The following is a 144179-nucleotide window of genomic DNA, read 5'->3' on the forward strand; positions in this document are numbered from 1 at the left end:
ATTAATCTAAACCACTGGCCAAAGAGAAGGCGTAACCTTCTACGGCCCGCCCATCGACAGATGGGAATGAAAGTCAGTTTAAAAAAAAACGTTGCGTGTCACAACTAAACCGTAACAATTATGCTTATTTTGATGTTTTGCAGAAGCGGATGGGAGACTTGGGTGTTTTCATGGTTGTGCATATGCTCCAATAATTGGGGAGGTGAGGGGACAATATATTGTAGCATAGATTTAGTCAGACGGTTAAATTATACTGATTTCATACTGTTTTATCTAAATTCGCTTAGTGCAAGATTCCATATAACTTCTTTGGATTGTGTTTCGCTTGCAATAAGCTTAATAAAGCTTACCGTTGATGAGAATACGCTTAAATTAGCTTGCGTTTGAGATAATTTGACTTGTGTTTAACTTGTGAAGACAAGCTTGCCCCAAGCCTTGCCCAGATGTAACTAACTAGCTTGCCACAAGCTTAAAGCAAGCTAATTGGCTTGCATAGTATAGCTTGCGGCAAGCTAATTTACCTTGCAACAGCAAGTTTGTGGCAACTTGCAGCAAGTTTAAATTGCTGTCTGGGAGAGGTTAGTTGCTTTCTGTTTTTCATGCAGCAGGTAGGAAATGTTTTTAGAAGGCAAACATAACAGAAAGTGCCTATCTCTCTATTACTGTGACATCGCAGTTTTCAAAAAATGAAATTTCCTTCAGTATTAACCAACACCAAAATTAATCAAGGAATAAACGTTAGTCTTAAAAAAAATTCATCAGCAGATAGGAGTAATCAAAACATAAAATTAAACTAACAGAGGTACTTTCTTCCAGAAGACAAGAAAATAAAAATGTAAACAGTAATGAATCTCGATTTTAGTTAAAATTTCCACCCTCCGAGGAAAGTAACAGGCAAGTTGCTAAATTATAAGGGATAATAAAATAATAAGTATATACAAGGTAAAAATTGTATCTCATTTCACTAAGTTGCAGATCCCTAGCTTATTTAGTGATGGTAAGAACTTTCCGATCTTTCTCGTGATTGTAAGGAAAATAGGTAAAACTATACTTACCTACGCAGTAGTCTGGGCTTCGCCTGCTGCAGCCAAAGACCCAATACTTCCTTCACCGTTTCTTCTCTTGCGTCGGTGTACATCTTACGAACAGCAGCTGAAAAGAAAGATAGAATTTCAAGCAAATACTAGCGATTTTTATTCTTAAAAAAAAGTAATTTGAAATAAATTTCCCTCTTAAATAGCTTTACGGAATTATGATATGGTTTGTAAACGTGGATACCTAGAGCTGAAACTAATTCCTATATTATTTTTCAAGTCACTTAAGCTAGACCCCTATTTTGTGATTTTTATGTAAGGGTACCATAGAAAGTTATCTTTCACCACACTTTTGGTATATTATATAATGAAAAAGTTACATTTTTCTATACAAGTGTAACAAGACTTTCTTCCGGTGCCCTTAGTGGTGATATGGTTTTGAGTCAACGTTTCAAGTCACCTTAAATAACACTACAAAAAAAACATTATATTTTGGCTAACTTCGTTGTCACGAAAAATTGAAAGACGAAGACGACAGAAAGACGAAAGTTTGACTATTCGCCGTCTTGAAAGCCTTCAACATTTCTCTTTTTATACTGGAATTATGGTAAATTCGAAAGCTATATTCTTCTAGTGTTTTATCTGCGTTCTAGTGTTAGACAAAGAGCTCTGAAATTTTGCACCTTTAAAATATCGACAGGGGACACAGTTTGGCATACTATGTAATACTACCAGACTAACAGTGTTGCCAACACAACAAAGTTATATTCTTTCAAAGTTACATTCGTGTGGTAGACAGTATCAAATTTACAGGTATACACGAAAAGTCTGGTGCAAAATTATACTTCACATAGTGATTCCTACACTGTACTTCAATTAAAATTCGTTGACACTATTGACTTTATTTAGCCCTGGAATCATTCCTACCTTGGAATTTTATTTGGTTTTAGGTTTTCCGTACACCTTACAAATTGTTTTTGAATGCTTTTTCAAGCAAAGATTTGTTTAAATGTGTACTTTGCCAGTAAAGCTTTGTTTACAACATAGAGTGTTGGATTAGTTATTGAATTTACTATATATTCTACACAGATTTTATATTCACCCAGTAAGGGTGAACACATTTACATATTATACTACTTGACAGTAAAAGCATCCTAAAATACTCAAAGCATACTTTATTCATGAAGAATTACTTCTGATTGCTTGGGACATACTAATATGAGAACACACGTCCAGTACGAGAGAAGTAAGGCTTAGTAATTAGCAAACTGGAATTTTGTATGGTTACTAGCATAAATAAATAAATGAAGTTAAATATTTCAGTACAACTTTTCAAATCAACTTACTGTGGATCTTTTTTACACATTTGGGTGGACCCAAAGGTGTGCTTTTTTGCTTCATGATCCTTAGTTTCCTGCCAGAGTAGGAGAATTCCATTGCGAGCTTGTCGCACAAAGTTCTTCTTATTGCATTGTGAGCGAAACCTTTTAAATCCTTACCACCAATTGACAGTAATACTTTTACCTGAAAAAAAGGAAATTATTTAGATCTAATGCATGCTGAAATCGAAAAGAAAAACAATATATATAAGGGTCCGTATTCTTGTTTTTCTACCAGTGGAAAAAAAATAACGAAGCATGAATGAAACTAGATTAATTTTTAAATACCGTAATGTGAAGTGTGAAAAAAAAAAGGGCGTGGAGTTCTGAGTTTCATGGAAGGCCGTATCAAATGGGCTACGTGACTAACAAAAACTGTTTGCCTGTGATTTATTTGGTAACTTTCAGCTTTATATCGGAATTGCGGTTATTTAAAAGGACCATTGTCCGTTTGAATTAGAAAAGATACTATATATATATATATATATATATATATATATATATATATATATGTGTGTGTGTGTGTGTGTGTGTGTGTATATGGAAATTACATACACTTCCAAAAGTAACAAGAAACAGTGGGTTAATCAGTGCTGCCAACAAGTAGTGTCAGAAAATAGCTAAATGACGCACAGAAACTAGCTAAAAATGGTTCAACTTACCTTAAATTATAGGTAACAGAATTTAGGAACAAAGAAAGTTAAAATTTGGTACCTTTTGTCTACTAGTTTACAAAGATGTTCTAATATTATTTATCTTTTGATATCCTCAAATCAAACAGTTTCACAATATAATTTGTTCCTTCATTGACAAGAAGTAATAAAATCTCTTTAATTATTTTCAACTTCAAATGCTGGGTATGTCTTGATAACACTATTGATCTATCACAAAAATATATACATACACATGCACGCATCTTAACAAGACAAACCCAACCCAAACTAAAAATACACTAGAAACTAATCAAACAACTGACTATGGAGAAACCAGATTCAGGAATCCCAATTTACCGTGACGGATAGGTGAGACTGATAAAAGATATCTAATCTACTGTGACAATGTAAGTGCTGTTGTAAACAGAAGAATTAGAAAAATACCAAGATAAACTACTTTTTTTTAGGTTTTTCATATGTTCTAAACAAAAAAATTGACTGCAAAAGATTTAATTGCCGCCTAAATGACTATATTAGCAATTATGAATGGCAAGTTGACAAAATTCAGAGCGACTGGTACTATATGTTGCATGGTTGTGCAACCGGATATTTTTTTAATACTAAAACTATTTTAAAGTATTAATGTAGTGTATCAGTAAAAAATAAACCTCTGCTCTTGAGCGCAAAAACAGTATTGATGCATTTCTGAAAAAAGTAAATTATAAAACGGAAAGAAAGAGAGAGAATTACATTTCCGGTGGCAGCAAACGTTGCCACTGGAAGCAGTAATATCGAGCATATGGCAGCAAGCTCCTATCTGTTAACATGGGGAAGTGGATTTATTCTTGCATCGCTCCTATCTTCCCGTATAGCTTTCTTGCGGTTGCCTTTCTTAAGCAACTGGTCAGCTTCTGTAATAATTACAAATTCCTCCGCTTAGCAGCGCTTGACTCAATTCATAGGGTGAGGGAGATACAGACGCTTGGAAAAAGGAAGTTATTCACAAAACAAACTCGCAAAGAACAAATATAAGTCTGGTGGTAGCAGGGACGAATCCAAGCTGAAAGTTTGGGGGGCGGTCGTTCAAAGTCAATAGATTTTATTTAACATTTATAATACAAAAGTGAAAATTCTTGGGATAAGATTTATGTTTTTAAAAAACCCTATTCTGGGGGGGGGGGGGAAGGATCGATCGAGTCTCGAAGAAGAAAATGTCTTACTACTGGTCTAATTCCTAGCTCTGTCTTTCGTGCACATGATTCTGTGTTCGATTTCCGGCGGAGAGCATAAATTAATATTAAATTATTTTGCGGTAGCGATGCTTTCTATTCAGAGAAACTTGGCGAGCAGCATTTCAGATTTCAATAAAGTCATAGAAAATTTGAAGCCCAAAAGATCGAAGAAAGACCTTCCATTCTAAAATAATGCATAGATTATATAATTAAATAATTTTGTTTAACTGCGTGCATGCAATTTTCTTGCGTTTTTTTCTTCTTTTCGGATTAACGCCATCATTCATGGCTTACAGCACATACTATATATTCGATTTATCTCGTGTTCAATAACATGAGTGTAGAGGTTTTGTATATAAATAGTGTATAAACGTACATTGATAATGGTTGTTTGAAAAAAAGGAAATCTTCTTATATATATAAAAGAGAACGCACAAATCCTTTGTTCCCTCATCACGCTAATACGGCTGAACCAATTTCTTTTATTTTTGGGGGGTTATTAGGATTTGGACCCTAGATGGTTTTTATCATATCACTTTAATTTTTAATTACCAGTGTCTTGAGATAATTGACCATTCAAGTGTCCATAACGTACAAATCCTTTGTTAGTTCATCATAGGTAAAAATAAACGTATTTATATGCAACCCGCATGACCGTGTCACTCGGCGGGTTAACATAAATGACAGGCGATATAATGTTAACATTTACTGCAATCTACTATGGTAAAAATTATCTAAGTAACAAAGTTTATTGCGTTCCGGGGTGACCGCAGCGAAGCGGGGTGAACGCTGCTAGTAGCTTATATATTAAATCAGTATTAGAGAAACAATTTAATCAATAATATATAAATACAGCTTAAAAGATTTTCCTCTTCATATTTCCTGAATATTTTTTGGGGGGAGGGGAACACTTGCGCGTACCTACATACCTTTGATATTGCAACATTGCAACCGGTGCTTGTACAGACTACGAATCGCTACTGCCAAAATTATAGTCCATAGCTAATGCACATGATAATGGCTAAATTGGCCAAAATGGAGTTGATGCTAACATTTAGTCAAAAAAGAGATGTTCCAAAAAGACGTAAATTAAAAGATATAACAAAGATTTGAAACCTGCTTCATAACTTGTACAGTTTTGATAGGACACTTACATATTTCTTTCCAAAGTTAGGATCTTCAAGCTTTCTCTCAAATGTTTGAAAATCATCCAACGTTCGCAGAGGCAGAAGGCCAAGAAGTTCGGATTCTTCGTTTATGGATTCTGCTTTCACACTCACATCATTACTTAGAAGTGTGTCGACTTTCTTCTCGACGGAAAATACTCTTTCACTAAGGTCAGCTAAAGTAGATTGCATTTGGCCAAATACCATTCTGATATCTGCAATAAATTTTGGGAAATATTGTTTTGAAGGTGTTAATATAACTAGAAAATATACTATTTCACAAATCATTGAAACAATAAAATGTACATTCATGTCCAAAATGATTGTCGCATATCTATAACTGTCTTCTTGTAAGAATATAATTTGATAATGATTTTACAGGATACTTTTAATACCGATACTATGTGTATAATCGAGAAATGTATTTTTGTAGAAAATTTCATAGGGAAAGAATTATAAGCACGTAAATTAGAATAAGTAAAACAAATGGACAAGAAAGTTTTATTTTCGTTTTATTATTCTTATTTACTGCTCTTTTGACATGAAATTTGCCACATACATGTCTTTGCCGATTATGCACATACGAACATTATAAGAAATACAGGGCGAATTCGTTATCAAATTTTATTCGTAAAACAACATATTTATAGACATGCGACAATAATTTTGGACATGAGTGTACGTTTGTGGTGGACAAACACCGTGTTGGTGGGTTTTCTCAGGGTCCTATCGTTCCCCTCCACTTTTTTCACTCCATCATTTAATTCATTCTCATCATCACCGTCTCCTTTAGGCTGCCCCGCATAACCGTGGGACAAAACTCAAAGATTTTATTTTAATATGATTTCGCTGTTAATTTAATCAGAAATCTTGGGGGGAAAAGTGGGGAACAATTAGGAAGACATGTGTAGAAGACCACTACGTTGGAGAATTATGACCAGGTCATTAGAGTATGACGTCATTCATCAGCACTGCGGAAGGAAAGGGTTGATTGCTCAGAGGAAGAACGTAGCCTTTTGGTGCGACGGATCTTTGGTTCAATCTCCGGCCTCATGAGTTTATGATGGACAATATCATATTCGTGAGGGTTTTCCCGTTCTCATGCCACTAATTCCTTCATAATCATTCACTATCATTAGTCATCCGTGTATCTTAACATTAACCCTAGGAAGACTAAACTATAATTGGTCACGTGAAAGACTAAGGGGGCAATTTTGCTCGCGGTTGTAAATTCCAATTTTAACACTACTAATGTATTTTAAAGTTATTTAATGGCTGCTACTAATAAATGTGAGTTGTAAAATTATTTTAAGACTTGTGAAATTTTATTTTAATAGGAAATATTACAAATATAAGTCCCAGTACAGACTACTACCGCATTTGGTTAGCAGACATGAAGTAGCTTTAAATACATTAGCCTGTGTAGACAAGTTACTATACTAAACCTGAGAGTATTAAGTTTGCTCAATGTATAAAATTAGATTATGTTAATTTAGTCATCCATTCAAAGAATAGATAAGTTTACAATGATCCTTTTAAAGTAAAACTGTACTTCTCTTAACACTTCTAAGTTGCTAAAAAAAGATGTATTTAGTCACCTGCGCTATTTAAAAAAACTACCACAATACTGTGTTTTCTAATAAAACTAAATTTAAGTTTAGATTACAGAAGAAAATACAAAAAATTTCAAACGTTGTAAAATTCATTTGTTCGGGCAAAGAGAAAAAGAAAGTGCGGGTAAATTTGACCAACATTCGTCTTTCTATGGTTAAGGACATAACAGCGGGGTTATGAAGAACGGGACCTGCAGCTTAGAGTGAGATCCGAACCACTACTCAGTTTGCACTCGAGAGATATTGTTCTTCATTTGAACTCGAAACCAGAATCCCTTGATAACAAAGGTGATAAATCCACAGAGGTCACCTGATAGAAATACGTTGCAGTGATCTTGCATACTTGTGAATATTTTAGGAGCCACTTAAGAACCAAAAGGGAAAGAACTGCAAAGTGGAATCACTCTACAGTTATACACATTAAAACAATGGACAATTTTAAAAGACTACATAGTACAGAAGATCTAATTTAGTCAAAGTCAGAAATATAGGCTTAATTTAACTTGCTAATCAATACCAGAAGTGACTAATAGTTCTGGACCATTCATACTATCTTTCTAAATAAAATCTTTTTTATTATTATTATTATTATTAACAAACCAGTCAAACCTAACAGAAATCTCAGTTTCGTCGATCTACTTTCCAATGTTATAAATTTAGACACTTGATCAGCTTCTGTGGAAAAGTTTTGTTGACCGTCCGCTAGTGTGACAGACACTAGAGGCAGTTCAGCGGAACTCCAAACTTGATAAAATAAAATCACAATTAAAGAGACAAGTTAAAAAAGTATTTTTCACGAATCCCACCCCCACTCAACTTGTGGACGATCATGCCTCCGACAAGGAAAATTCAAGCTTAACCAATGCTGAAGGAGTAGACTGCTGAATAATTTATGATGTACTGGTAAATCGTTTGCGGAACTAGTTGACCTATGACCTAGTTTGAGCGGGTTGAGGTCATTTCTCGAGGCTGCAACCTTGTTCAATCGAATCATCAACCTCAAATTACCTTTACTCTTAAAAAAAGGGGGCGCAACGGTTACTCTATTTTAATCTAAGGTAAACCTATTTAAATAAAAGAAACCTGGTTTAAAGCAAAAATTCCGGTTTAAGTGAAAAAAAAGTTTTTTTTTAAAAAAAAACTCGGTTTTTGCCAATCCTGAAAAATAGCATTATTTCTTTATTACATCCGTTCAGATTGCAAATATTTTTCTGAGATTTTAGATTCAGACTTCAGCTGGTAAAAAAAAAGTAAACAAAACCACTAAACTCAATCAAGAGACAGAACTTACTGTTTTTAGAGGATAAAAAGATTAAAATGTAAGCAACGAAAAACCTAGTTTTCCTCAAACTTACACCCTCGACTTCTTACCTTACAAACCTCAAACTAATATGCCAACTTATTTTCGCGTAATAATCCATTTTGAGTTATTGTTAATATCTAATAAGTAATTTTTCGAAATTCATCGTTCTTTTACCCTAAACCCAAAAGTCCATACCTGATCGAACCTTTCCTTGCACTTATTGTAAAGCGATGAAATGAGTGATATCATTTAATCTAAGATTGATGAAGTATACCTTAGAATAAGTAATTGTTACCAAATAAAGTCGGACATAAGTATTTATATTCTTCATTTGAACTATTTCAATTTTGCCACCAACCTCCGAATAAATATGGAAGAACATAAGGAACGAAAATAGGCATGATGCATTCTAAAATGAGTGAAATGTCCAGGCTTGCTGTATTTAAATATAATCCGTACCGATTCTTGGGGAAGCCACATCAGTTAAAATTCGTAATGTATCGGTGAAAGCTAAAACAAGCAAGCTTAGGCAATGTATTAATTCAAAGCAGTTTTCTCCTCGATTCTAGAGATAAAACGTAATTTTCATTACTTTAGCAGACGGCTCTCCAAATTTATATCGATTTTGTTGATTTTTTCACTAGATTTCACTACTTTACAAATGCTTTACGAACCACAGCTGAGCCAGCGGAGGGGATTAGAAGCCCCGTAGGACTCATTTTTTCCTTATCTTTTAAGTTACACACGATTGGCATTGCAGCCATTGTAGACGGTCATTTTCCAAAACTTAACATACAAATACTGGCATTTCGTTCCTTGCTTGTATTCAACCGTCTTCCGCCCTGGCAAATAGCTCCTCCATAATATACTTACTTTCCCATGTCTACTAATTTGCACATAGAATTTATTGAGTTTAAAACACTTACATTATCATTTAACTATTTTCACTATTAATATGGGGTTAACTTTAGCAGATGGCTCTACCTAATTAAATAACTTATTTTAATGTGTTTAGACTTAAAAAATCGTATCTGGTATATAGAATCCTACGAAATAGGAAATTAAGTATGTTTTGGTGGATCTAATTGACAAGGCGGTAGGCAGATGAATGCAAGCAAGGAATGAGATGGCAGTAAATAAATATGAAGCTTTGGAAAATGACTGTCTGCAATGGTTGCAATGCCAAACGTGTGTAACTTAAAAAGTAGGAAAAAAACGAGCCGTGCGGGGCTTCTATTCCCCTTCGGTCGCTCAGCTATGCTACGTAAAGTGTTATGTAATGGCATATTTTTGGAACTGGGGGGGGGGGCAATATTTTGCTTAAATCTTGTACTTTCTTGCTATATATTCTGTACTTTTTTTGGTTTAGGTAGGTTAAGTTAGTTTGGGTTAGTTTAGCTTAGGCTGGGTTAAGATACTTGGGCATTACTCGAGCAGACGGTTCTACCAAATGTTCATACATTGCATTTTCCGGTTTCTTTTTGTAGAATATCCACGAAATGAGGAGCTATTGAATAAATCACGAACCAACTTGTGCTAGGTGGCCACAAAAAAAGCACGGATGTCATTAACCGAGTCAGGGCAGGAGCGCAGTAGGGGGTCCCGAGCGGAGCGAGGGGCTGCGTCCGTAGAGAGCAGGCATGTCTGCGACGGAGGATATGCACATAAACGAGGAAAGTGAAAAAATACATAAAATATCCGCAATAATTTTTACATGGTGATTTTACCTGAATTCGTACTTTCTTCCTATATTTTCAGTGTTTTTGATGATTTAGATTAGGTTTGGTTAGTTATGTTAGTAATTACAGTTACGTAACACCAACTCATTTCTACTTTAAACACGGTGATTTTACCTGATTTTGGCCCCCAAGTTCCAAAATTATCTATATGTAACAGTATTATCCTAAATCTAGTGAAAAATGACCACAAAATCGATATAAATATGGTAGAGCCGTCTGTTAAAGTAATGCCTTAACATGTTATCAAGTATTCCACCTATAAATTTTTAATATGGTAAAGCCGTCTGCTGAAGTTAACCCTCTAATTTTTGTACTGATGTTCAGGGGCGCCCGAAAAATTTTTTCTAGGGAGGAGCCCATCTCCATGGATGCTATATTTGCTATATTACGTATACATTTTTGTAAGCCAGAAGGGGGCCCGGGTCCTACCCTGCCCTCCCCTTCGGGCGCCCATGTTGATGTTAATTGTCAAGTACCATCACTGACATTAAAGAATCCAATGGCTAAAAATTGTATACATTATACGGATGAACACATACTTAAAAAAAAAAGTATACGCATAAAATTCCATCCATATTTCGAAAGTAATGAAGTAACACTAGTGTATAAAATCCTAAAAGCGCTCAGCGCGCTAGTTTAAAACAAAAATCACCTTTTTATTTTGTAACTAAAACTAAATTAGGGCTTACTATAACATTTTATACACAGAGCTTACCTTTGTTTACCTTTTGGAAGAAATCAAGCGCCAAATATCTAGGACTACTCACCAATCCTACAGATGGCTCCATTTTCTAAACAATCGACAAACGTCAAGCGTTTTGAATTAAGCTTGAAATAGGCTTAGTAGAAAGTTGATAAATTCAAGCTTCTCTTCAAGTTAAAAACAAGCTAAAATAAACGTTGATTGTCGCTTGTCGCATTCAAGCTTCTTTTCAAGTTAAAAACAAGCTAAAATAAACGTTGATGGTCGCTTGTCGCATCAACTGTACATTGCTAAGCCAAAATCAAGGGAAAGCGACCCTTGATTTAAGCTTACATGCTATCTGGGTAGAAGACCAACTGATACTTTATTGAAGCTGATACTTAACATTGACCAGATAGCAACGTCCCATTTTCATTTTTGGCCACGTTTCAGGAATTTCGTACCACTTTGGGTCGCTGACGTGCTTGCTACCTATGGATGCACCCCTTCGCTGCGTCCTCTTGCTGTACCCCAGCCCTGACTCGATTAGAAGCCATTAGTGCTTTTAATGGGCCCTTAACACAAGTCGTGTTTTATGCGCTGTAGTTAATATGCCATACGTCCACACTGTATTTATATTGAGCCCTCGTGAAACCAATCTGCAAGATGTAATGGAGCTCCTCATTTAGTGAAGTCTGCAAAGAAAAATCTCTAACCTAACCTGAAAATGTAAGAAATGTATCAAAATTTGATAGAAACGTCTGTTCGAGTATTGTCTCCCAAAGCATATACTTCTGTCATTTCGTTTCTTGTTTGTATTTAGGCGTCTTCCACAAATAGTTCCATAATAACATACTTTTCCATGTATACTCACTCCAGTATACGATTTATTGAGTATAAACACATACATTATCACTTCGCTACCTTCACTTTTAATATTTTACATACGATTCTACCTACATATATTATTTTGGTAGACCCGTCTGCTAAAGTGAATTTAGTGGAGGTCTCCTTGTTCTTTCTAAGATGTTTTAATGCACTGTAATAAGAAAGCATAGGCAAACCTGTATAAGGTCAGCTCATATTCACAATTACAATACTCAATCTGCTGAATTTTACACAAAATACACTCAATTAGGAAATTAAGTGAATGTATATACTTACTTGCAGTAGAATAGAAGCGTGGGAAAATTTTGGCCGTGGGAATGTTCACACGGGGCTTAAACCGGTGTAAGCCAGTATGTTGCTATGCTAGTATAAAGAAGTATACTCTTTGACGCCTACCAGATGTAGAAACAAGATTAAACATGTCTTTTTCGTGTTCTTGTCGTGTATTGGTTAGCAATTTAAATCACCAAACCGCACCCCTCCAGCGAAGAGCGTGAGCGGAACGTATGTGCTTGTGTAGATCATACTGTTAGCAGCTGTTGCAAAGGAAGAAAGGTCAAAATTTAAAGATGTCATCGTCAATGAGTTTATCAGATAAGCTTAATAAGCCATCAATGGTACCCTTTGCAAAAATGCGAGATTTGGAGATTGGAGTACCATTTCGTATTGTAAACTGTGAGATGATTACAACGGTATATGGTAGGAAGGCATGTGTGACATTTGAAGGAGGCGAAAAAGTTATTTTACCAGGACGTTGTACTGAAAAATTGGAAGCAGATATTGGTGCATTATTAACGTATTTACAAAGTGGGAATGTCTGTTTAATATTTAAAGGAATGAAGATTAGTGTATCTGGGCATAACATGAACGATCTTGAATCTACTGAACTGGTATACTTATCGTAAGTGTATGGTAGCATGTACAAACAAGATGAAATATGAATTTTCCTCTTTGCCCCCTTCCTCTTCATGCATACGCAGTCATCTGTATTCATAGTGTCGTTATTCTGTGTTGGCCAGCTATTGGAGTAACATGTCTTTGAGTGCTTGTGCATCAACTATGGATACCAAGAAAGAGTACTTGTTAAATGTTGAATATGGACTTAATTCAATGAAAACCAAATTAATTTGTGTTGGACTGGATAGTGATGCATTTGAGCCAGTGATTCGTATAGGCAAAGGACTTGTGTTTGGAGTGGAGGCAGAGTGAGAGAAACTTGTACATTTGACCCTATTTGTTACGCACTAATTAAATTCTCAAAGGAAATTACATTTATAAAATCTCTTTGTCGAAAAAACGAACTGGTGGTGCGAAAACTAATGGGTAAAAAATTAGTGTTTTTAGAGAAGAAAGGAACACTTCATGCTCCTCGAAACACTGTGTACTTAACTTCAAGCGATTGGCTTTATTACTTGGAAATATTACCGTGTATTGAACATGCTGTGAAAAACAGTAAAGTTTGCTGTGTTGTACTACGTGAATATTTTGACTTGTGTACAGATACTATTCGTAATCATGTGCAATCTCAGTGTCTTACATGCAGAGGACTTGCCGGAATCCATACCTATGTAGATGAACGAGTATTATTAATGGTATGAACATCAGTTTTCCAAGTGTCTCTCTTGAAAAGAACAGTGATGTGAACATTGATGGTGAACGATTAAAATTGGAAATGAAAGTATTTTGCAAATAAAAACTCATAGATTCAATTATGGCTGATTTATTTGATAGTGTACCGACACAGCCATGGTGGGGGGAAACCGATATTCAACCTTCAGAGAGTATCAATGAAGAGAACGTCTGTTCATAAAGAAAAATAAAATTGATTTGTTTTTTCATGTATACTAAACAACGTAATATCAAATGTAATAAAATATATAGTGAAAGTGAAACGTTTTATTTGTGTGTGCTTTGTGTTCGTTTCATACACCTCAATATGATAGAATTTTTAATTTTTTATGATAAGAAAAAAACCCTATCATATTTTTTCCCCGTATACTATTAGTGATATGTATAATAATAATAATAATAAGAAGAAGAAGAAGAAGAAGAAGAATAAATTCAAATTCTTGAAATGAATGTTAAAATAAAAGATAGTATTTGAAATTATTATTATTATTATTATTATAAACTTTGTCTTAAGTATGGTAGGACTTTTTTATTTTTAAAAAGGAACTAATAAAATTAATATTAAATTCATAATAACAAAATTTTTATCATAAAAATATTGAATTCACATACTTTGTTTAATTTACTAAAGAATAACTGATTAAGTATTTGAATTCATTATTATTATTATAATTATTATTATTATTTTTATTATTATTATTATTATTATTATTATTATTATTATTATTATTATTATTATTATTATTATTGAGTTATGTGATTACATCATTGAATTTAAAAAATCAGATTTAGAATCCTTTTTTAAAAAAAAACAGTATGAAATTCTTTAATTCAATGAGTTAAAAATATGTTTTATATGTGTATTTAATTACATAATTGACCATAAAACATAAGTATTTATTAGGAAATGGAGAAAATAAATAAAACATTTGTTTTCAAAGAGAAAAAAGAATTCAAAGAATTTATTGATGTTGATGATGTTATTTACAAAATTAAAACAACGGTAAGTATAGTGCATTTTTTAAAAGAGAGTACGTTAGATGTTTTTTCATTGTTCAGGTGATGATAACTTCACAGTTGCCATATAGTGTTCACTGATGCTGTCCGTACACATGTACACAGTTGTGTTGTCTTTTTTTACACAGTTCAATTAATGATAACTTCATAGATGATACTACTGCTATTGATGGTGATGAAACGTAGATAGAAATCATGCTATACAATGATGATATCCATACACACGATGACGATCTTTTATTCTCTGAAATGAAAAAAAAATTGAAAAACATAATTTAAAATTTATTTTATCTATAATCATGAACAAATAAAACAACAAATGATAATATATACAAACACATTAGAATAAAGAAGAAGAAGAAGAAGAAGAAGAAAAAATGACTACCTGCAATAATAATAGCTAGAATTTTATCTATAATGAAAAAATATCAAAACAGACGAAGAAGAATGAAGACATGATGATATGTATACAGGAGATTACCTGTGTATTATATATGTATATGATTTCCTGTAAAAATAAATACAGCAAGCGACTATAATTTTACTGGAGTTGATGAGAACGTGTAATGAAATTCATTTAAGGACTTTCCTTTAGGTTTGAAGCATAGGAAGAGATATGAATAATGCCCACATAGGGACGATTTCACACTTTGAATTTGTTTAATATTAAATGTATAAGAAATGGAATTTCTACGTAGAAATTGAATATGTAGCATTACATATGGAGGATATCCAAATGTATCGAAGTAGTGGGCACGTCCATCTGTATGAATATATACGGAAATCCAGTGTGTGCCAAGTTTGTACGAGGGATCTGTATTTATGATGATAGCTGCAGGTAGTGGAACCTGTGATGGTAACTGATTGGCTGCATATACGCCAACAAAATGATTGTAAAATAAAGAATTTGTTTGTAAAGCATTCAATAAATCTAGTGTAGAGGACATCATTTATAAAAATGCAGACATGTACATATATGGTATGGTATTTAAATAACGTACCTTTAAAAATCCATGATGATGTTCCTCTGATGATCCACTTCTAAGAGAGATTGGAACTCGCCATACGTGATGCATGAGATAGGTGCTGGTAGAGGATTCTTAAAATGAAGTTTCAGACGAACACAGCCGCGCTTGATTAGATTCCAATGCTGCACAGCGCTGGCTTATCCATCTTGAGTAATGTCGAAAACAAAGATAGTGTATCCTTGAGGAAAGTCAAGGCGAGGAATATTGTTGCCATGATTGGAAAAGTGAATACCTAATCCACAGAATAAGGTATGATATGAGGAAACATAGAGGTTGTTTTCGAAATTTTGTTGTAATGGTTTTAGAGGTAGAGAGAAGAAATTGTTTTCAAAATGTTTGAAATGAAATGGATTTGAAGTTATTGTTCCTCTATAGGCATCATTTTGTGTAAACGCCACAATCACTCGAGTTGGTAATACTCCAATAAATAAATTATCAATTGTTTTTGATTGAAGATCCCTTGGAATGACGAATGACTTCATTTGGACTCTTATGAGAGGATATTTGGCTGTTGTTGATTGTAGAAGCTTCTTATGTGCTAGTTTTATTGTAGGACTAACATTAATCTTTTTAATATGTAAAGCAGCGTCTAAAATATTCACTTTAGCCTCAAGAGACGAATCACTAGCGATGAGACAAATGTTTGGCTTTGCAGGAATTAACTTGAGACGTAATTCTACTTCTTGGATTAAAAATTTATCTTTATTAAAAATATCAAATGAAGATGTCCAAGCATGTCGAATTTTGCATTTTTTTGTTAATTCATAACGTTGTTGAAATCCTCTGTTACCACTAGATGTTGCATCAATATGTCCAGCAGTATCTTGATACCATAATGCACATTGAAGATGAGTATTTTTAGCAAAATCATCATAATTTAAAAGTTTTTCAATGTATGATCGATATGGATGATTATCAAATCGAAATGAAATCAGTTTGTTATTTAAATACACTTCCACTTCACTAAACATAGAATTTAAAAAGTCATTAATAGGAGCAACAGCTTTATCACTTTCAACAAATGCTGATCCATCAGGCTTAACGATTTGAGTTTCGATGTAAAGAAGAGTATGTGGTAGATCTATGTATTCATCACTTGTTCCTGGGATGACAAATTCTATAGGAGCATTATCAGCTAGAGAACTGCTTGGTTTGTATGTGACAACATGATTATCCAATATACTGGTTTGCGTTGGTTTTGTAGAAAAAATATCTAGTTCCCTTTTTACACACTTGCAGGATTGATGATGTGAGAAAGCCATGATGTGAGCTGTGCTTTGACTAGATTTAACCACTTTTGTAACATTCTTCGTACTATGTTTTGATATATATTTGGATTTGCCTGGGTCGCCACCACGCGTTCTGACGTGGAAAAGTCTTCTCAGAAGATTCCGGTAAGTGTCAGGATATTAAGTGTAACCGCATCGGTAAAATAATCACATCGCGCGGAACAATGAACACCGCGACTTAACTAATTTATGTGGATGATAATTGAACAATTAACTAGTTAGCAATAAAATCAAATCAAATGCTACTGTCATTGTTTTACAAATTTATACTCAAACAGGGTTACAAAAACTTCATACCGAAATACATGCAAGTTTGCGACATTCGTGCTCTAAGTTTAGCATATGACATCATGTCACTTTCACTGTAATTGTTTCTTGGAAATATGTTTTAAAATATATATTTTTAAATATTTATTATACTTGGAAGTTGTTCTTGAATTTAGGTATTCCTTACATGTACAGTGATTGATTTAAGTAATTTATCGGCACAAAGGTCTCATTCATCTTTATTCAATGTAAAAATATACTATTTCGAAGATATCCCTTTTGTTACTTTGCATCATGACGACTGGGTACCTATTGTGTTTCATTATTATCATATTTTCAAAGTCTTCGGCAAGGTCAGGCTTAGTCTTACACACATAATTCATTTAATTCATTCATTTACTATAATAATCATCATCTTCATTTGAGTATTACATATATTCACATTCTATTATTATTCATAATAATCATCTCGACTAGCATAGCCTTGCATACGATTCATATATTATAATTTGCATACAAGAATAATACTTGGTACCACCCATCAATCATTAACTCCGCTGATCGTAAAGACAAAATAGATATCTCGTACAACAGGACTAATTCTAAATTCATTAATATATAAGATGTTTAATATGCCGATAATTATATTTGCTAGCTTTAACTGTTACATAAGGAAAGCATGAAGATGTTCCATTCTTTCTAACTACCTTAATTTCGTACATAAACAGACAGCAAAGAACACTGAAATTTTGATTTGAAGTTTGAATTATATTTTGATTACTATTTCTACATATTTAATATCTTTTAGGTGGCATGCGGTGATAAAGAAGGGCCTAAGCCCCTAGAAAGAGCTTTCTAGCGCAGCATTTTGATTTCAGTTAGGCCTGTCATCACAATTATCAAATGTTGAACAAAAAGTAAAATAACTATTTTACGTGATAGTATTACGTTTAGTAATCTTGTGGCTCAATTATATTAAGTTTCCTTATAAATTTGCTCTGCTTAATAATTGCTAAATAATTCACATTGGTTTAATTCTATATTCAAAACATTTACAAATCTTTATTTTTTATCGATTTAAATCTTAAATCTTTCTTATTCTTTTTGGGCACCGCGACTTCGCTATTATCTGTGGATTATGTATGTATTGATTTAATTAAACTAATAAGCATTAAAGAAATCAAATGTCACAGCAACAGGAAGTCAAATTTATGTTCTTATGGAATTACAATAGCTTCCTCTAGGTGAAACAATATACATAGAACTGAATAAGTTGAAGCAGCATAGACAAAATTACACATAACTGAATTTATATATATATATCACATCATCCTGAACGCTATGATAATCCAACGTAGTAATTAGGTTAATTTTACAGAATCAATATTTATCTTCGGAAGGAACAGACTATGTGAAAAAAACTTAGCTTAATGACTCCTGGACATGACATTTTACTTGTACTTGTAGAATGTTGGCCGAATAATGGATTTGTTCCTTATTCCTAGATTAGGTTACAACTTCATGCACAAGCACTAACTGATATGTATTTAGTGTTAAGATTATTCTTCCTCAGCTTTAGATTCGTTTTCATACTAACAAGTAAACCTTACGTTTGGGTGAATCGAGTTGCTGACTGAGACACATATGAGAAAGTAGTACTAAATGTGGTCAGTATTTCAGTGAAGTTGTAGGTGCGAAGCTCCAGGAGTTTAGGAGATACAGCTATCAGAACATCACATGGAAGTACAGAATAGTCTTCATACAGTTGGAGGTAAAAGCTCTGTAAGACCTCTTGTAACGACAAAAGGTGAATAACAAATATATGGGTATATATTAGGACTAGGGGGAAGTCATATAGTAAGGGTATACCTGACGGCGGCCATCTTGAAATCCGCCATTTGGAATTAAGGTTAAGTTTTTAAAATAGGAATAGGGTCATGTGATACATGATTTAAGGCGCAAATTTAATCAGAAGAACAATGGTCACGTTAATTTTGAGTTACGCACAATTGGTAAAAAGTTACAGGGAAATTAAAAATATTGTTGCAGCATATGTATTAGTCCTTTACCCCACCTTGTAAATTTTGTTTTAATGATAATAATTAAATAAAAAGCAGGTGGATAAATATTAGGTCTATGGTAAGAGTTGCCTTGATGGTGGCCATGTTCAAATCCGACATTTTGAAGCAGACAAAAGTTTTAAACAAAACGCATAACAGTGATACCTTATTAATAGCAAATTTTACCATAACTCCAAAGGTATAACATTTTTGCTTTATCATTAAGTATCATTTGTTATCTCATAAACAAGTTGCTAATTTAAGGAAAAATGACCAAAGAATAATTGAGTCATAATTGAACTTGGGCCTTTCTTCCAGAAAAGTCCTCAATTAGTACAATCAATATGTAGTTCAGAAAAGAGTGCATGACTTGCACAAATGCTCTGCTCACAGTGAGCACACCTGACAAAGGCAATCGAGTTACACATGACACATCTGTCGTTAACAATTCCGTCAAAGCAGTAGTCGTAAGGAGCGATCCATTTAATTTTGTGCTGGTTAATGATAAAGCAAAAATGGTTATACCGTTGGAGTTATGGTAAAATTTGCTATTAATAAGGTATCACTGTTATGCGTTTTGTTTAAAACTTTTGTCTGCTTCAAAATGGCGGATTTGAACATGGCCACCATCAAGGCAACTCTTACCATAGACCTAATATTTATCCACCTGCTTTTTATTTAATTATTATCATTAAAACAAAATTTACAAGGTGGGGTAAAGGACTAATACATATGCTGCAACAATATTTAATTTCCCTGTAACTTTTTACCAATTGTGCGTAACTCAAAATTAACGTGACCATTGTTCTTCTGATTAAATTTGCGCCTTAAATCATGTATCACATGACCCTATTCCTATTTTAAAAACTTAACCTTAATTCCAAATGGCGGATTTCAAGATGGCCGCCGTCAGGTATACCCTTACTATATGACTTCCCCCTAGTCCTAATATATACCCATATATTTGTTATTCACCTTTTGTCGTTACAAGAGGTCTTACAGAGCTTTTACCTCCAACTGTATGAAGACTATTCTGTACTTCCATGTGATGTTCTGATAGCTGTATCTCCTAAACCCCTGGAGCTTCGCACCTACAACTTCACTGAAATACTGACCACATTTAGTACTACTTTCTCGTATGTGTCTCAGTCAGCAACTCGATTCACCCAAACGTAAGGTTTACTTGTAAGAATCCGACATACATTGTAAGAATCCGACAGTCCGGCAGAAGACAACTGTATATATATTCCCAATATTAAACTTCATATTAATTACATTATTTCAATTACTCTTAACACATTTAATTGTATAATTCAATATCCTTATTATAATTATGTATCTGTTTATCTTAATAAACCTTCGCCTATGTCATAATTATTCTTACTTTGCCGTAAATTATACAATGCATAACTTCATAACTTTGTAATGCTGGATTAACCGGCTTATCTTGAGTTATTCAACTCCTATAAATCATATTAGGTGCTGTGCCACTGAATACCATTATCAACATTTTTAATAAAATATTTGGTCATTAACATATTAGCTTTACTAACAATGAAGGTCACGCCAATAGCATATATCATATCAGGTTGTATATCCTTCCGAAGAAATTCAATTTTAGAGAAATTATCATTGCGAAGTACTAAAATTTTGTTTGCTTTGTATTTGTTAAGCCATATTTTTAACTAAATCGTATTTATCTGGTGCCACGGCGATACAGAAGAATAAGGGCCGAAGCCCCCAGAACAGATTATTTAGCTACTCATGTTGGTTATTTTCAGGTCCACAATTATAAAATATCTTCAATATTCTAATAATTTATCTAATTTTCTGTTATTTCAAACATTAATAATTCTTCGTTTTCTACATTGTATTTTCTTATTTTTTTTTAAACATTTTAAAGTACAAAATCTTTTTCTCTTCTTCTTCTCGCAATATATATATATTTCACATTCACTAATAAGTATATTAAATAGGTAAAGAGTAATTTTGGTGCAATTAAATAATGAAGTAGCCAATTAAATACAATAGGAAATTACGACCTTAGAAAAATTAAACAAACGACAACTATTACGAATTGCATAACATAAACACATTAACTTATAAACTAAGTCTGTGAATAAAATAAACTAAGTTACAAGTAACAAATAAAAACAGAACTGTTAATGCCAGTAGTGGGGCATAACAGATGGTGATGATTTAGTCAAAGATATCGTGTGATAACTTTCTCTTCCTATAAGACTGATTTTTCTTTGTTTTCTGTGTACGTTTCCTCTTTCCCTTCTTCTTGCGCTTGATGATGTGTAATGATGAAGTGTTAAAGATGAAATGATGTGTAATTCTTCTTTTCCTTCGTTCATATCCAGATCGATTTCAGTTCATTTCTTGTTTTGTCTTGCAAGACGGATCTCGCTTCACCCATTCGTTGATGAAAGGATTCGTTAATAGGTTGTTTATCGACGATGACATCAGTAATAACGTTTGCTACAGATTTTAATAATTAATTTCCTACAGTTTTAGCTCCTTGTTTTACTAGTGGCATGACAGACGGAAATAATCCTCCAAGGAAACTTCCAATACCATGTCCAACTTGATAAGGGGATCCAACATAAACGTTTCCAATTCCAGAAAGAACTTGTTTTTGATAATATTGTAAATATGGATTATTCATATTTGTTGATGTTGACGCACTGATCGAAAATGTAGTTTAACGCATACAGTTCCGAAAGTGAATGCCAGCGGAGAGCCTGTACTATCTCTTATATCTATTTTGATGTGTTCAAAATGCATTTTTTCTATAAGCACATGATGTGGAGGATTAAATATTTCTATAACACTACTTCCAAATGTATGATTCACAGGATTCATATTTATGATACGTAATAATAATGCTACTGTATCTCCAACAAATACAGATTGAATTATATCACAATTCACATACATTGTAGATGGAAGTCCTAAACGTAAATTTGGAATGCTTTGGGCTTGTAGCATATCCTTTAAATCAACGTTTGGATCAAACCCCAACATCGCACTAACACTTGGTGATAATGCGACGTCTACATCTATGTCTTTATGAAGACGTCGTATAAAACAGGTATTACTCTCACGAGTATAGGAAATATGAAAATTTGTGAATCTGTTGTACGTATTAATTATCTTTATCAATTCTGATATGTCAGTGTCATAACGTACAGGAATAGTTATAAATTTCCATTCATCTCTTTTTCCAGGTTTGTAAAAAAATATTATTTTCTTCATTAATATTTACTATAGAATGAGGATAATGAATTTCAACAATAGCCACTTCCCACTTTTCAATGAATTCCATTCTTTGATGAAGTTTCGTAGTGTATGATGTAAAGGTGTTGTCAGGAAAATATTCCATAGAATTATTACTGGAAGCCTAACGTAAAAATCTCCATCAGGTTCCATTGTACTTCTCGATCTTGTTTACGGCTGATGCAGGTATCCAGGAATCGAAAGAAGAAGGATATCCTTTCCAATGAACAAGATAATCTTCTCTGCTGCCTTTTCTTCTTGTACATATGATTTTATCTATGTAAAACGTCTTTGATAACGTCACAGGTTGTAATTCCTCTCTGTAAAATAATCCATCCAGTGGTTCCTTGTTTAAATCTTCAATTTCATAAACAGGTGGATCTCTTGGTATTATCTTCTTCACTTTAAAGATTTCCCAAGTCCAATTTTTCATATATCCTTTATCAAATGTACATTTAGTTTTACTAATTCATACTGTATCACCAATCTTAAGATGTTTTGAGAAATTTGGATTCTTCTTTTTCTTCTTTATTTTATTATCATACTGATTATGCCATACTTGTAATAGGTTATTTTAGAAACATTTGCTGGTGACATATTTATGCTTGAATGATAACCATCATTGTATGATTTCACCAGAAGAGGTAATAGATTTAAATAATTATACGTTTGATACTGTGTAAAATACTTCCACATTTTTTCTTTTAGAGTTCTGTTAAAACGTTCCACAATACTAGCTTTTATATCAGGATTTTTAGTTATAATTTCTTTTATTTTGGTGCTCTCTAACTACTTCTGTATTGTTTTATTAGTAAACTCACTTATATTATCTGTTCGGAAAGTAACTGGTTTTCTGTCTTTGAACACAATTTCCAAAGCTTTTAAAACATCATTTGTACTTTTAGATTTTAATGGCACAGCCCATGCATATCGACTGAACACATCTATCACTGTAACAATATAACAATATCCATCATTAAATTTATGAAGAGATTGAAGATCATTAATATCACTTTCCCACTCATCATCAATGTTTTTCACTACATAGAAATCTCTTTTAAACCGACGACGTACAGGTTTGTGTAACGTATATGTTGTTTGTTGCAGTAAGCATCTTCTTATACAATGTATAGGAATTTTCTTCTTTGTAGCTATCCTCAATTTTTTAACAGTTGAAAACGAGGCAGGATGTGAAGGGTTGTAGTAAAGCTTGCTTAACTCTTTGTTTACGGTTTCCACCTTGACCATACTGGACATTTACAGGCACGTATCCTTTTCTTTATTGGAGATACTACTTTGTCCTTTTCTTCTTCTGCTTCTTCTTCGTCGACTTCTGGAAACGATTTCAGAGGTATTTTTCCCCTGACGGTGATACTGTTGGTGATGCTTTAGTTCGTCGTAAAATATAAGACAAACGTTTTGGATTTCCAATAAGTTCTTGAGGTGTGTTATTAGAAGATAAATAATTACAAATTTCTCCCAACCCGGTTTATTTGTGTATTTCCGGGGTCGCGACACATCAGAAATTAAATCTACAATGTGAGATTCGTCTAGTTTAGCACCTCTGATGTAAACAGTTTCTTTATTACTCCACGTGATAATACCATCATGTTTCATTCTATGTAGTAGTAATTCAGCTCTTTTGCCAAACATTTTGGGTATAGATGATAATATTTTTTCTTCTACTTCAGGCTTCTCTGATTTAGTTGATGTAATCGAAAGTGTCACAGGTTCTTCTTGTTTTCGTATTAAATGTAAATTTTTTGAAGAATATTATTATATTGATTCCACTTTTCTTCATCACTAAGCGATGATAACTGTAAAATCTCTTGCATTTCTTGATCCAAATTAGATTCACGTTTCTCCTGGGCTGATGATGTTGATGATGATAGTATTTGTATACGATTAAGAACTTGAGGTGGAACTAAAATCGTCTCCTTTGCGTGTTCCATTGCACTAACGGAATAGTAAACTTGATAATGCACCAGTTAAAATAGGAGCTAATAATACCTGTAGGAATCCACCCTGCTGTTGCACTAAAGAATGCTTCTTCTTCTTTTGGATGGAGTTTCTTTTCTTCACAAGATATCGAAGCGTCCTCTTGTATCGCTTTAATCTTGCTTTCTGTGTCCTTGTAAAGGTACATTCCCTTTTAATACATTATAACAATATTTCAAATATTTCGTATCACTGAAGAGTCTGCATTGGCCAGTATAGCTTTACGTAATTTAGGATTTGCTTTGGTCAGCGTACGAAGATCTCCGTGTAGTACTTTTCGAGACATATTGTGAGAATGAAGAAACACAGTTTAAAACTAACATTATAAACACATCTTCTATTTCGTTGGAACATAACGTAATAGTAAATATCATCAGGAAAGATATTTGTTTGAAAACGAAGTTCATCTGGTGTATCCTGTTTTAAATCAATAAACAAATATCCATATGGTATCTTTGTTTCGTCGTTGAAACTTTCTTGAAGAAATTTTGGATTTTAGGGAGTTAGTTGATAATTCAAATGTTTAATTTGTGATATATCTTTTGGATTTTTAAATAATACGAGATAAGAACAATTCAAGCTCATATCTCTGCTTCCTTTTCCCTGATGAAATATGTTTTGTGTAATAAATAGTACACTAAGATTTCTATGATGAGAATCCTTTGTAAAGAAATCAACTATATTGTGGTTCACTTCACACATTTAATCATCAATAATAATAAGATGTGGTCCAGTTTCAGGTAAAGTATTTTGTTCGAGGTAATCCTTCAATAAATTGCACTTTTGTCGAAATTTCTCAGTATGCATTTTGCCATTCTGCATAGTACCAATAAATATGGCGAAACGATGTATTATCCATATGTGATAAATTGGACTGGAATCGTATTCCAAAGGAAGATTTTCCATATCCACTTGGTCCGGCAACAATACATGAAAAGGGATGTTTCCACGTCGTATTCATGTTAAAGAGTATGATCATTCTTTCTTGATACGTATATTTATAAAGTTCCATATTACATTTCTCTTCTTGTTTTGCTGGAGGTATTGTAGCCATATGGAGGAGTATCATATGAATTTGGTATTCTACGTCGTTTTATATAATTTATTTTATTAATTTTTGTTTCGGGCATGCTGACAATAGTATGGTCTTTCCTGCGGCATTTTTTCTCATTGGTAATTTTGACTTCAGTGGGACGAGATTCTTCTATTTCCTTTTCCGCATCCTCTTCATTAGCTACTATCATTTTGTTCATTACATCAAAAGTTAGGTGTTTTGAAGATTCATAGTTTACTGAAAAGCCACGTATCTAGCATACTTGAAACTCCTTCTTCGTACTGGGATCAAAAATACGTAACCCATAGTTCTTGGGTCCAGCCGAGACGTATTCTGAAATATAGGCCTTTTTACCATACTCGAGTACTTCGTTTGTTAAATCGCCTAAAAAGTCACCATTTTGAATTGTAGTTTCACCAGGGTTTTGCGTTTAAATGATCCTTGCAGTTGATTTAAATACTTGTACAATTCTAATCTTGCTTGTGCTGTTGTGTATGCGGCTATGACGACGTTTACTGTTGGTAGTGAAACAGGAAATTTATTGGCGTATTGGCAATATACATATATCATATCATCATTTACTGCAAATATTTGATTAACGTCTATATCATGAGATGTTAATTTCTCATATAATTCCTTTGGTCATTAATAATGCTTACATGACACATGCTCTCACGTTGTCCAAATTTTCCCCAAAATGAATTTAGCATTAAATTAGCTAAACTTCTAAGTGCTGGATTATGTTGAATTTTATTTTCATCGAGACATATTCCTTCCTTTTTATAAAATTGCTGAATGTACTTCTGATTTAGCTCATCTGTTTCACACCATCTTGGCCATCCACAAACTTCCGTTTTTGCTTTCAGGAAGGTGTTTATGTAGTCTGCAAATAAGCCGCCACTTTTGGTTTCTTCATCATATTGAACAACATCATTTGCCCAGATTTCATAAATATCTATTATTTTGTATCCTTTTTCTAATGCTTTTTTTACTTCACATGCTACCCATGTACCATGTAGAACTCGGTCCTCATCGCTGTGATTACAAGATGACTGGTTTAATTCATCACAACATGTACGACAAAGTGGAAACATCAATCTATAATTTGTTTTGTATGGAAGTACTGCGTTTAAGAGATTTTTTGGAGGTAAAATACTTAGTTTAACTAACCCTTCTACTTCTTCAATGCTGGGAATATTTGAATCTCCAGGCGGATAGATAGTAGGATGACGAATTGAAAAAATTCTTAGTCTTACAGATATGCGGAAACAACGATATAACATCTTTGTATTGAATTGTTTCTCCTTCAGATTCTTGTGCTTTATGATACAAACGTATTGCATTCACACGTCCTCCATACAAAGCATCACGAGGATTTAAAGCTGTTTTCTTTGAATAGGGATGATTACTAACATACTTTTTCATCTCTTCATTTCCTGCCAATTGATTCTTAAATTCACAGCCCCATATTTTATGCACTTCACAGCCAAAATTTTTAATTTTTGAATTTTCTTCTTTGTTGCTTCAAATCGAAATTCCATGGTATCTATAGATGGGTTTATCTCTATCGTTAGGGTAACAGAAGATACATCCATGGACCCAATCGTCGTCATATTCCTACACGTGTATTCTTCCTGTGTTGGGATCTGTCCATACACCATCTACTTTCATTGATGCAATTCGTTTTTCCTTACTATGTGCAGTATTGGTAATTTGTATGTTTCTTGTTTTTTCTTCCCAAGCTATCCATTCTACTGGTTCAACTGGTTGGACATCTCTCCATCGATACCCGTTCTTTGGTATGATACCAATCGTATTATCCTTTAAGAAATTTCTGTGATACAAATTACATGCACTGGCGATTGTAATGCATTCAAGTAAGGGATTTACATTTGTTTCAGATTCAAATGTATTCATAAAGGAAATACATGCTTGACGTAATACTTCAACATCCTGTACACAATATTTGATTAGTTCTTCTTTCATTTTAAAGGTGTCGTTTCGATGTTCTGTATACCATTGGAGAAACTTGCGTCTTTCGTCTACTTTCATGGTATCTGCTACATAATATCTAATGTCTGGAAGTGTACCTTCATATGTTTGGTTCTCACGTCGATTGAAAAGGTGTGAGAAATATCCTTTGCACGATTGAAGACCAAATGCACCACTTAATTTACTTAAGGGCATAGGAAGAAAGATTAGTGAATCAATCAATGTTACGTTCCCTATTTTAAGAGATATAATTTTCGCTCCATTCATGATTACTTCTGGAGTCCAATTCATTTTCTCAACCATGGTCTTAATGATGAAATGTGCATCATAGCCCTTAGAATTATGGGCTATACATGTTACTGATTTAATGTTGCTTTTGAAGGTGTTTTAGAAAGTCTTCTAGTACATTGTCTCCGTCAAATATATTTTCTCGTTTTCCACAAACGATACAGTTATTTTTTATGTTTTTATCTTCATAACAACGGTAACATGCATGTTGACTAACCAAAACATTAGGTATATGTTCATATATGTTTGCGTCCTCCTCTTTTATTTTCGTGTCTTGTGTACATTCAATATCATAAAATACAATCATAGCTCTCTTATCCATGATAATTTTTTCATTGTTTTTTATTTTCTTCTTTCATTCAATTTCATGTAGCATTCATGATTGGGTGGTACTATAGCATAGCAAATGTTGCAATAAGTTTCTCCGCTTACGTGAGATCCTTTTTCTTTTACTACATAAATTTTCAAACACTGGGCACAACATTTCACAGTTGAACATAAAGGTTTTCTATTTTGATAAGGAGCTGACTTATGATAGTCATAGCATGACTGGCCATAAAATTCTCGATTACATTCATTGCAAGTAATATGAGCTTCTTTAAAATCAGATGGTAGTTTTTGATGACATCGGTAACATACAGCTGTATAATGTTTCAAATGTGCATGCTTGTTTTCATATTTCTTATGACAACTTTCGCAATAATAACTACAGCTAAAACATGCTGTCAAGCTTTAAATGACGTTGTAATGGTTATCTATGAAGAGTAAATTTAAAGGTATTCTTTCATTATCATATGGTGGTGCTTCAAACATAACATCACTTTCTGAAAATTCCCTATACTCTGTAATTTTATAATTCTTTAAATATTCCTGAATTGTACGAATTTCAGGAATTCCACCACCATGACTGAGATCTACACCAGCAGATTCACATAGGTCTTCTGCTTCTTTCTCAATTACATATTTATATTATTTTACATATCTGCTGTATTCGGTTTGATTTCTTCCCTTGTATTTTTTAATCCAATGGCAACGACGATTGCATGTGTTAACACCTTGTACCTTTGTTCTTAATTGTAATAATACCACGATTTGCCTTTACATATTCCTCGGAATTCATATGTTGTTTTAATCCACCTTGTCCTCTAGGCATGCGTACATGATGAAAATTCACGATGCAATCTTCATTTATAAGAAAAGCCGCATTATTTTGCAATACGTTTTCATAACTTGTCCATAGAACTTCTGCAGAGAGATTTCTTTCTTCTCTAAACGACAACCGAAAAGGGCAATGTCCTTCTCTCTCATTTGTAATTGTTATTTCTACGTAATCATGCTGGTCCACATTACGTAGCAAATAATCTATTAAAGCCCGTAGAGTTGTTTCAATTGCAGTAAAAGGATTTTCACCTGCACGCACGGGGATCTAGGCGGAATCTTAACATTGTACCCTCCATATTGTATCTTCTGTATTGTCTTCTGCGTTCTTCTATTATATGAAATCTATTGTTTCCATCATTACGTCTGTTATTTCCAAATCCTAATTGCACAATTGAGTTTCGTTCTGCTTCAAATACGGATAGCAACTCGTCCATTCTTTTTTCTATTTCCTCTAAATCAATTTCTATTTCTGTATGTTCTGCTTCAGCCTCTGCAAATATTTCCATAATTGATGGATATATTACATCTTGTTGATGTTCTTCTTTTTCAGTATTAGGAAATAAATTGGTAATCCATTTTTCTAGCTGAGTTTCGTAGAACTCATCTTCTTCTGTCTTCTTCTCTTCCTCATTGTAAGTCTCTACTATTATTTGGGAGAACGTTAGATTTAGCAATTCTTCTTCTTCTTTTTCTTTTGACCTTTCTTCGATGTCGTCTTCTTTCGCTCCTTCTTGTAACCATTTTTTAATTTGGGCAATACGGTCGGATGCTTCCTCTTCTTCTTCTGTTACCATTCTATTACCTGCACTTTCTAATATTTCTAATAGTTCTTCATATTCTTTTTCTTTTATAATTTGAATTTCACTAGCTACATCTCTTTCTTCTTCTCCGGTATTGATGATCATATCTTCTTTTTCTTCTTCTTCTTCTTCTTCTTCTTTTTCTATGAGTTCTTCCTCTTTTTGTGTGCATTTCTTCATCTCATCTTCTTCCTTCCTTTCTTGATGGTTTTCTTCTTCTATTTCGATTACGGCATCTATTTCTCTTAGAAGAACTTGCGTCTCTATATTTATTACGATCTCTTCTTCTTCTTCTTCTGTCATTAATAAATCCAGTAATCTCTTTTAATAACTCTTGCGTACACTTTTTTTCCAGTTTTACCCCACAGGTGTATATACATAATCCAAAACAAAAATTTTCCAATATGTATATGTAAATAGTATATATATATATAAGTATTATTTCAAATAGAATATAAATAAAAGCGCTTTGAAAGATTATACGAGTTAATAAAAAAGGGTTATATATATAAGTAATGATAAGGAAAGGATTGCACGTGTCTTTATTTGTATTCAACCTAAAATAAAAAAGAAATGCATCTTGTTACTACTAAATTGTCACCGGCCTAAGGCTCATTTTCTCTAAATTTATAAGAGATATTGGAAAAACAGACTTAATCTGAACTTTATTAACCAACCCTCGTATACTTCCAAACGTTCTAGAAACTCGTCTCTCATCACTTTGGTATGCATCTTCGTCTGTATTAGTAAGCCTCTGTCTGATTTTGTAACCAAATATGGACATACGTTGCAGAGACAATGATTTCCTTTGTGAACACTCTCTGAGTCCGGAAGAACGGGAAAGTTGCAAAAACATCTTACTTCTTGTCATTGCCCAACGCTGATTCGATTATTTAAAATGTCCGCACTTCTTCAGCCAAACAGTGTGAACTTGGTATTATACGTCATCACCGGGGACCTCCAGCCCCGAGAACATTGAATGCTTTGTCCAGTTCACTATACTATACGTCTGCAGCAAGCAGTCTGAGGGAGTCCTCCTGTCCTAATTTTTGTGTCGTTGTTTATTCGCGCGTAGCGTGCTTTCACAAGAGCAGCGTTCACTGCTGCCTAAAATATAACGTGTGCATCTTCGAGTTGTATAGTGACGCCAACATACATATGCCTGCATTAGTGATCAGATATCTCATTCATTACGAAAGGCTTGAATTTGTGAACCAGTTAAGTAGTTAATTAATTAACAGTGCGACTTATGGTCTAATACTAAAGTGTTTGGAAGTTGAACATAATAGTTCTATTTACGAACACGTTTTGATACGACTAGTCAGTCGGAGTTGTTATTCATCATAACGAATGTAAGCTAAGCCCCAAAGGACGAGTCGGCCGAGACTACGGATTAAACATCATACTCATAGCACCAACTTGGGATACTTACTGAGGAAATAGCAGTCGGGACTCAAACCTAGGACTTCAACTCCTGAAACAACGCACGTAAGGCTAGCCGAAAAAACACGTGAGTCAACTCTTAGTTAAGCCACGCCACCTCAACCTTAATAATGATGAATTGTTAATTATAGGTATATTTGAAATTTGAATGCATGTAACATTTATGCTTATACAGTAACATTACATTCTTTCTATAAATGTGTTCTTATCATTTGTTGTACATTTAATATTTAGTTCTATTATGCGTGTAGCTTAACAGATATTTTTTACGTTGTCTACATTCCCGTCTGACGTGTTCCCAGTCACCGCAAGTCGGAATTGTAGGCATGGGCAGTGACCATAATCGTCGTAACGTAATTGGAAATTAAGATTAAGAAAAAGCGGAATATATGAGAATAAAAAGTTGATCCGAACCACGACGCATATACTGGTCATAAAATATAAACAGTATATATATATATATATATATATATATATATATATATATATATATATATATATATATATATATATATATATCAATTCGTTATAATGAAAAAGCAGAATTTTCGGTCCTATTACAAATCTGCCAATTACCAAATGCGCCAAACGCGAAAATGACCAAATGCGCCAATTGTGAAAATGGACAAAGCTGCCAATTACCAAATCTGGCAATTACCAAATGCGCCAAACGCAAAAATGACCAAATGCGCCAATTGCGAAAATGGACAAATCAGCCAATTGACAAATCTGCCAATTACCAAATCTGCCAACTACCATATCTGCCAATTACCAAATGCGCCAAACGCGAAAATGACTAAATGCGCCAATCGTGAGAATGGACAAATCTGCCAATTGACAAATGCGCCAATTACCAAATCTGCCAATTACCAAATGCGCCAATTGTGAAAATGGACAAATTTGCCAATTGACAAATCCGCCAATTACCAAATCTGCCAATGGATAAGTCACCGAACTATCATTTTACTTTAGATGTATTCTTCAATCATCGCCCCACAGTATTACAAAGAAGAAGAAGAGGAAGGAGAATTTATGAAAGAGCGGAAAAGGGTATTTTAATTTTAATGTGTGTTACTTTTATAAATTCGCAAATATGTTTCAAAATGAATGTTTACTGATGTTGGTTGTTGGAATTTAGTATCCCATTGCTGTACTTAGGTTATATGAGACTTGACGTAACACGTTTGAATTTTAATGCCCTCTCACTAGGAATCGAACCCGAAAAGACTAATGTTTGTTGTAATTATTGGATAGCCAACAAGCCTATTTGGTCTTTCACTTAAGTAGCTATTGCTTCAATTCTGTTCATCCGATTATCTTAGTTCATATGCCATTCACTTCAGAATAAACCAAGCTTGCAAATGGTACTATGCGCATGTGTACATGATGTATAAGAAGAAGGAAATTCAAGGTAAAATTGGGAATTTCCCGTCCAAAAGTCCCTTTGTTCAAATGTAGCCCCCCCTGGTAGGGCCTCAACTAAAGGCACCCAAATATAATATACCTTTAAAACTACTGTAGTTTATAGATAATATTTGTGCCATGTTTCATTTTAATACCTATAATAGTTGTGACGGAAAAAATATTTCTCAGTTCTCCTAGACAATACCAAATTTCATATAGGAAGAAAGTGAGATAACTATAAAATCAAAATAATCCGAACAGTATTATTTATTTGAAATGAAATGAAATCTGAGTTTTACGTCCAACGGTTATGCCGGTAAGGCTAAAGGAGACGGTGATGATGAGTAATGAAAAAATGGTAGAATGAAGAAAGTGGGAGGAAACGGGAGAAACCCGAGGAAACTCAGGCACACGGTGTTTGTCCACCACAAAGTTCACTTGGCGGGGACTGGGATCGAACCCGGGACCCCAAGCACCAGAGGTGAACGCTCCACCACTGAGCCACCGCGGCCCTTTATTTATTTGAGTATCATGACTTATACGTCATTCTCTTCAGAATAAAACAGGCTTTCAAATGATATCATGATAATATGTGTGTGTGTATTGTACGAGAAAAGGGGAAATTAAGGTAAAATTGGGATTTTCCGTCTTACAACAATCGGCAAGAGCAGAGTTGCTCCAGTAGCCCTGATATCGTTTCTCCATCATAGATATAACTTGGTAGAAATGTTTCCCATGTTCATCAATGACTGCTCCGCAATTTTCTGGGAAGAAATCTATGTGGGAGTGCAACATATGTATTTTTAGTGATACATTACACCCTATTGCTTGGTAGAAGGTATTAGGTGCAACTCTACTTTCTTATAGTTCTGAGACCACTCGTTTTCCAAAACATTCGTCACCATTTTTCGGAAAGAATGTCATGCAATCATCTCTTCATTTTCTAACACTGCATCAAATTCAGGATCATTGAGGAGTTGAATTGAGGAGGCGAATTTGAGTGCCAATGAGGATTCATACCTGATTTTAGTTTCAGCAATTTGTGGAAGTTTACGCAGAATATATTTGAAGAATGTTTTGATGCGTCTATTAATAACCGCCATTCATTGAGATAATCGTCTATGTTAAGTTTACTCATAAGACCAGTTAGGCCTACATAGTTACAACGTAATATGCCACTTTCCACTGAAAATACTGTTTGGAGATTCTGACCTGTTGAAACTACGAACACTTTTAGATCTTCAGAATAAGCTACCCACTTCTTGAGTTTGGATGCCAGCAGTTCTGCGCTACTTTTTGAAAACCCCAGGTAATTTAATTCAGGTTGAGTATCATATGGTGAATAGATAATGATATTTTGGTTTTGTGAGATTAGGATCGTTGGAAGACGATGAATCTGCAGCAGAATTTACAATGTGGGTCGACATTGTTCGCCTTTTGTTCTTCATCGGGTAAAACACTGGAGTAAGGTACGAGAAGTTGTGGAACCTTTAGTTCTTCAGAGTGTGGCTCAGTGATGAACATTTCAAGGAATATTTGAATCGAATAAGTAGCAGTCCACTTTTTTTTCTTTTTTTGGATATACCTTTAATTGGAAGAACTATGCAAAAATAGCAGTTTGAAGTATGATCTGTCGGTTCTCTCCATATCATTGGAACTGCAAATGGCACGCATGGCCTTTTTCCGTGTAGCCAGTCCCGCAAATTTTTAGAACAAGAATTACAACATATATGTGGTGCTCAGTTCTTGTCCACATCTCCCACTTTACAGCCAAAGTACAAGTGATAGGCTTTCTTTATGATAGGAGCGAAATACCACTTTTCGCTTCACTTCGTTAAAAACAACAATTTCCTCTTCACTGCAAACACATTTACGCGACATGTTTCTGCTTAGTATAGTCATAGAAAGATAAATAATAATAATAATAATAATAATAATAATAATAATAATAATAATAATAATAATAATAATAATAATAATAATAATAATAATAATAAAAATAGCACCTACCCACCCGCCCAATATACCACCACCACTACGTCCGAGATGGCAAATTGCAACTACAAAATAACGTTACACAACATGTTTTCTCAGTCAAACTCTTCAATACAAACTTAACCGTGAAGTGGTTGATATTTCTTTGTCAGCGATGAAGTGCGAGCAATACGAATAGCCAGAGACTACACAGGAATTTATTTCGGAAGGGGCCCTAAGCTTTTCGGGGGTCCAAATACAATTTGAAGCTAAATTATATTAAAATTTGTAAACTTTAACCTGAAATTAGACTAAATTTACAAACAAGTCGGGGTGTCAAGACCCACAGGACGCACCCCTGCGTGTGTCCCTGAGGGTAGCAATGAAACTAACCGACAAACAATGGAAGTTTATTGAAATAAGTAGACAGCTTCTGTTGCTACGAACCCTTAATTTGCCCAGCAGAGCACATCGGATGATAACGTATTTCTTTGAAACTCGAACCAATCTTCAAAAACTAATTTCATATTCGTTATCAGCACCCTAAAATTAGTAAGAATTGATTAGATTTTATCTCCGAAGCATTTTCACTGTTGACCAGCGTTTTCAGAGCAAGTTTCTCTTTATGTAATTAATACGTTTAATGTGGATTAAATATGATTCAAGATCAGTTGATATAAAAGAAAAATTAGTATAATTGAGTTAACTTTTCATCTATTAGTAAATACACATTAGCAACTAGTGTTTTGTAACTTGTATGCTTAGTGCATAAAATAATTATGTGATCTTGATAACAGATTCCTAAAGTGAAAAATATTAACTGTTAACAATCGGATTGTACATTTTGTTGCTTGACTTCTCTTAACACTGACACACATATTTCCAAGAATGATACGCGTAGTCCTAACAGTCTTCCAATGACGAGACATATATCATTCCATTGATAATATTGAGGTAAACAAAATGCCATGTAAAAACCCGTGTAAACTTTTCTAGAACATGTACTAACATATCCTATTCGTAGATATGAAAATTGATGCTTTGTTACAGCTACTTACTGATATAAAAGTGAAACTGAACTATGTCGTCATTAACCATACGCGCTGATCTTGGGGATCGGCCTCCCTGGATGTAGATATCTTTATTCGAATTTGTGACAAGGAACTACACATATTTCAATGCCTCCCCAAAGTTATATAGAAGTCATCGTGTCTGTCATTAACATCTTTATTACACCAATTCTAAGACTACATTACTCAGTTAATGAAATATAGTCCAGAATGTTAATTGATTTTCTTCCTTTAAAAATAATATATATATATGTAAACACATTATATATGTATAAATCAATAAATCACATCGAACCAATTAAAGTGAGATGCTCGAGTACAAGTTTACATGTTTAGTTTATTTTTAAAAAAATATGCTGCACTAACAACTGAATCTTTCGTTGCCAATAATCAGTGACAGCTTTCATTCATTGTCCTGCCAGTAGCGAACTAGCAGCTTGCTTATCTTTTCGTAAGGTGACACACTTATACTTTTTCGAACATGGTAGTTGTAATCGTAGGTAATAACGATCAAGTTAATTAAGAAGTCTTGGTAATAAGTAGTTTCAAATTGGTTAAAATGAATCCGAACCTGTATTCTGGACGGATAATTTGAATAGGGACATCAAAATATAAGCCGTCACTTTAGAATCTTTTTAAAGAAAATTACAAAAGTGTTTACTTAAAATATTTACTTTATTTATTATTTATAAGGCTATGAAAAAATATTTATTCACATTCTTTCAAATATTCACAACTTTCACAATTATAAATTAGAATTTCTCACTAAGTACAAGGTCGTACAAAAAATAAATACCAAAATTTATAGTTGTAAAACAATTTCTTCTATTATAACTTTCGGTTTTAAATTTCACGACTGTAAATCAGGTCAAGAGGACAACAGTTACTTGTAACATGGGCAAAGTTCCTATAGTCTAAGAACCCAGCAAAGCTGACTCTCAGTGAACTAAAGAAGCTGCTGGATGTATAAACTAACGTCTTATGATAATGTAGCCAACTACGAGTGGTGGTGAAGCTAGAATTAGAATCACAATGTTGAAATTCTTTTAAAAAAAATAGGAAAAGTGCTTCGTAGTTTACCGTACTTAGTACAGCATTACATAAATTGTGTTGCATTAACTGGAATTTTTCATGTTACAGAAATAAAAGTATACTGTCACTCATGTGTGCCCGAAGGAGGGGCAGGGGGTCGCTCCCCTAGTTAGCGAAAACGTATAAAATACAAATAAAAAATATCAAATGTAATAGGGTATATAGTAACCAGGGAGATGAGTCCCCTAGAAAATTTTCATCAAGCGCCCATGCTGTCATTATTTTTTCTGGATTAATGAATTGTTAGATTTGAAAAATATTTCTGTAAATATTTTTATCTTTAATTTTGTTCTGAGTACCTATAATCTGATCTGGTGTCTTGTTAATACATTTGAGCGTTTAATAAACATGCAAAAGTTCGATACTCTGGAAGTTTGGTGACTTTTTTCTTTTTTTGAGCATTGATGCCAGTGTTACATAATTATGCAAACACGTATTTATTAATTTGGGATAGCGGATGCTGGATACTGTAGGCAATGTTGTGAGAAGTCATATGGTTTTACACTTGTTTAGTCATGGTTCTGGCCGTTCTAAGCTATGTTGTCGGGTGCCTGCTTGGTTATTTGAAACCGTAATAATGCGACTAATCGAATGAATCGCTGATTAGAATATTTGAGGTCTATTAGTCTACTGGTACTCATAGCGAAAATACATGCGATGAAGCTAGTCTTAACACTGCAACAGAAAATCGATTTATGAATATCTTAAAAGGACATGGATGTTTGTTCCAACTACAGTTTCAAAGCGTGCGAAAGCTCAGCTATAAAATCCAAGAAGTAGTTTTTTTTCGTATGTAATATCGAATTCTCTTCTGGTGTTTTGTTCAATACATGATCAAATTGGTAATTTTGAAAAGAAAAAGCAATGTATGTTCAAGATGATATCAGAACGAGGGTTCGATATTACAAACTAAGAATTAATTTCAATTTTATTCTTATGGATATTATGCATGTCGTAGGTGCAACGCTTCTTTCATTCACTTTTGTGTTTTCTTTAGTTAAGTAGTCTTTAACACCAGTGGACCAGCGTGCACTCTAGTTGCATCCATCCAGGAAAAATTATTGCTAGCTAGTGTGTGTACTGATACAGTTTCCAGCAATTCGATGAAACTTGGGTCAATATATATTGCCCAAGGGCACGCTGGACCGGCAAGGACCTCTAGATAGGGAATCGGTGTGATAATTACCGTAAATCTTGTACGGTAATAACACACCTGTACTTTTTTTTTTAAAAAAAAACGATCGCTAAATTTTACGGTAAATTACCGTAAAATATACGGTACCAAATTTGTTTCTAAACACGGTCAATATTATTTTGCTTCTAAATATACGGTCTGTCGTTTTTATGAAAAAACGGTGGTCCGTAAAATTTAGGGTAATCGGATGGCAGCGAGAGTTGACGGTAATCGGTCAGTAAATTTAAGGCTAAATTTTTTACAGTGTATATGAAAAATAACTAAATATTCTAAACTTTCTAAATATAGTACTCAAAAAAGATCTCAAGATACGTGTTTGTAAACAAGTCAAGATTATACTAACTACTGCTTACTTATTAACGATGTTATTATTGCTATAATAATTACATTTCTTCTTACTTTCCTTATCCATTTTCTGTTAAAGATTATAGCTTCTTATTGAAGACTTTTTATTATTAACTGATTACCAGCTGCATTCTTCTATTATAATAAGGAATACATATATTGGTTTATTTCGAAAATATAAAAAAGAAGCTGACATCCGCTTAATGAATTAGGTCAGCCATAGACAGGGCTGCTCGTAGATTTTATGGTCTTTTACACAAATTTTATGAGAGGTCCAACCAAACTTGTGAAATCTCCATCCCCGTAAAGGTCGTCAGCACAGTTGTAACTTTGTTTTTTGTTGAAATAGTAAAGTAACAATATTTATATGGTTCAAGTCCTTTTTTATTACTTTTTCCCCTACTTTTAAAGGGCCTGTGACACATCCATAAGGTGTCTGGGCCACAACCCTCGATTTTGATGAAACTTGGTAGATTAATAGGACACTTTGCAAAACTAATATATCTAGCAGGAATTTGTCGAAAAAGCTGTAGTTTCTGAGATTCGATTCAGAGCCAGTCGATTCATTAAAAATTACATTTGTCGTGATATCTCAGGAACGGTTCCACCGAGAACAAGCAAACTTTGCAAGCCATAGTAGATACATGATACCTTTGAAACGAAATTAAAACGAATTGTCTGCATCTGCGCAGAGCGTAAGGATACACACTATCAGGTCTATGATCGTGGTCTATTGGAACACATCAGTGTGATGCAGGCATCTATGCATCAAAGAAACATGACAAAATCATAGCCCATAGGGTTACCTATATATAGTTAGTGTTGCCACGAAACGAAACCTTTTTCATGTCTCGTGTCACCTCGACAACGAGCAAACACTTCGAGACGAAACCTGTCCATTATTTGCAAGACGAGACGCGCGACAGTGTTGTAAGGAGACAAAATGCGACAGCCCCAATATCCCGCCTCGTCTCGTAGCAATACTACCCAGTTGTATAAAGCAAAGGCTGACGTAAGAGATCCGCGACGGTAGTTACGCAGGCTTGTTCGGGTCACGACTAGCATATAGTCGGTTTTCCCTTCAATTTTATCATGAGTTTTGTCTCGTAATGTTCTACGAGACGACACGACACCAGGCACAGGCTTCGAGACAAAGACACGAGACGACACCAGCATCTCATGTTTGCGACGAGACTGTTTCACGCGACGAGATGAGACAACACGAAAGGTTTCGTCTCATGACCACACTAACTATATATAAGTAAACCGTATGACCTATGATTTTGACACTTTTCTTTGAAGCATAGATGCCTGCATCACACTGATGTGTTCGAATAGACTGCGTCTATAGGCCTGATAGTGTTTCCTTACGCTCTCTTAATACTGTGTTACTGTTGTGTAACATTGAAGACTTACAGTACTTGATATCACTACACCCGAATATGGCGACTATTAATGTTAACTATATGACTTCTACACAGGTGAAATGGAAATGTATGACTGAGAAGCCAGATAAAGTGCGTAAGTAGAGACGGGTGTCCCGGGCCAGACCACCCTAACATATTCTGACCTGAATTGCTTGAAAACGCTCACCTTTGAGTCTACTTTTTTCTTGCATTATGTTATACTTGTCATGTAGTTCAAACTAAGCAAGAGAAAAATATATCGCAGTATTCACGTTTTCGAGATACGCGAATGCGCACAATTATTTTCGCATTATGCGCAGTTTTGCGCAGGTGCAAACAATTCGTTTTAATTTCTTTTAAAGCTATCATGTATCTACTATGGCTTGCAAAGTTTGCTTGTTTTCCGTGGATTCGTTCTCGAGATATCACGACAAATTTCGTCTTTAATGAATCGACTGTATCTCAGAAACTACAGCTTTTTCGACAAATTCCTGCTAGTTACAGTAGTTTTGCAAAGTGTTCTATTAGTCTACCAAAATTCATCAAAATCGGTTGTTGTGACCCAGATACATTATGGAAGTGTCACAGGCCCTTTGAAAATTGAAAGAGTTTTTGTGTAAAGTGTATCCCTCTCATAGTGGGCTACTTACATGATGGTACACCACAGACACTTCGTCGGTAACTTCAAACTTGAAATACTCATAATTGAATAAACAAAATAAAGAAAAGAAATAAACTGGCTCCCAAAAGGCTTGTCCAACAATATTTGCTACGGTTACACCCTTTTGGTCATATTAGTAAAGAAACGCAGTTTGTCCTTTACAAGAAAATATTTGCTCGACATATATTTACATTCTTTTTAAGATTAAATAATCGTCTCTACCGTGACATTTTTTAAAAATGCATTTTTTTCGCTCATTGAATCACTTAAGTTACATTCTTGCACCTGGCAAATTGATGTAAGTTAATTCCCAATAAAAACGGATTTTCAGTTCAAAGTTTGGAAGACATGTTTCACAAAGTCGTTCATGACAGGAAGGTATATGTTCACTTATGAATTTATGTCAGAAATATAATATTCACATTGCAGGAAACGTATATCTGAGCGTACATACAATGGATGGGCGTAAGTTGAATTCAGATCCGTATTAAAGCAATTGCGACTTCAAAATAAGCCACATCACGTTATATATTTTTTCTCCAATGCTTTATTGTAGGCGGTGAATAAGTAAACTAAATAATGTTGCAGTTTGTGGCATTATTGGCGTTTCTTAAGTTTTACAGTGTGTATGGATCTTGTAGTTGAGATGAAGAGAGTGATCAGGAAGGACGGTGTTTCGCTATCGGGTTAGGAAATATCCAGGCTTTTGGAGACAGACGACTCTGGACACTCCGTTACTGATATTAGACTATCGTACGATAGCGATGCCGACTTGGATTTTGAGGTGGACAAAGGTGAAAGTACTTCAAATGATGAAATGCTAATAGAAATAAATGTGGGCACAAAATCATCACATGCATCCAAAGCAAGGGACATACGAATCCCATGAACTGGAAGAAGAAGAAAGCCAAACTTAATCGTAATTTGTGTAAGAAATATGTTACCAGTGCTGGCAAAATTCGTGATTCGCGCAGAGTACCCAATTTTTCATGTAGATGCGTGTACAGTTGGTAACAAATTATCAAAGAAAAAACCTGGGAATTTGTGCATCGTTTATACTGGAAACTAGGAGACATACATAGACAGAGAGATTATCTTCTGCGTCACATGAAGCTAAGGTTAAAGTTACGCGGAAAATATAACACCACTTCCAGAAGGGAATACACAGTTTACTATTATTTAACTATCGATGGGAAAATGATACAAGTTTACAAGCTGTTTTATCCTTGTACTCTTGACGTTAGTGATAAAGTGTGTCGTTTCGTTTTGCAGAAAGGGCTTTCTTCGGGAAGTACAGGTCACGAGCTTCGAGGGAAACACAAACCGAAACACAGTTTAACATCAGCAGTCGAAAATATTGTAAAAGAGCATGTGCTATCGATGTCCCGAGTTGACTCTCATTATTGTCGATCTTCAACCTGCTATTATTATGTTGAGGCAGGACTGTCTTATGTGAAGCTTTACAACCTTTATAAGGAATACTGCATGGAGAAGAAAGTCCCACCTGGAAATGTGATGGGGCTTACTTCATACTGGAAAATTCTGAAAGAAATGAATATCAAGATACACAAGCCGAAGAAAGATCAATATAAAACTTGTCAGTTTTAAAAATTTGTCTTCTGAGGAAAAAGAAAGAAATTGGTTTATGAATAACATTTGAAAAGAAAAGAAGCAAGGTAAGAAGAGCAAAAAGACAAAGAAAAAGCAACAAAGGACGATACTCATATAGCTAGCTGTTTTGATCTCAAATAAGTCTTGACAAACGTAAAACGGGTGTTATGTATTATGTTCGTAAACGTAATGTTTACAACCTCACCATCTACAATCTAGCCACGCGCGCAGGGGTTTGTTACATATGGGATGAAACAAGGGGTGAGAGAGGCCCTGATGAAATTGCCTCCTGCATTCTACTCCACTTGCGAAATTTACCTCCTGGAGTAAACAAGTGACGATGTATTCAGACTGTTGTAGTGGACAGAATTTGAACAAGGAAAATGCAGCAATGTGTATGTATGCAGCCATAATACAAGTGTAACCTGTATTGACCACAAATTTCTTGAACCAGAACACATTCCTCAGATGAAAGCTGATTCCATGCATAGAGTCATAGAACGCGCAAAGAAGAACATAGATAATTATTCACCTTCTGATTGATGTATAGTTGCTAAGATGGCAAGACGAAAGCTGTAGCCATTCACGGAACATTCGATGACAACAGAAGATTTCTATAATTTTGATGCAGCAAAAAGCTATTATAAGTTAGCTACATTCGAAGATTAGAACCGTGTTACTTTTCCATGGCAAAAGTTAAGATGGCTGAGATTCACAAAATACGAAAATAAGATTATTTTCAAGGAAAGGATGACAGAGCCTTTCAGAGAATCCTGACATTCAAGATCCTTCCGAACACCTAGAAAGAAATACAATTCTTTTCATCTGTACTCAGGACTGCTACCAATTTCCAAGGAAATGAAGAATGATTTAATGAAACTCTGTAACACTAAAGTAATCCTGTAAGAGTATCACAGCTTTTTCATAAATCCTGTTACATTCGATTACGCTAAGGACTACTTAGAGATTTCCTACTCGGGCACTCAGTAAAAGTACTTGTGCGTAATCTGAAATAGCTAATGAAGATTGGAATTAATCTTGTTATGGGTAAAAATTAATCAGCACTATTGAATCTCACTATTGCATCTCTATGTAGGAAAAAGAGTATTGAATATTCTCTTTCATTACCTTGGTTGTGTAAACAGAACGTGGTAAAGTCCAATCTGGAAAAATCACTATTCCTCTGATAGAAAAAAGTACTGATGGAAAGGACTACTGTTTTAATTGTGTTTTTAATTCATTGTGTATACTGTATCATTGTGTATACTGTTTTATTATTGCAAAGTAAACAACAGCGGTATGTAGAAATTCATTTAAGTACTTTGTTGGAAATAAATTGTTTATGACATAAGGGGGTATGTACGACACTAACATGTAGAAATTCAATAAAAATGTTATGTATAAAAATGCACATGATAAAATGCATAATAAATAAACTTTGACCTCAAATATCAAAATAACAAAAAAGATTTGAGTTTGCTTCTAATCTGAGAGAGTACCGAGAGATTCAAATCAAGCAAAATCTTTTTTCCTCTCTCCTCTAAAAAAATAAAAATACAATTAACGCCCCTCTACCATGAGGCCGACGAACATTACTCACATATTTATCTTCATATTCTCTTGTATTTCTTTCATTATAATATATTCATGGGCATGTTCAGTTTCGTTCTTTGGAACAAATGCTATAACTTCAATAAAAGTATCACAAGTTGCCTACTTATAATACAGTATATATAAAGTATATATATTCTCTTATTATTCGGGTAATTGTTATTCTCTTACAATTTTCACTTTATGGTTTTCAATGAATAGGTTAGTTTCTCTAAAATAACAATTCGTATGACATGTTCCTTTTTCTGTACTTATAAATTTATTTATAACTATAAACTTATTTACACAAAACTTAACATTTCGACTCATATTACTTTGATTTGCATAACTACTGTAGTTATATATTTTTCATTAGTCATTTCGATAACCTGAGAATAGATATAAACTATAAATTTATAAAGTGAGTAGTCGTAACTTAGAAATTAACATGTATTCTTCTTCCATTTCTCATTCAGTCACCTTGTTTTAGATATATAATGTACTTTTTTTACAATTGCAAACATAATATAGAGTCACAATTACACAATTTAATGGCATGTATAAATATTATAGTGTCTTACGAATGTTCCTTAAAATGTCGTACATTAATGCTTATACATACCACGTTCTTGATAAAGTTATTACAACCTATTGCATGCCAATAAAGGCATCTTAGGAAGAAGGGCAATGCATTATACGACATTACATTAGTAGAATCGCTTTTGGTGTTCTTTTAGGTACCTCATTGCAACCACAACATTGGCCTACACCACGGGATGTAGAAAGAGTAGAAACAACATTTTGATTTTTTCCAGTGATTATGTAACAAATTTAAGAAAAAAAAACGATAATAGTGAAATGAAGAAAGTGAGAGGAGCCGGAAATAACTAGAGAAAACTACACGATGTTTGTCCACAAGGCGCACTTGCTGGAAGCTTGGATCATAGCAGGGTCTTCCCCCCTCCAAAAAAAAAAACACTAGATAACTTTGTTTAAGTCTGATGAAGATACTGTTATAGTATTGAAACTTCACATCTTATACAGTGTTTTTACTAAAAATTGTTGTACCTTGTTACGACTATTGAGTTAAATATAAAATATGTTTACAAGGTCTACAGGTGGTTTATTTAACGTTAGAAATATTTTTTGAACATATCGTTGTGCATGTTAAGGAGATACAAAGAATTTTCACCTATACAAAATTAAACATCACTTTCATTACTGCTTACAGTAACTGTATACATATACGTAATTTTCAACTTAACCTGTGGTTTTCATTTGATAATCACACAAAAGTGTCTAGGATAAGCGCATATTATAATTACACATGAGACTGGATTTGAGACAGGTCTAGTGCCTAGGATATATCTGCCACACAGGAAGTCCTGGGTTCGATTCCCAGTGGGAGAGATTTTAAGTTTAAGCGCATTGCGGTGGTTCGGATCCCATCTCAAACTTTAGGTCCAAATTATATATAGCCTCGGTGCTGGAAAGAAACGCTAAACACTAATAATTAACTAATTAGATGGGTGCTTCTAGGATCAAACATTTATAGAGGATTTTTGATAGGCGTTCAGCACCCGTAGAATTTTTCGCTGGAATTTATTCCGAAATTTATCACTCTGATGCCGATCGATGCACCAATGAATATCCCTATTTAATTGCACGAATCACTCTTAAAACGGTAGTTACAATCAATCCAACCCACTTTCCCTCTACTGGTTTTATCAGGCGCATACACAGCAATTTCTTTCTAGAGAGGGGTCCAATTTCAATTTGAGAATAAAGAATTTTAAAATTTGTAAAATCGCTCCTAAAATTAGACTAAATTCACAGAAAAGCAGCTTTGGGGGGGGGGGAAGCTGAGTCCGGACCACCAGAACCTATTGCCTGTGTATGTCCCTGGTTTATATTTTGTTGGTTAAACTAGCTGAAATGCCCGTCCTTCGAACGGGGAGATCAGGTTTATTAAAATATTTGAACTCCCAACTACCCTAACAATATACATTTCAATAATTGATTACACGGTTCATCTCGACTATACATGTCATCCCCCATGTGACCCCGAAGGGTTGATAGGGGTTTATTAGTCACATTTGGACAGAAACGCCATCGGGTTTGGCACCATTCATCTCCACAACCCCGAAAACCATGGATTCCAAACAAATATCGCTCATTTTCGATTATTTGTACTTCATTCCCCCTGTGACCCCCCTAGAGATGGTAGGGGTATCTGACCTCCACTGAGACTGAAACGCTATCTGGATTGTCACCATTTATCACCGTGACCCCGAAAACTGAGAAATCGACACTAATACCTGTAATTTTCGATTATTTGTATATGTCATCTCCTTGTGACCCTCTTGGGGATGGTAAGTATATCTCACGCCTACAACATTTTGTGTTGGTTATAAGTAATATGTGTACCAAATTTCGTTAAAATTGCTCCGGGCGTTCCAGAGTTATGCTAGACAATATATAGATACATACAGACACACCTACATACATTATTTTTTTTTTACATATCATCCTCCTGCGACCCTCCTAGGGACGAAAGGGGTATCTTTCGCCAAAAGTGTTTGTTTCCTCACTATAAGTAATACGTGTACCAAGTTTGGTTGAAATTGCTCCAGGCATTCGAGAGTTATGCTCGAACATACATACATACACACATACATACATACATACAACCTTTTTATATGTATAGATAATGCCTTAACAAGTTTCAAGTTTTTAATATACGTACAGCGCAACCTCGTTTATCCGGCCCTCGTTCACCCGGATCTCCGGATAATCCAAACCGGATTTGTAGAAACTTTTTAAAATTTAATGTTCACATAGACAATAAGTTTTAACTATGATAGCAAGAACGTAAGTTCGTGTATAGATTCACAGTAAATTATGGTAATACTGTACATAAAATGATTCTTATCGAGTTTTAGAAAGCTTTACTCACAAGACGTTGAAGTGAATTGACTCAAGATTTGTTTTGCTTATTATCCATATTATCAGGATTATTCGGATTTTCGATTTTCCAGATTGCCTTTAGTCCCAGATAGTCTGGATAAACATGGATATACTGTATATAAAAAAAATACGTATGTATGAACGTATGTACACCCTATGTGTATGTGTGTATATGTTCTAGCATAATTCTGGAACGCCTTGAGCAATTTCAACCAAACTTGGTACAAGTATTACTTACAGTGAGGAAACAAACACTATGTGCGAAAGATACCCCTTTCATCATTAGGAGGGTCACAAGAGGATGATATGTAAAAAATAATGTATGTAGGTGTGTCTGTATGTATCTATATATTGTGTAGCATAACTTTGGAACGCCCGGAGCAATTTTAACGAAACTTTGTACACATATTACTTATAACCAGGAAAAAATGTTGTAGGGGTGAGATACATCTATCATCCCTAAGAGTGTCACAGGGGGATCACATATACAAATAATCGAAAATGACTGGTATTAGTGTCGAATTCCTATGTTAGTGTTCGGGGTCACGGAGATGAATGGTGACTCCCAATGCCATTACCGTAAAATATTGCCTCCACTGGTATGGGAAGTGAGGGGGGAGTTAAAAATAAAAAGTCACGGTGAGTATGACATGAACAAAGAATAGATTCAGTCGAAGTAAACCGGGTAATCGATCTTTGTAATGAGCATTATATGGGGAGTTGGGAGATTCAAATATTTTTCACAAACTTCGTCATACTGTGCGAAGAACTAGCATTTTAGCTAATGTATATAGTGAAACTTGTATAAAACAGAAGGCGGTGGGTCCGAATTTTACTCGAAGGAATAACAGCGATAAGGACTGTGAGGAGTTTCCGTTATAGACAGATTTCCGTTTTATTCAAGTTCCGGTTTCTACAAGTTTCACTGGATAAATAATCATAGTCAACCATTGTCAATACACTGCTGGGTGAAGGTCTTTCCAACTCTTTTCCGCAACAACCTAACTTCCGCAACAATGAAGATATGATAATGAATGTTAAAGTTGGCAATATTACTAAAAGTCGTGAAATTAGGAGAATATGTGATAATCACAACTACCAAAAACTGTTGGTCAATTATGAAAGGTGCAAAAACAAGCAACGCTTTATAAATTTCTTGCAACTGCGTCATTTTAAAAAATATTGCCAACTGTAACATGTATATATGATATCTAGTGATGGGTAAATTCCCGGGAAGATATTTTTCCGGAATATTCCCTGGGAATATTCCCGGGAAGATTCCCAAAATGGGAATTTTCCGGGAATTTATTTACAATCACAAATAAAATTGCATTCTATTACTATATTATGATTTCAAAGTTAAATTCTTTTTATATCACAGTATATTATTACTCTTGTTCGCAGCGGAGCCTTTAAAATGTATATTCTGAACGATGTTATTTTATTAATATTTTATTATATTTAGAGAGTACGCATAAATCTATATTTATTTACAATATGTTTCAAAAATGGTATAGTATGTCCACATCCTTTTAAACCGCTAAAAAGTTTAAATTTATATGTAAGTGGATTATCTGAACTTGACTCTACTACTGATATAAACATATTAAATTTTTAAGTGTTATAAACAAATTAGGTTGGTAACTGCCAGAAGACACATGTCCCACCATTTTGTCAACATTTGCGATTGCAAGATACTTTCTTATCTTTCTAATTTTGCATGTAATATTGCCATACACGGCATTTTTTCCTACCCATTTCTCGAAATTTCATGCTTTAATTCACATGTAAGAGAAGTCCGAGTACCTCTTCAGAAATTCGAGTCAGAGACAGGAGACAGACCGACGTCTATTACTAACGGTGGTTCAGGGTTTATTAATAGTACTTCATCTCTATTTCTACATAATTCAACATTACTTTACAAAATGGATTCTTTTCATCATTTGTAAATTAGTGCTTTGCTACTTTGGCTATTGTTAGTTTGGTGGGTCCAGATTTTAACCTACTTTTTTTTGCGATATTCTATTCCGATGCGGTTGTTTTATGGTTTCATACGTTAAATTACGTTCTCAACATTAAATTCAGACAGCATTGCCGAGCGAGAGTTAGCGAGTGAAGGCGGGGTAGAGCCTCACAGGGCACGTTGTTTTCTATCTTCGTTACCAACAATTCACCTTCTTTTCTCACATAAATCACTTCCACTTACCTTTACGGTTTGTACAAATCTTTACTGCCCTAAACAAAATTGTGTTCAATACTTTCTTGACTACTTGAACACCACTATCAACTCATTTGTTCCGTGAATCGTCCTACTTTTTGCTAGTTTTGGGCCCCCAATACTAAACAATTACCCTACCTTTTAGTGCAAATGGAAATTGTACTTAAAAACTCATATTATTAGGCCTAATTATGTCAAGTACAGTAAAAAAAATTTAAATTTTTTGACCTCCAAATTCTTTAAAATCTAGAAGTAAATCATAATATATTAAAATAATGTAATTAGTCATACGGTTCTAATAATTTGGAAGAGAAAGTAAAGAAATGGATATAAATTCCTTCCCGGGAATTTATAGGCCAGGAAAAAACCCGGGAATATTCCCATTTTTTTAAAATCCCTTCCCACTGGGAATATTCCCACTGCCCATCCCTAGTAATATCCTAGAGGTCGGGCGCCCCAAAATATAACCTCAGTGCAGAAAGTGGCCAATCACCTCAGCAAATAACAAAAACATTCATTTTTAACAGTTATAAATTCATCAAAATTAACACATAATTACAAGCAAATTATCTCTCATTGCCTTAGAGCATGTACGATTTATTGAATTTTTACATCATATGTCTCTCCGGTCTTCACAAAATAACCAACTTTTTAAACATATAGGGGAGACCGGGGCTGGTTGGCGAACTTTTCATTCTTTATTTTTTTTATGAGCAGATTGTGCACTGTATTGCAATGTAATGGATGTGTACGGACAGACTAATGTTTCCTCTAATAAATTAGATTTTTGTTTTTGTTTTGTTGCTTACAGTTTTCGAGAAATAATTTTTCTTTCTTTTAAAACGGAGTATGCCAACCGACCCCTACTGAGGGTCTGGTTGGCTGATAGCGTGGGGCTAGTTGGCATTCTTTTTAAATATAGCAAAGCACACAAAAAAATTGGATTTATTAGAAATATACGTTATTTTTCTGAATTCTATTATATATATTGCAATGAAGTAGGCTATTTGAAGTTTGAAATTACTTTTATTCACAACATTTAAAAGAATCAGCATTATGAAATATGAAAACTTCTTTCTTTCATTCTAGCTTGGTTGTCATGACATTGAAAGCTACAAGATTATCAAACCACATCAGTTTTAATATGATTTGTTGTAGGTTAATTCTTCATATTATTTCAAAATGTAATTAAAATAACTGAACTATCAAGAAAGGTAGTTTATTTCCCAATGTTCACAAAGTAGCTAAGAGAAACTAAGATATCTTTTAGCTGAATTATCGAGAAATGCAATTTATTTCCTACTTTCCACAAAGAAAGAAAAAGCAATAGCTACGCCTCTATTTTTGTAACAAAAGAGCACATGCAGAATATTCTTGATCCTGAGAATTAGGCCTATTCAGAAAATTCGAGTCCGGCATACAGTCTTATCTCGATTTCTAAATTTTGACAGCAATCCAATACCTGCATGCTATTCTATAACATTGAAGTAAAAGATTGGTAGAACTGTAAACTATATAACAATAAAACAAACAACCTAACAATGAAAATAAAATAAAATAAAATTTCACATTAGGTTGTTTGGAGCACTTGCCAACCAACCCCAAATGCTATACGCCAACTAACCCCAAGCCCATTTTGTGCAACAAAGTCGTAATTACTCAGCAATTGGTTGGCATTTTCCGTTTTATTGTTTGAATGTCCATAAAAACAAAGTTCAGATGTAACTATGGGTCCGAATGACATTTACTCCTTTGTATGAGGTTTTTTAGAGAGTAGATTTTTTTTTATTTCAGAATCGAGGAACTGAGAAATTGTATCTTTTCTGATATTGCATTGATGCTGCGTATCTGTGTCCTAAGTACATAGATTTGCTGATTGACTAAGCGGTTCGTCCTAACGTAATTGTAAGGCCCCCTTCCAGGAAGTTGAATTATTAAGTGAAATCATTTGGAATTAAACCCCGAACTAAATGTAGGTAGTTTAGTTTTGGTAATCTAACTCCATATAACAGGGGAAGCTTGTTTGGTATGTGTCATTGCGTTGTTTTGCATGAGAATGTTGAATCTTATTTTGCAGTGTACTCGGTTAGACAATGTGACATATCATTATGTTCCCCTTACCAGCAAAATTGTTTAATCATCATAAAAACTACATCACAGATTACTTTAGACATAAGGCACACACTCTAAATGGTGATGTGAACGCATTTTTGACCATGTGGATGCATTTGTAATGTAATTCCCAAAAACATCTATGTAAATTAAAAATTTGTTATTGAAAGTAAAAAAAAAATATACTCACTTTCTGCATCCATTTTCCTTCAGGGAAAACATTATTGTCAATCCTCGTAGCGTACTGAATTCCGATTTATTTTAATTTTTTTATATATATGTGTGCAAAAAGAATGTTTCTCTTAGTAAGTAGTAACATAGCATTGTTTCATTTTATTTTCTTTTTTATATCCTGTATACCTCTGTTAGTAAAGTTGATCAAATGTTGGAAATTTTTAACCAAACCTGATCAAACGAAAATCAAACGATTATAATTGAAAGATTTCGATTCTGGCTTGATTTTGAGTAATTAGCCAACCCTACTAAATATAGCTTATATTTGTCTTAGTAAAGCTGATCAAGCGTTAAAAATTGTTGATAGTACCTGATCAAACGATTGACATAATAGAGTCGAATTAATGGTGTAGTGGGCTAGCCCCCCGTTTGAGACTTTTATTGCTTTGTTAGTGAAATGTTGGAAATGTAGATGAAATGTAGATGATGTTAGTGAAAAGTAGATGGAATGTTGAGCAAACCTGATCAAACAATTATTTTTAAAAAATCGAATCGGCGAGATGGGGGGCTAGCGCGTAGTTAACACCCTAGTAAATATAGCTTATCTCTGAAAAACTGACCAAACGTAAAAAAATATTGGTCACACCTGATCAAACCATGATCAAACGACTGATATAAGAAAAAGTTGAATCAGAGGTGTAGGGGACTGCCTCCCTTTTCTAACCTTTATATATCTTCGAAACTTGATCAAACGCTTGGCATCGAAAGTTTTTTCGTCTGTTGTGAAGGGGGCTAGCGTGTAGTTACAACCGCTACAAAATATATCTTATATTTATGTTACTAAAGTTGATCAAACGTTAAAAATTGTTAATCATACCTGATCAAACGATTGATATAAAAACAATTTAAAATTAAACGTTAGAGGAGCCTATCCGTACGTACCACACATAGCACAACAAGAATTATAACTACCAGTCTGCACAGCTGAATGCTAGGGCTCCAAACTAAATTCCATGTTGGCTTCACTTCATAATTTTTACTTGCTATCTTTGGTGTCCAATTATTTCGCAAGAACTTTTTTTTTACAAAACAAAAATAACACTTCCTTAGAAAATACAAAGTACGTGTCCATTAAAACCACATTGATCTATACCATAGTTTTCATAAACAAAGTTTGAACAATATGTGAGATGAAGGTACTTTTTCGCCTCAATGGAAATCAAAGTGCTATATTATAATCTGAAGAATCAATACACAACAAACATATTGCTATTGAAAGAGTTATATACTTACTTTACAATTTTCAGCACTGTATTCAAGCTAGAGGTCTGCACGGGCTCGGGCGGAGCCCGCATTCCTAAGCCTGACCCGGTCTGCGGAAAGGATTTGGGCCTATAAAAGCATATATCACTTCGGGCCGGATTCGGTCCGTAAATGTTTAAATAAACAACCATATTTCTCGGATCTAACTTTGTAAATATACTGTACAACGATATATATTGCACCGTTCTTTCTGGAGAACGTTTAAAGCACAACTGCAAAATTAAACCTCCAATTGCTGTAAATAAAAATACAATTTTGAGTTAATTTTTGTTTCTGTAATTCGGGCTTATTTCGGGCTCATTTGATTATCAGACGAGCTCGGACCGGGCTCGGGGTTAATTGCCTAAGTTGACTGGACCCCTTTTGAAGTTATTTTAATTCGTGGTTTAACAGCACTAACGAAATTTTTCTGGCAGAAAACAGTACTAACGTAGCACTAACAATAAACGAAATTTGCTGCAGATTGGTAAAAAGAGGATGGCTTCGTGGAGTTGGCTGGACTCATTTTGAAGTTGTTCTAATTTGTGAAGTTTAACAGTTTTAACGAAACTTTTATGGCAGAAACAGCACTAACGTAGCACTAACGATGGCCAAAATTTGGTGTAGTGTGGCGACTAGTGGCGGGCTGCGTGAAGATGGCCGGGCAAATTTTGAAGTTGCTCTAATTCGTGAAGTTTAACTGCACTAACGAAACTTTTTACGGCAGAAAACAGCACTAACGTAGCACTAATGATGGACGAAAATTGGTGAATTTTAGTAGTAAGTGGCGGGCTGCGTGAAGTTTGCCGGACCCGTTTTGATTTTGCTCTAATTCGTGAAGTTTAGCAGCACTAACGAAAATATTTACGGCAGGAAACAGCACTAACGTAGCACTAACGCTGGTCAAAATTTGGTGAATTTTGAGGACAAGTGGCGGGCCAACTTCACGCACTTGCATCTCGATATATGTTACCGTTTTTGTTCTGATACCTGTTGACAGACGGACGAACAAAGCCGCTTTATAAGACTTCCGACTCTTACGCATAGCATAATTTAAAAATCTAAAAATTAGGTAAGGTTCCTAAGGCTATAACTCTTTGTTGCAAATTAGAGATGTGAGAAACAACTAACATCTTGTATGGGATTTTAATATTTTAGGGTAATTTTCCATAAAACTTCTCTGGGTGACCTATGCATTATCAACAGCAAAGTCTGCATTGAGTTTTCTATTAGAGTCGAGTTTGCTGCGAACGATTCACTTCTAACTACAGTACTATCAAACATAATTTTATTAACTAAATCTTCACAGAATCAAAGGTTTATTGACGTTGTAAGCAATGGTAAAATAATCTTTGCTACACTCAGGTCCAATTGAATAACAAGATGACCTTAAGCAAAACTACTTTATTGCTCTTATAATTATAACTAGTATTGTATTATTAGGTATTGCATATTAATTATCAACAATACCAGAAACCCTCGTGGCTATGTGCATAGCGTACGCGCCTTTCGGGTGGGATGCCCAAGTTCGATTCTCAGCGGGAATTCATGTGGTTCGGATCCCACGCTAAGCTTTAGATCCACGTCTCATACAGCATTGCTGCTGAAGGGCACACTAAACTCAAATATCTAATCTAATCGAATAAAACGAGAAGCAGATATTATAATTATTTCAAAGTGAAATAGTGTTATGATTTCCATTAGTCATTCCTTGGAATTTGCAGTCCCTTCGGAGAAAGCTTAATTTTACGAACCACATGAATTGGTGAATTTTGGGGAAATATGTGTATCCATTTTAACAATTGGTTCATTATCCAATCATTTGTCTCTTTTTCTTATAAGCATTACTAAAACATTTATTTTATTTAAAAAATATAATCGTCTTAAAACTTAAAGCAGGCAGAGAAACAAAAAAATTAATAAGAAATAAATAAATAAAATAACTATTCTTGTTTATAAAGCCAGATTTTTTTACATTCTTGTTTATAAAGCCAGGTATTCATTGTCTGCTATGTTTATAGTTAAAAATAGGGGTTGAAAAAGTGATCATAAAAGGGAATGAATACACCTCTGCTATGTTTTGTAGTCTTATGTATTCTCTACTTTGCTGTTAAAATAGTGGTTGGAAAATATGCTCATAAAATAGAATGAATACACCCTAAACGAATATATCTCTGCAGGGGTGGAGAGAATTTGCTATGTTCAAATAAGGGTGGAAAAAGTGATCATAAAAAAAATAATACACCCTTTAAAATGACTAACTGTAGACCGTGGGTGGACGTTTCAGTAATATTTGCTATAATGTGATCATTGTCTATGTTAAAATAAGGGTTGGAACGAGTACACCCCTGCTATGTTACGTAGTCTTATTTATATCTGCCATGTTAAAAAATAGGGGTGGAAAAGTGATCATACGGGTCCACCTCTAAAAGATTATCTGCTGTACTATGTGTTCGTAGTCTCCATGTATTCTCTGTTACGGTAAAATAAGGGGTGGAAAAGTACGTAGTCTTATGTATTATCTGCTATGTTAAAATAGGGCTTGAAAAAGGGATCATAAAAGGGAACGAGTTCACCTCCTAAAATTCGACTATGTTTAATCTTCGCTATGTTTCGTAGTCTCTGTGTGATTTCTGTTATGGTAAAATAAGGGTTGAAAAATGAGCAATACTCTTTTATTAGCTGTGCTTTTATTAGCTTTTATGTTCAAATAGGGGTGGAACGAGTCTTATATATCTGCTGTGTGTTCGTAATGTGCTCATAAAAGAGAACAAGTCCACCCCTGGTATGTTACGTAGTCTCTGCTATGTGTTCGTAATTTCTGTTATGTTAAAATAGGGGTTGGAAAATGTGCTCGTAAAAGGGAACGAGTACACCCCTGCTTTATGTATTATCTGCTATGTGTTATCTGCTCCTCTATGTGTTCGTAATCTTATGTATTATCTGCCTATGTATGTTCAAATAGGGGTTGAAAAATATGCTCATACAAGGGAACGAGTACACCCTTGCTATGTTACATAGTCTTATGCTCTGCTGTGTGTTCATAGTCTTAGTGTAATTTCTGCTATGTTAAAACAGGGGATGTAAAATATGCTCATAAAAGGGAACGAGTACACCCCTAAAACGTGCTTATAAAAGAGAACGAGTATACACCCTAAAAAGTGCTCATAAAAGGGAACAAATACACCCCTTAAATGGAGGTCGTAAAAGACCGTGGGACGACGGTTCACGATGCTCGATTTCCCAGGGGCTCCTGAGTTGTTCTAGTATGTTCTAATATGAGCCAGATCGATTTCCACCCTTTAAGTATAAATCTGAAGCGACGATTTAAGTAAAGATAAAAGACAGACACTGGGGCGGATTTAATCTATCTGAAGGATTACTTCCCAGATGCGTACATGTCAAAATCCTTCCCAGATGCTTAAAAGTACCATGGGCGATGACATGACATATTTTGAAATTGTTAAGAGCTCTTCCACTTTCGTACATGTTTAATAACTGACACTCATAAAAGAGAACGAGTACACCCCTTAATCTTCACTATGTTTCGTAGTCTCTGTGTGATTAAAGAGCCATGCTCTTTTATTAGCTGTGCTATGTATTCCCCGCTCTGCTGTGTGCTCGTAATTAAAATAGGGGTTGAAACGAGTACACCTCTGTTAAGTTTCATATCTCTGCTATGTTCGTTATGTTAAAATAGGGGATGGAAAATATGCTCATAAAAGGAAACGAGTTCACCCTTTAATCTTCAGTATGTTTCGTAGTCTCTGTCTGATTAAAGTACCATACTCCGCTATGTTCAATTAAGGGTTGGAAGATAAGTCATACTCTTTTACTAGTTCTGCTAGGTTCGTTATGTTAAAATATGGGTTGTATACACCCCTGTTATGTTACGTAATTATCTGCTCTGCTATGTTAAAATAGAGGTTGGAAAATATGCTCATAAAAGGGAACGAGTTCACCCCTTAAAATGTGCCCATAAACGAGAACGAGTACACCCCCTAAAATGTGCTCATAAAAGGGAACAAATACACCCCTAAAATGGAGGTCGTAAATGACCGTGGGTTGACGGTTCACGATGCTCTATTTCCCAAGGGCTCATGAGTTTTTCTAGTATGTTCTAATATGAGCCAGATCGTTCCATTTTCTACTACTCCCGTGACTTGTATGAAAAATTAACCGATATTTCCTTTATCATTAGTTCTATGCTAGTGTTATTCTGTACCCTAAGGGCCTTATGCAGAGTCTTTTTGACGTATTATAAGCGCCATAATAAAGGCCTGACTACAGCAGGAAAGATATGTTAGTGAATCCCTTTAGTATGACACTAATCACGAATCAGTATGACTCTACTTAAAGCCCTAAATATTTAGTTAGTGCTACTTAATTCTTGAGTTAGAGGAACTCGAAAATAGGTCCGATGAACTTTACGCATGCCTGCTACATGTTGCCAAACTTCAGGAAAATTGCCCACCGTTAATGATTTAAATCTTGAAAATCAAGTTTTTCCTTTGTGTTGTAACCCTAGATGGTGACATTAAGATACTAAAAATAAATATGAATATTTAAACTAACGTTAGATAAGTATAGAAAAATTAAGTAGTGATAAATTACATGATTATATTTCTTAGCAAGTTGAATGACATTTACTCCTTAGTATGAGGTTTTTTAGAGAGTAGATTTTTTTTTATTTCAGAATCGAGGAACTGAGAAATTGTATCTTTTCTGATATTGCATTGATGCTGCGTATCTGTGTCCTAAGTACATAGATTTGCTGATTGACTAAGCGGTTCGTCCTAACGTAATTGTAAGGCCCCCCTTCCAGGAAGTTGAATTATTAAGTGAAATCATTTGGAATTAAACCCCGAACTAAATGTAGGTAGTTTAGTTTTGGTAATCTAACTGCATATAACAGGGGAAGCTTGTTTGGTATGTGTCATTGCGTTGTTTTGCATGAGAATGTTGAATCTTATTTTGCAGTGTACTCGGTTAGACAATGTGACATATCATTATGTTCCCCTTACCAGCAAAATTGTTTAATCATCATAAAAACTACATCACAGATTACTTTAGACATAAGGCACACACTCTAAATGGTGATGTGAACGCATTTTTGACCATGTGGATGCATTTGTAATGTAATTCCCAAAAACATCTATGTAAATTAAAAATTTGTTATTGAAAGTAAAAAAAAAATATACTCACTTTCTGCATCCATTTTCCTTCAGGGAAAACATTATTGTCAATCCTCGTAGCGTACTGAATTCCGATTTATTTTAATTTTTTTATATATATGTGTGCAAAAAGAATGTTTCTCTTAGTAAGTAGTAACATAGCATTGTTTCATTTTATTTTCTTTTTTATATCCTGTATACCTCTGTTAGTAAAGTTGATCAAATGTTGGAAATTTTTAACCAAACCTGATCAAACGAAAATCAAACGATTATAATTGAAAGATTTCGATTCTGGCTTGATTTTGAGTAATTAGCCAACCCTACTAAATATAGCTTATATTTGTCTTAGTAAAGCTGATCAAGCGTTAAAAATTGTTGATAGTACCTGATCAAACGATTGACATAATAGAGTCGAATTAATGGTGTAGTGGGCTAGCCCCCCGTTTGAGACTTTTATTGCTTTGTTAGTGAAATGTTGGAAATGTAGATGAAATGTAGATGATGTTAGTGAAAAGTAGATGGAATGTTGAGCAAACCTGATCAAACAATTATTTTTAAAAAATCGAATCGGCGAGATGGGGGGCTAGCGCGTAGTTAACACCCTAGTAAATATAGCTTATCTCTGAAAAACTGACCAAACGTAAAAAAATATTGGTCACACCTGATCAAACCATGATCAAACGACTGATATAAGAAAAAGTTGAATCAGAGGTGTAGGGGACTGCCTCCCTTTTCTAACCTTTATATATCTTCGAAACTTGATCAAACGCTTGGCATCGAAAGTTTTTTCGTCTGTTGTGAAGGGGGCTAGCGTGTAGTTACAACCGCTACAAAATATATCTTATATTTATGTTACTAAAGTTGATCAAACGTTAAAAATTGTTAATCATACCTGATCAAACGATTGATATAAAAACAATTTAAAATTAAACGTTAGAGGAGCCTATCCGTACGTACCACACATAGCACAACAAGAATTATAACTACCAGTCTGCACAGCTGAATGCTAGGGCTCCAAACTAAATTCCATGTTGGCTTCACTTCATAATTTTTACTTGCTATCTTTGGTGTCCAATTATTTCGCAAGAACTTTTTTTTACAAAACAAAAATAACACTTCCTTAGAAAATACAAAGTACGTGTCCATTAAAACCACATTGATCTATACCATAGTTTTCATAAACAAAGTTTGAACAATATGTGAGATGAAGGTACTTTTTCGCCTCAATGGAAATCAAAGTGCTATATTATAATCTGAAGAATCAATACACAACAAACATATTGCTATTGAAAGAGTTATATACTTACTTTACAATTTTCAGCACTGTATTCAAGCTAGAGGTCTGCACGGGCTCGGGCGGAGCCCGCATTCCTAAGCCTGACCCGGTCTGCGGAAAGGATTTGGGCCTATAAAAGCATATATCACTTCGGGCCGGATTCGGTCCGTAAATGTTTAAATAAACAACCATATTTCTCGGATCTAACTTTGTAAATATACTGTACAACGATATATATTGCACCGTTCTTTCTGGAGAACGTTTAAAGCACAACTGCAAAATTAAACCTCCAATTGCTGTAAATAAAAATACAATTTTGAGTTAATTTTTGTTTCTGTAATTCGGGCTTATTTCGGGCTCATTTGATTATCAGACGAGCTCGGACCGGGCTCGGGGTTAATTGCCTAAGTTGACTGGACCCCTTTTGAAGTTATTTTAATTCGTGGTTTAACAGCACTAACGAAATTTTTCTGGCAGAAAACAGTACTAACGTAGCACTAACAATAAACGAAATTTGCTGCAGATTGGTAAAAAGAGGATGGCTTCGTGGAGTTGGCTGGACTCATTTTGAAGTTGTTCTAATTTGTGAAGTTTAACAGTTTTAACGAAACTTTTATGGCAGAAACAGCACTAACGTAGCACTAACGATGGCCAAAATTTGGTGTAGTGTGGCGACTAGTGGCGGGCTGCGTGAAGATGGCCGGGCAAATTTTGAAGTTGCTCTAATTCGTGAAGTTTAACTGCACTAACGAAACTTTTTACGGCAGAAAACAGCACTAACGTAGCACTAATGATGGACGAAAATTGGTGAATTTTAGTAGTAAGTGGCGGGCTGCGTGAAGTTTGCCGGACCCGTTTTGATTTTGCTCTAATTCGTGAAGTTTAGCAGCACTAACGAAAATATTTACGGCAGGAAACAGCACTAACGTAGCACTAACGCTGGTCAAAATTTGGTGAATTTTGAGGACAAGTGGCGGGCCAACTTCACGCACTTGCATCTCGATATATGTTACCGTTTTTGTTCTGATACCTGTTGACAGACGGACGAACAAAGCCGCTTTATAAGACTTCCGACTCTTACGCATAGCATAATTTAAAAATCTAAAAATTAGGTAAGGTTCCTAAGGCTATAACTCTTTGTTGCAAATTAGAGATGTGAGAAACAACTAACATCTTGTATGGGATTTTAATATTTTAGGGTAATTTTCCATAAAACTTCTCTGGGTGACCTATGCATTATCAACAGCAAAGTCTGCATTGAGTTTTCTATTAGAGTCGAGTTTGCTGCGAACGATTCACTTCTAACTACAGTACTATCAAACATAATTTTATTAACTAAATCTTCACAGAATCAAAGGTTTATTGACGTTGTAAGCAATGGTAAAATAATCTTTGCTACACTCAGGTCCAATTGAATAACAAGATGACCTTAAGCAAAACTACTTTATTGCTCTTATAATTATAACTAGTATTGTATTATTAGGTATTGCATATTAATTATCAACAATACCAGAAACCCTCGTGGCTATGTGCATAGCGTACGCGCCTTTCGGGTGGGATGCCCAAGTTCGATTCTCAGCGGGAATTCATGTGGTTCGGATCCCACGCTAAGCTTTAGATCCACGTCTCATACAGCATTGCTGCTGAAGGGCACACTAAACTCAAATATCTAATCTAATCGAATAAAACGAGAAGCAGATATTATAATTATTTCAAAGTGAAATAGTGTTATGATTTCCATTAGTCATTCCTTGGAATTTGCAGTCCCTTCGGAGAAAGCTTAATTTTACGAACCACATGAATTGGTGAATTTTGGGGAAATATGTGTATCCATTTTAACAATTGGTTCATTATCCAATCATTTGTCTCTTTTTCTTATAAGCATTACTAAAACATTTATTTTATTTAAAAAATATAATCGTCTTAAAACTTAAAGCAGGCAGAGAAACAAAAAAATTAATAAGAAATAAATAAATAAAATAACTATTCTTGTTTATAAAGCCAGATTTTTTTACAAAGTAAGTCTCGATAAAAGAAAGGTTTTTAAAAATAACATGGTAGTTTCTTGCAAATGAAACAAAGCAAAGGAAACCACAAAACAAATATATATTTATACTAATTATGGAAATTTCCTGCTTTGAAATCAGACAAATAAAATTAAAATGAAACGGAAAAAGGAATATCCATCATAGCTTCAATAAATCCGTAAATATTACAGCAGGTAAGAAATATGAGAATTATTTGAGCTCACTTTCGTAAGTCTCTTCGTTGGCTTTCGCCCCTCGTAACTTACGTCACTCATTGCAAACGGATATACGAAAATTTCACAAAGAACGGCTAGTCCACGTGGAGTTGATGAGACTTTGACATTAGACACTAGAAACGTATTGGCTGGTCGAAGAATTTAAGGGTGTGGCTGTAAATAGAATAAAGAGCTTCGTTTGTCTTTAGACGCCAACTAGAGACCCGATGACCGCGTGAGCAGGTAGGGAGAGCTAAACTTCCTTATCCTTTTCTCCTGCTTTATTGTCAATCCTCCGTTTTCTTTAAAACTGGTATCTATAGAGGGCACGTGTTTGTGAAGTTCATTTCTAGAAGAAAGAGCTACTACATGTGTTTGACAAAATAATTTATTGTTGGTAATCTTTGTGTAAGCACTCCTTGAACTCGTTGAAAGATCACCCTGTCCCTTACTCGTACCTCTATATTACTGGCAACCCTGAAAGCAACTTAGGTTGGTATCCTTTTGGTAATATATCTGGTTCCGCAAGAAGGAAAGAATAAAAGCAGATTATCAATATGATTTATTGGGGGTAGTTTTGGCTGCACATTGTGTACCCCCCGATAATTGTGAGCTAGTGGTCTACTATGCCACTCTTAATTGCATGCATGGGGAGCATGCCCGAGACCGTTCAGTCTATTTAATGGACTTGTTCCGCAAGAATGTATTGAACCCCGCCCGTGGTTGCGCGTGCTTTTGGACTTATGTCCTCGTGCACAAGTGCACCGTTAAGATTTGTCCCTTAACCTTAACACCTAAGGTGTAACCCCCTGTTCCTCTTAAGTCTGCTCTAATCCGTATGTATTCGAAAAAATGTCATATTTAGGCTATTAAGTCGCAATAATGCCATACGGTTTTATTTTTTCTAAATCTATGTACTAATTGATCTACTCGCAGCAAGATTACTTAAAATGAACCTCCTTCTGATTGATACACAAATAGACCACTTAAATGTGTTCCTTCCTTGCAAAAGACACATAAATTCTAAGCTAGTTAAAAATGTTTTGTCTTTGCTTTTCCTTCGTTTATTTGTAGAGCACCAAAAATGATATAAAATGGTTCTGATTAGCGCAAAAAGTAGAACATAGAACTTTATTCGATTTGTAATTGTTAATACAAAATTAAAGAAGCCGGCAAATCTGAATAGGTTTCTTTATTTGAGTAATACTAAAGATAAAATGGTCTTTCTAAAAAAGCCAACAAATTTTCTGCTTAGTAAAAAACTGAATGGGTATCACAGATTTATATCTTTGTATATTTGAGTACTACAAAATTAAATAAAATGGCCTTCTCCGTTTTCTTCTCATTAGTATAATAAGTAGAACATCCAATTTTATTCCTTCGTTTATTTTGAAAACTAAATATTCATTTATTTGAACGAAATAAATTGGTATTTCTTGGTTTTTCTATGGAGACACCTAAACAAAAACGTATATAAATTCTGAGCTAGTTAAAATTTTCTTTTTTCGCTTTTTCTGGTTAGTACAATTTTATTCTTTCGTTTATTTGAGTAGTACAAAATGGTTCTTCTTTGTTTGGTATAAAAAGCAGAACACCCAAATTTGTTCTTTCGTTCATTAGGCTAGTACAAAGGTACATAAATTCTGAGTTATCTAAATTAGACCTTCTTTGATTTCTCTGGTTAGTACAAAAAAAACAGGCCACTCAAATTTATCCCATCGTTTGTTCAAATGGTACAAAAAGGTACAGGAATTCTCAGTTAGTTAAAATAGGATTTCTTCGTTTTTTCTGGTTAGTACAATTTTGTTCTTTCATTTATTTGAGTAGTTCAAATGATCCTCTGGATGCTAGAAAATTAAATAGCTCACTCATATTTATGTCTTCGTTTATTACATTAGTTTAAAATGATATAAAATTCGGAGATAATTAAAATGTTTTTTTTAGAGTTGACACAAATTATAAGTCACTCAAATTTATTCGTTTGTTTATTTGAATACTCCAAAATGCCATTTCTTTGTTTTTCTCGGTGGTACAAAACTAAATACTCCATTGTTTATATGAGTAGTAAAATTATATAAAATAGTCCTTCTTCGACTTTGTTAGACCACTGAAATTTATTCCTCCGTTTGTTTAAATAGTATCAAATGTATACGGTTTTGAGCTAGTTAATATGGCATTTCTCATTGGTACAAAATTGAATGGTTCACTTAAATTTATTTTTTCGTATATATTCAACAAGTTGATTTTTTTCTCGTTGGTATAAAAAGTAGAACATCGAAATTATTCTTTCGTTACAGAAATTATGAACTTGTTAAAATGATCCTCCTTCCGAACAAAAGAAAATAATTCACTTAGATTTTATTCTTTCTTCACTTCTTTTCTTTCTGGTATTCCTCCATTCATTGCAGTAGTACAAAATGGTATAAAGATCTTAGTTTTTTTGTTTATTTGAATAATAGAAAATAATATGAAATTCTAAGCTAGATAAAATGACATTTCTCGTTGGTACAAAATTGAATAGGTCATTCAAATTTACCCTTTCGTTTTGTTTAAATAGTACAAGGTGATTTAAAATTCTCAGCTATTTAAAATGGCATATCTTTCCTTTCTTTCTCGAAGTAAGCCAGTCATATTTATTAATTCTTCACTTCTCTCTGCTTGGTACAAATCTGAATAGGTCACACATTCTTAAATATTTGACCTTTGTCCTCGATGGTCATTATTTTGGAACTTGTAGTAGTTGATGACCAGTTACTAAATGTGGAAACATCATCTCTAAATGTGGCTCCGTTTCCGAGTTATTAGGTTTTAAGTATTTTGACCTTTGACCTCGATGGTTACAATTTTTGAAACTTGTAGTAATTGATAAACTATTACTAAATGTGGAAACACCACCTCAATATGTGGATCCGTTTTCGAGTTAATAGGTTTTAAGTATTTTGACCTTTAACATCGATGGTCAGTATTTTTGGTACTTGTAGTAGTTGATGAACTATTTCTACATGTGGAAACACCACCTCAATATTTGAATCCTTTATGGAGTTTGACCTTTCACCTCGATGGTCATTATTTTTAAAATTTGTGGTAGTTGATGACCGATTACTAAATGTGGGTCCGTTTTTGAGTTTGACCTCTGTTCTCGATGGTCAGTAGTTTGGGGACATGCTTATGTCATTTCTGAAATGTTAAATTAGGGGTTGAGAACGAATGTTTTATGTAATCAGTGCTATGTTAAATAGTTGTGTGTTCACACCCCCTTTGCTATGTTACATAGGTATTCATTGTCTGCTATGTTTATAGTTAAAAATAGGGGTTGAAAAAGTGATCATAAAAGGGAATGAATACACCTCTGCTATGTTTTGTAGTCTTATGTATTCTCTACTTTGCTGTTAAAATAGTGGTTGGAAAATATGCTCATAAAATAGAATGAATACACCCTAAACGAATATATCTCTGCAGGGGTGGAGAGAATTTGCTATGTTCAAATAAGGGTGGAAAAAGTGATCATAAAAAAAATAATACACCCTTTAAAATGACTAACTGTAGACCGTGGGTGGACGTTTCAGTAATATTTGCTATAATGTGATCATTGTCTATGTTAAAATAAGGGTTGGAACGAGTACACCCCTGCTATGTTACGTAGTCTTATTTATATCTGCCATGTTAAAAAATAGGGGTGGAAAAGTGATCATACGGGTCCACCTCTAAAAGATTATCTGCTGTACTATGTGTTCGTAGTCTCCATGTATTCTCTGTTACGGTAAAATAAGGGGTGGAAAAGTACGTAGTCTTATGTATTATCTGCTATGTTAAAATAGGGCTTGAAAAAGGGATCATAAAAGGGAACGAGTTCACCTCCTAAAATTCGACTATGTTTAATCTTCGCTATGTTTCGTAGTCTCTGTGTGATTTCTGTTATGGTAAAATAAGGGTTGAAAAATGAGCAATACTCTTTTATTAGCTGTGCTTTTATTAGCTTTTATGTTCAAATAGGGGTGGAACGAGTCTTATATATCTGCTGTGTGTTCGTAATGTGCTCATAAAAGAGAACAAGTCCACCCCTGGTATGTTACGTAGTCTCTGCTATGTGTTCGTAATTTCTGTTATGTTAAAATAGGGGTTGGAAAATGTGCTCGTAAAAGGGAACGAGTACACCCCTGCTTTATGTATTATCTGCTATGTGTTATCTGCTCCTCTATGTGTTCGTAATCTTATGTATTATCTGCCTATGTATGTTCAAATAGGGGTTGAAAAATATGCTCATACAAGGGAACGAGTACACCCTTGCTATGTTACATAGTCTTATGCTCTGCTGTGTGTTCATAGTCTTAGTGTAATTTCTGCTATGTTAAAACAGGGGATGTAAAATATGCTCATAAAAGGGAACGAGTACACCCCTAAAACGTGCTTATAAAAGAGAACGAGTATACACCCTAAAAAGTGCTCATAAAAGGGAACAAATACACCCCTTAAATGGAGGTCGTAAAAGACCGTGGGACGACGGTTCACGATGCTCGATTTCCCAGGGGCTCCTGAGTTGTTCTAGTATGTTCTAATATGAGCCAGATCGATTTCCACCCTTTAAGTATAAATCTGAAGCGACGATTTAAGTAAAGATAAAAGACAGACACTGGGGCGGATTTAATCTATCTGAAGGATTACTTCCCAGATGCGTACATGTCAAAATCCTTCCCAGATGCTTAAAAGTACCATGGGCGATGACATGACATATTTTGAAATTGTTAAGAGCTCTTCCACTTTCGTACATGTTTAATAACTGACACTCATAAAAGAGAACGAGTACACCCCTTAATCTTCACTATGTTTCGTAGTCTCTGTGTGATTAAAGAGCCATGCTCTTTTATTAGCTGTGCTATGTATTCCCCGCTCTGCTGTGTGCTCGTAATTAAAATAGGGGTTGAAACGAGTACACCTCTGTTAAGTTTCATATCTCTGCTATGTTCGTTATGTTAAAATAGGGGATGGAAAATATGCTCATAAAAGGAAACGAGTTCACCCTTTAATCTTCAGTATGTTTCGTAGTCTCTGTCTGATTAAAGTACCATACTCCGCTATGTTCAATTAAGGGTTGGAAGATAAGTCATACTCTTTTACTAGTTCTGCTAGGTTCGTTATGTTAAAATATGGGTTGTATACACCCCTGTTATGTTACGTAATTATCTGCTCTGCTATGTTAAAATAGAGGTTGGAAAATATGCTCATAAAAGGGAACGAGTTCACCCCTTAAAATGTGCCCATAAACGAGAACGAGTACACCCCCTAAAATGTGCTCATAAAAGGGAACAAATACACCCCTAAAATGGAGGTCGTAAATGACCGTGGGTTGACGGTTCACGATGCTCTATTTCCCAAGGGCTCATGAGTTTTTCTAGTATGTTCTAATATGAGCCAGATCGTTCCATTTTCTACTACTCCCGTGACTTGTATGAAAAATTAACCGATATTTCCTTTATCATTAGTTCTATGCTAGTGTTATTCTGTACCCTAAGGGCCTTATGCAGAGTCTTTTTGACGTATTATAAGCGCCATAATAAAGGCCTGACTACAGCAGGAAAGATATGTTAGTGAATCCCTTTAGTATGACACTAATCACGAATCAGTATGACTCTACTTAAAGCCCTAAATATTTAGTTAGTGCTACTTAATTCTTGAGTTAGAGGAACTCGAAAATAGGTCCGATGAACTTTACGCATGCCTGCTACATGTTGCCAAACTTCAGGAAAATTGCCCACCGTTAATGATTTAAATCTTGAAAATCAAGTTTTTCCTTTGTGTTGTAACCCTAGATGGTGACATTAAGATACTAAAAATAAATATGAATATTTAAACTAACGTTAGATAAGTATAGAAAAATTAAGTAGTGATAAATTACATGATTATATTTCTTAGCAAGTTGAATGACATTTACTCCTTAGTATGAGGTTTTTTAGAGAGTAGATTTTTTTTTATTTCAGAATCGAGGAACTGAGAAATTGTATCTTTTCTGATATTGCATTGATGCTGCGTATCTGTGTCCTAAGTACATAGATTTGCTGATTGACTAAGCGGTTCGTCCTAACGTAATTGTAAGGCCCCCCTTCCAGGAAGTTGAATTATTAAGTGAAATCATTTGGAATTAAACCCCGAACTAAATGTAGGTAGTTTAGTTTTGGTAATCTAACTGCATATAACAGGGGAAGCTTGTTTGGTATGTGTCATTGCGTTGTTTTGCATGAGAATGTTGAATCTTATTTTGCAGTGTACTCGGTTAGACAATGTGACATATCATTATGTTCCCCTTACCAGCAAAATTGTTTAATCATCATAAAAACTACATCACAGATTACTTTAGACATAAGGCACACACTCTAAATGGTGATGTGAACGCATTTTTGACCATGTGGATGCATTTGTAATGTAATTCCCAAAAACATCTATGTAAATTAAAAATTTGTTATTGAAAGTAAAAAAAAAATATACTCACTTTCTGCATCCATTTTCCTTCAGGGAAAACATTATTGTCAATCCTCGTAGCGTACTGAATTCCGATTTATTTTAATTTTTTTATATATATGTGTGCAAAAAGAATGTTTCTCTTAGTAAGTAGTAACATAGCATTGTTTCATTTTATTTTCTTTTTTATATCCTGTATACCTCTGTTAGTAAAGTTGATCAAATGTTGGAAATTTTTAACCAAACCTGATCAAACGAAAATCAAACGATTATAATTGAAAGATTTCGATTCTGGCTTGATTTTGAGTAATTAGCCAACCCTACTAAATATAGCTTATATTTGTCTTAGTAAAGCTGATCAAGCGTTAAAAATTGTTGATAGTACCTGATCAAACGATTGACATAATAGAGTCGAATTGGTGGTGTAGTGGGCTAGCCCCCCGTTTGAGACCTTTATTGCTTTGTTAGTGAAATGTTGGAAATGTAGATGAAATGTAGATGATGTTAGTGAAAAGTAGATGGAATGTTGAGCAAACCTGATCAAACAATTATTTTTAAAAAATCGAATCGGCGAGATGGGGGGCTAGCGCGTAGTTAACACCCTAGTAAATATAGCTTATCTCTGAAAAACTGACCAAACGTAAAAAAATATTGGTCACACCTGATCAAACCATGATCAAACGACTGATATAAGAAAAAGTTGAATCAGAGGTGTAGGGGACTGCCTCCCTTTTCTAACCTTTATATATCTTCGAAACTTGATCAAACGCTTGGCATCGAAAGTTTTTTCGTCTGTTGTGAAGGGGGCTAGCGTGTAGTTACCCACCGCTACAAAATATAGCTTATATTTATGTTACTAAAGTTGATCAAACGTTAAAAATTGTTAATCATACCTGATCAAACGATTGATATAAAAACAATTTAAAATTAAACGTTAGAGGGGCCTATCCGTACGTACCACACATAGCACAACAAGAATTATAACTACCAGTCTGCACAGCTGAATGCCAGGGCTCCAAACTAAATTCCATGTTGGCTTCACTTCATAATTTTTACTTGCTATCTTTGGTGTCCAATTATTTCGCAAGAACTTTTTTTTACAAAACAAAAATAACACTTCCTTAGAAAATACAAAGTACGTGTCCATTAAAACCACATTGATCTATACCATAGTTTTCATAAACAAAGTTTGAACAATATGTGAGATGAAGGTACTTTTTCGCCTCAATGGAAATCAAAGTGCTATATTATAATCTGAAGAATCAATACACAACAAACATATTGCTATTGAAAGAGTTATATACTTACTTTACAATTTTCAGCACTGTATTCAAGCTAGAGGTCTGCACGGACTCGGGCGGAGCCCGCATTCCTAAGCCTGACCCGGTCTGCGGAAAGGATTTGGGCCTATAAAAGCATATATCACTTCGGGCCGGATTCGGTCCGTAAATGTTTAAATAAACAACCATATTTCTCGGATCTAACTTTGTAAATATACTGTACAACGATATATATTGCACCGTTCTTTCTGGAGAACGTTTAAAGCACAACTGCAAAATTAAACCTCCAATTGCTGTAAATAAAAACACAATTTTGCGTTAATTTTTGTTTCTGTAATTCGGGCTTATTTCGGGCTCATTTGATTATCAGACGAGCTCGGACCGGGCTCGGAGCTAATTGCCTAAGTTGACTGGACCCCTTTTGAAGTTATTTTAATTCGTGGTTTAACAGCACTAACGAAATTTTTCTGGCAGAAAACAGTACTAACGTAGCACTAACAATAAACGAAATTTGCTGCAGATTGGTAAAAAGAGGATGGCTTCGTGGAGTTGGCTGGACTCATTTTGAAGTTGTTCTAATTTGTGAAGTTTAACAGTTTTAACGAAACTTTTATGGCAGAAACAGCACTAACGTAGCACTAACGATGGCCAAAATTTGGTGTAGTGTGGCGACTAGTGGCGGGCTGCGTGAAGATGGCCGGGGAAATTTTGAAGTTGCTCTAATTCGTGAAGTTTAACTGCACTAACGAAACTTTTTACGGCAGAAAACAGCACTAACGTAGCACTAATGATGGACGAAAATTGGTGAATTTTAGTAGTAAGTGGCGGGCTGCGTGAAGTTTGCCGGACCCGTTTTGATTTTGCTCTAATTCGTGAAGTTTAGCAGCACTAACGAAAATATTTACGGCAGGAAACAGCACTAACGTAGCACTAACGCTGGTCAAAATTTGGTGAATTTTGAGGACAAGTGGCGGGCCAACTTCACGCACTTGCATCTCGATATATGTTACCGTTTTTGCTCTGATACCTGTTGACAGACGGACGAACAAAGCCGCTTTATAAGACTTCCGACTCTTACGCATAGTATAATTTAAAAATCTAAAAATTAGGTAAGGTTCCTAAGGCTATAACTCTTTGTTGCAAATTAGAGATGTGAGAAACAACTAACATCTTGTATGGGATTTTAATATTTTAGGGTAATTTTCCATAAAACTTCTCTGGGTGACCTATGCATTATCAACAGCAAAGTCTGCATTGAGTTTTCTATTAGAGTCGAGTTTGCTGCGAACGATTCACTTCTAACTACAGTACTAACAAACATAATTTTATTAACTAAATCTTCACAGAATCAAAGGTTTATTGACGTTGTAAGCAATGGTAAAATAATCTTAGCTACACTCAGGTCCAATTGAATAACAAGATGACCTTAAGCAAAACTACTTTATTGCTCTTATAATTATAACTAGTATTGTATTATTAGGTATTGCATATTAATTATCAACAATACCAGAAACCCTCGTGGCTATGTGCATAGCGTACGTGCCTTTCGGGTGGGATGCCCAAGTTCGATTCTCAGCGGGAATTCATGTGGTTCGGATCCCACGCTAAGATTTAGATCCACGTCTCATACAGCTTTGCTGCTGAAGGGCACACTAAACTCAAATATCTAATCTAATCGAATAAAACGAGAAGCAGATATTATAATTATTTCAAAGTGAAATAGTGTTATGATTTCCATTAGTCATTCCTTGGAATTTGCAGTCCCTTCGGAGAAAGCTTAATTTTACGAACTACAACTTGGGGAAATATGTGTATCCATTTTAACAATTGGTTCATTATCCAATCATTTGTCTCTTTCTCTTATAAGCATTACTAAAACATTTATTTTATTTAAAAAAATATAATCGTCTTAAAACTTAAGGCAGGCAGAGAAACAAAAAAAAATAATAAGAAATAAATAAATAAAATAACTATTCTTGTTTATAAAGCCAGATTTTTTTTTACAAAGTAAGTCTCGATAAAAGAAAGGTTTTTAAAAATAACATGGTAGTTTCTTGCAAATGAAACAAAGCAAAGGAAACCACAAAACAAATATATATTTATACTAATTATGGAAATTTCCTGCTTTGAAATCAGACAAATAAAATTAAAATGAAACGGAAAAAGGAATATCCATCATAGCTTCAATAAATCCGTAAATATTGCAGCAGGTAAGAAATATGAGAATTATTTGAGCTCACTTTCGTAAGTCTCTTCGTTGGCTTTCGCCCCTCGTAACTTACGTCACTCATTGCAAACGGATATACGAAAATTTCACAAAGAACGGCTAGTCCACGTGGAGTTGATGAGACTTTGACATTAGACACTAGAAACGTATTGGCTGGTCGAAGAATTTAAGGGTGTGGCTGTAAATAGAATAAAGAGCTTCGTTTGTCTTTAGACGCCAACTAGAGACCCGATGACCGCGTGAGCAGGTAGGGAGAGCTAAACTTCCTTATCCTTTTCTCCTGCTTTATTGTCAATCCTCCGTTTTCTTTAAAACTGGTATCTATAGACGGCACGTGTTTGTGAAGTTCATTTCTAGAAGAAAGAGCTACTACATGTGTTTGACAAAATAATTTATTGGGGGTAATCTTTGTGTAAGCACTCCTTGAACTCGTTGAAAGATCACCCTGTCCCTTACTCGTACCTCTATATTACTGGCAACCCTGAAACCAACTTAGAAGACGGTATCCTTTTGGTAATATATCTGGTTCCGCAAGAAGGAAAGAATAAAAGCAGATGTCAATATGATTTATTGGGGGTAGTTTTGGCTGCACATTGTATACCCCCCGATAATTGTGAGCTAGTGGTCTACTATGCCACTCTTAATTGCATGCATGAGGAGCATGCCCGAGACCGTTCAGTCTATTTAATGGACGGGTTCCGCAAGAATGTATTGAACCCCGCCCGAGGTTGCGCGTGCTTTTGGAATTATGTCCTCGTGCACAAGTGCACCGAAAGATTTGTCCCTTAACCTTAACACCTAAGGTGTAACCCCCATTCACTGAGGGAGTGGGATACGCCCACTGCGCGGCCAGACCGAAGTCCTGAGTGCTTACCAGTTGACCTACTGTTGGAGGCGGTCCTGCTAGCGAGTCAGGCCCTACCATACTCTCCAGGCATGGTGCCCGAGCGTTATAAGGCGAGCTCACCTCCCGCGCATGTTTACCGTTACCCAGGTCCCTGGGATTAGTTCCCATGTGCTACCGAATCCCACGGAATGACCACAACCCGGTAGAGTCCAACCCAATCCGGGAACCCCAGGCAATGCCCGAGGGGGCTTGTGTTCCGGCCCTGCCTACCTCTATCGTTCAACTGGCAACCGCCGTGTGTAGAGGTACCACACACACGTCGAGATCCCGGATCCAGGCTGTGCATCTCATCCCGGATCCAATGGTACGTGTAAGTCACTATTTGACTTTGTAGCCTTCCCATATCCTGCAGGGTTACCTCCCTACCGCGGAATTAGTACCGTTGCCCAGATATCTGGGATTGGACCTTTCCCGTTTCCGTTTGGTCCTCCTGCAGGCAGGAATCCGACTCTCCCCTCCCGGTAAATCGTCCAAGCAATACGGGACTACCTCTCTTTTACGTGTTGAGGTACCACGTACAGGCTGAGATACTCTGTATCTCTTCCCGGACCCAACAGCACGTGTAGGTCGCCATTTCGGAGAAGGGCCATGGCCACTGCTCTCTCCCGGTAATGCATGGACGGAGTCAATCCTGGCCAGGACACCGGTATGAATAAGTCGATGATCGATCGATCAAGGGCGCAGTAAAATTTGTTACGCCAGTGTTCATATCTCTTTCTTTCTCTTCTCACGACATCTGGAAATGAATGTTCTGACTAATAGGTTACAGCGAGGAAAGACGATATACGGTATTAATGATAAATGTTATGACTTTTAACTTAATATATATAGAGAATAAAGCGAAAAACTCTATATCGGTCCTTTGCTCCCACTCCCAGTTGGAAAAAGTCCTGCGGCCGTTAGTGATTATGATGTAGCTTAGTTGCTGTATTATATTGTTCTATACACAGAATAAATACTTCTGTCTTTTTATAATAATAAGAATTTTATTTACATTTATTACGGCCAAACGTTTAATGACAGCAAAACACATTCACATTCAGTGTAATCAGTTTCCTTTCTCAAATAATTACAGTGAGGCAAACGAAATAATTCACTCACAGATTTAGGACTTAGAAAAGTGTCCTGCGAACATGTCATAGTAAATTCCTAAAGAGTTAAAAGCGCTAGTAGCAGTAATTAGCTCAGTCGGTCCCTATAGTCTATTAGTGAATTACAAAAATCTTACAGACGTATCTCTTTCTTTCCTTTCTATCTACATCATGTCTAGAGATTAATGTATGAACAGATAGACTACAGAGGCAATTTTAAAAAGTAAGATGATCTACGCTATCAGTGACAGATGTTGTGGTGTTTAACTTAACATATAAAGCAATAAATTGAAAAACTGAGAATACAAATCTTTTCAGAGATGACAGTGCACTGATGCTTCAAATCTGTGTCTTTACTCCCTATACCTACGTTATGTCCTTAGCCAAAATAAAAAGTCTACAAAATTAATCACAAATTCTTATGCTACCATCCCTTCCTTAGAGTACTGCGCGGTCACACTCGTCACGGCGATGTAAAGGCACTTTTGGCGATGAGGATATAAACATATTATGTTTTTAATCTCGATCTTCATATCAGTTTTAAGTGAAATACATTGAAGTCTTTGATTCATTATCCAACGGTGTACTGTGATTTATCAGAAAGGATAGGCAATAGAATTTTCGTTCCATTATCCTCATTTGTTGCGAATTGAATGGAATTTCGAAAATAGGGGAACGGATTCGAGACTTGTACTAAGGTCTGCGGTTTAATGTTACGGCGAAAGTGATATTTAAACGTTTATGTGTTTATGATCCAGGGCTAGTTGAGTAGTGAATTAGTTATCGCACAGGCACAATAAGATGGATACTATTTTCAATTCCTATTCTAATCCCATATATTCCTTTTGTTTTATTTTGTTGGCACATAATTATCCACCAAAACTAAATATTGAAAGCTGGATTATTTTCAATGGGAAGTTACCAATTACCCTTTTTATTGTGTCTGGAATGAAATGTTAGTATTTAAATCGATTTCGATAAACGCTGTTATCTTCGTCGCTATATTTCGTTCACTTACTCGCAGTTCATTTCTTTCAACAAGTGTTCAAATCTGGAGTTGAAATTGGCTTGCCTGTTGGTGTATTTGATAACGTGATGAGTACTGTGTTCTATTCCCATGGAAGAGATTTGAAACTTGAACACATTATGGTGGTTCGGTTTTTACCTTCCACTGTAGGTCTACGCCTCATATAGTTTCGATGCTGAAAAGGATAAATAATTCCAACATATACCAAACTACACACTACTGGTTGTAAGTACAGAATATAATTACCAATGTCTTTGACATGGTACAATGCACCCATATATCACTATTTCACTTCTGATGTGACTGATTGAATTTTGTAACTGTAGAGTACGGACGTATGTTCAATGTGCTATTTTCTATTTAGTCTTCTGCTGCGGCAGCGGATATTTGCCACCTGATTACACTGGTCGGCAAAATGTAACTTTTTCGCTCCCACGAACGAAAATATGTGATTCCTATAGGTTTCGAGCTTCTGAGTTCAAATCCGCAACCCGTTTTTCTCCAGGACGTACCAGGTTTCAGGGAGGAGGGGAGAGATTCAATATCCGCCCAAAGATGCTATTCTCCACTCATAATAATTTGCACGTTATAATTTAAATATCAATATAAATAATGCAGATAAAATTGCATAAAAAGTTAAAGTTTAACACTGACGTGTCACTTGGTTTTCCTACTCCTCTTGTAATTACTACAGGGTATCACGCGTGTCACATTCCAACAGAAGCCTGCCAACATGTTCACACTCCATTTACCACTGTAGCGCCTCTTTATGTAGCTATTTGCTGGTGAAACTTTTCTCCGTGTTCGTCAGAGACCTCCCCTAAGCTGTACATTTCAGGGAAGAAGTTTAGGTGGCAATGCAGGAAGTGTAACCTTAGGGACATTTAACATCCCATGTTTCGATTTGAAGTAATTAACCTGCCCACAATGTCTTTGTAATCAGGTGACTTACGATTCCCTAGAAAGTTACTGCACACTTCTCGAAAGGCCTCCCAAGTATCACTTTCCACTTCATTAAGCTTAGAAGAAAATGTAGTATCCTTGAAAATGTCTCTGATTTGAGGTCCCGTAAATACACGTTCTTTTACCCTGGCCTCGCTGAGTCTTGGGAATAGTTTTCTGAGATGATTAAATGCCTCACCATCCCGGTTCAGGGCCTTGACGAAGACCTTCATGAGCCCTAATTTCATATGAAGGGATGGAAAGAATATCTTCTCCGGATCCACAAGACGTTCATTTGCCACGTTCATCTCCCCTGGGACCAGTTGCTTTCTTGGCGGCCATTTTGTGATGGTGTACTGATCTTAGGCTCGACTATCCCAATAACACAAGAAGCAGTAGTGCTTTGTATAACCTCCATGTAAACCGGTGAGGATGGCAATAACCTTAAGGTCAGCTCATACAGACAACTGGAACTGTTTCTACTTTATTTTCTGCAATAGGTTTCGCATGTTCTCGTATGTTTCTTTTATATGTACAGCATGAGCAATAGGGATGTCTGGCTATTTAGTGCCATTGTGTAGTGAAACTGCATTGGGACTTATTCTAGAGGAATCTACGAATAGTCTCCAATCTTCAGTGTTGTAGTTCAAATTCAGTTGTCCCATATGCGATGGAATGTCACTGCAATACACCAAATCACCATCCTTTGTAAAATTAGGAACTAGGCTCACCTCTCTTTTCCTGTACACCGATGTATTCACATCTTGATTTAGTACATTCCATTGTTGAAGTCGTGATACAAGCAATAGGGCCTTAGGCCTGGGAAGGTTTAAGTCTCTGATCAGATCATTCTGCTCTTCCTGACTTATCACATGGGGTTCATTAGTGTCAGGCACTGGAGCGTAATTGGGATCTGACTGTGTACTCGAAGATTGTGCAACATCCCCACAAGCAGCAGCTTCTTCATCGGATGAAACACTGCACAGGGTGTGTGAGACTGGTGGTACGGGTACAGGCAGACAAACATCATGTTTAACAGGCCTCCTCACAGAATCCAAGTTAGGATACTGTATTTTATGCTTCATGTTTTTTGAGAAATCTTTTATATTCGGCGAACGGCATCGATTTATGTGTACCTTTCAACTATCTTGTGAGAGTACGTGCACACGAGCTACAACTTTGTTTTGGAGCCCAAACGCGATCCTGGTCACCGATTTTAGACTCGAAGTACAGATGGTAGGCTGTCTTCAGGAATTGTGACAATGGCCTACTTTGTACCTTGAAAATCACTTCCCCACATATGTAGCAGAATGAATCTGTCGAATTGTTGCTAGTTCTCGGCATGTTTGTTTAACGCAAACGTCACTATTTCTTGCAGAAATATTTTTCACCTACGGTATACACAGACACAGCGTAACACCACATTCTAACACGAAGATCAACTCGAAACTGAAATATTTGTGTCACGCGACAACGTGGTGTATGTCTTGGTGCCTTTTTCCCAACAATTTGTCTGTCGTTTAGACAAAAGAGAGCCGACGAATGATCGCAAGTTGATTACGAAACCTTTTTCCGTCAACAACTCCTACGTTTTAGTGCATGCAGTGTGGAACGACAATAAATCTTTCAAACCAAAGGAGATGGAGTACGTTTCCGGGGGGTCGTGAGCTAGAGGAAAGATTGTTCCTGGGATATAACCTAGCAACAGTTCTTGGATTAAGGTAAAAATTCAAGTTATGCGCTCCAAACACGGAAAACACATATTAAATACGAAAAATACGATTTTTCTGTCAATTATGGAAACAGCACCCTGCCAAAGAACTTACGTGTTGGAACTTTCTCGATGAGATATTCGTAATCAGCGTCTATCCGGTACACCCTTTCGCCCTCGTGGGAGGACTTTCATGCCGACCAGTGTTATAAGCTTCTGCATTCTGGAAGCACATGATTTTTCTATACAAGTCCCTGAAATTTCGTTATAATTCTAGATCTTCAAGTTAAACTCTTCCGAAGAATTGTAATGAAATACGCTTATTATCGAGATGATCCGAGACTTTTACCCGTTTCCTTCATTGGATCAAATATGTAGAAGTTAGGCGAAGAGAAGTTAAGTCTGTATCACTGATGTGGCCACCTCCTATTGAATTGCTTTAGAGTACGTTTGTTTAATCTTGGGACGCTTCTCACCTAAAGGATGGATCTGTTTGCAAACGCATTGTTGCCACACCACGGTTAAGTTTGACAGTTACAATACGCTAGGAAACACAGCAAAACGCGACACCACTTACATATCACTGTAACACATCTATTCGCGTGTGGCAACTGAGCACTCCAAATACCCGCCAAATAGCCATGACCTCATTTGATGAGCTGACTGACAACTAACGTCACGTACACGACAAAAGCAATAAGACGTCTATTGGATTAAATCGTTCACGTGAGTGCTAGTAGTAAATACTTTAAAGGACAACCAAGTGCACTGGTGGGAAGTGTGAAAGGATAAAACGAATGTACACTAATATCTTAGAACGTTACAGCTACTATATGTCGACGGCTGGTTAATCGGTCCGATAATTTGAATGGCATAATGAGAGAATTGCTGATACTTGAACCTTCCAACACCAGATGTATGTTCAGTTTGAACTAGTTATTAAAGTTTATAACAGATGTGTTTGGGCTATATGGATAAGTAAGAGACGTCCCTCATAGCATACATAAGTAGATATGAATGTCCTTAATTACTTTCTGTCAATACTAACAAGGGACATCACCCAATTGTCCGGCTCCGATTTTAATGAAATTTTTATTGCTGATAGAGGACATGTATTCATTACTTGTGATGACGGAAATTTTTGCCATCGTGCATGTTTTCTATTTTTTAATAATTTTTAAAGGTTGTGATGTGGTTAATAGAGATTACTGCAGAAGTCCCTTACTACCCTTTGTAAACGGAGTGTTAATGAAAGAACAACCATGTAGATACGTATAGAGCCTAGGGGGAAGTCGTATGGTACGTATGACCTTGACGGCAGCCATCTTGAAATCCGCCATTTTGAATTAAGGTCAAGTTTTTTAAATGGGAATAGGGTAATATGATACATAATTTCGGGCTAGAATTTAATCAGAAAGACAATGGTGAAGCTAGTTTTAAGATGCGCTCATTTGGTGAAAAGTTACAGGCATATTAATTGTTTATACTTACTATGTGTGTAAGTCCCTTATCTCCGCTTCTAACCCGCGTATTAATGATAATAAGTACATAAAGGTTTCGGTAATACATATTATGCCTAGAGGGAAGTGGTACGATAAGGGTATCATTGACGGCAGCCATCTTGAAATCCGTCATTTTGAATTAAAGTGAAGTTTTGAAAACTGAAAACCATAGCATGTGGCACCAAATTTTAATAGTAAATTTTCCCCAAAAGCCAATGGTATGCTTATTTTTGTTCTATAGTTAACCAGTATGAATTTATGACTCTTCTAATGTGCACAAAACGTCCATTATTCGATCTTTCAAACTGGCAACACTCCTAATTTTCATCGCATGTTTTAAGATTCCAACTGGCACTTTGCAATTGTTTCCATGGCTCATGTTTTCTAAATTTATTACATTTTTTTAAGAGTTGCGATTTGTCAGTTCACGAATAGTGTTGGGATAAACATCCAGCAATATTTCTGAATTTTGAAGACTTGCCATGTAATTATTAATTTCCTAGGCAGTGTAATTATTTATTTTATCCCAGAGTACATAAGAAACCTATGGACCTATGTGATGTAAAGAAATACAAATGAAATTATAAAAAATTTGTGTAACACGAACTCATAATTATCATGAAATATAGCCTACATGTTGCGCAAACGACAAACAGTATTTTTTTTTTTTTTTAGTAAATACAACTTTACAACTTTAAAGTAACAGCAGCAATGATAGAAAATATCAAACAGGCATAATATTACTGTTCCCAACACACTGTTTGTACCAAGAACAAAATATGAAAACTGGTAACTTGTTTATAAAAAGGTGTAACTTAATCAAGTTCCGATCAATACTGATTATAAATCTTACAAACATGAACCATCAACAACAATCACTAGAAAACGAATGACTTTTTTGTCTGACTAGCTAAAATATTGCTAGAAAATAAATAAATAAATAAATAAATAAATATACAATAAACAAATAAATATAAAACAAAACAAAAGACCATTGATTTTCCCAACAATCATATTTCGTTTCCTTTTTTGAAGTGAATTTTCAACTTATTTCTCGTCTCATCTACTATCCATTATAAGCTACGTCTCCGGTATTACCTGAATGCAAAGTTGGAGTTCTTTCGTTCTGCGATGATTCATGTCAGTAAACGAATTTTTGAATTGCAGGTATAGGAAATAAATAATTACATTGCCTATGAAATTAATAATTACATGGCAATTCTTCAAAATTCAAAAAGATTGCTGGATGCTTATCCCAACACTATTCATGAGCTGACAAATCGCAACTCTTAAAAAATGTAATAAATTTAGAAAACATGAGCATTGGAAACCATTGCAAAGTGCCAGTTGGAATCTTAAAACATGCGGTGAAAATTAGGAGTGTTGCCAGTTTGAAAGATCGAATAATGGACGTTTTGTGCACATTAGAAGAGTCATAAATTCATACTGGTTAACTATAGAACAAAAATAAGCATACCATTGGCTTTTGGGGAAAATTTACTATTAAAATGAGGTGTCACATGCTATGGTTTCCATTTTTCAAAACTTCACTTTAATTCAAAATAGCGGATTTCAAGATGGCTGCCGTCAATGATACCCTTATCGTACCACTTCCCTCTAGGCATAATATGTATTACCGAAACCTTTATCCACTTACTACCATTAATACGCGGGTTAGAAGCGGAGATAAGGGACTTACACACATAGTAAGTATAAACAATTAATATGCCAACCATAATAATCCATAATAATAATAACTAATAATAACTTTTCACCAAATAAGCGCATGTTAGAACTAGCTTCACCATTGTTTTTCTGATTAAATTCTAGCCCGAAATTATGTATCATATTACCCTATTCCCATTTAAAAAACTTGACCTTAATTCAAAATGGCGGATTTCAAGATGGCTGCCGTCAAGGACATACGTACCATACGACTTCCCCCTAGGCCCTATACGTATCTACATGGTTGTTCTTTCATTAATACTCCGTTTACAAAGGGTAGTAAGGGACTACTGCAGTAATCTCTATTAACCACATCACAACCTTTAAAAATTATTAAAAAATAGAAAACATGCACGATGGCAAAAATTTCTGTCATCACAAGTAATGAATACATGTCCTCTATCAGCAATAAAAATTTCATTGAAATCGGAGCCGGACAATTGGGTGATGTCCCTTGTAAGTTCAACAGAATGAGTCAAAAGTGGTTTAACACCCTCATAATCTCGAATAGAGTTCCTTTGTGTGATGTGTTAAAATAAAAATAGCGAATATTGGCTAATCTTATATTTCAAGATTGTAATGATATTAGAAATAAGACAGGTTACCATAATCGAATCCCACAAAGTAATTTAAATACGGATATATCCGATTCTCTTTTTTATCTCTTTGTTATCTCATTTATTTTTATTAGCTCTTTATTTTGACAGGTATCAGAAGTGAAGACAAACATTAAGCTTATACAGAAACCTGAACATTAATTGAATGAAATAAACGTCATAGCTCTTATTTCTGCATTTGAGAGAATGCCATGAGTCATAAATACCTTATTTTTTGGTTCTCCCTCACATGAAGGAAACAAGAATCATAACTGTTCTGTTGTTACTCCTAGAATCTTTTAAGTCCTCACGTCCTTGTATTACATATAGTGACAACAATGTGAGAGTCAGTATTAATGCTCGCAGTCACTACACTCTTCAGGATTTGAATCAGTGATTCTGGTTCAACTACACTATGTGTGGGATAGAAGGAAATCGGTTGTCTCCACCTACTTCACAGTCCCTTAATCATGAATAGAAGACGTGAGTATCCGCACAATCTGTACGACAGAGGCAGTCATTATTGGCAAATCGTATATATGAAATCTGTAAGCAATATTAATCATTTATCGTTAGATTTACGAGCCTATTTCTACCATTATTTATAAGTTTGTAAACAGGTGCATGTATTCTGTATGTTACTGCTTACAAAACTAAGCGTAATGGGCTTTACCTCCTATGAATGATATTCTTATTTAGCTATTCTGAGCCATCGACGTGGAAACCAAGAACTAGCAAGAAGGTAGCTCCAGATAGCTAACTCAAGGAGATATAGGTCTACTATAAATGTTAATCTGACTGTGTACCAGAATATTGCTAGACTTATGACTCATCCTTATACAAAAAATTGAGAACAAAAAGTAATTATTGGTTTATACATTTTTGTTACCGTTGCCTCTAATGGAAATTGATGATATGTTTTCTTTCGTCTTTATTTCCATGATTTTCTATCCTGTACTGAGTTATAAAGTGTGAAGTATTTTGTACGCTATACATCCTATAAATATTTGAGTATACACATATGTTTGTGGAATGTACAGATGTGTATCCTATTCAATGGGATTTGTATTTGTATTTCAATCTTATTTCCACTTTGAAATTATCAGTAGTTAACTGAATGTCGTGGAAAACGTAGATAATATTATAAAGTTATTGTATCTGTAAATTGAAGAATGAAAAATAAAAGAAAGAATAAGGCGGAAATAGTAAAATTAAGACTGCTCCTTTAAGTTGCATTATTATTATGTAATAAGTGCATAGTATTAATGTTAAATAAAAGGAACTGCAGTAATTATTATTCTTATTTACAATCGTCAATTTCTCCTAATCATGATTTGCTTTCGTTATACAAATACAGAGCTCCATCACTACAGGCTCAGGAGCTTCATAGCGTAATAATGTTCACAGAATTTGCGGGTTCCAAAGCAACGCAAAAGTAATCATTACATCTAAATAGATTTTCGTAAGTTGAATGTTATCTTAATTTCATCTGGCAGAAATGTCAACCTTTTAGTTATGGAACAGCAAGGAAGGATTGATTGTTTTTGGTGAAACTGAAATTCAGGTAAGTTTTTTTTTAATCATCCACTGTGTGCCAAGGCATGCAATCATGATGAGATGGGTGATAAGGGTGAGGAAATGGGAGATTCCTGACAAGTAAACCTTACGTTTGGGTGAATCGAGTTGCTGACTGAGACACATATGAGAAAGTAGTACTAAATGTGGTCAGTATTTCAGTGAAGTTATAGGTGCGAAGCTCCAGGGGTTTAGGAGATACAGCTACCAGAACATCACATGGAAGTACAGAATAGACTTCATACAGTTGGAGGTAAAAGCTCTGTAAGACCTCTTGTAACGACAAAAGACGAATAACAAATATATGGGTACATATTAGGACTAGGGAGAAGTTATATAGTAAAAGTATACCTGACGGCGGCCATCTTGAAATCCGCCATTTTGAATTAAGGTTAAGTTTTTAAAATAGGAATAGGGTCATGTGATACATGATTTAAGACTCAAATTTAATCAGGAGAACAATGGTGACGTTAATTTTGATTTACGCGCAATTGGTAAAAAGTTACAGGGAAATTAAATATTGTTGCAGCATATGTATTAGTCCTTTACTCCATCTTGTAAAGTTTGAGTTAATGATAATAATTAAATAAAAAGCAGGTGGACAAATATTAGGTCTATGGTAAGAGTTGCCTTGATGGCGGCCATGTTCAAATCCGCCATTTTGAATCAGACTAAAGTTTTAAACAAAACGCATAATATTGACACCTTATTAATTTTACCATAAATCCAACGGTATAACCATTTTTGCTCATCAAACAACTAACATTGTAACGCCACCATTGTGTTTCTGATTAACTTCTAGCCCGAAGTCATCTATTGCATTACTCTATTCCCATTTAATTTTGTGCTGGTTAATGATAAAGCAAAAATGGTTATATCGTTGGATTTTTGATAAAATTTGCTATTAATAAGGTGTCACTGTTATGCGTTTTGGTAAAAACTTTTGTGTGATTCAAAATGGCGGATTTGAACATGGCCGCCGTCAAGGCAATAGGCCATGTCTTACCATAGACCTAATATTTATCCACCCGCTTTTTATTTAATTATTATCATTAACACAAACTTTACAAGATGGAGTAAAGGACTAATACATATGCTGCAACAATATTTAATTTCCCTGTAACTTTTTACCAATTGCGCGTAAATCAAAATTAACGTCACCATTGTTCTCCTGATTAAATTTGAGTCTTAAATCATGTATCACATGACCCTATTCCTATTTTAAAAACTTAACCTTAATTCAAAATGGCGGATTTCAAGATGGCCGCCGTCAGGTATACCCTTACTATATAACTTCTCCCTAGTCCTAATATGTACCCATATATTTGTTATTCGTCTTTTGTCGTTACAAGAGGTCTTACAGGGCTTTTACCTCCAACTGTATGAAGACTATTCTGTACTTCCATGTGATGTTCTGGTAGCTGTATCTCCTAAACCCCTGGAGCTTCGCACCTATAACTTCACTGAAATACTGACCACATTTAGTACTACTTTCTCATATGTGTCTCAGTCAGCAACTCGATTCACCCAAACGTAAGGTTTACTTGTGAGAACATTCATGCACGCGGTGTTTGTCCACCACAGTTAACTTGGCGCGAACTGGAATCGAACTAGAGACCCATGCACTAGACGTGAACGCTTTACTATCACGCTTCCCGGTAAGGTTTTCAAAATAATTAACATGTTTTACCAAGCTTTGTTAGGAAATTTATTAGGGAGAGAGGATAAGAAAAAATCTACAACTATGACTTCTTAACAAAACAGAGAAATTTAAAGTAAATATACAAACCTGCGAGCTGGGAATGCAACGACCACTGGCGCAAATCTCGGAGGGATGAGGGGACATGTCCCCTCTAAACTTGGGACTGAGGGGGACTATTCCCCAATAATCTGATTTGAAATGTGTTTTTCGGTGAGAAATGTGATAATTTATGTCCGATTACCACAAAGGAAAGTGTAATAAAATTAATGTCCCCCAGAATAAGCCTCAAGCCTTCCTGCATCCGAACCTTGAAGACAACTCTGCTCCGCTGCTCATCCACAGCATTGTTTTTCAATTCCATAAATATTTTGAACATCGCTTAGAAAAAATATGGGAACGGCGTTTCCCGTCGCACCCACCCCAATATTGAAGACAGATTTGCGCCGCTCGTAAAGACGCCTGTATTATATGCAAGAAGAGCAATAGAATGCACTCTAACACGATATAAGAGAATTTTAGATGAAATTTTAATAAATTTATTTATTTATAATTATAGCATTAATAGTTTACCTAACATTAATTAAAGTTAAATAGCTATAATTACCTTCTAGCAGTCTTAATTTGTAAACTTTTAGGTTTACTATATGATTCCGATCGAAAGCGTGTTAGTATTATATTTTAATTGTGTTTATTGCGTATATATATATTTAACTTTATTTATTAAGAAATTGGGGGAAAATGTTTGATTTTTCTTTCACTGTATCTTTTGTAGGTACGAAATCAATAAAATTAGAACAATGAAAATGTGAGAGTATAAGAGGTCGTAATCCGGTCTGTAGCTTACTGTATCGGTATACTGACAGACTAACCCTAATTCAATGTTCAGGACAGCGCAGAGCCAATGAGGGAGGAACTGGAACTGTATGATAGCTCACCGGCATTATAAGAATAGTGGAAAGGTTCGATTGCCCGACAAGCCTAACATTTTTTCTCTGTGAATTTTATTCAATTCGTACATAAAGCATAGAGTGAAAAAAGAGTGTCTCCAATTTCTAAATAGATAAAATTATACGAATATGGTACACAATAAGCACATTACAAATCTTATTAATATGGCTTTCCATTAAAATAATCGGATGAATAAAGTTCGGAAATTAGGACTACTAGAAGGATACCATATTTGCAATTTGAATTTAATGGCAAATATTATTTATAAACTACGTCAAGGTGCTGTACGGATATACTGCTAATGTTGGTAACTAGTCTATGGCTATGGATCTACTGCTAATATTGGTGAATTCTTTAGGTGGATACTTGTACTGTTGGTGAGTAGTTACATTATCCTGCCAGCGAGAGTAGATGTCGCTGCAAGCGCGACGAACTTGATACGCTTGCTTTTCCATGTAGCTACCAATCTTGCCGTTAGGCTATGTGATCTGTGGTAGAATAGTGTTATAATGCCGCGAATGTGAACATTGACGAAATTAAAGTAAACTTTGAATTATTGGAGGATAAATACAGGGCGGTTGATGAAGCATATAATGAATACATTGAATTGTTATTAAAAGAAGAATTCCAAGAAGATGATTTGATTCAGGAAACAGAAGCGCAAGATAAGTATGTTCTGACTTTTATGGTCTCCGTACGAAAGTTGAAGAGTTGATCGATGAGCATGCATCAAATTCAACTCGTAATACAGACGGTGTTTTGACAGAAGGTAAGAAACGGTGTATTAAGTTACCGGTAATTGAATTGAAGAAGTTTGATGGTGACTTAAAGAATTGGTTAACCAATATGAACAGTAATAAGTAATTAGAACCCAGTGGCTTGTACGATAAAATTGAGCCACAATTGCTAGCATTAAGTACATTAGGAGTGACGACAGACAAATGCGCTGCAATGCTGTACCCACTAGTGGAATTGTGTTTACCTGAGGAACTTTTGCGAGCATGCCAAATGGAACTACGAACTATGGTGAATATACAGTGGAAAATAGACTGGAAAATTTAATGTTGTTTGTGAGAAAAGAAGTTGAAAGTGAAGAGCGGATAGCACATGCATTTGCGGGCTTTGATTTGAAAGGTACTTCCAGTGCGATAAAGAAAAGGAAGGATCGAAGTAGTCCCACAGAAACTGTTCAAACAGCGGCAAAGTTAGCTAATTGTAAAGGTGACCCAGAGAAATGTATTTTTGTAGTGATTTTCATGTTAGCGAGGAGCGTTCGAAGGCACGCAACCGGTCTTTCGAGGAGAAAACAAAGGCGTTAAAAGCAAAGGGTTGTTTCAAATGTATAAGACTGGGGCACTTAGCAGTAGATGTAGAATAAGATTAAAATGCGCCAAGTGCAAGAGACAACATTCATATATTATGTGCAAGGGAGAAAAAGGTAACAAGGAAAATGTGCAAGGTGACAAGGAAAATGACGGTACAGTGAAACAAAGTGTAATGAAACCGGTTTTGAAAATACATTAACTAATAACGTGTATGCCGAAACGTTTTTGCAAACATTAATTGTAAACGAAAGGGGCCAAGATACAGAAAGGGAGTTAAGAGCAATTATATATACCCAACGATAGTACACTCGAACAGCTACCGCATTGGAAAAGGGATACGAAATTGTTAAAAAAGAAAATGTTACGCATGCACTCTTCGGAGGTATTTGTTCTGCACCTTATGAACATAGTTGTTATCAAGTTAGGCTGTATAGTCTGAAAGGAGATTGTGAATGGGATTTTAAAGCGCTGATCCAAGATACAATATGTAGCAATGTGACCTCAGTAGTTGAAGGTCCTTCGATACAGGAGTTAGAAAAATTTGGTGTAGAAATTTACGACAGGAACCATGGCGCGGTAGAAATTTTAATTGGTTCTGACATTACAGGAAATCATTTTACTGGGAAAAAATTGTGTTGAAGTCCGGATTGGTAGCTATGGAAAAGTAGCTTGGTTGGGTTTTTAATGGGCGCACGTGGTGATGTTAAATTCTCGTATATGGCAACGATGTCCATGTTTTTAAAGAAGCATCTATAGCGGATTTATGGCGATTAGATGCTCTTGGTATCACAGATCCTGCGGAAAATAAGATAAAATTGGAAGCTCAGCAAGCAGTAATGGATTACTTTAATAAGACTGTAACTATTTATGAGGAGAAGAGGTACGAAGTATTGTTACCTTGGATAGAAGGACATCCTACATTTTCTAGCAATATTGAGATGTGCAAAAGAAGATTCAATACACTTATTGGCAAATTGAAGAAGGAAAATCGTTACGAAGACTATCAACAAATGGTGAATGAATCGATATATGATGGTGTGATAGAAGAAGTTCCACCAGAAGAAAAGGAGAGAGAAGGACATTATTTACCTCAGCGCCATGTAGTCAAGGAAAACAGTACGACAAAAATACGTCCCGCCTTCGACGCATCAGCCAGGGAGAAAAATTACCCTTCATTGAATCAGTATTTACAGAAGGGCATCAATTTGATCGAAATGATACCCTCAATTATGATAAAGTTTAGGATAGATATAATCGTGGTTGTATCCGATATCAAGAGAGAATTTTTACAAATTAGTGTTTGTAAAAGAGACCGTGACTTTTTTTAGATTTTTGTGGGTTGACCAGGAGGGAAACGAAAAAATATTTCGTCACAAGCGTGTAGTTTTTGGTGTGAACTGTAGTCCCTTTTTGCCTTGTGCAGTGATAGAACATCATCTTAAGTTAGAAATGGAAAAAACAAAGAGAAGGAAAAAGCCAATATTCCAGAGAAGTCACCGCTCAGCTTTCGAAGTGCTTTTATGTGGATAATTGCGTTACCAGCGTAAGGAATGAAGAGAAGCTTCATCACTTCATTAATGAAAGCACCCAAGTAATGGCGAAAGCCGGATTTGAGCAGGAAGGGTGGGAATACAATTCTCTTGGAGAGATGGAGCAAGACAACGGAGTACCGGTGTTAGGTCTACAGTGGGAAACGAAATCTGATACATTGGCAATAAGACCAGAATGCTTACCAGAAGTGTTTACTAAGAGAGTTATTTTCTCGTTTGCAAACCGTATATTTGACCCCATAGGGATTACTTCTCCAGTGACGTTGTATCCAAACATCGTTTGGAAGAAATTTGGCGATTGGAATTAAGTTGGGACGAAGAAGTACCACGGGCTGTATGGAAGAAATGTTTACAGTGGGTAGATGAATTGCCTTTGTTGAAAGAACTTTCATTTCCTACATGTATACAAGGAGATTCAGAAAATTGTAGCCTACATGTGTTCTGTGATGCAAGTGAAAGAGCCTATGCTACGGCAGTTTTTCTTAGAACTTACCAGATAAAACATTAATGTACAGTTGGTACAAGCCAAGACAAGAGTTGCTCCTGTAAAGAAATCAACCACAGCAAGATTAGAATTATTGGCAGCTACTATTGGTGGGAGACTAGCTACTTCTGTGATTGAGGCCTTGAATGTTGAAGATATACAGATTTATTTTTTGACATATTCTGCACAGTTCTTGCACTGATTATACGAGATGAGCAATGGAATACTTTTGTTTTTAATCGAGCGCAAGAAATCCGAAAATTAAGTGAAAAAGAAACTTGGCATTGCGTACCACGAACCATGACTCCGGTGGATCTACCTACCATCAAGAGGATGTACTTTAGAACAACTGCTTGAGTCAAAATGGTGAGAAGGTCCTTCGTGCCTGCGACGACCCAAGGAGGATTGGCCAGAACAGAAGTATGAGTACAAAGAAGACATTATTACACAGGAAAAGAAAAAGCGGTCTCAACAGCAATGCTTTTAGTTGGAAACGAGGATGTGACTGGTATTATCGGTATCCTTCGAAGTACGAAGAATTATTTCGCATAATATTTTGGATGAAAAGATTCATTCATAATTCTACTTCTAAGCAAAAAAGAAGCAACGAATTGTCTGTTGAAGAATTAATATCAGCAGAGGAAACTGTTATTAGACTTGTCCAAGCAGATTGCTTTGAGGGTGTTGGCGACAAGAATTTGAAATCTTTGTGTTCGTTCGAAGACAATGACAAAATCATCAGAATATAAAATCAAAATGACAGGATTTTCAGATGTTAAAACCTTTTGTTGTCCAGTTGTGTTGCCAAGCACACATCAAGTAGTAAAAAGGTGAGTTTACGATAAACATATGTAAGCCTGTCACGTTCGTGTTCAAGGTTTGTTTAGTCTTCTTAGGGAAAAGATCTGGATACTCAAAGGAAGAAAAACCATTCGATCTATAATAAACCAATGTGTCATATGTAAACGATATATTGCCAAGAAGTTGCAAGCAATCCCTGTAGCCCTACCCGAAGATAGAATCAGAGATGCAGCAGTGTTTGAAGTAACGGGAGTGGACTTTACCGGGCCAGTTAGACTACAAGATGGAGGAAAGTCTTGGGTTTGTATATTTACCTGTGCAGTATATAGAGCAGTGCAATTGAAGCTTGTTTCCGGATAACTAGTGACTTTCTTCAAGCCTTTAGAAAATTTATAGTTCGTCGAGGCCGTCATTCGGTCATTTACAGTGACAATGGCACGAATGTTGTTGTTAACTTATGTTTCTGATGACAGTTCGGATTTATTAGCTTCAACTTCATCTACGTATGTTTTTGCAGCAAGTAAGAGAAGTAGGAGTACCGGATCTCGACAACTTGGAATCCGTTAACCTACAAAAACGGTTGGAATATTGGCATAAACTCAGGGAACAGTTACGCAGTATATTTTGCAGTGAATATTTGGGACAGTTGGGGCAGCATTGGAAATCTAGAAGAGACCATAGTGAAATAAAAATAGGGGATGTTGTACTTGTAGAAAACGAGAAATTGAAACGTTTAGAATGTCCTTAGAATGGTTTAGAAAAGCAAGAATTGTGGAAATATTACCTGGACGTGACGGTGAAATACGACTTGTGCGGCTGAAGTCATGTACCGGATTGATGATGAGACCACTGCAACGAGTTTTTTCCCCTGGAAGTTCATTCAAAAGAGATAGCACAGGGGTTGAAAGAACCAGCAGTATATCCTACTGATGAACAAATGGACGGATTGAGTGATAAAAAAACAGAGACTGAATGTTAAACGAAACTTCAAACTGTTACAACTCGAACTGGTAGAAAAGTGCAACCTCCGACCAGATTAAATCTTTTGTATATACTTAAAAATAAATAATGTTTGTTGTGGTTGAGGTACTTGTCCCCTCAACGTGACTCAAGATGGGAGGATGTTGGATTTGTTATGGCAACATTTATACCGAGTTTGTTCTTCTTTTGTTTTTATTGCTCCTTCGCTCCATTTCTATCAGCTCTAATGCAAGTGCTACTTTTAGAATAAAAATAGTATTTTATGCCTTCTACAATATAACATTGTTTTATTGTAACAAATATAAAGAAATCATATCGTTTTCCATTTTTAAATGATTTCTTAATACATTGCATAGTGCAAGTTTACAACAGACCATCATTTTACGGTTAAAATGAGAGAAGAGTAATCGGAATTGATTTCCACTATCGGAATCGTTTTCGAGGGCCATCCGGAAAGTGGTACTCGTTTGCGCCGCATGAAGCCACTGGAAGCGGGGAGCCACTGGGCAAGGTCAGACCGCGTCAGTGGCTTGTCTGCCTGCTGTGTGCAAGGTTGCGTGACGCTAGTAATGCCTGTGTTGTGTCTGTGCTCGTTTATAATGATTAAACGAATTGAGAACCCCGGCAGTTGTGAAGTGGAGGTCGCGATTTCTTAATGCACGAAACGTTCGACCGTGTGAAATTCATCGCCAATTAAAGGAGATGTATGGAGACAATGTGATGGACGAGTCGTCGGTTCGGTGCTGGTGTCGCAACTTCAACCTGGGGAGGGCGAGTGCACACGACGGGGAGCGTTCAGGGAGACCATCTGTCATTACAGACAAACTGCTAAGGTCAGTAGACGAATGCGTGAGGAACGTTTGGCGCGTCACAATTGATGAACTCTGTGAACATTTTACTAATATGTCTCAAACAATTGTTCATGAGATCTTCAAAGACCATCTGCATTATTCAAAAATCTGTGGAAGGTAGGTCCCTCGCATGCTCAGAGATGATCACAAAACCAAGCGTATATCTGCAGCACTGACGTTATTACGATGAAGGAGACTCAATCCTGAATCGTGGGACGAAACATGGGTTTGTTATGCATCACTTTACGAAGCTTAAAGACTTTTTGGCGGGAAAAAGATTTGGCAGCGATGAAGAACTTAAACGAGGCGTGACTACGTATCACAATACGGTGGCGGCGGAGGACTATGACGCTGGAATACAAAAACTCGTCACACGGTATGACAAATGCCTCAATTTGCTTGGTGATTATGTGGAGAAGTAGTGTAAAGTATGCTCTTTCCAATAAAAATGTGTATATTTGTTAATATGTAGTACTGTGTCTTTATTGCACAAACGGGTACACTTTCCAGATGGCCTCGTACAAAATGTAGACAGGCAGTATTTTACGTTTACAAGTGGCATGGTTCGGTTACGATGAATATTTCCACATAAAAGCCGACTATGTAATGTATTGAATTCAACCAGCGAAGTGTTTCTCTGTAATGCAGGGAGAGTGTATTTTATGTTTACAAGTTTACAGTTATTACTGTGAAGCTATAACAAATGCACAAACATCTACTGAAAATTCTTTCATCAAAGTACACGTATAAGATGCTTCTAAATATTATTTTCTTAACATCAATTCCCTTATACAACATCATTTTCTTTTCTTTTGTCTTGATACTACTACTTTAATTTCGGCCCTTAATTCTTCTGCCATAAAACGTCAAGTTGTTCCAATTATTTTGAGCTTGTATCGGCCAGAGGAGAGCGAGTTAACAAGCAGCATTCAATTATGGTTGAATTAATTGAACACATTCACCGATCTGATTCGGCCTAGTTGCTTCGAATTAGTCTCAAATGGAGAAAGTCCATTTAACTGTGCGACCAAGTCGAAATAATTAAATTATATATTGATTTGTAATAAATATTCAGTATGAAAGACAATACCAAATGTAACAAAATCGTAACGCGAACTCCCTTGTAGCTATATCGTTAGCTTAAGCATGTTTGATTTTCAATGGGAGTTAAAGCTGTTCAGTTCCCACTTTAGCCTATAGCTGTACGTGTGAACTATAGCATTGGTGCTGAGTGGGACATTAGACCATTAAATCTACCCACTAAAAGCAAAATCTAATGAGGAAAAGTTAAACAGTCAATGAAACGCGACTTATTGAAACTCAGCATATCTCCTACAATATGTTGAGTTTTGGTAAAGTATACAAATTATCTCCTACGCCATTTAGTTGCAAACGTAGGCTGTGTCGATCTGCGTTCGTACCTTTTATGCAGGTTATGTCGCAGCTAGGCACCAACAGTAATCTGCCATCATATAGACATCCGATCGACCCTCATGACTAGTTGTCATCTTTTTAACACCTTGGTGGAGATTCTTTCCCTGTTTTTTGCTCAGTGCACTTACGTTTTATGGAAAATAGTTGACATGAAAAGAGAGATATGGTACTTAAAAGTTACGTGGCAAGTTATATATTTCCTTCGGAGCAACGTTTTCACAATTTATTCATATTGACCATGGTTCACCGACAGTGCAATATTGTAGGAAACATCGATAAAAGAGCAACATGCATGTAACTCCAACTCGTTGATGTTATAGATCTACAAAAATGACATCGCAGGTCATTTATATTATATTATAGCTAAATATAATTGATTAATTAATTCGTCATATAGATAAACAATTAAACAATAGCTAGAAATGATTCGTTCGTTATCAATTATTGAAAGGAAATGTAAACTGGGTGTTGTTAGTTAAAGAACTCGTACGATTTCAAAGTCTCAGTGTAGAAGTCTGTAGAGTTATATTTCTTATCCCAGAATCTTTCAACAGCTTGCAAATCTGTGGGCCATCAAAATTAGTCTCCTTAATCTTTGCATTGGGCTGCAAGATAAACGTTTGCATTAAATATAATGCGAATTTTGTATAACAGTTTGACACTTTGCTTCATTATCTCCAGCTTAATATGTAAGGGAGAGAACATAACGTTCTGAAGGTCAGTTAATGGAGAATGCATCCAATCATCAAAAGATGATTTACAAGTTGGTCATAAATTCTGAACTGCAGAATGCAAACACAAGCAGGAAGAAGCACCGACTTTTGTCATTGATATCCTTTAAACAGATGACGCTACAATTTTGAAGCTTCCGATATAAGAAGGCAGTGACGCTTGTAACATTCTAGACTCCAAGGAATGAAGTTAAATTCATATATACCCCAGAAGAATACCACACTTTAAAATGTTAGACGCTGATGAAAACAACTTTTAATAAAACACATCTACCCAATAAAAGCATCGATAGCAGAAAACCTTACGCGATAGGGCAAAACAACTATCCCATGCTGTAAGCGTCCGTGGACCACCAATAGGCAACTAGCGTTATCTCCCCAAAAATTGGCGGACCCACAACAACGATCCGTGATGGCCCCAGTTCCGTTTTGAAAATTATAGCACCAGCTTCCCACCACACGCCGTTGGACAAAATGCCGAGGAACAACAAAATTACCACCTTTCCAAAATATGTTAAATCGCCTATAAGCGTTTTTTTTAAATATTGAGTGTGGAAACACTTTAAAATGTAATACAAAAGGTATGTTTGGTGGGTGGTAACCTCCAAGCTTATGATTACTAGACGAATGTTCTGACTCGGCTACGAAGGCGGTGAAGGAAACGTGGCTTGTTGAGAGATAAATGATTGTGGTCTTTCTAATTTGGGTGATAAGAGTGCTCCTCAAACGTGTATATTCGACGATAAACGTTTGGGATCAGACAAAACTCTCTTGCCATGTAATTTTATAACAAAATAACGCGTGTATATTTATTTTACTTCATGATTCTCCCGTATTCACTTTCAAATGATCGGCGAAAGTTTCCATGTAAATTCATATGATTTTACATACTCATCTCAAGATTTTTACTTCCTGCTATAGAAGCAGGGGTTACTCTTGACCTCCGGACTTGTGGAGCTAACTTAAGGAACAATATGTCAGCTAAATATAATATTTAATAATAACCGTATGTACATGACTGGCGATAGTTCGTTTTGGTCCATTTCGCGATTCTGCGCGAGGAATCGAATAATCGTGGACTAAAATGAAGTCCTTACTGCTACGCAGTGGTAACTTCAACACCCCGACTCTAGATACCTCTTTCGAGTCGATGAAACCCAGCTTCCAGTGGCACACTAGCTGCAACCGTTCGTCGTGCCGCTATATCAATAATCGCATTTTATTGGCAAGTGGACCTCTAGATGTAGGAGACGTTTAGGACATGGGGTAATAGTTTTGTAATCAGAACATTACATTTAGTTATGTCGTGTTTCATTCTGCAACATCTTGGCAAGCCTGTGATATTAAACGAAGTCTGAAGTTACGACTCAGAGTAAATTTTAAAAGATTCTTTTCAATACATTACGTAACGGTAATGTTAAATATTAATTCAGTCAAACATGACATATACTAGAAGCAAGAAGTATCTTCTATTTCGCTCAACTTCAGGAACCGTCACAACAAAAGAATTGATACAAATATGTTACGTTTTAGGTAAAAATAGTAATGCACTTTCAGAATAAAAAAGTTAAGGGCCGGAGATTAGGTTCAGAAATATTAACGTAACCTTAACTAATCTTATCCTTAACAGTCTTGAACCTACTCTGTAGCACAAGGGTGTAATGCACCGCAATTTTCTAACTGTTCGAGGCTTATTGCATATTTAAACATTTCTCAGTATATTGTTATTTGTTTTCAGTTTTATCTGTTAATTGTTCAAAACTTTTCCTTGAGACTATGTTTTAAAGTTGAATAGTGTGGACAACAAGTTATTTGATGTGTATCCTAAGACACTTTGAGAAACGGAAAGGTAAACAGGAGGAGAAGGGTCGATTGTGACTTCTATGATTATTGTATTGCGATTTTAGCAATTGAGATAAGTTTATGAGTTTTGTAATGTGCGAGATATAAGCATGGAAACCTGTGAAATAGATTAAATTGCCTTTGACAACAACAAATAAGTAATATTTCTCTTGTATGTTTAACTTTGGATAAATATATTTCACAGTAAAAACAATGAAATAAAAATAAATATTAACATTTTTGAGGGTACACTTAACATTTTCTGAAATTATTTTACATTATTAAAAATCACTTAACATTTGTTGTCATGATATTAATCAATTGTTTATGTTTTAGCAGAGAAGAAACACCTCCTCCAAAATTATTAGTGTTGTCTAGAACTATATATAGGGTGTTACTGTTAGTGTTTTCTAGAAGCACCAACAAGGAAGTTATTCTATGTTTCATCATTAGCGCGTTTTTGAAGAAGTATTTTATTCTAGTGTCCAAGCTAATAAACCATTAATATTTGGAGTTGGAATGTGACCCAATTAAAAATCACCCATGTTTTCATTTTAGTTTCGTAACACACATTGAGGATTTCATTGTGTGAATTGTAACATATCATTGCTAACAGTGTTTCGTAAAAGCATCAACGATGAACTATCGTAAGCACTAGGCTCCACTGTTGGTGCTTTCTGAGGAAATCTTTTGGTTCTGTCATCCAAACTATGAATCACTCAAGTTGGTATTTGCAAGTCTAAGAGGCACTAACCATTGCACAAGAAGATATTATTATTGCTTTTTAATTTGACTCTACTGAAGAATTTCATGTATTTTTTATGGGAGCTTCTTGACATATAATCTACCATATCAACACTAATAGTGAAGCACTAACGAAAGTATGAATGTTTTCTTAAAGCACTAACGATTGCACTCGATGACAAGTTTACGGAGATTTTTCTGAGAAGAGTGTCTCTGGTTTGCTAGAAGAATGTCCCTAGTTGCGATTTTAGCTTGACATTATTTCGATATCCTCAATTTAGTTCGTTTTAAAACTTCATGTGGATATGGGTACTAACGTTGTGCTACACGATGAACTAACGATTGACTACTTTCGTAAACTTTAGACAATCTTATAGTAGGTGCAGATTCTTGCTTCACAAGTGAATATAGCTACATTAATTCGTTAAAAACATTACGTAAGTAACAGCGCTAACCATGTGCCTGAATCACGAACCAGCACTAAATAAGCATTAACGATTGCCACTACTTTTGTATACTTTGGACAACATTAAAATAGGTGGGATTTTGGCTTGATGTCAACTGAATATCGTAATTTCAATTCGTTAATAAGTTTACGTGAGCGAGAGTACTAACGTAGTACTTGCAGTACTAACGAACACAGGGAAAGCACTAATAGTTGACACTACTTTTGTATACGTTGGCCAATATTTTAAAACAATTAACGACTCTGGCTTGACGTCAAATGAATCTCGCCACTTTAATTCGGTAATAGAGTACTAGTGTTATACTTGAAGAACTAACCAGCACTAACAAGCGCTAATGACTACACAACTTTTGTATAATTTGGATAATAATAAAAAATGGGGATGCTGCCTTTACGTCTAGTGAATATTGTGACTTTCCTTTAAGTTAATTACTTTACGTGAGTGAGATTACTAACGTAGAAATGCAGCACTGACTAAGCACTAACAAAGCATTAACGGTTGACTTCACCCTTGTAGACTTTGGGCGATATTTGTTTTTCAAAAAGAGCCTTTCACTCTTGTAAAACTCACCACTTTAATTCATAGTGTCATAAGTTCTTTGTTAGTAGTAGTGCTGGTAATACTACCTTAGTACTTTCACCCACATAAAGTTATTAACGAATTAAATTGGTTATATTCAGATGACATCAAGTCAAAATCGCCATTTCTTTTTTGAATATTGCACAAATTATACAAAAGTAAAGTCTGACATTACTTTTGTATAATTTTTGCAATATTAAAAATGTTGCGATTTCGCATGACGTCAAGTCAACATCACCATTTTAATTCGTTAATAACTTTACGTTGTTGAGTGTACTAAAGTAGTGGTTCCAGCACTAAAAAGCACTAGCGAGGCACTAACGACTGTGGCCCCTTTTCTATACTTTGGACAATGTTTAAAAAAAGGGTGACAATTCTGACTGACGTCATCTGACTATCTCAAAATTTAATTCGTTGATGACTTTACATAGTTGAGATTATGACGGTAGTGCTTGCAGTACAGTATAAGCACCTTATTCGCGCTTCCTTATTTCGCGTTTTCACAATTCGCGGACTAAAAAAATGCGAATCAATTCCTATATTCGCGGCTAAAGATTTATTTATTCGCGGATCTAATCAGTACGTACATACATAATAATAAAAAGGATTCCAATAGGTATCGAATCCAATATCCTTCGTAAACGCCGCCAAATGAACTAATAAAATGTAAAATAGATCTTATTACAACTTTGCCTAAAGTATGTTGTTAAATGATATCGTCGCTGTATTGGCTTATGACTTTGACATAAGCCACCTTCGCCGCGATCGGTGTTTTTTGAGAATGTAAACAAACAGAATGAAAGCAACCTTATTATTCAATGAATAAAGCATATTTGTAAATGTAGCCACATTATTAGACGTTCCGTCCTTTGCTAAGAGCAGTTTTGCGTGTTTTATTGTTTCGTCTTTCCATTCGTTACAAAAATTGTGATCGAGTAACGCGTCTCTACCGCTGTCTTCCTAATTTATACACTAATGTCATCTAAAAAAATGAGAAACGAGTTTCGACACGAAAAAATCTGTGTTACCGCTTAAAGTGAAAATAGAAATGCTTGATCGTTTACACCTTGGAGAGTCGTTTGCATCCATATCACGCTCATTCAATGTCAACGAATCAATTGTACGATCGATAAAAGAATCCGAAGATATAATAAGGTCGTCTCTAGTTTCAACTTCACTGTCAGCAAAAATTGTTCGTGATCCAGCAATAGAAAAAAATGGAAGTGGCGTTGTCATTATGGGTTGAAGACCGCAACCAAAAAAGGGTGCCCTGAGTGGTCCAATGGCCCGGGAGAAGGCAAAGCATCTTTACGCTCCTTTTAAAGAGTCTGATGGTAGTTGTAGTGGTGAATGTACAGATGGAGGATTTCAAGCATCGGAAAGTTGGTTCAAAAAATTTAAGGTGAGATTGCATAACATTAAAATCGTTGGAGAAGCTGCATCTGCAGACACTGCTGCAGCAGAACGATAGCCAGAAGAATTTGCAAATTAGAGTAGCTGGTGGAGGATACAAACAAGGACGACCTGCCAGTGTTTTGGCGTGCTAATAAGAAAGCGTGGGTTACAAGCGCTATTTTTTGTGACTGGTTCCGGAATTGTTTTGTTTCTGAGTTGAAACTTAAAAAAACAGAATTTAGACTTTAAAGCAGTTCTAGTTTTGCACAATGCACCAGGTCATCCTCGCGAACTTGAAACTATGCATCCAAATATAAAAGTGACATTTTTACTTCCCAACACGACGGTTTTCCTTCAACCTATGGACCAAGGAATAATCCAGACCTTTAAGCTCTATTACATTAGACGAACCTTCAAAATCGCATTGGATAATACGGAATGTAATCTTGATTTGAATGTTATGGAATGCTGGAAAAAATTTGGCATAGCAAAATGCATCGTAAACATAAAAGAATCGTTTGAAGAACTGAAGCCACACACATTGAAGTCATGCTGGAAAAAGCTGTGACCTGCTCTGACAGCGGAAAATGACGAAGAATGTGTGCAAATTCAAACTTTGACTCCAAACATAATCGAAATTGCGAATGGAATAGGACGAGATGGGTTCGAACAGATAGAATCAAGTGACATTCAAGAATTGCTTGAATTGCAAGATGAAGATTTGACTGAAACCGACTTGGAGGAAATGTTAAATTCACAGCCCATTGAAGAAGAGGCTTCAACAAGCACTGGAAATGTGACATTTAATTTGAAAAACGTTATTGAAGGTTTAAGATAGCAAATGAGCTTTGTGATTTCTTTATGAAAATTGATCCGTCTATGGAACGAAGTCTTGTTTTTAATAATCAAATTGCTAATGGCACTGATGAATATCAGTCTGAATTGAAGGAGCTTTTAAAAACAGCCAAGCAAGAAAAAGTTACAAAATTCTTCAAACCATTGCTTAAGCCTGAAGATAATAATTAATTAATAACTTCATTAATCATTATTAATCATTAATTAATAACTTCTATCATTTAAGAGCATTTACAGTGTACTTCTGGCACTACCCAGAACCAACGCAGTGCTAATGATTAACATACTTTTTATTCTTTTAGAGGTTATTTTGGAAAAGCGGTGAATATATTGCTACTTTAATTTGTTAGTACAAAACATTAATACTACTACACACGAAAAGCTATTAGAAAATTTAAGTAATTATTCTGGCTTGATGTCTAGCAATAATCTCTATATTGATTTGCTAATAAGTTTTTGCACGAAGCAGCAGTAACACTGTGGTTGTTACATGAAGTAGCACTAACCATTTACCCCCTTTTTGTTATTCAGGAAAGTGTTTTGTAAAAGTAGCGATTCTAGCTTGATATGAAACAAGAATCAGGAACATTAATTTCCAAATAATTTCCCGTACATATGAACACTAATGCCGTACACAAGTGCACTAACCGATACCAAGGATTACAATATTATAATATATATTTAAAAATTTGAATCAAGTTAGAATTCTAACTTTATTTTGTTTATGATCTATGGTTAATACATTGCAGCACTAACAAATCACATTGGCGATAGACTCAAGCGTTTCTAAAATAATCTCCAAGAGAACAAAAGTTCTGCATGTGTACTGTTGGTTGCCTTAAGGGCGAGAAGTAATTAACAAATTAATGTAACACTAATAAGGACTTTTTACGTAGCACAAACGATTTAGACGCAATTTGTTCTTTTGAAAGTCATTTTAAAAACTAAAAATTTCAGATTCACTTCAGGCCTGTATCGTCGGTTTAATTTGTTAATAACTTTTCGCACTCTCAGCACAGCCTTGTGCATGTTGCGGTAATGATTGGTATGCGTTTTATTTTCTTCAATAGTTTTGTGTACTGGCGATTTTAGCTTGATGTCAAGTCAGAATCGCTACATTAACTTGTTAACAACTTCCCATACATACGAACAATCACGCTGTGATAGTAGCACTAAACAACACTATTATAGCACGAACTATCGACACCCTTTATGCTCTCCTCAACGTGGTTATGAAATAGTGACGAACTCAGTTTGACGTCAAGCCATTAGCGCTAATTTAATTTGCGAATAACTTTCCGCGCGTAGCACCACTGACGTTATTATCCTTGTAGCACAAACCAGTGTTAACGATTCAAATTCTTTTTGTTATAAAAGAAATCTATTTTGTAGAAATGCCGTTTCTAGCTCGATATTATAATTAGAATCACCACTTGAATTTATACTTTTCATACGTTATAGCATTAAAGATGTATTTTCACATTACCAATTAACACACTTTTTTGTACTGACCAAGAATATTATGTAAAACTAACTTCAAACCAGAATCATTACATTTATTTGTTAATAAAACTCCGTAAGTAACAGCATTAATGATGAGGTTATAGAACTAACATACGAGGGGCATTCAATAAATAAAGAGACAAATTGCTATAGCTCAATGAAGAGTTATTTCAATCTTTCAAAACTAAGGCTATTTTTCAATATAATCACCCTTTACAGTTATGCATTTGTCCCATCTCTCTTGCAGCTTCCTAATTCCCTTGGCGAAGAAATCTTTCGATTTACCCCGAAGCCACCTTTGCACCGCTGCCTTAACTTTCTCATTGTTAGTAAATCATTTTCCACGTAGGGCGTCTTTGAGTGGTCCAAACAGGTAAATATCAGATTGGGCGAGGTCTGGGCTGTAGGCAGGATGAGGTAGGACCTCCAAACCCAATTCTTGAAGCTTATCTCGGGTCAGCTGGGCTGTATGAGGGCGGGCGTTATCGTGCTGAAGAATGACTCCTCTTGATAAGAGTCCACGGCGTTTGCTCCTGATAGCTGCTTTAACTTTGTTTATAGGCCATTGACAGTTCGCTGATCTTCAAGGAAATCGCAATAGATTGGATTCCGTGAGTCCCAAAAGATGGTCAGCAGCACTTTACCAGCGGAAGGTTGAACCTTGAATATTTTGCGAACTGGAGAGCTAGTGTGTTTCCACTCCATACTCTGCCTTTTGGTCTCAGGGTCGTAGTGATGGATCCAGGCCTCGTCGCAAGTCACTATTCTTTAAAAAAAGCGTCTCCTTCAATCAAACTTCGTTGCGTTAAGGCTTGACAAATGGAAAGCCTTGATTCTTTATGAGCGTCAGTAAGCTGTCTGGGAACCCCTCTGGCACACGTTTTTCTGTACTTTAAAATGTTCCTAATGACATTGTAAACAGTTCCAACACTTACTTGAACTTCCTCAGCTATCATTTCAAGAGTAATTCTTCTGTTATCACGAATAAGTCCGTCAACCCTCGATTCCAACGAAGAACCAGAAACTTCTACTGGACGTCCACATCGGAGTTCATCAAATACACTTGTTCGGCCACTTTTAAACCGATCAACCCACTTGTACACATTCTCACGGTTCATACAACTGTTACCGTACTGTCTCAACATTCGAGAAAAAAATTCACCTGGTTTTACACCTTCTGCGACTAAAAACCTAATGAATGAGCGCTGTTCTTCGAAGGTGCAATCTTCTAGATGATTTGCCATGATGAATTGATATTTTTGAAGTTATGTTGACATAAAATTACGAAGCAGCAGATCAGAGCATATCCCAAGGTTGCCAGCTAACACCCTTGAAACAAAACAAAAAACAAAAAAAAATTATTAGTGTTAAAAATTAGACTTTAGCTCTTTACTTATTGAATGATCCTTGTAGGAATAACAATTGATAAACATTTTTTGTATCCAGAAAGGTATTTTGTAAAAGTGGTGATTCTAAGTAATCGAAAGCCGGCATTGGCTGCTTAATTTGTACGTAACTCTCCACACGCAGCAGAATTAACGTTGTAATAGTAACATTAATAATCTCTAAATTAGCTCTAACGATTTGCAAGTTTTTATTCTCCTCTAAGTGGTTTTTGAAGGGAGACGTTCTTCAGATTAAGGCAGAAGAAAATAGTTTATTTTTTAAATAACTTTCTGAACATAGCAGCACTAAGTTTCTTTGCAACTCTATAGATTGGCAACCTTCCTTACTTTCTTGAAAGTTGTTTTAAAATTGTCTAGATTAAAACTTGATACGAAGCCAGTATCACCGTTTTAATTTGTTACTTACTTTCTGTTCGTAGAAGCAGTAATATTATGCTTATAAGAATAACCAGCACTCATGTAGCACAATTGATTGTTATAATTTTCTAATATTCGTAATTCTTAATGTTATATGGTACAGCGAAATTAAACGGTGTATTAAGTCCTAATTTTGGGGCTGCTTGAACTGGAACCCTATTTGTTCAGTTAATTTCCCATAATGTAAGACACTTCAAATGGAATAAGCTACGGTACAATCCTATACAAACAAAAGTCTTTAAAAATGTTTTAACTTGAAGTGTGGTGCCAGTTTTACAATGTCCACCAGTATTGTTTCCTTCTTTCCTTATAACATATTATGGTTATACTAAAACTTTATTTCGTACAATCCGGTACTATCCAAGTACACTATGTCATCAAAAGTATCCGGACACCTGGCTGGAAATAACTTTCAAGTTCGTAACGCTTTCCATCGCTATTGTTAGAACACCCTTAGCCTTGATGACACCTTCCACTCTTGTAGGCATACTTCCAATCAGGTGTTGGAAGGTTTCTGGGGGAATGGCAGTCCATTCTTCATGGTGTGCTGAACTGAGGAGAGGTATCGATGTAGATCGTTGAGGTCTGGCACGAAGTCGGCGTTCCAAAACATCCCAAAGGTGTTCTATAGGATTCAAGTCAGGATTCTGTACAGGCTAGTCCATTGCAGGCTTATGGTCGTGTAACCACTCCGCCATACGTTGTGCAGTATGAAAAGATGTTCGAACGTGTTGAAAGATACAATCGGCATACCCGAATTGCTCTTCAACAGTGGGAAGTAAGAGAGTGTCTAAAACATCAATATAAGCCAGCGCTGTGAGAGTGCCACGCAAAACAAAGAGTGCAAGCCCCCTCCAAAAAAACACTACAACACCATGACACCACCACCTCCGAAGTTTACTGTTGGTACAACAGACGCAGACAGATGACGTTCAACCCATACCCTGCCATCAGATCGCCACATTGTGTACCGTGATTTGTCACTCCATACAACGTTTTTTCACTCTTTAATCGTCCAATGCATAAGCTCCTTACAACAAGCGAGGCGTTGTTTGGCATTTACCTGTGTGATGTGTGGCTTATGAGCAGCCTCTCGAACATAAATTCCAAGTTTGCTCACCTCACGCCTAACTGTCACAGTACTTGGAGTGGATCCTGATGCAGTTTTAAATTCCTGTGTGATGGCCTGAATAGTTGTTCCTATTACACTTTACGACCCTCTTCATCTGTTGGCAGTCTCTGTCAGTCAACAGACGAGGTCGGCCAGTACACTTTTGTGCTGTACGTGTCCCTTCACGTTTCCACTTCACTATCATATCAGAGACAGTGGGCCGAGGGATGTTTAGGAGTGTGGAAATCTCGTGTATATACTTCTGGCACAAGTTACAGTAGTTATAATTTACTTGGGATGGACGTCGAGAAAATTCCCATGGGAACGTTTCCTGGACCCTAGGTGGTTAGTTGCTAAGCTTGTTTACGTATGTTCATACTCTTGGATAGCTACCAGCTATAGAAACAATAGGAAACATTTTGTTTTTTCTTCTTCTTCTTCTAGACGGGTATTGGGTAATTAGTTTGAACCCCGCCCCTCCTGGGAATAGCGTAAGTGTTCATGGGACCAGACTGTATGAAATTTGTCCTTTGATCGATTTGGTCTTAGTTGCTAAGGTGAATATCGTAATGCATGTTCTTTTGAAAACATAGGATGAGAAATCGTATATGCTGGTGCCCTGGTTGACATTGAATATAAATATATGCCTTAGTTTTCACTAAGAACTGAAGCATCGAAATTTTAGCCTTGGTCCTATTCCCTCGGAGATGCCTGTATAAACAATATGAAACCAGGCTGTCCCAGGTCTTGAGAGAATAGTGTGTTATTTGGACTGCGTTGCGCATGATCTAAGAACGGAAGCTTCTCATAGCATTTCATCATGTTTTGACAAGGTAGGGTGAAAATTTGCATACTTAAGTTCCCCAGGGGGCTTGTGTTGCACGCGAAAAGTGTTATATGAAGAATGACATTAACGAAAACTATAATATATATGATGATGACTCCTAAGTTGAAGCCGTGATTTGATTTTTTTCGAAATACATTCAAATAGAAAACGATGACTAGTAATCAAAATCATTTATGCATAGAACACCAAGGATTAAATTATGGCAATGAATTAGAAGTTAGTATAGCTTTGAGGGCACACGAGAAATGGATTGTGATTAATATGGTCCTCAATTTTGAAGACGTAGTTGAAAAATAAAGAATGCGTTGACTAATGTTTCAAAGCCACTTTTTTTTAGTCTGAATGACATGCGAAAAATACTCTATGCATAAATCTCATAATAAAACCCCTTGATCTTGTTAGCACATGTTATGTCGAAGGTGTGTGTGTGTTTGTGCGTGGGTGTGGATGTGTGTCTGTGTGTTCCCGCATTCCTATCCTTCTTGGTACCTGCATATAGTTAACACCTTACCAGTTGGGACCGGAAAAAGTGGGACATTTTCTGGTGCCAACAATTTTTTAGCCCACAGGGGCATCGTGGCGACCCCCTGGACCTCCAGCCGAATTTTAGGATGGTCCGAATAGTTATAGAAAAATGGGAGAATTTGTGTACACAGTGTGTGTGCTGTGCCGAATTAGCTGCCTCCTGGTGGTCTCACACTTTAACTAAGAAACGGTGTGTAAATGTGACGCATACCGCATCTATTGGCACTGCCCTGCTTACAGGATGCAGAAACTTAAGGGGAATGGAAAGAGAAGGTGAGTTTTGCGGGGGGGGATAAACACAAGTAAATTTGCACAGTGCTTGTTGGTGATGATACAACCTTGAAATTTTCCTTTGCGCAGTCGTGTCGACTCCCAGTAGCCTACCTGTCACATGACATAGTTAATGAGCAGAACGTAGGTTGAAATTAGGGAAGGCATTGATCACAATTGGAGAAACGTATATGCATATATTTACAACTCGTACTTCCAGAAATGATGGGAACAGAAAGAAAGATTTTGATAAATGAATGGATGTGAAGCTAGCGTAAAACATATACACAGTGCATGATCTTACCGGGACACAATTATTGTTTCTGTGTACATACGTAGTTCGACTTTCTGTAGCTCCAGATAAGAAGGTCTTGGACCAGTGTCTGAAGTGAGAGTTAGTTCATTTGAGCAAGAGCAAAAGCAAATGTATTAGGTACACTAGAATTGTCTAAGATTGAAGACTTACAAGCACATTCGCAGATCACAGATTCATACATACCTACATACGATATGTTCCAACTTTCACACTATTTTATTTCCTTCTTTTGTCAAACAGAACTCATTAGTTTAAAAATAATATTAAACTAAATATTTATTTTAACCATTAACAAATAAAAAACTCACAACCGTAGTTTACCAATCTGTCGTATAAATGAATATAATTAACTTAATATATATTTAATATTATTTGGATTTTTGGGACCAGATTTATCAAATTAATTCAACATATGGAGTAGGAAACACGTAAGATGACTGTGTTGGCAAAGGAGAGGCAGCGACCGCAGCCCTTGATTGTTGCTACGGGTAATCGGACTAACTACGTATTCTGTGAGTCTCAGTAGAATAGTAGTGTGCCTGTATCGAGCAAACAGTCATAAAGTAAAACAAGTAACTCTAATTTCCAAACAGGTCAAATGAATAAAGCTCGGATATATGGTGTTAGCGTGGTGAAAGTGGTAAGTATGCTGAGTGTGTCGCGGGTAACAACATTTAGGTGACGTTCAAAGTAATGAAATCCTACAAAATTTACGGGGAAACCACATCCTCGAAGAGGAACAGTGGTTAAAATAAAATCCTCGGTGACAGGTCCCACGTACAGCTGTGCGAAATTACGATATATCGATTGGTAGATTTTTTAGGTATTGAAAACTTATAAAATCGATGTTTTTAATATTTCAATATTTTTCATATTTCGGTATTTTTCCAGTATTACGATATTACGATTCATCGATACTTTGAATGCTATAATATGTTCATGTTTCGCAAAATTTCGATATCTTCTACTTAGTTACTTCAATCCCAGGGAATTATCTGCAATCGTACAAATTTATATATTTGTGTATTTGTATCGTAGAAAAAGCAAATTTGTATATTTTTAAATTGTAGTGCTATAAGGCATACAAATGATATTTTGTAAGAAAACAGTACATAGGTATATTTATTTTTATAACCCAAAGCTGCATAATCGAAAAAATAAAGCAAACCTGTGAATTTCAGTATATATGTTATCTAGTGCACTATGTATTGTTCAACTATCAAAAAACAGCACAATATGTTAAAGGTGTCTACCAAAGGCGACATTAAAAAAATAAGTATTATTGCGTAAAACAAACACGTTAAACTTTCTCGTGTTCTGTGATGAGAACAAAAATAAGAACAGTACGTAACATTTCATCTCAGTTTTATGGACATGATTTCCCTCCCGAGCCGAGTCTGGTGTTTAAATGGTAATATTTGTTATTATTATGTCCCTTCTTTCTCCTTCTGTATTTCATATCTGTTTTACATTGCATGCAATTCATCAGGACAGTTTCTATTTTCTCAATACACAAAAACAACTTTCAGTTATCGCACTTGAAACTTTTTGATTTCGGACACTCAACCTTACTCCATCTTTGGTAGCTTTTGTTTTCAGTTTTCTTTCTTTACATATCTGCATCACATTCATCCGTTTCTTCAGTTTCTTACGTAAGAATTCTTGGTTGTTTCAGGGCTTAACATCCTATACAGCACTGGCACTAGAAGGAAAAGTGAAATACAGCTTAACGCGGGATCCTAACCACATGAACTACCACCAGAAATCGAACCCGGGTTTCACGCAGTTAAGGCGCGCATGCAAACCGTGTAGCCACTAGGAAATATGAAAGCGGAAATCCAGTAAGTCTTTCTAAGAATTATCCGAAATTAAAATTGTCTTTACTATGGGCTATCAATGAATTCACTAAATACACTTCCACTCAATGACCATATACCCAATGTACCAATATTTGTTCTTATTGATCTACAAATGCTTACCTATTTAACGGCCACACCTAAAATTGGAAACACGTTATATATTTGGGTCACCAAAAACCACGCGGCCACCGCAAATCTGAGCCGATGGTAGTGGTGTGTTATGGCGAACTTCATACTATGTGAGGGGTAACAGAACGTCAATGGACAGTGAGCTGAGCGGTATTAGTGTAAAATGAGAGTTCTATCTAGTTTTGAAGGAAGGCAAATTGTTGTTCCGTCAAGTTCTGCAAGCACGACAAAACGTACAGCTCTGTTAGGTGTGCCGCAAAGGACAATGTCCAATCTGATTACAACCACAAAACTGACGGCAAATCATGCGCGAAGTGAAACAGTGAATGGAACAAAACCGCCGTAGACAGATCTCGCCAAGCATTATGGCGTATTGTCACTCTGAATCCTCGTATGACTGTGGAGCAAATAATGGAGAAACATAAATAGCACCTTCCTCAACCGGCGTCGACAATCAGTCTGCCAAGTTGCATGACATGAATATGACCTGACATGGATAACCTTCATAATGGACAATGACTCTTTGGCACAATGTCAACAGTGAAACATGTCGACTGCACTGTGCCGTTGTAGGCTCAAATATCCTGTTTTCAGTAGATTCTGTGCTGACGCATACCGGTTGTGCCAGTGACCGTGATTATGTCGTCATTCTGGGGAATCAGGTAATTATGGTCCAGTTGTCTCCGTTATGAAACCCATTGAATACAAAGGAGTTTTCCCGCGCCTTTGGTATGGGTAGGTAATGCAAAAGCTCACTCCGCCTAGCATCGTGCAGAGAGAGAAAAGACATTAACACGCTGTTACAAATCTCCACAGGAAAAATAAGGGGAGAATTTGTAATTTGGTTGAGAACTAGTGCCAAAATTGTAACGTAAGTATTCCAATTCTCGACTATCAACGAAGGTCATGATTTTTTCGAAACTGTTCACAGCTGAGAAATTTAATAACGAAGAAAAAATGTTATTTTATAGAAAGAACTCGATTCAAGAAAAAATAGCAACCGTCTAATTAACATTTGAAGAGTTCAGGGGGAAATGCAGGATGTCCATCTTTGTGCAAAATTTCGATTTTCATGCAATGTTGTTCAGCACGCTGTGAGTTTCACTAAATATATCGAAAATGGGGAAAGGTTTAAGGTTAGCCTGCTATAGCAGTTTAAAAAACCCTTTTAAATGGAATGGGGTATCGTCATCACTTACAGTGGAAGATAGGGGAATTCATTTTACTCATGGTTTTCTGTCTTTCGTCGATTACATTCAATTGTGTTTATATTCCAGTGTTGACTGATGATACAGCTAAATATATCTTCAACAATCTATATTTCTTTAAAAAATAGTAAAACAAATTATCTCTCAACATCCATCGTTTTGAACCTTCTGTTACTCTTGCAGTAGTCAAAATAAGGATGATACCTTATTCAGATGCCTTCATTACATGGCACATGAAAGGCAGGGGATCTTTCCTTTCAAGTAACATTCCCAGTTCGTGTCATTGCTACCTTGAACGTGATAAGAACATGAGACTGGTGAACATAAGATCAAGAGATGAAATACCAGAGAATTTCTAATAATGTAATCAAAGGCAGCAGAGTGAAACCTACACCATAATAAGTAAGTGAATTGGACAATTTCATAATTCGAGATTGGATATCACTCTTACAACTACTGTACTTGAGAAAATGCTCATTTTACTCCAGACCAATCACGAGGTTCGAGTAGAGAAAATTCACCCAAGTTTTGTGACACGTAGGGAGACTTATAGGTTTTCTTCTGTAATTCAGCTGTTATTAAGAAATGACCCACCATAACCAGATTTATTAGAGGGAGGATTCTTACATCCAGAAATTACTGGATGTAAGCTGGACGCTTATTCCATAGATTGTGTTAATGTTGTAATTTAATACAATTACACTTTGCAAAAATGCGCAAAGGACCGCATATACATTACTATGAAATTGGAAAAAAATCGAATGAAAAGAAGGCCAGGATTGGAAAAATCATATTATGCATTCGTGATATTGTTCTATCACGGGCATGCGTGCAATACAGGTACATTCAATGAATTATTATTAAATGAGTAAAAATATATAATTCTTGTCCTAGAACCCGATATTTAAAATTCTAATGTCGTCAAACTTGCTTAAGCAACTGCAACTTTCCGTAAGCAATGTCAAATAGTCCTTTATAAGACGTTGACTATCAGGTCAACAAAGTCAATGAACCTTAGTACCCCACTTGTTCTCCTTGTTTTACTCTCCCATACTTGATACTGATTAGAGGATAAAAGTACATTTCCAAGATTTCCGTTGTACATTAAAGAACTGGGTTAAATCGGTTGAGAACAGTTTGAATAAGGTGCTATGCTATATGCAATGCTATCATAATTATTGGTGTGATTTACAAGATCGCTTTCTCTTTCTTAAAGGGAAGTTGCATATCTAGGAAGAAAAATGGTAGGATCTGCATGATTTGAACCCTATACGCTTAAGCATTATGCACCCTATATATTTAAGCCTTCTATACGAAACTCCAAAAGAAGTAATTAGCGGAGTAAAGGAGAATAAAGATGTCATATTTTTAATAATATTATTTATAATTTGAAAAACAATTGCCTCTTTTCCCCTTATTTTGCCTGCAATAGGCCCGTTTTTTCCCAGTATATACAAATCTCGTGTCAGTTTTCTTGTTTTCTTTTACTTACAATAATATACATGAACATAAGATTTTGTAATCTAGTTTCCAATATAATAAAGAACTTGTAAACCAAATCTGAAACATGTTCCACAACTAGTTTACGAAATAAAATGTTTTTTAACTTTAAAAATTGTTTCCTGAAAAAATGTAAAAATGGACTTCCCCTTTTCCCCTTGACCCTTTATTTATGACAATTTAAAAGAGACTACTCATGCAAACGATAAGCATATCTTGGGCATGCAGTCATTCAGTCTATGTTTGCCACATGAGTGACAGTATTCCTTGTCGAATGGCCTTACCTTCTGATTGTCTTCGTATGGTGGTGCTATAAAGCTATTTGTAGGTAGCGCTTATATGCAATAGTAGCGTTGGTTAATTTAGTTTATTGAATTATATGAGTCATGTTAGTAGAATCCAGGTTTTCTGCATCGAAGACAGTAAGGACAGTGATTTAGCTACAAGGGGACTAAAGAAGAAAACTAAAATTATCCAAAATGGTCGTGTTGGGAAAAATGCGACCGTAGCTGTGCAAAATGTAAAACCAAAGAGCCCATTGGGAATGAAACAAAATCTTTCACTTTTACGTGCCACAGTTATGCCGGTTAGGCTAAAGGGGACAGTAATTGTTATGAAATGGTGGAGAAAATGGTGGAAACTGAAGAACTCCAGAAAACCCACGCACACGGTGTTTGTCCAACACAAAGTTTATTTGACGTAATCAAATCAGGGATCCCACTCACCAGAGCCCATAAGGAATAATAGAGAAGAAAAGAACGTAACTGGAGACAAAAATATATTAGGCCATCACTGGTGAACAAATTGTATTGTGGGAGAGGCGGTAATACATGGGAGAGGAAAAGGGACAAATACTACAATTTATGGTGGTATTAAAGCTGATAATTCCCATATCAGGACGATAAAATTGCTGAGAATCGCAACGATGAAAATTCGCTTCAAGTGGTCTACTTGTGATGGCAAAGAGCTATAGTGAATTATATAATACTGTAATAGAGACAACAACTGTATTTCGTGTCGCAATGTGAGCACGTAGACTTCGAATCTTTGAATATTCAATATTAAAACTGGTTGCAGGAGATTTGTAGCTTTCGATTACAATAGAGGAATGAGATTAGAGATAACATGTTCTTCGGACGCTGAATACACAACAAAAAGTTCTATGTATTATCGTATTTGCTCTATGGAGATCAACAATGAAACTGGAAGTAGTATTCGGTTTTACTAGTTTCGCTTTTAGTGCCGAGATAGGAGTGAAAAAATATATTCTTGGGATGATGAATCGAATATAAAAAACAGCTTGTCCTTATCTATTTCCATTCTTGCTGTATGGAGATTAACGTTAAAACGAAAAATTGTCTACTTTGACCACTTCATATTTAAATTGGTCAAAGATGGGATGGATCCTTGGGACCTAGAATCGATCACAGAAAACCGATTCCCATACATATCTGTCAGTTTTATCTCAATGCGGATCAATACTGACACTAGAAGCAGTAGTAATATCTTCACCATTTCCGGTTTAATATGGTATAGTTGCTTGAGTGAAGATGGTATATTTTCTTGAGATGCTCAATTATTTCTAGAAAACCGCCTCTCGCTATCTGTTACTGCGTTCTTTCTATGGTAATCAGTGTTGAAACTGAAAAAGGTTTATTTCTACTACTTCCGGTTTTAGAAAAGCGTTAACGGAGGAAATGTGACCTATTCTTAGAATGGCGAATCAATTTCAGAAAACCGATTCTTGATACACCTTACGGTTTTCTTCCCGTACGGAGATCGATATGGAAACGTTAATTGTAGCTCTTTTCGAATGTCAAGTCAAACAGCTTTGAGAATGTTTTCTCCTTCCTCAATAGCAGTGAAGCGACGTTGTCAACATTTTGGGGAAGATGACAGTATACAGACACATACGGAAGTTCGTACTACAATGAATTTTGTCAATATCTCGCAGTACCTAGAAATATCGCGTATCATTGTCTCATGTAGGCTCTCATCTGGAAATAGTATAGTAATAAATTTCTGGTTTTAGAAGGCAGACACGAGTTATGTTATCTTTCCTTAACACTCTCAATCCATTCCAAAAAGAAAAAAAAACTTGTCGTTATATATTGACGCTTTTATTCTATGGCAATTAATCTTGAAACCGGACACCGTTAACTTCTACCACTTTCAGTTTGAATATAGACTTATCAGAGCTGATTGAATCTATTCTCCAGCCCCATAATAGATTCCAGAAATCGCTTTTCTATATCTTACTTTCGCTCTCTCCCTCTCTCCCTCTATGTAGATCAATATTAAAACCGGAAACAGTAGTAAAACATTATAATTTCGGATTATAGTAAAGAAATACATATTCTTTTTTTGAGACACTAAATCGATTTCTGGAAACTATTTGTCAATATCTAGTATACCTTTTGCTATGCTTAATTTCTACCATTTCTGCTTGAACAGCATATTAAAGGAGTAAAATGGAACCTATCCTGGGACGCAGAAATGATTCAAAAACTGGTTTTCGATATATTTTACCTTTTTTCTATGGATATCAATATTGAAATCTGAAGTAATAGTAAATTTATAATGCTTTCGGTTTTAATACCATATGGATGAAGATTCTAAAATCTTTCAAAAACTGAATTGATTCCCGAAAACAACAACGTATTCTGCAGCTCTTTTCAAGTGAGGAGTTACATGGGTGGTAGCCAATGATACAAGATATTTCCAGGTCGCTCATCTGCCATTGACAATAATTATATTAGTGCGAAAAGTCCCTATGTCTATATAACTGCCCCAAAATGATAACGACGCTTCATTGCTACTGGATATAGCATAATGATCGCTCAAGGCCATGTACATTGCCATTTGAAAAGATTTTTGATTATTACTGTTACTACTGTGTTAGGTTTAAGGCGATCAATGTTGAGACTGCATAAGGTTGACTTTTACTACTTAGGATTTCAATAGTGGAATAACGGAGGATAAGATGGTGCCTATTCTTGAGACGCTGACTCGATTTTCGAAAACCACTTCTCGATATATCACACCATTTTTGCTCTAATCCCCGTCGACAAATGGAAGAACGGGTATTGCCGTTTTGTAAGACTTCCGATATTTATATATAGCATAGTATGGAAGTCTAAAAATTGAAACTCATTAGCTTTAGTTCAAATATCCATCCAATTGCCTTACCATTTCAACATAACTTAGCGAAATCTACAAGCATTATAATGCTTTTATTGTATCCATCTATTATAACATTCAAGAGACGCCCGTGCTTATATGGAATTATTCTGTGCTCACCCGGCAACATTTAGTCTGTTACGCGCTCACACGTTTCCTCATTTTAGTATTTACAGGAATGTTTCCCTTTATCATAAAATGTTAGGCTATTATAAAACCTTGGATAATTTAATCATTTCAAACAGAAGAATACCTAAGAAAAACGTATTTAAAAGTTTTGTTGATCATTTCGGTTTAGATAAAGTTTCAGTTGATTTTTTATCATAACTTAATTAACTGAGGTGTCAGCAGATTTAGCTTCATATCATGAATACGAGTATTCTTTAAACATTTCTCGTTCTATTCAGTTCTATATTCTTAAGAGGAGAATAAGGCCTCTCAGATCATTAATAACATGTAAACGAAAATAATAATAAATGGTAACTATTAAGAATGCAAATTTTTAAGTGACTTTATTAAAATTTAACACCACCAGGAACAACATTTCGAGAGGGCATATAGGGTATTTTCACTATTACTTTTTACAAATACACACCATTTAATAAATTGTATACTAATATATTATATAAAACGTGAAATTCTTATGTCGATGAATGATCTTGCTTCACCTGTCCCCGCTAAAATCTAACTTGATCCGAAATGACGCCACCGCTCACCACTGAAACATGGCATTGATAAAGTATATTACAACATGAAGCACTTGGCATAGGTTACAGTAACCATAACACTTCGATTAAAAGCAATTGTAGCATGATTACAAGACATTCTTTCCTGTTTTATTTATGTAAGGTTAAATCTTGCGTCCGTATCATTTTGTATGGGGTACTATTTTAACACGTTGGTTGCCGTGTTGGGCCGATGGGCGCAACAGTGAACTTTCCTACTGCGCCGCATTGGTCCGATGGGACCAACATTGTAATATTGAGTTTATGGCTCTATTCCCAGCCGTTGGCTCAAAACTAAACCTACTTATTCATGCTTTGGGACCAACACGGCGCACGAAAGTATACTGGAACTAGTGGAATGTGAAAAAAAAATTCTGCTTACTAACTTTATGGGAGGACGATTATAGCAAGCAATGCATATTTCAGTGAGAGTAACATAATACTGCCTCAATGGCGCCTGGGGCAAAACCAGCTATTTGGCCGGCAGTGAACGTGTTAACAGTTGTGTCTACCTTTATGTGTAGGTATGTGTTTAATGCATTCTTTCATTTTTAATTTAGTTCATGTATTATCTGTCAGAAAAGTAAATGTACACCTGTTTTTTGAGTCTGGCATTCGTGCGCTCCATCCATGGAGAGTATGAGAATTAAATCAATCAAATGTATACTGAGGGACAAGAAGAAAAGTGTAATCTGAATATGACATTGCAGAGGAGCACAAGTTGTGAATACGAATAGTGCATAGTGTAAATAAAGGGCGACACCGAAAGAGAAAGCCAGAAACAGGTGCTAAACGGAAAAAATAGAGTAAAAATTGTCGAAGTTTGAACATAAAGCGTTTAACGTTTAACGTTGAGCGTTTAACAAGCAACGATCTTGGTGTAGTGGTTAAAATGCTAGATTACAAATCCAAAGAACGGTGATTCGAATCTGCTCCAAGTAGTTTTTTTTAATAATGCATACAGCACATGAAAGGTAGTAAAACAGAGCGTATTACCCGTATAATATGTTAAGTGAAAATGAGTTAAAAATTTCGGTGAAATTTATTAGAGAAATGAGATAATGTAAATGAGGAAGCAAGTATATTTAATCAGGGGTTGTATCAGAGGGTGGCGACCGGAAAAACTGGAAATTTTCCGGAATTTCGCCCATGTGACTCTCTAGGATAGGTAAATTTCTTCAGAAATATGCTTATTGCAGAGAGAGAGAAAGAGAGAGAGAGAGATGCTCCCGGAATGAGTTTAATAGTCTAATATTGAGACTACAATATTAAACTATATAAGTAGACTCTTAGCAGATTCGTATTCAGTTATTTTTTCCACAACCAGTTTTATTGATATTCAAGACAGCAAAAGCACTAAATTTGTTAACGACAAAGCGAAGTTATTGCAACACTGCGTTACATAGTGAGTCATGCAGAGGCCAGACACCGAAGCACGCTGAATAACGCAGCAGCGAGAACAGATAGCGATACAGAGAAAAAAGAATCATCCCTCTTTCCACACTTCATGCTGTAGTTTTAACTTCCATTTCCCCATCAAAGTTACATGCCTAGACTATTATACAGTTCCATTACACTTAATACAGGGCCTTCAAACAACTTTGTTCTACGAAGGAAAACGTAGAACACCACAATTATAGATATGCCATACATAGACAGTTAAGTAGTAATAGATGATGCAATAAACCCAACATAGTATTGTTATGTGTTTTTGAGATTGTCGTTATGTTTTGTATACACTCTTTCGTGAAATCGTATTTGAGATCACTTCTCTACTCTCCACCCAGTTAGTGAAAGTTGGTACTTAGTCCAACTCCCTTTAAGCCTCAGTAGTGTAACGTCTTAGGCTTTACTGGTTCGAAGATGATGAGAAAGTGCTTTAAAAGTCTCAATAATGGGGGGACTTGTATCTCAGAGGTAGAGCTCGTACTGGAAATCGAAACCCAGGTAACTCATGAAGACTGTAGACTGAATCCAGATACGGAGGGATAGCACGACTAAATTAAAGAGACCACTTCCTCCATTAATTTTATTTATAAAGAGAAAGAAAATAAAATGAAAATACAAAGAATTTTACAATTTGGAAATATGAAAATACAAGCTTAAATTATTAACACATGACATGTATCGGCAGAACACCTACCTTACAAACTGGGTGCTAGAAGGATATTACGCTAAGCCGCCATGTATTGAAGATAGAAATTTTGATAATTTTGTACTTGCAGCTTGCATTGGGGAACGGGGGAGTGGTAAACTCCGAAGTGGAAACCTGGTTTCATTTTCAAGTCGCAATTTTAATCTCAATTTCTAACAAGTCTTAAGTGCTCGTCCCATATCAAGGGAACTTAGAAAAATAATCACATACCAGATCTTATAACGAGCGTCCGTAGCGAAGAACCAATTTCACTAGACGAATGCCGGAAACGGACAACCTGAACTCGGTTAAGGGCCTCGCTTATAAACGACTTCGTCCCACGCATTTTCAGCTAGCTCTGACGTAGCTCGAGAGCTGCGTCACCAGCCTTATCGAGCTTGGAGAAGCTTTTCACGCGCATGCCCAATAGTGGCAAAGACTTCTAGTTTTCTATGATTTCCCCCATCATGCCGGGACGGAAGTATCTATTTTACATTTACTAATACATCTTTATTTCACGTTTAGCTCCAAATACATAATGTTTTTATGTACTTACCGCTTGCGTGATGTTTAATAAATTTACAGCCACGACCCAGCACTGTGATTTGGGTAAATCAAAGCCAGGGTCATACAACTATTACATGCGTGTGGGTTGGCGTCAATGAGGCATCAGATTGTTAATACAATCAAAGCCTCACTTGACTCCATTCTCCCTTTCTCTCTTTCTCTTCGATACACACAATTAGAAAAGTGCGGGCGTCTCACCCCATAATTTGAGTCCGGCTTAGGACTTCGACGCTTAACTGTGTAACAGTTATCCGCCGACCTCATGAAATAAAATACAAAAAATAAAAAAAATGTCGAAAGTTATCTTCTTAACACAAAAAATGTACCCAAGTACGAAAACGGTTATTCAAGGCAAGTTGCAGTAATTTAAAGGGTTAATATAGAACGAGCCTTACGTAAGGCTCTAAGGAACCTAAAGAATTACCGAGAATCTGGAGAGTATGAACGAATAAAGTACAAGAGAGCGGAATTGTAAGGTTTCATGTCTTTCAACTTATAGTACTAGTTTAAATGCTACAATGGTTTCATTAACAAAGCAGTAGATTAGAGAACCATGTTTAAGATTGCTTTCAGTAGAACAGGTATATAGTATATACGAAGCTCTGTGAATCAAAATTTGTAAAATTAAACCTTACAATCATGGTATCCTTCTAGCGTATAACTGCAAAGAGATTTCGTGTGAAATCAAAATAATGGATTTTTAGACCAGTTTCTAACTCTAATTATAAGTATGAATTCGAACCAATTACGAGTGCAACCGCTAGTCTAAAAAAAATAAGATTTTGTGAATAAACTCATTTGCTAAGTACAATCAAATTTACTGGCAAATAATGAGTGAAGAATAGTATATAATTGAATTACAGATACATGTAACCAATGTTCTTTGTTTACATAGTCACACGTGTTAAATGTGATTGTCTCAGGCTCATAACATGATTCAGCAAAGAAATAAAAAGATCAAAATAAAGTACACCCAAGAAATAGCGTGAAGCGCTTAAAAGTTTGACTGATCTGTACAACAAAATTGCAAGAGCTGTTTCCCTTGTCCATAGTATAAACCAAATGGGAAACGCATAACGATATAGAATAGTACACTCGACCGTTTTTGCCCTATTTCCGAAAACCTTGCGGGGTTGTGCCTTACAGTTAGTGAACAAAATTCAGTATGTTGTTCCAATATACCATTTATAATTAACAAAGCATAGGTGATACTCTACTTTCCTATAAAACAAGAATCAAGTGAATGTTGAATATTTATGGCATATAAGAAAAATATAACTTAAAAATTATTCAAATACAATGTTACATATTGTGTAATACATTTCTTGTAACACAAGAATCGATCGCATGCTAAATGCTTAAAGCGTGTATGTAATATAACTTGAATATGGTATTGTGTGTTGAATAATGAGCAACTAACGATTAATAAACAATGTTTACTAAACTTTTCGAGTTCGTCTATAAACATGTGATGTTAAAATTAAATCTAATTTTATCTAAAAATATAACTAACATTATTAGCTATTATTATCTACATTGGTTGCAATAAGTGTAATATATTACAATCTTACTGCATAGTTCTGTCCTATACTAGTGATCAAAGTATTTTTTTACTCATTTTGTTTGCTGAAGCGACCTTGATTTGGTTCTCTTATCCTGTGTGGTACGCTAGACACATTGACATTTACATATACTGGCAACATACAGACAGTACAAGCTGATTAGCGCACTTTAGCGCACCTAGGGATGGAATACAAAGAAGTATGAATCTATTTTCTATGAGAGGTCCTGTCAGCAAGAAGGAGACTTAATAGTTGAACAGCTGGGCTATGCTTAGTGTGTTAGTCTATGCCTTAATGGCCTACGGTAATAACGAATACAATTCTAATGGTCAGGGATGCAGTTACATTAACCATACTTGAGTACATGTTTTTGAAAGGGACTGTACAAGGAAACTCTATAAAGTTTCTTCGTAATTGGGGGGGGATGTTTGGGGGTCTACAGGTTAGTATTTTTAGTATTCTTCTTATTATTATTATTAGTATTAGAAGTAGTATTTTATTAGCATTTATATTTTATTTTATTTCTGTAAATACAAAACGAAGTCGAGAGGGATTTCTTTGTAGTTAGAAGGAAATCTACGTCGAAAAGTTACAGGGATTCTGTTCCATCATGGTGGTGTTTCCTGTTGTTTTATAGGTTAGATTTTAAACACAAAAGTTAACCACAACAAAGCTATGGTTGTGATAGAATATTTTACTGTTTTTTTTAAACACCGGAAGTATGTTTCATTCTCTACTTTTAAATGAAATGACCTTGATTGATAACTCAAAAATATGCTTACTTCTGTGGTGAACTTTTCTGTTGTAAACTTTAAACACATACTATAAGTGACTTAGTTACACAGAGAATAATTTTACATAGATACTAAATACATGGATATATATATATATCCTGTTGTTGAGCAACGGTTGAATGCAGTTATGATTAATTTCAATGTTCAGTTTATAATTCAATAAGATACTTCCTTTTTCTTTCTCCCTTTTTTCGACAAAAGATAAATGTACAGGGGTTACAAAAAATTACGGTCTCTTAGTGGAATGAGAATGTGGAGATACGATTACCAGACTCACATATAGGGTTCTCAATTGACTGAAATGAGTTTTGTGTTTTACTTGACCAAATAATAGGAATATCATGCAACAAATTTCAATGGTTTTGTTACATTATCATCGTGGTTATTACATTCAAATTGAGTTATTCCGAGTAGAGTTTCATGGTCTCTTGACATTTGCTGCTTGTTTATCATTACAGTATTCTTATGATTTGTCACAACGCCGATTGGGAAGAATTTTATTCCCTTTGCTTATGAGAATAGTCACTTGTCCAAATTTTGTGTTTGTTCTGATACAAGAAGAGTTTTTCACCTGCAAAAAAATGAACTGATGTTTGTAAATGGGAGTCTGTCTGTAGATGGAAGAAATTTCTTTGTCACTGCAGAAGTTCATAAGTTTTTGTGGTACAGAGATGTTCTGTATCCGGATGGAGGTTCGGATTTTAGATAACTGTTTTCCAGTAATAAAGAGTGATGGATTGCAACAAATCGATTTCCTTATCGTCCCTCTGAATCAGCCCTGGATGGGGCCGACAAGCTGTGATGTGGATCCTTTGGTATCGCCAGATACGAGGACTGTGGGGGCCTTATTCTAGGCATCACATTGGGATAGCAATGAATGGAAACCTGAAATCAAAGAGACTATTAGACTACATTATCATTAATGCTTGACATAATAATCTTGGTTTGTGCGGAGTACTTGTTTTATACGGGATGATCAAACGTATCTTTCTCGGGAGGATAGGTGTGATTGTTCATCCTTAATGCATGGCATAGGTACTACTAATGTTGTGTGTCGAGGATTACGACATGGGAGCATGATAAGAATATATTAACTTAATTCGGGAATTTTTCATGGGGATGACCACACATCAGTTTAGGAAAGGTATGTAATGAAATCTATGAAGGTTACTAGTAATGAAGATATCTGGAAGTGAGAATCGAACGGAGAAAATATTTTTATCCAGGTATTCTGAGTGTGCTGTCCACACATCGTCAAAGACTAGATATAGATTCATGTTTAAATAGCGTGTGTAATAATATAAATATCAGAATGAGATTAAGAATCAATTTTGTACCATGAACGAATGAAACCGGAAACCTGGAAATATGTGTATGTGTGCTGACCACACATTACTATTAGGATGCCTCTTGTGTTTGAGCTGTGACTGTGTTGAAGATGAAGATAATACCAAGGTAGGACAAGTTTTTCACAAGATGATTTATTTGCCTAATCTGATCTGTTTCTTCGTGAGTGGAACAATAATGATGGAGGAAAGTGGACTGTCAAATATAATTTCATATACTAGAATGATTAGTGGGTGATGAGTCATATGGTGAATAAATCCAAGGTAACTTACAAGATGGGCAATACCTTGTATGTTATTAAAATGTCGGGAGTTAGTTTTCTTATTATAATACATTTGCCGTATATTTTGTTTTCAGAAGTGGTCAGGTTGAGGGGTAGAGTGTTAAAAGGAAGTTCGGGTTGAGTCCGCTTCGCGGAAGTTAGCTAATTATACAGCTTGGTGTAATGATATGTGGTTTGTAAATTATCAACGCAGCTTACGTATGTTCGGGGGTAAGGGGAGTAAAGGAGGTTTAGCAACGCAACTGAGAGAGAATACTGTTAAAGATGCCCTTTGCTCTACCAGTTCGCCAAGCACTTCAGACCAGGGACATCATAACATTGTCAGATAAGTATATTTGTATTTCCTTCTAAAATAGAGAATGGGTGTGCTCGGTCGTTTGGGCTGCTATGCATGAGTGCAGAAATTGTGTTGTATACGGTATTTTATACCTTGAGATGTTAACATTATTTACGTTTTTTTAAATTTTACCAAAGATAAATCTTAACGTGTTGATGAAATGCTTTCAAGTAACTTTGTGAACCATATTACTATCAAGGAGATCTTAGATTCAACAAGATTTAATTAAATTTCTTTAAACCTTTGCAATTAAGCCGATTATTGAGATAACGTACCTTGGAGCATTTCTCTCCCTTTCTTTTCAATTATTCTCGACTTTACTATTTTTGTCTTTGGTTCGGAATTATCTATATTAGATTTTTTTACCAGGATATGAACACAGTTAGGGGTAGTTCCAAGGTATCTTCAATATTTTTATCAATTTATTAAACTAAAAATAAAGAAAAATCTCACGAAAGGCGATATAAATTTGAAACATGTAGTATTCTTAACTGAAATTCAATTCTAGTTTACGCCTTATTACAACTCGTATACGTATAATGTTCAAGATAAGACATATCCCACAAGAGGGCATAACAAGCATTTGAGCAGTTCTCAGTTCACGTGCATATTTTTCAAAATTGTATGCCGATTTCCTCTTCTCTTTTTTTTTAATAGTGCCTCACTAGATCCTTGATGATATGTTAGCTCAATTGCTATTAATTTCTTGAATTAATATTATAGGAATATTTGAGCTTTGGTGCAACACTGTAAAGTAATTATTGACAAATTAGGCCTTCAGAGGAGGAGGCAGTCTTATCTTGTGCACATTACGTGTTATTTACTATATCTGTATACTTTCGTAGGTAGCTTAGTAAGAAAAACAAAGAAAAAGTGACAAATTTCTTTTAGAAGTAAATTGATTATTAATTGATAAAAATTAATAACTTTTAACTAAAAATAAAAAGGAAAATGAATAATCAGTTATCTTCAATGCAAGACGCGCAGGTTCATTCACTTCTCTCACCTGGGCAGGCGTCAGATGAAAGGCTTCTAGAATGAAAGTTCTGGAACGAAAAATTCTCACACACAAAATAGCATTATAGATTGGACCCGGGTACTCGAGTGTGTCTGTAGTGTCGCAAGGTTCTAGTTTCAGAGTGTATTTTTCGTATTTGTTTCGAAATGAGTTGTAACCGAGAGTTTCGTGTGATGGAAACATTAGTACTATTTTCTACCACTCATTCACTACCATACATTTTCTACCACTTTATACTTAGAGGGTGGTTTATATTATCTTATTACTTCACTTGGCCAGTTAGTAGAAATAAGAACGATTGAATTTAAATAAGTCCTTAGCTTTGTGGTTTGTTCTTTCAGGTTGTTAACAAAAAGATCCATTCTGATTGGAGGACCCATTCAAAAAGCGAAAATTTCCCGTGTCCTCCGGAAAAAGCGGTGAGTACTTTCTCTTTTTTATCTTGTGTGAGCTACAAGTGAATTGTGTAGTATGAGAAGAATGGAGTTACAGCAATAAAGCGCTGACCGCCTAATGAAATGACTTGATTATTATTATTATTATTACCATTTTTACACACTTGTCAACCAGGAAAACGTCCAATTTCAGTATGCTGGAGTAACTTCAAATTACTGGTTTAAGCATTTATTGCGTGCAGGTATACTGCGCATCTGCGGTTAGATCTAGTGTGCTATGGTCCAAATTCATATCCCGGGAGCGTCTTTGGGAGTTTTAATTAAAAACAGCTCGCGTTTCACTGGATATGTTACAAGTTACCGATCATTATTATCAGTGAATTTAATGAGAACCACAATAGAAAGATGTGTATGTGGTGGCAGATTAATATTCGGTAGGAAAGGTATGTTTAGCAATGCCAGTAGTCAAAGTCGAGGCTTCAGCTATAGTACACGGTACCAACTTTGTGTTAATTCGATAGCTATGAATAGTGATGGGCAGTGGGAATATTCCCGGTGGGAAGGAATTTAAAAATGGGAATATTCCCAGGTTTTTTCCCTGACCTATAAATTCCCGGGAAGGAATTTATTTCCAACTTTTTACTTTATCTTCCAAATTTTAAGAACCATATGACTAATTACTTTATTTAAATATATTATTATTTACTTCTAGGTTTTAAAGAACTTGAAGGTTAAAACTTAAAATTGTATGACTGTACTTTATTTAACTAATAATATGATCTTTTAAGTTCCATTTGAATTTGCACTAAAAAGTAAGCGAATTGTTTATATTGGGAAGCCAAAACTAGCAAAGAGTAGGATGATTTACGGAAGAAATGAGTTGATAGTGATGCTCAAGTAGTCATGACAGTATCGAACACATTTGCTTTAGGGCAGTAAGGGATTTGTAAAAACCGCAAAGAAAAGTGGAGGTCATTTATGTGAGAAAAGAAAGTGAATTGTTGATAACGAAGATATAAAACAACGTGCCATGTGGGGCTCTAACCCGCCTTCACTCGCTAACGCTCGTTCTGCAATGCTGTCTGAATTTAATGTTGGTAACGTAATTTAACGTATGAAACCATAAAACAACCGCATCGGAATAGAATATCGCAAAAAAAAGTAGGTTAAAATCTGGACCCACCAAACTAAACAATAGCCAAAGTAGCAAAGCACTAATTTACAAATGATGAAAAGGAACCATTTTGTAAAGTAATTTAGAATTAATAAACCTATGTAGAAATAGAGATGAAGTATTAATAAACCCTGAACCACCATTAGTAATAGACGTCGGTCTCTCTCCTCTCTCTGACTCGAATGTCTGAAGAGGTACTCGGACTTCTCTTACATGTAAATTAACTCACGAAATTTCCAGAAATTGGCAGGAGGAAAGATCGTATGTAGCAATGTAACATTCAAAATTGAAAAGGATAAGAAAATATCCTGCAAATATTGCGAACATACATATTTATGTGCAAATGTTGACAAAATTGCTTATAACATTTAAAAATCTAATATGTTTATAATATCAGTAGTAGAGTCAAGTTTAGAAAAGCCACTTACATGTAAATTTAAACTGTTTAGCGGTTTAAAAGTATGTGCACTTCCTATACCCTTTTTGAAATATATTTACTTTCATAGGACACTATTGTAAATAAATATCCATTTATGCGTAGCTACTCTCTAAATATAATAGAATATTAATAAAAGACACAGGTCAGAATATACATTTTAAAGACTCTTCTGGGGACAACTGTAATAACATACTGTGATATAAAAACGAATTTATCTTTGAAATCATAATTATCTTTGAAGTCGATCTCAGACTTATCTGTTTCTTTTCAAAGTTGGACGCGATTGTGTAATTGCCAATAATTACCGGAAACTGAGATCATTTTGACAATGATAGTGATTTTGACAGGAATATTCCGGGTCTCGAACTCGGGACTCCTAGTGTAGATAGTGATGATATGAGGTAAACTAGATTGCTATTGAATATGTTTAATTTTAACCTACTTACTCGTAACCAATCCGATTATAATCTTGAGCTCGTGTGGAGCGATAATTCAGATATAGGATAAATCATCGGGGATCGAACCAGAGATTGTTAAGAACCAATTGCTCAATAGAGACTACAGGGTATCCCAATCGTTATGATTAGTCGGTCAACATTATTGTTTTTGTTCGTTTCATTGTAGTAAAATATTAAAAAAAATGCTAAAGCAAGATATATCAGGGCTTTAAAATAAAAATGAGTGGCCCCATTTAAAAATGCAATTTATTATTATTGATTTGTACAGAAGAAGGGCTCTAAAATAAAAATGAGTGGCCCCATTTAAAAATGCAATTTATTATTATTGATTTGTACAGAAGAAAATAAAATCTTTAAATTGAATGTATAGAAGAAAATAAAATCTTTAAATTTGCAAGTATAGCATAGTGGGTTGCGTGCCACTCAGGAGACTTACACCCATAATGATAAATGACTCGTTACATGCCAGATGGCAGAGTTTTTGCTAAATCTCCTCTCCAAAGTGGAAAGGGATATTGTAGTAAAGAAAGGATACTTACAAGGTACAAGTCCCAAGCTCCATGGCTGCTTCTTGAAGTTCTTACCCAAACTGTATGGAACGAAGGATGGATCAATTTTCTTCCCTTCTGCCTCTTGCCCGTGCTTTTTTATATTATTGAATGTCGTGACGTATGATGGTGAAAAATCCAAAAATTGTTTTCAGTAAGTATTTTTGTTCTTATTTTTCTCTAGGAAAGTCCATCACGCCACGAGATGTTTGTTTTGGAAAAAGCAACGGGCCGAAAAGCTTATGTAAAGGTCCCCTGGCTGTTGTTGTCTTCGATGAGAAAGTTTGTTTCCCTATTCACACAACCTTGACCAAGTTGTCAATTTCTAATTAGTGTGTACGAAAATGTACACTAAAATATAATTAAAAAAAAAAACCTTATGCATTTCCTGGTGCCGAGTATTATATGACAGTAGTTTTATTCCCTTATCCTTAATTATTAATGTATTTTTTCGTTGTAAATGTTTGTTGGTGTGTTCTTCAATGTTGAAGTTACGCGCAACTATCATGAGTCCTTGATTGCAGCTGGGTTCACTCTCGTAAACCGATAGGTGATTTGCTCTAGTTTTAACGCTGAATGAGAGGCGGGTTTTCAGGAACTATCCACAAACATTTTAAGAAAATTCATTAAACAAATGATATTCGATTAAATTTTAAGTTTGAAACAACACTACTTTTGTCTGTTTGATTTGACATTTAACTTATTCCAATTAAAATTTTAATTAACGTCAAGTTCTTAAATTTATATCCTAAAGTTCGTATATCACTCTCACGGATTATCTGGCTTTGACTTATAGTGTGTCAACGGTGCTGTGCGCTGCTGTGATCTGATGTTACCCACCTATCAAACAGGGCCGCATATGAAGGGGGCCACCCAATTTGAAAGTGATTTAATACCACTCTGCTTTGTATTATCGGCGTTGTGTGCATTTTAATCAAACCGAGCTAACAAGGGACATCACCCAATTGCCCGGCTCCGATTTCAATGAAATTTTTATTGCTGATAGAGGACATGTATTCATTACTTGTGATGACAGAAGTTTTTGCCATGGTGCATGTTTTCTACTTTTTAATATTTTTTAAAGGTTGTGTTGTGGTTAATCGAGATTACTGCAGAAGTCCCTTACTACCCTTTGTAAATGGAGCGTTAATGAAAGAACAACCATGTAGATACGTATAGGACCTAGGGGGAAGTCGTATGGTACGTATGATTTTGACGGCAGCCATCTTGAAATCCACCATTTTGAATTAAGGTCAAGTGTTTTAAACGGGACTAGGGTAATATGATACATAATTTCCGGCTAGAATTTAATCAGAAAGACAATGGTCAAGCTAGTTTTAAGATGCGCTCATTTGGTGAAAAGTTACAGGCATATTAATTGTTTATACTTACTATGTGCGTAAGTCCCTTACCTCCGCTTCTAACCCGCGTATTAATGATAATAAGTGGATAAAGGTTTCGGTAATACATATTATGTCTAGAGGGAAGTGATTCGATAAGGGTATCATTGACGGCAGCCATCTTGAAATCAGCGATTTTGAATTAAAGTGAAGTTTTGAAAACTGAAAACCATAGCATGTGGCACCAAATTTTAATAGTAAATTTTCCCCAAAAGCCAATGGTATGCTCATTTTTGTTCTATAGTTAACCAGTATGAATTTATGACTCTTCTAATGTGCACGAAACGTCCATTATTCGATCTTTCAAATTGGCAACACTCCTAATTTTCATCGCATGTTTTAAGATTCCAACTGGTACTTTGCAATTGTTTCCATGGCTCATGTTTTCTAAATTTATTACATTTTTTTAAGAGTAGCGATTTGTCAGTTCATGAATAGTGTTGGGATAAGCATCCAGCAATCTTTCTGAATTTTGAAGACTTGCCATGTAATTATTAATTTCCTAGGCAGTGTAATTATTTATTTTAACCCAGAGTACATGAGGAACCTATGGACCTATGTGATGTAAAGAAATACAAATGAAATTATAAGAAATTGGTGTAACACGAACTCAAAATTATCATGAAACGTAGCCTACATGTTGCGGAAACGACAAACAGTATTGTTTTTTAAAGGAACAGCAGCAATAATAGAAAATATCAGAGACATAATATGACTGTCACATTAAATTTACTATTACTATTAATGACTGTTACCATTAAAATTTGGTGCCACATGCTATGGTTTTCAGTTTTCAAAACTTCACTTTAATTTAAAATGGCGGATTTCAAGATGGCTGCCATCAATGATATCCTTATCGTATCACTTCCCTCTAGGCATAATATGTATTACCGAAATCTTTATCCACCTATTACCATTAATACGCGGTTTAGAAGCGGAGGTCAGGAACTTACGCAAATATTGCATCATCCTACTCTTTGCTAGTTTTGGCTTCCCAATATAAACAATTCGCTTACTTTTTAGTGCAAATTCAAATGGAACTTAAAAGATCATATTATTAGTTATATAAAGTACAGTCATACAATTTTAAGTTTTAACCTTCAAGTTCTTTAAAACCTCGAAGTAAATAATAATATATTTAAATAAAGTAATTAGTCATATGGTTCTTAAAATTTGGAAGATAAAGTAAAAAGTTGGAAATAAATTCCTTCCCGGGAATTTATAGGTCAGGGAAAAAACCTGGGAATATTCCCATTTTTAAATTCCTTCCCACCGGGAATATTCTCACTGCCCATCACTATTCATAGCTATCGAATTAACACAAAGTTGGTACCGTGTACTATAGCTGAAGCCTCGACTTTGACTACTGGCATTGCTAAACATACCTTTCCTACCGAATATTAATCTGCCACCACATACACATCTTTCTATTGTGGTTCTCATTAAATTCAGTGATAATAATGATCGATAACTTGTAACATATCCAGTGAAACGCGAGCTGTTTTTAATTAAAACTCCCAAAGACGCTCCCGGGATATGAATTTGGACCCATAGCACACTAGATCTAACCGCAGATGCGCAGTATACCTGCACGCAATAAATGCTTAAACCAGTAATTTGAAGTTACTCCAGCATACTGAAATTGGACGTTTTCCTGGTTGACAAGTGTGTAAAAATGGTAATAATAATAATAATAATCAAGTCATTTCATTAAGCGGTCAGCGCTTTATTGCTGTAACTCCATTCTTCTCATACTACACAATTCACTTGTAGCTCACACAAGATAAAAAAGAGAAAGTACTCACCGCTTTTTCCGGAGGACACGGGAAATTTTCGCTTTTTGAATGGGTCCTCCAATCAGAATGGATCTTTTTGTCAACAACCTGAAAGAACAAACCACAAAGCTAAGGACTTATTTAAATTCAATCGTTCTTATTTCTACTAACTGGCCAAGTGAAGTAATAAGATAATATAAACCACCCTCTAAGTATAAAGTGGTAGAAAATGTATGGTAGTGAATGAGTGGTAGAAAATAGTACTAATGTTTCCATCACACGAAACTCTCGGTTACAACTCATTTCAAAACAAATACGCAAATACACTCGGAAACTAGAACCTTGTGACACTACAGACACACTCGAGTACCCGGGTCCAATCTATAATGCTATTTTGTGTGTGAGAATTTTTCGTTCCAGAACTTTCATTCTAGAAGCCTTTCATCTGACGCCTGCCCAGGTGAGAGAAGTGAATGAACCTGCGCGTCTTGCATTGAAGATAACTGATTATTCATTTTCCTTTTTATTTTTAGTTAAAAGTTATTAATTTTTATCAATTACTTATCAATTTACTTCTAAAAGAAATTTGTCACTTTTTCTTTGTTTTTCTTACTAAGCTACCTACGAAAGTATACAGATATAGTAAATAACACGTAATGTGCACAAGATAAGACTGCCTCCTCCTCTGAAGGCCTAATTTGTCAATAATTACTTTACAGTGTTGCACCAAAGCTCAAATATTCCTATAATATTAATTCAAGAAATTAATAGCAACTGAGCTAACATATCATCAAGGATCTAGTGAGGCACTATTAAAAAAAGAGAAGAGGAAATCGGCATACAATTTTGAAAAATATGCACGTGAACTGAGAATTGCTCAAATGCTTGTTATGCCCTCTTGTGGGATATGTCTTATCTTGAACATTATACGTATACGAGTTGTAATAAGGCGTAAACTAGAATTGAATTTCAGTTAAGAATACTACATGTTTCAAATTTATATCGCCTTTCGTGAGATTTTTCTTTATTTTTAGTTTAATAAATTGATAAAAATATTGAAGATACCTTGGAACTACCCCTAACTTTGTTCATATCCTGGTAAAAAAATCTAATATAGATAATTCCGAACCAAAGACAAAAATAGTAAAGTCGAGAATAATTGAAAAGAAAGGGAGAGAAATGCTCCAAGGTACGTTATCTCAATAATCGGCTTAATTGTAAAGGTATAAAGAAATTTAATTAAATCTTGTTGAATCTAAGATCTGCTTGATAGTAATATGGTTCACAAAGTTACTTGAAAGCATTTCATCAACACGTTAAGATTTATCTTTGGTAAAATTAAAAAAAAACGTAAATAATGTTAACATCTCAAGGTATAAAATACCGTATACAACACAATTTCTGCACTCATGCATAGCAGTCCAAACGACCGACCACACCCATTCTCTATTTTAGAAAGAAATACAAATATACTTATCTGACAATGTTATGATGTCCCTGGTCTGAAGTGCTTGGCGAACTGGTAGAGCAAAGGGCATCTTTAACAGTATTCTCTCTCAGTTGCGTTGCTAAACCTCCTTTACTCCCCTTACCCCCGAACATACGTAAGCTGCGTTGATAATTTACAAACCACATATCATTACACCAAGCTGTATAATTAGCTAACTTCCGCCAAGCGGACTCAACCCGAACTTCCTTTTAACACTCTACCCCTCAACCTGACCACTTCTGGAAACAAAATATACGGGAAATGTATTATAATAAGACAACTAACTCCCGACATTTTAATAACATACAAGGTATTGCCCATCTTGTAAGTTACCTTGGATTTATTCACCATATGACTCATCACCCACTAATCATTCTAGTATATGAAATTATATTTGACAGTCCACTTTCCTCCATTATTATTGTTCCACTCACGAAGAAACAGATCAGATTAGGCAAATAAATCATCTTGTGAAAAACTTGTCCTACCTTGGTATTATCTTCATCTTCAACACAGTCACAGCTCAAACACAAGAGGCATCCTAATAGTAATGTGTGTCAGCACACATACACATATTTCCAGGTTTCCGGTTTCATTCGTTCATGGTACAAAATTGATTCTTAATCTCATTCTGATATTTATATTATCACACACGCTATTTAAACATGTATCCATATCTAGTCTTTGACGATGTGTGGACAGCACACTCAGAATACCTGGATAAAAATATTTTCTCCGTTCGATTCTCACTTCCAGATATCTTCATTACTAGTAACCTTCATAGATTTCATTACATACCTTTCCTAAACTGATGTGTGGTCATCCCCATAAAAAATTCCCGAATTAAGTTAATATATTCTTATCATGCTCCTATGTCGTAATCCTCGACACACAACATTAGTAGTACCTATGCCATGCATTAAGGATGAACAATCACACCTATCCTCCCGAGAAAGATACGTTTGATCATCCCGTATAAAACAAGTACTCCGCATAAACCAAGATTATTATGTCAAGCATTAATGATAATGTAGTCTAATAGTCTCTTTGATTTCAGGTTTCCATTCATTGCTATCCCAATGTGATGCCTAGAATAAGGCCCCCACAGTCCTCGTATCTGGCGATACCAAAGGATCCACATCACAGCTTGTCGGCCCCATCCAGGGCTGATTCAGAGGGACGATAAGGAAATCGATTTGTTGCAATCCATCACTCTTTATTACTGGAAAACAGTTATCTAAAATCCGAACCTCCATCCGGATACAGAACATCTCCGTACCACAAAAACTTATGAACTTCTGCAGTGACAAAGAAATTTCTTCCATCTACAGACAGACTCCTATTTACAAACATCAGTTCATTTTTTTGCAGGTGAAAAACTCTTCTTGTATCAGAACAAACACAAAATTTGGACAAGTGACTATTCTCATAAGCAAAGGGAATAAAATTCTTCCCAATCGGCGTTGTGACAAATCATAAGAATACTGTAATGATAAACAAGCAGCAAATGTCAAGAGACCATGAAACTCTACTCGGAATAACTCAATTTGAATGTAATAACCACGATGATAATGTAACAAAACCATTGAAATTTGTTGCATGATATTCCTATTATTTGGTCAAGTAAAACACAAAACTCATTTCAGTCAATTGAGAACCCTATATGTGAGTCTGGTAATCGTATCTCCACATTCTCATTCCACTAAGAGACCGTAATTTTTTGTAACCCCTGTACATTTATCTTTTGTCGAAAAAAGGGAGAAAGAAAAAGGAAGTATCTTATTGAATTATAAACTGCACATTGAAATTAATCATAACTGCATTCAACCGTTGCTCAACAACAGGATATATATATATATCCATGTATTTAGTATCTATGTAAAATTATTCTCTGTATAACTAAGTCACTTATAGTATGTGTTTAAAGTTTACAACAGAAAAGTTCACCACAGAAGTAAGCATATGGTTGAGTTATCAATCAAGGCCATTTCATTTAAAAGTAGAGAATGAAACATACTTCCGGTGTTTAAAAAAACAGTAAAATATTCTATCACAACCATAGCTTTGTTGTGGTTAACTTTTGTGTTTAAAATCTAACCTATAAAACAACAGGAAACACCACCATGATGGAACAGAATCCCTGTAACTTTTCGACGTAGATTTCCTTCTAACTACAAAGAAATCCCTCTCGACTTCGTTTTGTATTTACAGAAATAAAATAAAATATAAATGCTAATAAAATACTACTTCTAATACTAATAATAATAAGAATAAGAATACTAAAAATACTAACCTGTAGACCCCCAAACATCCCCCCCAATTACGAAGAAACTTTATAGAGTTTCCTTGTACAGTCCCTTTCAAAAACATGTACTCAAGTATGGTTAATGTAACTGCATCCCTGACCATTAGAATTGTATTCGTTATTACCGTAGGCCATTAGGGCATAGACTAACACACTAAGCATAGCCCAGCTGTTCAACTATTAAGTCTCCTTCTTGCTGACAGAACCTCTCATAGAAAATAGATCCATACTTCTTTGTATTCCATCCCTAGGTGCGCTAAAGTGCGCTAATCAGCTTGTACTGTCTGTATGTTGCCAGTATATGTAAATGTCATTGTGTCTAGCGTACCACACAGGATAAGAGAACCAAATCAAGGTCGCTTCAGCAAACAAAATGAGTAAAAAAATACTTTGATCACTAGTATAGGACAGAACTATGCAGTAAGATTGTAATATATTACACTTATTGCAACCAATGTAGATAGTAATAGCTAATAATGTTAGTTATATTTTTAGATAAAATTAGATTTAATTTTAACATCACATGTTTATAGACGAACTCGAAAAGTTTAGTAAACATTGTTTATTAATCGTTAGTTGCTCATTATTCAACACACAATACCACATTCAAGTTATATTACATACACGCTTTAAGCATTTAGCATGCGATCGATTCTTGTGTTACAAGAAATGTATTACACAATATGTAACATTGTATTTGAATAATTTTTAAGTTATATTTTTCTTATATGCCATAAATATTCAACATTCACTTGATTCTTGTTTTATAGGAAAGTAGAGTATCACCTATGCTTTGTTAATTATAAATGGTATATTGGAACAACATACTGAATTTTGTTCACTAACTGTAAGGCACAACCCCGCAAGGTTTTCGGAAATAGGGCAAAAACGGTCGAGTGTACTATTCTATATCGTTATGTGTTTCCCATTTGGTTTATACTATGGACAAGGGAAACAGCTCTTGCAATTTTGTTGTACAGATCAGTCAAACTTTTAAGCGCTTCACGCTATTTCTTGGGTGTACTTTATTTTGATCTTTTTATTTCTTTGCTGAATCATGTTATGAGCCTGAGACAATCACATTTAACACGTGTGACTATGTAAACAAAGAACATTGGTTACATGTATCTGTAATTCAATTATATACTATTCTTCACTCATTATTTGCCAGTAAATTTGATTGTACTTAGCAAATGAGTTTATTCACGAAATCATATTTTTTTTTAGACTAGCGGCTGCACTCGTAATTGGTTCGAATTCATACTTAAAACTAGAGTTAGAAACTGGTCTAAAAATCCATTATTTTGATTTCACACGAAACCTCTTTGCAGTTATACGCTAGAAGGATACCATGATTGTAAGGTTTAATTTTACAAATTTTGATTCACAGAGCTTCGTATATACTATATACCTGTTCTACTGAAAGCAATCTTAAACATGGTTCTCTAATCTACTGCTTTGTTAATGAAACCATTGTAGCATTTAAACTAGTACTGTAAGTTGAAAGACATGAAACCTTACAATTCCGCTCTCTTGTACTTTATTCGTTCATACTCTCCAGATTCTCGGTAACTCTTTAGGTTCCTTAGAGCCTTACGTAAGGCTCGTTCTATATTAACCCTTTAAATTACTGCAACTTGCCTTGAATAACCGTTTTCGTACTTGGATACATTTTTTGTGCTAAGAAGATAACTTTCGACATTTTTTTTATTTTTTGTATTTTATTTCATGAGGTCGGCGGATAACTGTTACACAGTTAAGCGTCGAAGTCCTAAGCCGGACTCAAATTATGGGGTGAGACGCCCGCACTTTTCTAATTGTGTGTATCGAAGAGAAAGAGAGAAAGGGAGAATGGAGTCAAGTGAGGCTTTGATTGAATTAACAATCTGATGCCTCATTGACGCCAACCCACACGCATGTAATAGTTGTATGACCCTGGCTTTGATTTACCCAAATCACAGTGCTGGGTCGCGGCTGTAAATTTATTAAACATCACGCAAGCGGTAAGTACATAAAAACATTATGTATTTGGAGCTAAACGTGAAATAAAGATGTATTAGTAAATGTAAAATAGATACTTCCTCCCGGCATGATGGGGGAAATCATAGAAAACTAGAAGTCTTTGCCTCTATTGGGCATGCGCGTGAAAAGCTTCTCCAAGCTCGATAAGGCTGGTGACGCAGCTCTCGAGCTACGTCAGAGCTAGCTGAAAATGCGTGGGACGAAGTCGTTTATAAGCGAGGCCCTTAGCCGAGTTCAGGTTGTTCGTTTCCGGCATTCGTCTAGTGAAATTGGTACTTCGCTACGGACGCTCGTTATAAGATCCGGTATGTGATTATTTTTCTAAGTTCCCTTGATATGGGACGAGCACTTAAGACTTGTTAGAAATTGAGATTAAAATTGCGACTTGAAAATGAAACCAGGTTTCCACTTCGGAGTTTACCACTCCCCCGTTCCCCAATGCAAGCTGCAAGTACAAAATTATCAAAATTACTATCTTCAATACATGGCGGCTTAGCGTAATATCCTTCTAGCACCCAGTTTGTAAGGTAGGTGTTCTGCCGATACATGTCATGTGTTAATAATTTAAGCTTGTATTTTCATATTTCCAAATTGTAAAATTCTTTGTATTTTCATTTTATTTTCTTTCTCTTTATAAATAAAATTAATGGAGGAAGTGGTCTCTTTAATTTAGTCGTGCTATCCCTCCGTATCTGGATTCAGTCTACAGTCTTCATGAGTTACCTGGGTTTCGATTTCCAGTACGAGCTCTACCTCTGAGATACAAGTCCCCCCATTATTGAGACTTTTAAAGCACTTTCTCATCATCTTCGAACCAGTAAAGCCTAAGACGTTACACTACTGAGGCTTAAAGGGAGTTGGACTAAGTACCAACTTTCACTAACTGGGTGGAGAGTAGAGAAGTGATCTCAAATACGATTTCACGAAAGAGTGTATACAAAACATAACGACAATCTCAAAAACACATAACAATACTATGTTGGGTTTATTGCATCATCTATTACTACTTAACTGTCTATGTATGGCATATCTATAATTGTGGTGTTCTACGTTTTCCTTCGTAGAACAAAGTTGTTTGAAGGCCCTGTATTAAGTGTAATGGAACTGTATAATAGTCTAGGCATGTAACTTTGATGGGGAAATGAAAGTTAAAACTACAGCATGAAGTGTGGAAAGAGGGATGATTCTTTTTTCTCTGTATCGCTATCTGTTCTCGCTGCTGCGTTATTCAGCGTGCTTCGGTGTCTGGCCTCTGCATGACTCACTATGTAACGCAGTGTTGCAATAACTTCGCTTTGTCGTTAACAAATTTAGTGCTTTTGCTGTCTTGAATATCAATAAAACTGGTTGTGGAAAAAATAACTGAATACGAATCCGCTAAGAGTCTACTTATATAGTTTAATATTGTAGTCTCAATATTAGACTATTAAACTCATTCCGGGAGCATCTCTCTCTCTCTCTTTCTCTCTCTCTGCAATAAGCATATTTCTGAAGAAATTTACCTATCCTAGAGAGTCACATGGGCGAAATTCCGGAAAATTTCCAGTTTTTCCGGTCGCCACCCTCTGATACAACCCCTGATTAAATATACTTGCTTCCTCATTTACATTATCTCATTTCTCTAATAAATTTCACCGAAATTTTTAACTCATTTTCACTTAACATATTATACGGGTAATACGCTCTGTTTTACTACCTTTCATGTGCTGTATGCATTATTAAAAAAAAAAACTACTTGGAGCAGATTCGAATCACCGTTCTTTGGATTTGTAATCTAGCATTTTAACCACTACACCAAGATCGTTGCTTGTTAAACGCTCAACGTTAAACGTTAAACGCTTTATGTTCAAACTTCGACAATTTTTACTCTATTTTTTCCGTTTAGCACCTGTTTCTGGCTTTCTCTTTCGGTGTCGCCCTTTATTTACACTATGCACTATTCGTATTCACAACTTGTGCTCCTCTGCAATGTCATATTCAGATTACACTTTTCTTCTTGTCCCTCAGTATACATTTGATTGATTTAATTCTCATACTCTCCATGGCTGGAGCGCAGGAATGCCAGACTCAAAAAACAGGTGTACATTTACTTTTCTGACAGATAATACATGAACTAAATTAAAAATGAAAGAATGCATTAAACACATACCTACACATAAAGGTAGACACAACTGTTAACACGTTAACTGCCGGCCAAATAGCTGGTTTTGCCCCAGACGCCATTGAGGCAGTATTATGTTACTCTCACTGAAATATGCATTGCTTGCTATAATCGTCCTCCCATAAAGTTAGTAAGCAGAATTTTTTTTTCACAGGCCACTAGTTCCAGTATACTTTCGTGCGCCGTGTTGGTCTCAAAGCACGAATAAGTAGGTTTAGTTTTGAGCCAACGTCTGGGAATAGAGCCATAAACTCAATATTACAATGTTGGTCCTATCGGACCAATGCGGCGCAGTAGGAAAGTTCACTGTTGCGCCCATCGGCCCAACACGGCAACCAGCGTGTTAAAATAGTACCCCATACAAAATGATACGGACGCAAGATTTAACCTTACATAAATAAAACAGGAAAGAATGTCTTGTAATCATGCTACAATTGCTTTTAATCGAAGTGTTATGGTTACTGTAACCTATGCCAAGTGCTTCATGTTGTAATATACTTTATCAATGCCATGTTTCAGTGGTGAGCGGGGGCGTCATTTCGGATCAAGTTAGATTTTAGCGGGGACAGGTGAAGCAAGATCATTCATCGACATAAGAATTTCACGTTTTATATAATATATTAGTATACAATTTATTAAATGGTGTGTATTTGTAAAAAGTAATAGTGAAAATACCCTATATGCCCTCTCGAAATGTTGTTCCTGGTGGTGTTAAATTTTAATAAAGTCACTTAAAAATTTGCATTCTTAATAGTTACCATTTATTATTATTTTCGTTTACATGTTATTAATGATCTGAGAGGCCTTTTTCTCCTCTTAAGAATATAGAACTGAATAGAACGAGAAATGTTTAAAGAATACTCGTATTCATGATATGAAGCTAAATCTGCTGACACCTCAGTTAATTAAGTTATGATAAAAAATCAACTGAAACTTTATCTAAACCGAAATGATCAACAAAACTTTTAAATACGTTTTTCTTAGGCATTCTTCTGTTTGAATTGATTAAATTATCCAATGTTTTGTAATAGCTTAACATTTCATGATAAAGGGAAACATTCCTGTAAATACTAAAATGAGGAAACGTGTGAGCGCGTAACAGACAAAATGTTGCCGGGTGAGCACAGAATAATTATATATAAGCATGGGCGTCTCTTGAATGTTATAATAGATGGATACAATAAAAGCATTATAATGCTTGTAGATTTCGCTAAGTTATGTTGAAATGGTAAGGCAATTGGATGGATATTTGAATTAAAGCTAGTGAGTTTCAATTTTTAGACTTCCATACTATGCTATACATAAATATCGGAAGTCTTACAAAACGGCTATACCCGTTCTTCCATTTGTCGACGGGGACTAGAGCAAAAATGGTGTGATATATCGAGAAGTGGTTTTCGAAAATCGAGTCAGCGTCTCAAGAATAGGCACCATCTTATCCTCCGTTATTCCACTATTGAAATCCTAAGTAGTAAAAATCAACCCTATGCAGTCTCAACATTGATCGCCTTAAACCTAACACAGTAGTAACAGTAATAATCAAAAATCTTTTCAAATGGCAATGTACATGGCCTTGAGCGGTCTTTATGCTACATCCAGTAGCAATGAAGCGTCGTTATCATTTTGGGGCAGTTATATAGACATAGGGACTTTTCGCACTAATATAATTATTGTCAATGGCAGATGAGCGACCTGGAAATATCTTGTATCATTGGCTACCACCCATGTAGCTCCTCACTTGAAAAGAGCTACAGAATACGTTGTTGTTTTCGGGAATCAATTCAGTTTTTGAAAGATTTTAGAATCTTCATCCATATGGTATTAAAACCGAAAGCATTATAAATTTACTATTACTTCAGATTTCAATATTGATATCCATAGAAAAAAGGTAAAATATATCGAAAACCAGTTTTTGAATCATTTCTGCGTCCCAAGATAGGTTCCATTTTACTCCTTTAATATGCTGTTCAAGCAGAAATGGTAGAAATTAAGCATAACAAAAGGTATACTAGATATTGAGAAATAGTTTCCAGAAATCGATTCAGTGTCTCAAAAAAAGAATATGTATTTCTTTACTATAATCCGAAATTGTAATGTTTTACTACTGTTTCCGGTTTTAATATTGATCTACATAGAGGGAGAGAGGGAGAGAGTGAAAGTAAGATATAGAAAAGCGATTTCTCGAATCTATTATGGGGCTGGAGAATAGATTCAATCAGCTCTGATAAGTCTATTTTCAAACTGAAAGTGGTAGAAGTCAACGGTGTCCGGTTTCAAGATTAATTGCCGTAGAATAAAAGATAATAAAGGCATGCTGCAACGAGTATTTGCACTTTGTAAGCGTCAACTTACAGAAAAATGTATTTATAGAAATGAATAATTTCAATGGATATTGCTCGCTGTGTTAGAAAATTTTCTCTATTTGTACTATATTTTACAACTTTAATTTTATAATTGTATTTAAAGCAAACAAGGATGGTATTAAATACAACCTAATGTTACCATACGCGAAAAGGATTCAACTCTGAAACTACTGCAGGAAAAATGAAAATTTTGCAAATACACTGTGATCAAAGGTATCCGGACACCTGGCTGAAAATGACTTACAAGTTCGTGGCGCCCTCCATTGGTACTGCTGGAATTCAACATGGTGTTGGCCGATCCTTAGCCTTGATGATATCTTCCACTCTCGCAGGCATACCTTCAATCAGGTGCTAGAAGATTACTTCGGAATGGCCGCTCACTCTTCACGGAATGCTTAACTGAGGAGAGGTATCGATGTAGGTCGGTGAGGCCTGGCACGAAGTCGGCGTTCCAAGACATCGGAAAGGTGTTATGTAGGATTCAAGTTAGGAGGAGACCAGTATTTCGTGTGTAGACCAGTCTATTACAGAGATGTTATGGTCGAGTAACCACTCCGCCACAGGCCGTGCAGTATCAACAGGTGCTCAATCGTGTTGAAAAATGCAATCGCCTTGACGGAATTGCTCTTCAACAGTGGCAAGCAAGAAGGTGCTTAAAACATCAATGTAGGTCTGCGCTGTACGAGTCCTACGTAAAACAACAAGCGGTGCAAGCTTGCACCAATCCAAGAGGAACATGACCACACCATAACACCACCACCTCCGAATTTTACTGTTGGCACTACACACGCTGGGAGATGACGTTCACCGGGCATTCGCCATACCCACACCCTGCCATCGGATCGCCTCATTGTGTACCGTGATTCGTCACTCCACAATGTTTTTCCACTCTTCAACGTTTACGATCCTTACACCAAGCGAGGCGTCGTTCTGCATTTATCAGCAGCCACTCGACCATAAAATTCAAGTTTTCTCACCTCACGCCTACTGTCATAGTACTTGGAGTGGATCCTGATGCAGTTTGGAATTTCTGTGTGTGGTCTGGATAGATGTCTGCCTGTTATACTTTACGCCCCTCTTCAACTTCCGGCGGTCTTTGTCAGTCAACAGACGAAATCGGCCTGTACGCTTTTATGCTGTGCGTGTCAATTCAATTTTCCACTTCACTACCCCATCAGACTCAGTGGACCTAGGGATATTTAGGAGTTTAGAAATCTCGCGTGCAGACGTCTGACACAAGTCACGCCCAATCACCTTACCACGTTCGAAATCATTGAGTTCTGCGGAGCGCTCCATTCTGCTTTCTCACGATGTCTAATGACTACTAAGGTCAATGATAGTGAGTGCCTAGAGTAGCTGGCAGCACAATGTACCTAATATTAAAAACGTATTTTTTGCGTGTGTCCGAATACTTTTGATCACATAGTGTATGTTTAATTTGGAACAGAAGATAAAAACTATGCACTAAACTTCGTATTAAAGTCAAAGGTTAAAATAATCGTTTGAAATCCTTCCTTATTTTTGCTAGGAGTACATCAGTTGAACTGTGTTTGAAAATGATTATGGTCAATATATTCAGAAGATTTTCCATAGTATTTTCACCATCCGTTATTTTCCATCCCTCAGATAGGGATCCAGTTTTGCTGGCAGCAATATAATCCTAATATCTTTCGAAATATTAGCGATCATACTTAAAAGACACAAAGTAGGAGCAAGAAAGACATTCACACAATGTACGATATTTGTAGAAAACTACATAAAAAATGCACAACTATAAAAATTGCATCCGAAAGAAGTCATTCAAATATTAAGCGCATATTTTTGTAATATTTTTCTTTTCTTTTCTCATAACAGAATTACAGATATGTGATTACGGTATTTTGTCTTTTTCTAAATGCATCATTATTTCAGTTAGTATTGCGTTGGCTTTGAATTCGAGAAGCTGAAGGAATTAATATAGTTTCTGGCTTAACTGAGCTTTTCAAGTGTTTGATTTAGAAATATTAGCCGAATGTCATGTTGACAACTTACGTACATGCTACGGGTGATACCTTATACACTCTGTTAGGATGTAAAGCCTATCTCCTAATGTTCGTACTGTAGATAGAAACATTGATATTAGGTTTTGTTCTTCAATTGGGTGATGATCATATTTTCCGTTTAATTGTCGTCAATATAGAATTAACTCAATTTGAATTGAACGTATGAGCTTCAAGAATATCAACTCAAAATCAACTCAACTGAACTAAAAGCTAGGGGGGTGTATATTTCAGTGGTGAATATCATTAGTAAAATATGATTATGTAAATTTAATAAGCATTTCATTAATTAATTAATTTAAAGGTTATAGTTTCTCAAATTTAAATCATGTTTCATCTGATTTGTACATATCCACACACTTACCAGTGAATTCAATATCATGCAAGCTGTCCAGTTAATTATTCTTTATTCCTCTGTATATTAAACATACGTTTCCACTTTGCAAATATGATAATAATGCAAGATTATTTGCTTACACTTTTTTAGTAAAACATCCTGGTAAAATCACTTTTTGTCCTTCTTCAAATGCCACACGAATCTTCATTCCATACAGCATTGTAATCAATTCGAGGGCCACAGTACAATAAGTTTTATTAATTTGTAAGTCATGTAACTTAGTAAATGGTACTAACGACTTTGACTAAGCTTGGTGAATAAATTCATTGACGATGCCATCTTTAATTCGATGATATATTTAAAGGAGAGTAAACCTAAACGACGACTTTCTTTCTATATACTATGTTCTCTCGAAGACATAATCTGCATGGATGATCACTAAATCAGCTCGTTGTTTTTGTCTTAAGAATTCACATGCACCTCTCTTAATATTCTGAGGATATGATGAAGCACTCTCCTGTTTGAGACACTTAACACAAATACACAGGATTGAAAAGAATTTCAAGCCCATCAATTCTCCTGAGCATATTGTGAGAACATAATGTAGAAACTTCAAGTGATACCTTAACAAATCACACTAACAAAGGCCATGAGTCTTTGATCACATAGAAACTAAATCGTAAACGAAATAGTAAAATAATAATGATAAGCTCAATTGCATTTTAAGAATAAGCTGAATTGCATAAATAATGAAATTTGCAACTAAGTAAGTCATCGGAGAATGTAATGAGATAATTTGCTCATCATGGGTACAAAGATTTATATATCAATAATTTTACAACTAAACTCAACAAACTAATACTCAAAGGAAATGGTGGAACATCAATTATTTATTGACTTTAGAAAGGCCTACAACTTGATTATGAGGGAAACGTTGTATAAAATTCTTACAAAATGTGAAATACCGAAAAAGTTGGTTAGACTAATTAATATATGTTTAAATGAATTCCTAAGTTATAAATTTTTCTTCACGAACTTTTACTTTGGGAATGACCTAAAACAAGAATAGTTGACGTCATTACCATATAGTTTTGTTCTGGAGTACACTACAAATAAAATCGAAGAAAACAATTAAGTCCTAAGCTGATTGGTATTTACTAGGATAGAACGTATGCTGAGAGATCAATAGAAAGAAATGCAGATATCTTAATTAACGTTTGCAGGGATATGTGTTTAAAAGTAAATAGAGAGAAAACTAAATACATGGTAGTTAGTCGCGATCATAGAACTGTATTTTATGGATGCGTTGAAATACCAAATAGTACTTTCAACGAAGCGGATACTTTCAAATATCTCGGATCATGAGGAAATTTGTATCGACTGAAAGCTGTAATTTCGTGTTGTGTTTAAAATTAGTGCTGTTAAATTATTAGAGTACTTTTTCTTTTGTTTTCTGAATATTAGCTCTGAAAACTTATTCGAACAATTCCTCTAATAGAACTCCTTCGTGGCTAGGGTGGTTAGCGTATGCATCTTAGGCATGGGAGACTGGATTAGATTTCAGGCCTGAGCAAATTTGGTTCGAATTCACGTGAGGTGAAACATTGTTTCAGGAAGGAGAGGAAACATACTTACAACAATGGCTCATATTTAGTTATCATCATAATTTAATACCATCCAATGTATGAGCAATAGCTTTCCTTAAGTTATCACAGCGTGGCACAAGGTAGAACTGCAAAGTGGTATAACTGTAATTAAACAAAACATATTTGTATCGAGTGAAAGCAGGGATTTTGTGTTATTATTCAGTTGAAAATCTTTTGTCGTCTGTTAAGAAACTTGAAGCTTAAAATATATACAACGATAATCATCTCTGTTGTGCTGTATGATCACTAATTTTTGACTAAAAGTTTTTGAAAACAACATTCTGTGATAAATATTAGGATTACAAGAGGAACGGAATTGGTAATGGTAGAAACTTCATAACGAGAACGTATATAATTTATACAATTTACTAAATATTGATAGGGTTAACAAGTGTATTACTTTTCATCTTACCTACTTTCATGTATAAAATTAATTCCCTCTCTAAATGTTCTTCCATAATGTTTGGGCACTGTATATAGGTAATGTCAGTATTTCTTTCAAGTGTACTTCATCTTCTCTTTTAAAAGTCAGCATTATTCCCTTTTTATCATACGAGTTCGACACGTTTCGTTGTCTATTTTTATTATTGCTCTAATGACGACAAAGTAATGAAAGGTATTTTGTTCAAGTTGCTATTTATTTACAAGTAATAGTTATACTAATATTAGTGACGTATAGAGCTTAAGTATTCTTGTTGGATGTAATAAGGGCATAAATTTCACAATAACTGTAGGCTCAACCTTGGGGGTTCCTGGTTCGATTCCCAATGGTCACTCGAACAAAAATGTTCAGGGCATCTAACCTATATTAACAAGACAGATATCTGAATAGTACCTAACATTGAAATTTTAGAGTGCAGGTGTGTTACGCTTCCTCGCACATATTCAATTGTAAAGAACGAAGCTGTATCGCACTGGACGAATTCAGAGTATTGTTTTTTCTGTCTTCTGTGATATTCTTCTCAGAAATTTTTCGAATATTAACTCTTCAAATCTAGTTTGTACCACTTTTGTTTGATATCTACGTGCTTCAAACAATTTAATATTACATTATTCGTGTCTGCTTTCATTATGACAAAGTTTCCATGTAATTAGCATTTATTCTTCCTTGTTTTCTTGAAGTGATTTGAGAAAACAAAAAGAAGACATTTTTACTATATGTTTCTACTCATGTGCACAGAAATAAGCTTACCAATGAATTTAGCGAAGATGAAAAGTTATTCTTCTTCCCGCGGTTTAAGAAAAAACAAGATAAACTTAAAACACAGAACAGGAAAAACCTCAACAAGAGATGGATTCTTAATTTGTGGATTGTTAAGCAAGAAATAAAGGAGGAAAGATATTGTCTCGATCTGATTTGTGAATTTTTCATCTTTGCTAGATTCGTGTACAAAGTAAAATATTATCTTGTTATTTTCTATCTGCGTAAGTGAAAACTATCTGAGATGTATATGGTAGGAATCGTTCCTATATATTTCATTGTAGGAATAAGGGAATGCTTGATCTGAAAAGAAAGAAAGAATGCTTTTCGCGAAAGAAATCGTATTGACGTCTATGTTTTACTAAGGAGACGCTGTGCGCTTATCTCTATCACAGTGGTTTTTAGTTCGATGACAGTGCAAAGTACTTTTCTGGTGAACAACATCGTGTTCCTAGGTTGTCTCGAATACTTCTGTGTTCTTCCTCATACTAATTCATAATTTGTTCTAATATTATTACTATAAAGTTTGGTGTGTGGTATAATGACCATGGAGGCGCTGTGCGTTTAGCTCTATTGCGCAGGTCTTTAGTTCGTAGTTTATCGTCCTATGATTATGCGCTTTTAGATAAAACAAGGTTAATTTAAAATTTAGGTTTGAGATTTCTGCGTTTTCGGAATCTACGGTTAATTAGTAGGTCACGTATGATTAAATAAGAAAAAAATAAGTTTGCTAGTTCGTTTAATAGGTTTTTAAGGAGTCCAGTCTTGTCTCGAAATAAATTCCTAGTCTCCATTCAATTCGCAGATTCTCAATCAAAAATAAATTTGGGAGAAATTCGCGGGTTTTTTTACTA

The sequence above is a fragment of the Thermobia domestica genome, chromosome 4, assembly GCF_964235325.1.
Source record: "Thermobia domestica chromosome 4, izTheDome1.hap1.1, whole genome shotgun sequence".
NCBI lineage: Eukaryota > Metazoa > Arthropoda > Insecta > Zygentoma > Lepismatidae > Thermobia > Thermobia domestica.